The sequence below is a fragment of the Podarcis muralis genome, chromosome 5 (genome assembly GCF_964188315.1).
Source record: "Podarcis muralis chromosome 5, rPodMur119.hap1.1, whole genome shotgun sequence".
NCBI classification, from domain to species: Eukaryota; Metazoa; Chordata; class Lepidosauria; order Squamata; family Lacertidae; genus Podarcis; species Podarcis muralis.
Genome location: NC_135659.1, coordinates 50,517,562 through 50,625,280, shown reverse-complemented (window position 1 = coordinate 50,625,280; position 107,719 = coordinate 50,517,562). Strand labels below are relative to the sequence as shown.

The 107,719-nt window shown below is 45.0% G+C and overlaps 2 protein-coding genes across 2 annotated transcripts; one reads left to right on the top strand and one right to left on the bottom strand.

The window, feature by feature from the left end:
• The first annotated feature begins 324 nt into the window (after nucleotides 1-324).
• HECTD3 (HECT domain E3 ubiquitin protein ligase 3) lies at nucleotides 325-16,200 on the top strand. The gene is made up of 21 exons (XM_028733642.2): nucleotides 325-931; nucleotides 2,055-2,215; nucleotides 3,408-3,500; nucleotides 3,794-3,929; nucleotides 5,433-5,548; nucleotides 6,833-6,946; nucleotides 7,920-8,002; nucleotides 8,723-8,888; nucleotides 9,277-9,358; nucleotides 9,725-9,907; nucleotides 10,989-11,041; nucleotides 11,459-11,523; nucleotides 12,057-12,160; nucleotides 12,524-12,643; nucleotides 13,149-13,238; nucleotides 13,654-13,860; nucleotides 13,955-14,084; nucleotides 14,657-14,731; nucleotides 15,153-15,234; nucleotides 15,506-15,577; nucleotides 15,994-16,200. The coding sequence occupies exons 1-21, from the start codon at nucleotides 575-577 to the stop codon at nucleotides 16,076-16,078; spliced, it is 2,574 nt and encodes an 857-aa protein (XP_028589475.2). The 5' UTR covers nucleotides 325-574; the 3' UTR covers nucleotides 16,079-16,200.
• A 9,256-nt stretch (nucleotides 16,201-25,456) lies between these two features.
• Nucleotides 25,457-78,965, bottom strand: PTCH2 (patched 2). Its single transcript, XM_028733641.2, has 23 exons — nucleotides 78,352-78,965; nucleotides 77,069-77,261; nucleotides 50,836-51,025; nucleotides 50,476-50,545; nucleotides 49,527-49,618; nucleotides 43,756-43,951; nucleotides 40,220-40,341; nucleotides 38,664-38,811; nucleotides 38,002-38,133; nucleotides 37,716-37,871; nucleotides 36,924-37,016; nucleotides 36,682-36,807; nucleotides 36,301-36,419; nucleotides 35,299-35,701; nucleotides 34,117-34,429; nucleotides 33,094-33,236; nucleotides 32,557-32,737; nucleotides 32,034-32,317; nucleotides 30,703-30,840; nucleotides 29,901-30,043; nucleotides 29,026-29,125; nucleotides 28,505-28,753; nucleotides 25,457-27,900 (listed from the first exon to the last, which is right to left on the bottom strand). The coding sequence occupies exons 1-23, from the start codon at nucleotides 78,511-78,513 to the stop codon at nucleotides 27,487-27,489; spliced, it is 4,167 nt and encodes a 1,388-aa protein (XP_028589474.2). The 5' UTR covers nucleotides 78,514-78,965; the 3' UTR covers nucleotides 25,457-27,486.
• Between the last annotated feature and the right edge of the window lie 28,754 nt (nucleotides 78,966-107,719).

The following is a 107,719-nucleotide window of genomic DNA, read 5'->3' as shown; positions in this document are numbered from 1 at the left end:
TGGGAGTTGTGATCCAGACCAGCAAGGCGGGGCAGGCCGCAGGTCCCCTATCCCTAGTTTAAGGCCACTCTTTATATTACTACTAGTGTCAATTTCCTAGCACTTGATCAGAGATCCTTCCGCCTGTCCTGGTGTTTGTTTCGGAAACGCGAACTTTTATGATATGCCTCATCGCCAGCCATTCACATGAGCCCAGGAACTCAGTCAAGAGATGTTGCGCGTCGACCTTCCTTGGCCACTTTCACCTTAGGCCTAAACCTCTCTCGCGGGGTCCAGCGCTTGCCGCCGACCCATTCCCATAGTGCGGTTCCCCTGGCTTCTTGCATGCTAGGCTTGCTCATTCAGCCGTCCGCCGATAGAGGCTGCTTTACGGTACACCCGGCAGAACCTAGGAGGAAGGAGGGCGAAAGTAGCAGGAAGCAGCCGCAGCCGCCCTCCTCCCGGTCGCTGCGCTGGGGAAAGACTCGCCGGCTGCCAGAATCGGGACGGGAGGGAAGGGGCCACCGGCGGAGCTGCTCCCGCGGCGGCTGCTCCCTCTGGGCCAACCCCGCCTCGGCGGCTGCAGGCGGCCAGGATGATGCCCCCGACGGCCGGCGAGTCGCCGCACCAGCTGCTAGGCCGGCTGCGCTTCCTGAGCGAGGCGATCGGGTGCCTGACGCGCGCGGAGCCGCTGCCCGCCGCCTTGTGCTACGTGCCCCGCGAGGTGCAGTATAAGATCTGCAAGGACCCCAGCGCCCCCGGGCCTGCCTCGGCCTCCGGCCGGACCCTGCTGTCGGTATGGGAGAACCCCAGCAAGGCCGGCGCCGGCTCCGGGTCGGGCGGCAGGAAGGGCCTGGGCAGGGGCACCATCGAGCTGCGCAAGGGCTCGTGCATCCGAGCCAGCGGCGAGGAATACTGCAACGGGCACGGGCTCTGGGTGAAGCTGACAAAGGTGAGTGTGGCAAGGTGTAGCCTCCGGCGGGGCCTGCAGCGCACGGGCACCCGCACCCGCTGAACGCGGAAGTTTCGAGGAGGGTAAATTGCCAGGGCTCCAGCCTGCTAGCGCCACATTCCTCCTTCCGTGTAATGATTCCTGCTGTCCTTAATTCCTGGTGTGAACTGGCAACCCAGCCGGGATGCTTTTTGAAGAGGATGGAAATGCACTCTACCCATGTTCAGAGGCACTTGAGCCGTTATTACAATTTCAAATGTTTTAGGGTTGACACCTTCCCCCCCCCCCAACTTACATAATTTGCATGCTAGAGCAAATGTAGATGGAGGCTTAAGACACATGTAACAGAGATAAACATAGGCATCTCATCCTCTCTTTCCCATTGCTTTTTGGGGCTGTGTCCTACATGCGCACACAAGGATGGTGTCACAGGGCACAAGTATTCCTACGTTTCTCAGAGACTGGCACTGTTTACAGACATAGATTACTATCAGCTAGTTTTATGGTTCCTTGATACAAATTTAGCTGGCAGAAGAGCCTTTCAGTTTTTCCTGGCCCATATGTTTTTTTCTGCCTTGGTTATCATTTTCCCTTTTAGTATTAGTGTGGCAATAAACTGGCTGCCACATTTTGCACTTGGGAAATAGCAACAGTAAGGAATATGCAAACAGCTGTAATACCAACAATCTTCCTTATCATAGTTGGGGAGATTTTTTTGATAACTGCATGGCCCTCAAAGGCTATGTGCTAGTAAACCTCAGTAATTCCTATGCATGTATTCAGCAAATTTCTTATAATTATAATTGGAAGGACAGTTTAATACCGTTTTGTTGACAGTGCATGCATGTGCATTCTTTCAAGTGAGAAAGGGGACTGTAGTTGGTCTGTAGAGACCAGAAAAAGTAGTCATAGACACTCATTAGCACAGACTAAAGACATGCATTTTGGTTTTTAATCAATTAGTAGGAGCTGTGCATTTCTCTATGGATAATCAGTGTTCCTAACCATCTGTGTAAATCTCTTTGTATGATGTATGAGGATTTGATAAACTGTTTGGATTTCTTAGTTATCTCCAATGTCGTATTTTGTACTGGACATACGATTTCATATTCTTCCCTCATAGGAGCAGCTGGAGGAGTTCAAGATTGGCTGTGATCTGGAGGAAGGCTGGGTACTCATGTGTAAGCATGCAGATGGTGGGGACAGGCTGGTGCCAGTGGAATCGATGGAGAGAATCCAGAGGCAGCAGCAACTCTTTGGGGTGGATTATAAGCCTGTAATCAGGTACTCAAAACCACCTGTACATTTTGTTTGCATTGATTGGCTTTTGAGGAGGACCACTGGGAAAGGCACTCGCTGTAAGCAAATTCATGTTGTTGTTTAGTCGATTAGTTGTGCCCGACTCTTCGTGACCCCATGGAGCAGAGCACGCCAGGCACTCCTGTCTTCCACTGCCTCCCAGAGTTTCGTCAAATTCATGTCGGTAGCTCCAAGAACACTGTCCAACCATCTCATCCTCTGTTGTCCCCTTCTTGTGCCCTCAACCTTACCCAACAGAGATTTTTTCCAGAGAGTCTTCTCTTCTCATGAGGTGGCCAAAACAAATACATAATACTATCAATGAATGTGTGACATTCAGAAATACCTATGGTTGCAAGCTAAATTAGTAGCTTCCAATAATTTTGCTAATGGAATCAACCAAGAGCACTTTGCCTACATTCAATTCTTAGTTTCTAATAGAAACTTGTATCAGTACCAAAATTTCAAAGATTTTTTTTTTTTGGGGGGGGGGGAGTGGCATATGCTCTCAGGTGGTTCATCTCTTGTTTGCTTCTTTCCTGATGGCTGATTTCCTCCTCTGATCTACAGCTTGTGTGCCAAGGGGGAGAGAGGTTCTATTCTTCTGGATTGTAGCCAATTGGGGATCAAATAAGCCGTGTAGTGACATTACAGTGGAAAACAGCCAATCAGATTAGACTGTGGTGATGTAACGAAGCCAATTCAGAGTGAAAGTAGGAAGTGTTGCCCTCACTTTGAATGTCTTTTGGGGGAACAAGGAGTACAGCTACTGCACTGCAAACACTGTCACTCCTGTCCATAGCTCCCAAAGTTGTAAAAAAGGGATATTCACAACTGTGTCAAAAATGTATGCAAACACGCACAAACACACACATCACTTGGCTCAAACCTTATCAGTAAGTCTAAGATGTGTTAAGTTCTGTGTGTCCATTTTGTTGTTTTATCTAATTAATGGAAGGTTTTTCATTTTAGTAGCAGCAAAAATTATTATTACTATAAGCATTATAAATTAGATCTTCTGTAGCATTAAACAAAGGGCTATATATCAACCCTTTGAATTAATCTTAGATACTTATCCCTTGTTTTAGTAGCTAATAATGCAGTTAGAACTTTTTTTATTTCTGTTTGCTTACACAGAAGTTTATAGTTGCTAATTCTGCCTTTTTCCCTTTTCCAGATGGGAGCAGGTGGTGGATTTAACATATTCCCTCCGTCTTGGAGCAAAACCAAAAATCATGGAGCCAGATGCAGCTGCGGTAGAGAGACTCCGGTAAAGGGCATGCAACCTCCTTTACAGCAATAAGAAAAAGTGGGGCAGCCAGTGCACTTAATTTGAAAGTGGTAACTGGGCCCGCAGCACTGGACGTTTCTACATATTATCCAGGCTTTGTATACCCGAGGACTTAATTCTATTGGGAGTAGCGCTTGTGCAGAAGTGGGAGTAAAAATAATATCCTGGAGGATATAATTGGGTAGTGGAGAGCATGATCAGGGATGTAAATTTCTGTAAACCCAGCCCTCTCTCTCATCCTGTACTATTAACACCAATTATTGCCATTTTAGATTTGTACCACCCACATGGAGCTACGAATGTGATGAGGACTTGGTGCATTTCCTCTATGACCACATTGGCAAGGAAGATGAGAATCTGGGCAGCATCAAGCAATATGTGGACAGCATTGATGTGTCCTCCTACACGGTAAAGTGTCACTATCAACCAGGCTCCTTTGCATAGAGACCTCTCCTTCATGCATACTGTCCCTGGTTGCCTCAGCATCCGAACCACTAGGCCGTCATTTGCTAATATTAAAGGGTTTGCAGAGGCAGATGTCAGGGACATGGCTCCCCAGAGGGACAATGAGGGTGATGAGGGGGACAGAGAGTCAGAGGAGGAAGGAGTAGTTTTGTTTCTTTCTGAGCGGTTTGAAGGCAGTCACCCACAAACCCTTCTCCTCAGCCGGAGAAGAGGGGGCTGGAGAGAGCCCAAGTCACTGATAAGTGGACCCTAGCAACAACATAGGCGAGGGATGATTCGTCAGAGGAAAAGGTAGGAGGCCAGCCAGAATCTCCCCATTCCTGTAGGTTAACGAGGGTCAGGGAAAGGCATCAATCAAGGAAGCGGAAGGCGGGGTTCTGGCGTGCTTCCTGTTGGTGCTGAAATCAGAGCCCAGATGCCTCAACATCTTGAAAGAGACAGTAGCCCATGGGAGCTGCTCTGAGTACAATGATGGTGTTTAATAAATCTGCTTGTAAACTGACGACATCTACTTGCTGCTTATTAAGCCTGGGAGCCAGCCAGATCGTGACAGCAGAAAACTTCTGGTTGATATCTATAACCTAAGGGTGAACTGAGTTAAGAATTTGTTTGGTCAGGATAACTTATTTGTGTAAACAGACTCTGGGTGTCTCTTTGCTGGTAATGAAGAGATTTTGCTGTCTGAGGCAAAGGATAAAATGATACTCCCTTCCAATGCTATATACAACCAGACCGGCGGTTGAATCTTATTTTAACACTGGGGACAGGCCAGCCACACTTGAGGGCAGCAGGCCACATGGCACACAGAGCTCTGTCCTCCAAAATCTTGCCACTCTCCAGAATCTGCTGTCTGAGGCGACTGCCTTATTCTGTCTAATGGTAGGGCTCTACCCATGAAATTAACTTCACCGGCCCCTAGAATGGGTTATTAGACAGTTGTTCTCTTGGTTCCAGAAAATGAATGAAAATAATCCGTGAAATAATGTGTTTTACTTGATCAACTTTTATAGTTGTCAGAATATATACACTTCTGAATTCTGTGTTGTCTTGGCATAAGTCTGCAAACTTTCAGATTAAGTTGGCCACCTGCTGATTTTAGTGGTCATCAAGTCTTTCTCTGAAATTTGATAATGCTTAACTACCCTGATCAGTGCTAGACACTGTGCCCAGTGTCTCCTCTACCGTTCTTCATAGGTCTGCAGGTTGCCTCTCCTAGGTGAATGGGGAGTGGTAAAAATCCAGGAAGCCTTGAGGGAGGAAGATGTGTTGAGTTATTTTCAGGGATAGTAGGAAGGTGCAGCTGGATGCCTGAGTGTCTGGAACTAAAAGTTCCTGTCTGAGGTTCTAGAGTTGGTATCCTCTTGGGAGGGATCTTGTGGGTTGCCTGAAAGCAAGCTATTAAGTGGATATTTCTAACTCTCCTCAGTCTGTCTTTGCTTCCCTCAGGAAGAATTCAATGTTTCATGCCTGACAGACAACCATGCAGACACCTACTGGGAGAGTGATGGGTCTCAGGGTCAGCACTGGGTCCGTCTCAACATGAAGAAAGGGACCATTATCAAGTGAGTTCCCTATCCTTTACTAGCCTATTCCTTATATGTGGGGACATCACTGGCAGACACTTCGCTGTCCTGGCCTAATCAGCCATTTCCTATAAGTACTATTGTAGTTAAACCCTGTTTCCTCTGCTCTCACTGAGTGTGAAAGCTGCATCGAGAGCAGCTGGGTCATGTCAATGCCCATGAATGTTGGTCTTGTTCTGTGCTTGGGCTTCTTCCTGCCCAAAGAGGGAATCATGGAAAAGACTTCTAGTTAGGTGCTATGAGGCTTTAAGTTTGGTGCTGAAGATGAAACTGGCCTTTGACACTTGAGATGCATATTTTTGGGACCCACACTATTTTTGTGACTGTAAGTTGTTTTGAATTGTTTTTAGTGCTGTATTTTAAATGGTTGTTTCACACTCTGGGACCTCGGGGTGAAGGGTGGGTAGAAAATTAAACTAATACTGCTACTACTATTTTGTGCCTCCATCACAACAACAAAGGGATTATCTTTTCTCACCTATACCACTGTGATTCCACCACAGCCATGAAACTGAAAGTTGAGTAATTTCAGAATCACCCTTTTGAGGTTTGCAGCAAAATATTTGTTTGAATCGGCCCTCTCCTTTCCATATGGCAGACAAAGGCATCCCCACCTTGGCTTTTCTGTTAAGTTAAGATTTCTGTGATCACATAGGTTTGTGCAGAATGTGGTACTAAAGGTAAAGGTACCCCTGCCCGTACGGGCCAGTCGTGTCCGACTCTAGGGTTGTGCGCCCATCTCACTTAAGAGGCCGGGGGCCAGCGCTGTCCGGAGACACTTTCCGGGTCACGTGGCCAGCGTGACGAAGCTGCTCTGGCGAGCCAGCACCAGTGCAGCACACGGAAACACTGTTTACCTTCCCGCCATAAAGCGGTACCTATTTATCTACTTGAACTTAGGGGTGCTTTCGAACTGCTTTCGAACACACTATGTGGTACTAGTGATGTACAAAAACCACCCTTCTCGATACAAAATGGCTGAGTCTTTCTGGCCCTTTTTGGTTCATTCCTGGGAAGGTTTAAGCTTTTCCTCCAAGCCACATAAAGGTTCAGCCTGGGGGAAGCTTCATAGCCAGTTCTCTCGCCTGCCAAGCCCCTCCCCCCCTGCTTTCCCCACATTTCTCAGCTATTTGCAGTGAAGGTTTCTAAGCATATTTGGACCCTCCATTGTCCATAGGAGCTCTGGGAAGTAGTTTTACAAGCCAGAAACTTGTCCTATATCTTACTGTTGTCTCACGTTTACCCTTTAATTCTCTCCCTCAGGAAGCTGTTCCTGACTGTGGACACAACAGATGAGAATTTCATGCCCAAGAGGGTGGCTGTGTATGGTGGCGAGGGGGATAACCTGAAGAAGCTGAGTGACGTGGGCATTGATGAGTGAGTCAGATGAGGGAGGCGGGGGGGCGGGGAGAGAGAATTTCAAGGAAGGAAAAATCTCATTATTATTATTATTAACTTTTTTTATTGGCTTGAGGCAAGTGCAGCTGCCCCCTCCAACCCCCCCTGGCTATGCCCATGACACTCCCAGTTTATCCATCCTCTGCCATTAGTTCTCCCTCTGTCCATAGCAACTGATATATAAGTGTACACACCCTTATAACCCCAAAGACACACAATCAGAGCCCAGTATGTGACCTCAGAGATAAGTGAACATCAAGGAACATAGTTAATAGTCCAACCACCAACCCCAGTCAAACACTACAGCACCTGGGGAACTAACACATGTTTATACCAGTCCAGTAAAATGCAGTATGTACAAAATGCAAATGCGACTCAAGGCTATAAAGTACAAAAGGCAAAAACATAAAGCCACACACAGGGCAGACTGGAGGTCCACAGTAAAGTGCCATCCCCAAATGCAATACTTTTAAAAGTGTGGTAAATACTTATCTATGCAAAGGATGGGGAAACTGTGGCTCTCTAGTTGTCCTTCAGCAAGATCAGGGAAGATGGGAGATACAGTCTGGAGGGTCACAGACTCCCCATCTCTGCTCTATACTATGAGGAGACATTTCCTGGCATCTTTCATATTCCTGAGGTAATGCATAAACCTACCATTGCGTGCTACAGTGTCTCAGGGAGAAACATACAGTGTGGTTCACCCCAACCCACTGCCTTCGTGAGCATAAAAGTTCCCTGTGCTCCCTTCAAAAACTATCTGAAGGCGATTGATGGATCACTTTAGGGCACCCAGAAGGTTGGAAACAGATCCCAGGAGTTCTGGTTTCTGGCTCCCACATCCCCCTTGATGTAACTTCCCCTGAGCATGTAAGATTAAAGGATTTCTATTTTGGAGGGGGGTGGTAAGCCTACCTTGTGCAAGAGGAAATAGATGTTTTTGTGTCTCCAGGAGCTACATCGGGGATGTGTGTGTGCTGGAAGACATGACTGCTCACTTGCCTGTCATTGAAATCCGCATTGTGGAATGCAGAGGTGTGTGGGTGTCAGTTTGGGGGTGCGCCTACTAATCCCTGGGAGGTGGGGTGCCATGATCTCCCTGCTTTTCTCTAAATGCTGCACTTTAGAATTTCACTCCCTCTGTAGTTACGTACCCTGGCAGGTTCCATCTAGAGTCAGAGTACAATTAGGCAGAGGGTCTTCTCGGTAGTAGTGCCCGCCCTGTGGAATGCCCTCCCATCAGATGTCAAGGAAATAAAAAACTATCTGACTTTTAGAAAACATCTGAATGCAGCCCTGTTTAGGGAAGTTTTTAATGTTTGATGATTTATTGTATTTTTAATATTTTATTGGAAGCTGCCCAGAGTGGCTGGGGATAAATGATGATGATGATGATGATGATGATGAGTCTCCTTAGTGGTTCACTGCTTTGACAGCTGCCTTGGTGCTTCCCTTTTGGTGGATGCCTTTTTGTGATTATTTTATCTAGGAAAAACAGCAAAGGCACAATACATTTCTTAATCTTTAAGCCACCACAGGTCTGCTGTTTTTGTGGCAAGTGATGAATAAAACCCTGGAATTTCTCCAGTTGTCACCCCCCGCCAATTTGCGATAACCATGGGTCACTTAAAGTGACCCAAAGAGAGACCCTCATCCCTGCTCTTCCCCCCAGGATTTCTCTCCCGCCTCCTGGAGAAACCGTTCCCTATTTGACCGATGTGTCTTCAGCTGCTTTGTTCTTCCCTTTTAATACAGATGATGGGATAGATGTTCGGCTACGGGGAATAAAGATCAAATCTTCTCGGCAACGGGAACTGGGGCTCAATGCAGATATGTTTCAGCCAGCCAACCTGGTGAGGTATCCTCGCCTGGAGGGAAGAGACCCTGATGTGCTCTATCGGCGGGCTGTGATCATCCAGAGGTATGGAGCAGGGCAGGGCTGAGGAACATTGCCGTTGCTGTTGACAGCATTTCTTTGTTTTGCAATATGAAGAGCGAGAGCTCCCACAATCATTGTGGTGGTAGTGGGCTGAGCATGTGCGTGTACATGCACTGTGGCACAGCACCAGGTGTCCGTGCTGTAAAACCCTATTGAATTTATTTATTGTTTCCTTTTGTTTTGTTTCACCTGTAGTTGTAAATCTTCACCTGCTTAATCAGCTCATCGGGTGAAATAGGGAGGGAAGCCAACAGGGATAGCAAGAAATGTAGGATTAAATGTAGGGGTCAAATTTAACACGTCTGGTTACTCTGCCGCCATCTGCAATGGCAACGCTGGTATTTATTTATTGCGCTTTTGGTTTGGGTAGGTTTATCAAGATCTTGGATAGTGTTCTTCACCATCTTGTTCCAGCCTGGGACTACACACTTGGTACCTTCAGCCAACTCAAGGTGAGGCGAGGGACTTTCTGATTCCCAATTTCTGTATTTTCTATCTTAGGGAAGTAAACCATTGCTTTGAATGTCTACTTTATATTTGACTTTCTTTGGTAATATTTCATTCTGGATTGTTTTATTGTCTGATCTTTTAAGGTAGGTTGTAAACTGCTTTGAGACTTTTCATTTCTTAAAAATATAAAGCAGTATAGAAATGAAATGGAAATAATAATAATATATCAAAAGATTTCCTACTGGGAAAGAGAGGCACTAGAATAGTTTGCGGTGATGTTGGCAGTAGAGCCAGCTGGTTTGTAAAGTAGGAGAAGGACCGTGCGGGATATTCCTGACTTTGACCCAGTGTTGCTTTGCCCGTGATAGCACATCAAACAGTTCCTGTTGCTGTCCAAAAGACGTACAGTGCTAATCACCCAGTGCCTCAAAGACTCAGAGACTAGCAAGCCCAACTTCATGCCACGGCTTTACATCAACCGTCGCCTGGCCATGGAGCATCGTGACAATCCTGCACTTGACCCCAGCTGCAAAAACACAGTCTTCACTCAGGTAAGGCCAGCTCACCCACTAGCAGGTACTCTGTGGCAAGAGGGATGGGGGGAGTCTTCTGCCTTTGCAACCCGCTACATGTGTTCTGTCCTGTTATACTCCAGAAATGCTTTTTCAGCCTATACCTTCAAAACAAGATCCATCTCTGAGCATAAGCTCAGCAAACAGTTTTGCAGGGCGATGCAGGTTCTGTGTGGTTGGGAGTCCCACTCAGTGGCCTGGTTTACATGTCACACTAACCTATACCCTGGCTTAGCATGAATACATGAGCATACAGGCTCAGGGAGAGGAGCTCACAGTCCCTTCGCCCCTCCCTAGCCATTTTGCTCTTTTACTGTGCTGCACAATGCTAATGGGAGCCATGTGTTTTTGGAGCCCCTCACTTTAGAATATAAGAAGAAATTCAGCACATGCACAATGTACCTCAGATAAAATGATCAGATTTTTCTTATTATTATTTTCTCTTTCACATGGGGTTAAATAACTAACATACCTGGTTCAAACCTTTCCCAGAACCAATTAGTTCACTCTTCTCTGAACTCTAATTTCAAGGTGTATGTTAGTTCAGATTTGCAGGAATTGTGTGTTTATGGTTCATTCTCATTTCTAAGGCATTGGGGTAACTGGAAATTGTAGTTCATTGCTTGTTTACTGTTTGTTTTATCCTGTCTTTTCACCAATGAGCTCAAGCTGACATAAATGAGGTTATACCTTTTTATTCTTAATGTTGTGGGGTTAGTGACTTGCCCAAGTGTGTTAAATAAACTTCATGGCTGAGCAGGGTTTTGACTTGGGTTTCCTACATCCAACCCTAGCTATTCTAGCCACTTTGTCACACTAGCCTTTTAATTTAATGTGTGTCCTTTGCTACACATACTTTGGTGGTTGATAGGGATCTGCCTGACGATGCAGTGTGCAAAAGAACTTCTTGTACATCTTTGGTGCATGTTGCCTATTGCCAGTCCTTGTGTAACAAATTCATCAAGACCTTCAGAGGACGCCTATTCCCGCTTTGCTATTTGTAAGCACATTGCCCAGGATTCTTCTCTTAATGCCTCTGCTGCATTGTCTGCTTTCCTAGGTATATGAGGGACTAAAACCTTCTGACAAGTATGAGAAGGCCCTGGATTACAGGTGAGTTTTTTCATCCAGCAGCCACCTGTCTGTCTTCCCTGCCCCTTCCAGCTTGGTGTCTCTAGCCTAAGTACCTGAATGCCAAGCACCACAAAGTTTCAAGTAAAGTGAAAGCTGAATCCTTGGAAAGAAAACAGAGCCTTATTTTAATAAAGGAGAGCTTACTCCAAATATTTGCAACACACCAGTTATTCAAGGACCTTAGTAGGTTCTGGGCCACACAGAAATATGGCACTATTACCATATTTCTTAAAAATATAAAGCAGTATAGAAATGAAATGGAAATAATAATAATATATCAAAAGATTTCCGACTGGGAAAGAGAGGCGCTAGAATAATTGCACTTTCACCAGCAATGCAGTGCCTCCTGCAAACCTCCACAGGCAGGTTTAAGTGACCATTTTTCATTCATCTCAGGTGGCCGCTGCGTTATGACCAGTGGTGGGAGTGTAAATTCATTGCTGAGGGCATCATTGATCAGGGTAAGTTTTGCACTTTGTGTAGTCCAAAATGGTAGCTAATAGAAATTTGATCTCTGACTGTTTCCACAGTTTGAAGCTGAAAATTTGGGTTTTCTTTTGAGTCAGTTTCGGAGATTGTTATTATTTGAACAGAGTTCTGGTTAGGAGCATAAACAATAAGGATGGTGATTTGTAGTTCAGCAGTTCAGTGTTGAGAACTCTGCTGCTGCCTTTGAGTTGGCTGTTAAACCATCTCTAGAAGGCGATCAAAGTATTGGTTACAGCAGAAGAGTTCAACGGAGGCCTGAGCCCTGCTCCTCAATGTGTCCACCAGGGAGAATGCCAAGTGTGAAGAGATTTTGGCAGGGAGGAAACATAGTTTCAAATATTTTTCTTGTGTCCGCTTAGGGTTTTCTGCATCCTACAGAAAATTGGATAGGCCTCAAGAGCGGGAGTGGGAAAATCTGAAATCCAGCTAATGTATTCAGGAACGCAAGCAGGTGGTGGCAACATAGCAAAGCTGATCACACACTTCCATGCGCTCTCTCTCCCAGGTGGCGGTTTCCGAGACAGCATTGCTGATATGTCTGAGGAGCTGTGTCCTAGTTCAGCTGAGACACCAGTGCCGCTGCCTTTTTTCGTCCGCACGTCCAACCAGGTGCTTGCTCCCTGATGAAGCTAACCCTTTCCTCCTCTTAAGGATATTAGAGCAGCATGAGTCTCAAGAGACTGTCAATGTGAAGATTCGGGCAAGCTCTGGAGAAAGGAAAGTGCTTAGGAGGCAGTGCTCTCTGAGGGAGAATATGGACACCAAAGCACTATCCTTTGGTTCCAGCTTTTCCAGAATCCAACTTTTATTCCTTATGTATCCACTCTCTGCTTAGTCCTGGTCAGTGTGGAAATTTAGTGTGCCACTATTCCATGGGGAAATTACTGCAGAGAGACTGGATTGTATATGTGTTTTAACATTCATTCTTATGTCCCTATCAGGACATTTGAGCTGAACTGTCTGTTGTTTCAGGGCAGTGGTACCGGAGAGGCCCGAGACATGTATGTCCCCAACCCATCCTGCAAAGAGTTCACAAAATATGAGTGGATTGGGCAAATCATGGGAGCCGCCCTGCGTGGCAAGGAGTTCCTGGTGAGTATAGGATGAAGGCTGTATCTTTCTTTGATACTGGTGGTGGAAGCCAGACTTTCCTTCTCCACCTGGAGAGCCAGTGTGTTGTAGTGGTTAAGAGCGGTAGCCTTGTAATCTGGTGAACCGGGTTCGCTTCCCTGCTCCTCCACATGCAGCTGCTGGGTGACCTTGGGCTAGTCACACTTCTCTGAAGTCTCTCAGCCCCACTCACCTCACAGAGTGTTTGTTGTGGGGGAAGAAGGGAAAGGAGAATGTTAGCCGCTTTGAGATGCCTTTGGGTAGTGATAAAGCAGGATATCAAATCCAAACTCTTCTTCTGTTTCTTCCTAACTGTGCCAAATTGTTTTCTAATCATTCATAATCGCAAGCATTCTTTTAAAATCAGATCTGGGAACTGCCTTGTTTTCCTTCCTGAACATTTCCTTTGAGCATAGTGGGACACAAAAGACCACATCTGGAGGCAATGTGTTGCAGTTCTGCATCTCTCCTTCCTCTTATCTTTAAGGTCCTGGCCCTGCCTGGCTTTGTATGGAAGCAACTGACAGGGGAGGAAGTGAGCTGGAGCAAGGACTTCCCTGCTGTTGACTCTGTGCTGGTGAGTCACCGGGACGTGTATCTAGGAGTCGCTATTGAAACATGGGGTGCAGATTTCTATTTAGCATTTGTCTGCATGGCCTATGGATTTGGATACTGGCATGGCAGAGCAGCTGGCTTCATTTTGTTTTCTAAAACTGCCAGTGGGGAGGTTGAAGGGGTATGTAAGTAAACTCCCTTCAACATTTCATGATGTTGAACACATAGTAATGGTCCACACACAAATACTGCAGCTTCCAACCATAACAGCTGCACAGTTTTAGACATAATGCATGCTTCCAGGTGATGGAAAGTGTTTGGCAATATCTTATAATAACTGTTTATTTATGGCTATGGTTTTTTTTTAATGAAATCCCTGTCTCCCACTTCCTTGCTTTCTTGGGCATAGGTGAGATTATCCCTTTCCTTGTTTTCAGGTGAAGCTTCTGGAGATGATGGAAGGAATGGACAAAGAGACCTTTGAGTTCAAGTTTGGGCATGAGCTGACGTACACCACTGTGCTGAGCGACCAGTGTATGGTGGAGCTTATTCCAGGTGGCACTCGCACTGTGCTGCACTATGAGGACCGCTTGGATTTCATCCGCCTGGTGCAGAAGGCACGGCTAAATGAGAGCAAGGAGCAGGTAATTCAGTATAGCATTCGGGCAATAGGATTTTGGTGCTGACTGGTGGTTCCTTGCCCCATCTCATCTGTCTCTTCTTTCCTGACTCTCTCAGCTTGCGGCCATGCAGGCTGGACTTCTCAAGGTAGTGCCCCAGGCAGTATTGGATCTGCTCACTTGGCAGGAACTGGAGAAGAAGGTCTGTGGTGACCCTGAAGTTACTGTTGAGGCTCTAAAGAAGCTCAGTAAGTGTGGGAGACCTTGTACTCTTCATGGGTAACATACCGCATGATGTCATCATAAAACATGTGGCGACTCCACATTCAGCTACTGCACTGAGTGGAGATTCACAGTACAAATGCCATATCAGTGGGTTGTACAGTGGTACCTCGGGTTAAGAACTTAATTCGTTCTGGAGGTCTGTTCTTAACCTGAAACTGTTCTTAACCTGAGGTACCACTTTAGCTAATGGGGCCTCCCACTGCCACTGTGCTGCCGCCGCACGATTTCTGTTCTCATCCTGAAGCAAAGTTCTTAACCTGAGGAACTATTTCTGGGTTAGCGGAGTCTGTAACCTGAAGCTTCTGTAACCTGAAGCGTCTGTAACCCGAGGTACCACTGTACTATGATTTTGAGCTAGCATATTCGCACCTCTTATCCATGTGCCTAGGTATATATTCCATTCTTCTTTAATGTGTTCTGCCCAAATAATGGGCATACCATCTTTCCTCCTCCCCTTCAGTTGGACCTTGGTTCTGTGCCAGCAATATTTTTCCCCGTAACCTGCACCATGTATCTGTTTTTCTTCTTCTCACAGCTCGCTTTGAGGATTTTGAACCATCAGATACTAGAATTCAGTATTTCTGGGAAGCCTTGAACAACTTTACTAACGGTAAGTAGATGTTAGCAAATGCACACTGTTGTGGAGTGATGATGTGAAGAAATCTGTGCTATGAATTGCAGGTTCAGTGGGTTTTGAGAGGCTCCTCCCACTGCGGCTCATAACCACTCCCAGAAAGTGGTTTTGTTTTTAAGAGACTTAACTTGGAGGGAGTCACCGCAATGTGGCAATGGGAGATGGGAATGGAGAAAAATAGCCCCAAACAGGCTATTACAACAGCTCCCCCGACTGAATGGTTCCCCCTGTTTAGGAGGGTCAGTTTTTACTCCCATCTCGAACATTGGCTGGCTCCCAGTCAAAGCTTGGGTCTTGTTTTCATTCCTACATGCATACTGGGCAAGCTTGTTGTGGATAATAACTTTTGGTGAGATCTCCCTGGGAGTTTCTGATGGTTGTGTACTCTTCCCCTCAGAGGATCGCAGTCGCTTCCTGAGGTTTGTTACTGGAAGAAGCCGACTTCCTGCTCGGATTTATATCTATCCCGACAAATTAGGGTGAGTGTTGTGGGAATAGACAGGTGGGGAGAGTGCTGTTGTGCTCAAGTTCTGCTTGCGGGCTTCCCATGGGCATCTGGTTACCCAGTGTGAAAAACGGATGCTGAACAAGATGGGCCTTTGATCTGACGTGTAGGGCTCTCCTTATGTTCTGTTAATGTGCTTCATATTGCAGAGTGAGTGATGATGGATTGGCAGCCATTTTGTATTTCTGTTGTGTGGTAAAGCCTTCTCCACAGATCTCACTGATTTGTTATCTCTTCTCTCAAAGCTCTGAAACCACTGATGCACTTCCTGAATCTTCCACCTGCTCCAGCACACTTTTTTTGCCAAACTATGCTTCGTAAGTCTTGTTCTATAAATCTCTTGGGCAAGGGTGTATCGGACAAAATCCCAGTGGTTGTGGCACAGACCTGGGAAAGGCAGCTGAAAGGTTTGGGGGGCTGTGACATGGGAAGAACATTGGGTGAGTTCGAGGTGCCTAGAGTATCACCAAGTGACCAGGGACATGATATGCCCAGTTTTTAGTGCGGCAATGCAAAGCAGATTATGGTGGGGGAGATATGGGGAAGGGCTAAGAAGTAGGCTAATGTACTGGGAAGTGTGGCTGCCATTGAGAATAATATGCATGGAGATGGGAGTATCAGCAATGTGGGGTGTTAATTACAGAAGCATAGCATCTCAGGGAGTCAGAGATGAGTTTGGGATAACCAGAAAGTACGTGAAAATGTTGATGTGATTCTTCTTTTTCACTTCTAGGGCCAAAGTCTGCGAGGAAAAGTTGCGTTATGCGGCTTATAACTGTGTGGCTATTGACACAGATGTGAGCCCATGGGAGGAGTGAGTCTATTTTGAGGTCTTGTTAACCATTTCTTCTGTGTTACATAGTTCCTACATGCAATAATCTCTTACTATCAAGATCCAGAAAGCATGTATGTGTATATATAATAAATTACCAAGTGTGAAGCTTGCAGATTATTGATAAGCAGATAAAATGGACAGCCTGCCCCCCTTGGATTTTAGTGAGCCCAAAACAAAAAATGGGAATGGTGAAAAACTCTTCATTTCTGACACAAGTTGCCAGCAAGTGGACAATGGCATGTAGGATTCCAGATTTCAATAATTATGGTTTCTTTCTCAGGAAAGATGTCAAACAAGAAATGCAGACAGTTGCAAAATATATTTGTTGTTAGTTAACATTTTAGAATATTCTTAATTCTCTTCTGAAACCTGTACCTCTCCCTAGGCTGCAATTCCAAACCCACTTACTTGGAAGCAAATCCCATGGACCTGAGGTGATGTTTATAAGATTCCTCTGTCAATCTTTCTAGCCAAAGATAAACATGAGGGCCACAGCTTAATTATAAGTTCTAGAGGAGTATTGGGGTTTTTTGCAGCGAAAACAAGAATCTTACAGCACCATAATGACTAGCATAAGCTAGTGGACTACCATCCACTGCATCAGATGTGTGTAGTGTTATCATAAGCCTATAGGTATAGATGCACATTATTTGGGGAGGAGGGTTGTAATAAGGAAAGGAAATGCAATAAAGTACAGTGATAATTATGTACTTAATACAGTACTGGTAATTTGAAAAACAGTTCTTGATAACATCCTGGTATTGATAAGCTAATTAGCACACATAATGTACTAAAAATCTATTCAATCGGGGGGGGGGGGGAATGGGATATATTCAATCCACAAGCAATAGCACCATAAATTCTTAGTACTAAATTACACTGTCTCCTCATTACACACCAACATTGTTAATGACTTCATCCTCAGGTTACAGTTCAGGATCCTCCTCTTTGTAGTGATTTCCATGCCTGCTTCTGTGCAGAACTACAGTTCAAAGTTTTCAATACTCCCTCCACCCACTTTTCTTCTTCCAAGTCTTCCTGTTTTTGTCTCAGCAGTTGCAGTGGTCAGCTCTGGCCACCAGTGGGCATTATGGCACCATAATTAAAAGGAGCGGTCTGACCATTTTAATTCTAATATTGTTTTGTTCAAATTGTTCAGCTACCCTTCTTACCTGTCCAAAGCATATCGGTATGGCACAATGGAGCCCAATATAATCCCATGGCCTGGCATAGCCAGGATTTTTTTGGGCAGGGGCAGAACTTTGTTGGGGGGGCAGAACCAATGTGATTGATCAGTTAGTTAAGTGTTCCTATTGTTTTACTTGATGGGGGGCAGCTGCCCCACCTTGCCCCCACTTGGCTACACCCATGAGATAATATAATAACATAAGATGATGCTGAGGTTTGGGAAAAGTCATCCCCTCCTCTGCTTTGCTGACTGTGAGGGGCCACACTCCTAATCCCTGCTTCTATTTGATATTAGGCTTTCTCTGATACCACCTTCATTAAAGCCTTGCACCAAAGCTGTCCCGTGTTGGCTGAGGGAAATAGAACTGTGCTTGGCTAGCTGTTAGAGTCTGTTTGCTAAGATAGGCCGAGGTCTGACATTCTGAAAAGAATTTGAGGGCTGGGGTGGGAATACAGAACCGGGAATATACGTTTTTTCTGGGGGATTGCTAAACACTTTTTGAAGATCAGCTTTCCAAAACAGCAGGGTCTGCCTGCTCCCAATGCTAAATGGAGACTGTGGCCCTCAAAAGCCACGAGCTTCACTTTACTCAAATAGCAGCAGTTACTAGTATTTATTTCCCAGTAACAGCAATGGGCTGCGTTTAATAGAAGAGGGGAGCCGGAACACTCTGGCAAAATGGCTCCATTCATGGGTCGAGGATGTACTGTCTGTATGTTGGCTGCCTGGGTGGGCCTCGGAGCTGAAGGCTATTGTAGCCGCATAATGGGCTTGATTGGTAATTGGGGAGGTGAATTTGGCGTGGGGGGAAGGGACGGTGTCATCTCTGCAGCTGGGCTTTTTGTCATGCAAAGCGGGGCAGGAAGGGAAGCTTAAATCCCGCGACTTCACAGCACCTCGGAGCTGCTCTTCAATGCTCCTCTCCTCCACCCCACCCGCTTTCTCTTATCTCGGCCGGCGTGGTTCTTGCAACCCTCCCAGCCGTTTCCGCCCCTTCCCGGGTTTCCCCACATAAGAGTCATGAGAGCCTTGGGGAATTTGGGGAGGCGGCGAGCGGGACCGTGTGCAGTTTTTGCTGCAGGGTTAAGCTTAGTAAATTAGGCGAACAGCACCGCCTGCCCTGGCGATGGCAGCTTCCCTCCCCTGTCTCAGGCCTGCGCACAGCCACTTGCGAATCTGACAGGGAGGAAGAGGGGCTGCTGGAGGTGCCGGCGGGCCCCCTGAGGAGAGCGACAAGAAACGGGGATTAGCCGGGGATGCCGGGGCTCCCCTGCTGGGCGAGGACGTGTAACTCCCCGACACCCTGCGGCGGGGGATTAATTACAGACCACACAGCAGGCCAATAAGGGGCACCGAGAGCGCCGCCGCGCCCCGGGCTCCAGAGCGCGCCTGCTGGAGAGTCGTGCAAAAGGGGAACATTCATTTCTGTCCTCTCTCGACACCGCCACGATGCGTGAGGGAGGAACTGCAGGTGGCTCAACATTGCGCGCCGGTCCGGGTGGGGATGAGGCCCCAGGCCACGCGCGTCGAGTAGCAGGACGAGCGCGCAACTCGCAGGTGCAAAGGAGAGCAAGGGCTCCCGCGCCTCCTTTAATAAGTCGTGCAAAAAAGGGAATTTCAGCCTTTTGCATCGCCAGCTGTTGCACCTGCTGAAATTCTCAGCTCAGCTGTGAAAGGTGTGGCGGAGCCCTGCTCTCCGTTGCATGTGGCTCGCTCTCTACCCCGTGGTTCGACAGGGAGCGGTTACTTGACTGAACCTAAACCGCAGGTGAGGACAACCTGCCACCTTTTAAGGCAGCCATAAGCGCCTAGCCTTTAAGCAAGCACGTGACCTCACTATGCGGTGCACGGGGTGAGAGGCGCTGAGGCGCGAGCGGCTTCATAGGTGGAATCAGCAGAGCGGGAAGTCGCGGCTGAGGAAGCAAGGTTGAGTCGTGGGTTGGTTAATGGGTCACTCTCGGGGTCTCTTGGGCTGGTTTTCACACAAAAGCTGCTTGAGAACAAGCGCGAGCCGACTTCTTGTGACTGATAGCATTCCCAGCAGGGGGCACTGTAGTCCAGCCCATGTGTGAAAGACCCGAGATTGCTTTCAGCCAAGCCAAGGGCGCTTCCAGACGGATGTTTATTGTGGAATCGGTGCTGTCCCAGCATGATTCCCCCCACCCCCGTCTCCAAAACATTGCCATCGAGATGACAGCCCGCACTTTTCCCACATTTATTGTGGCTTTTGTCATGCAGCAGAAAATCTGTTAAGGAACAAAAATGTAACTCTTTATTAAGAGTTTTGGTACAGTGAAATACTGGTGTTGTGCAAAAACTTGGCATTAAGCAACAAACAAACAAAACACTAAATAGAAATAGAAGCTGTCCACCCTCCCCACTCAAAAGCAGCACCCTCCATATTGCCAGTTTTGAAGCATGATAGCCAAGGGCTGGTAACATTTGCTCTTTCACTCTTTAAAATTTCCAGTGATTTCTTTTGGGAAAGGTGCGTGCACCTAGGTACAGAAATACTTGTGTGTGAACCCAAAATGGAGAACAGTAGTGGAGGGCGACTGTAGTAACTGAGGAGAGGGCCCAGAAACTCAGCATGGAAGTTTTCCATCAACGACCACCGCCTGCTGGTGTGATATGAAAAACGTAAGACTGAAAAAACTGAGTGCCAATTGCACATTCAGAAAAAATAGATCTGAACAGCCTGATAGTGACATAAATTTATTGTACTGAAGCACCACAAGACTTGGCCTGTGAGACAGTTGAAAGACGTTTCTTTCTTTTGCCCCACAGGTCCTGTGTGCTTTCATTCTGTGTTTTCTGTGTAGATTGAGCTTTCTTTAGGGCTGTAGAAGACTGTTTTTGCTTTGCAGCCTAAAAGTGCTGTGTAAGGGTTTTTCTTCCCATATGAACTGACCCAGACCCTGCAATCATCATTTGAGGCCCTTCTTCATGTGCTTCCTGCATGAGAGATCTGGAGGGTGGCACCATGCGAATGGGTGTTTTCTGTGGTGGCTCCCTGCTTGTGGAATGCTCTTCCCAGGGAGGCTCACCTGGCACCTTCCTTACATATCTTTAGGTGCTAGGCTAAAACATTCCTCTTCTCACAGGCTAATTAAACAATCTATGGCTTTTTAAATTGTTTATGTTTGTCACTCTTGTGCGTTTTTGTGCTTTTATATTGTAAGCCACCTGTGATTGTCAAATGAAGGGCAGTATGGAAATTTAATAAATAAGCACATTAATTACCATCTTTAACCACTGGCACTGATTTAGTAGGGCAGCTAGGCAGGAATGAGCCAGCGCCTTTAAACTCAGGCCTAGACAAACTGGAAGTAGACCATCACTAATAGCTATTGTCTTCTGACTAGCGTAGCTTGCTGCTTCAAGGCCTTCTCTGTTGCTCTTTGGGTTAAATGTGCTTGCAAGAGGGCCAAGTGCCCACACACTAGAGTCTGTTCTCTAAACTTTTAACAGCACAACTAACCTGTTCAGGGCCAACATGATATCTCAACTAATCAACTTTAAGGGCATGGATAAGGCCTCTAATATGTACTATCAAGTGCACTATTCTGGCTTCTTGCAGAAAGGAAAGGAAAAGAAGCAGAGATGGAACTCCTGAAGTCTGTCTGTCTAAGAGTAACAGAAGCCCAATTCACATTTTAGCCACTGAACATGGAGTACAAAATACATAGTGCAGCATTGGTCAGTGATGCACCTGTATATAAAGGGCAAGTGGCAAAAATATGTAACGTTGCCTCTGTATATATTTTTATTAAGAAAAGCAACTTTGAGAGGTTGCTGTTTTGCATGAGGGAGCTGGAGGCAAAGGATGCTTCATACATTTATTGCTTACTGTCCTATTCTAAATTTACCCCGAGCGTTATAAACACGCCCTTGTAATAAAATTGAGAAAAGGCAGTGGAGGAGTGATTTTATCATGAGAAAACAGCAGGTGAGAAAAGGGTAAAGCACTCATTCCTTTCCCCACTATTTTTCCACTGAAAATTGAGCTTTCTAAAGCCATCTTTGTTAACAGAAAAGGGTCTAATGTGTTGCTGTAGAGTTCATCAACATGCTGCATGGCACAGGAACACATGCACCACCCACAAAGGCCTTCCCTGGCACCCTTCCTTTGTTTCCTCCTCCCACTGTGATGCTTGAAGAATTGTAGCCAATAGAAGTGTGTGTGCTTGGTTGTGGCATGTGCATGCTGCCCATGAGAGGTTGTCCTGTTTGTAAATGTGCCAATGGGCCGCATATTATTTGTCCCTAAATGGCCTTTTTCCTGCCCCCTGAAATATACATGGAAGTGGCTGTCAGGAAAGGAATAGGCTGTACACTATTCATAACTAATGCACTGCCTGGGTATTTGCTCTCAGGAATGTATAGCCAAAAACGATAAGTTAAAGAGAAAATTAACCTAGATAGAGATGGTGCCAAAGAAGAGATAAGATAAACTCGTAAAGAGATGAGGGAAGAAGTTCAGGAAGACTGCAGATGGTGGTAATTATGAGTCACTTAATGAGGAGCTCAAGACTAAGCCATAGGCTGCTACTTGTAAATTCTATCAGGTTCTTGCAACATGCAGAATTAATGGCTATAACATAGGGGGAGAACATGACAAGGAGCATCTGCTATGTCAAGAAGTGTTTGAACAAGAAAAAAAAGAAAAATCTTGTGGCAGTATCTCATAGAAGAGTTCCAAAAGCGAAAGTAGAAATGCAATAGGTTTGAACAAGAAGCTTCTCCTCCCTGGGAAACGTGGTGATATCATGCTGAGAAGCATCTTGCAGGGGGAAAGAAGAGGCAGGTAGTGGGAGCAGGGTGTTTAATGCTCAGACACAAAGTCTGGATCCATACAAACTGCTGAGTGAACCATATTTTTAATTCCCAGACCACAGTTGTTTTAAATGGGCTAATAGATATGCACACCTGTTGAGAAGGGAAGGGTTGGAACTAGCAAGATTAAGAGTTCTCTTCCACTGCTCTCCATTATTCTAATCCAACATTCTTTCCCTTGGGAGTAACCACTGAATTTTGAACAGAAGTTGCACATTGGTATATTCAAGCATCTGCCTGCCCCCCCCCCCCCAGTGCTTTAGTTGCTCCCATAGACAATTTCTCTCTGCAAAGAAATGGCAAGATACAAAGCAATTGTGGGGACACCTAATAGGGCCATCAAGTCTGATGGACTTTTGTGAAGAGGGTGCCCCTTACTGAGTCTACAATGCTGCCTGTGTGTGTGCAAGCTCTGGTCTCGGTTTGTTTTTCTTTATTCTGCTTGTTGCTCTGCTTGCGGAATCTGCTCAGCTGTGGTCCCTGTGGCTGCTGACAAGACAACCTCCTAGCCTGCCCGCCCACCCCCCTTTGGCTGGGCTGCACCATGCCGGCTTCCTGAACACACTGGAAAAATAAACACTGCCAGGCAGCTGCAGTACAGCCATTGCTGAGATGGGGTTGGAGGCTCAAGAAATTGATCGTGCCAGGGAGGGCAATACAGGGCTGGGGGGTGTTGTTCCTGGGCCAGACTCCTTTCCATACTTCTGAACTTACAGTGTCTTACTTCCAGCATAATAAGAGTTGAAAGCAGACACAGGTTGTGTCTAATTACATAGTCCCTCTCTGCACTTTCCAGGGAAGCAAAGATAATGTTTATCCCACTGGACAATTGCTTCCCACTTCATACACCTGTTTTCTGCTGGTTTGTGGAAACCTGTGCATATTTCTAACATTAATTGAAGTTTATAAAGAATTGAAACTAAGTTGTCACCCCCAACCAACTTAAAAAATCCAGCTCTTACATCAGAATCGTCTCCCTCTTCTGCAGAGATTTCACGCTTTTACAGGTTGTTACTGACAACCTAGTATAACAATCCTTTATATTACACGCTATCTTTGGCCATGTTAGCTTCATCTGTTGGGGTCTCCTGCTGCCTTTGACAGGCTGGTTGCAGAAGCTGATTTTCACAAATTGTACTTGACTACATTTTCTGCATCTGCAAATTGCACGAAAAATTACACTAAGTAGAAATGTACATTTGCTTTTAAGTGATCTCTCTTTAGTTTTATTCTGTCTCCTCAGTAATATTCCCGCATCATAAATTCAGATCGAAAGTAATTTAGTACCACCTGTGAAAATGTCCAGAGACAACACTCAAGTCAAGGCACACAGATCTTTTCTTCCTTTTTAAAAAATGAAGCACGGTATTTGTTGAAGACTGAAAAAAGTAAACTTTGGATGGTTCCCTCTAGCTCCTGCACCAGTACTTTCCATGCTCTATCAGGCCTTGAAAATACATTTTAAGTTGTGTGAACAGGTTAGTCAGAATCAAATATGCAAATTATATTAAAATGTTTCCTTTAACTAATTAATCCAAAGCTTGCACTTTCTTGGGGCAGGATTTGAACTTTCTGGGAGCAGAAGAACATCTAGCTATGCATGCATCATCATATATATTAATTATATATAATGTGCATCCTTACTCATGCATACACAAACTCCTGTTGTTGATCAACACACACTTCTCTAAGATGGAAGTCTAGAGCAAAACAAGACACAGTGTCAGAAATCTGCGATGGGATTGCATCCTCATTAAGTTTTACCAAATAATAGCCAAAAGGGAGATTCAGACCAGGACAGTAGTGCTGAGGAGAAAGGCGTTTAACCCTTTCTCCCAGCACCATTTCCCAGCTTAAAGCTTCCTCCCCCAGCTGTTATTTGTCCTGTTAAGAGAAACCTATGTGTACAGCCTGCATCAATCTAGTAGGTACACTCTTGACTACAAACACAGAGACTCCAAAGCGGGGACCAAAGAACTGCACACAGGCACCATCAGAAGATAGGTTTATATATAATATATATTTACTTTTAAAAATAAAAACTTCCATTGCAAGGCTAGAGGTCTGTACAAACTACAAAAATAAATCTTTTTTCTTTTCATATAAATAATTTATATGGCATGACAACATTTCAGGTTAAAAGGTCTCCAGCACACCTGCTACATACTCACATGCACACGCGCACACAGATACACACATGCACACACAATGTGTCCCCCTTTCCACCGTTTCCTGTGCTTTCCTGGTCACAGACTTGTTGGCGGGGGGGGGCGCGGGGGGGGGAGGAGAAACACAATTTCTATTGTGAGTTAGCTAGAAGCACTTAGCAGTTTTTTAAGCAGTGGGTGGGTGGAAAGGAGAGCGGGAGAAGTGGGGCATACATGTCAAATGTTGCTAGTTTCTACCTTTGACAGCGGTTTCTGGTCTAAATAGTTTCGTGGTGAGAAAACAGGACAAATCTAAATGGTCAGAGGAATCTCTGCCACATGGCAAGTTTCTGTGTGCAGGGAATTCTCTCCAGATTCTAGAAGCAGTTCTTAGTTTTAAATCAACTGAATTAATCCATTTTAATAGAAGGCCCAATCCTATTGAAGCTGCTAAGGGGGTTCACACAACCAAAATGTGAAAATCTCAGCAGAAACTCCCTTGGCAGCAAGAAGTGAATAGGCAATCCGGCATACTTTGGGGGATATAATTACAGCAGTTATTGGGCGAAAGGGAGGGGGAATATAAAGTGCCTGCGGTCGAGAAGGAAGAATGTCACTGAGGAAGTGGATTCAAAGGTGAATCAGCCCTGCTATCTCACACAAGTAAGCTATGGTGCGTCAGTCTCTGTGCCCAAAAACTACACACAATTTTATGCCCAAGTGGGTCAGAATTTCACACAGAGCCCCCAAGGGACAACTCCATGTTGGCAAAGAACAGCTAGAAGACATCTGCACTTCTTAATTTATCTCATTCTAAAGACAAAGTTGTAAAGTGTTATTCCACTACAAATGTCAGTGCCACCGAGAAACTGGCAAACTACTTGTGTATATAATTGCAGTGCAGAAAGATGTTGAGCAACTTCTGCAGTTGGAGGGGTCTCTTCCTGAAGCCCAAAATCTCCAAACCTGCAATCGGGAGTACCTAAAGTTATTTCACTGTCTTAGGTGAAAAATACATTTGGTCCCAAACCTTGCATCTTGTTGAAAGAAATGTGTGTGTGCTGAAAACTGTGGCACATCCATCAGGTTCCAAAATCACTCAAGAATCCTAACAGAATATTTTTTCCCCAGCTGCCATCTTTTTACTTTAGAGTAGGTCAGAAAGAAAGAAAATAACTTTTTTTAAAAAAAAGTATTGTGTTTCAGGATTTAGGTTGTGAGCTGTTGTTTTGTGATTGATGCATAGGGCAGAGCTGGCCAGAAAACTGCACTTTGAATTTTCTGCAAAATTCTGATTTGTGTCCTGAACCAGAATGGAAAAACTGAAACATTTCATAAAGCAATTTTGACTTAGCTATGTGGAAACCAAGCATGTCAGATGGAAATGGAACTGGTCCTTGAGAACCAATCCTGCTGCCAAGCGACAGTTCATTTCTTGTTTTTCAGCCAAAGAAGCTGAACCGGAAAGAGATCATTCAGAAACAGAAAAAGCAACCACAGCACTCATACTTTTGGGCAGGAAATGGAATGTTTTGCCCAACTCGTCTCTCCCGTTGAACATTTTCTGCTCTGATTACTACATAGGGATGTTTTTAGGTGGGAGAGAATCAAAGGATAATTTTACACATGATTTTTTTCCTACACAGAAATATTTGTGAAGAGATGGGGAGAAAGTTCTGTACACCATCAGTTGTGAAGGTGCAGCATGAATGTTTGTGCTGAAAGTATGCAGGTCAGGAAGCTAATAATCTCAGTATAGGAAAAACATGTGTTGAAAAACTCAAAACGGTACATTGTCCTTAACAAGGGCAATGAATGGCTGAATTTACCACAAGGTCGCCCAGCTTTCTTATTAAAGTAAGCTTAAATTTCCATTTGAAACACTTCCTTCGTAAACCAACACAGTACACATACATTTTTGTACTCAGGCAGCAGTCTCAGACTACAAACTCACTTGTGAGAAGTACCTCTTAAAACATGGAAGCAGAAAAAACATAAACCCATATAAACTGCTCTTCCAGAAAGCCCTGCTCTGATCTCCATCTGTGTGGGGTAAATGTCCTGCAGGGCCCAAAAACCTGCCCTGAATGATTCTCATCTTCTGTTAGTCACAAATTATTCCTCACTGATATTCTTGGGAAATGATGAAGCTTAAAATGTAAATTCTAAAAGGAAGTACTTATGGGACACTTGTGTGATGGGCTACCTTGGACTGATAAAGAGGCATGCAAGCAAAAAGAATAGGGCAGAAAGGTTTTTGTAGTGTGGGATAGGACAGGGAGGAATTTAAAGGGTTTGGAACAGCCAGATGGCGAATGCTGGCATAGGCAGACATGCCGGTGGAAGCAGGAGCAGAGTGCAGCCCATCCCACACAGCTTGCATAGAAGGCGCTAAGACACATTGTGCCCCTCCATTGCATGCTCCCTCCACTCCACACGCCCAGGGGGTCCTCTCTCCATTACCACCTCACCCTGGTGTTTCCCCTTAAAGGGATACGCCACTTTTTTTTTTTTAATGAGGGAGCTGTAAAAATAATAAAAAATAATTATTATAATTATAAGGGGGAGGGTTCGTGACTCTTTTTTATACAGCTTAAAATAATAATATTAATATTAATAAAAATAAAAGAATAGCAGCACAATGTGGGAGGAGTTTCCCCACGCACAAGTTGAGTCCTGTTCTCTCCATGGGAGGGTCAGTGTTTGGGCAATTCTCTCACCCTGCCCCGATGACAGCCATGAGATGGTTCACACAGCATATGGGGAATTGTCACTTTCATTTTCCAGGTTCGATGGGATTGGAACTTTCCCTGTCTGCAGGTGAGTGGGCACAATGCTATCACAGTCCAATGTAAGGATGCAAACTAGGGATGTTTTGAAGCCAGAAGTCCTGGTAACCAAGAAACCCAGCATGTTTTTGGTGGCAGATAACACCCAGAGAAACATGGGAAAGTGGAGTACCAGGTGCTGAGAGATTCTCCCATCAACCTTTTCACGGCAGTAGCTCATCTGGCCTTCTTGCTCCAGTTCCCAAAGGCACTGTCTACAGTTGTTTAAACACAGTGCAAGAGCTTCCAGGTACCCATCCTGCTTCACAGTCTGCGGTGTGTGTATGTGTGAACAATCTGGGCCCCTGACCCCACCAGGGATACTGTGCACATCCCATCCCTGAGGCAGGAGTTCTAGACCCAAGGTCTTGGGCCTGGCAAAAGTGAAATGCTAGTGCCTCTGGTCTAGGCTCTGCAGTTCCAAGCTGTTGGGTGCGTCTTTACGAGGCTCCTCAGGTCCATCAGATTCAAAGCCCTCGTGTGTGTAGCCCCGGCATGAGCCAGGCAGGGGTGGGTGCAAGGCCAGCATCACTGAGGCAGTGGCTGTAACTGTGGTGAAGGTGCCACCGGATGCAGGAGGCGGCACTTTGGTGCTGTGGGCAGTAGGGTCGGTCCGAGGGGGATTGGGGGCAGTCTGAGCCAGCCGAGGCCTTTGTTTGTGGTTTGGCTGCTCTTGCTGCTGTGAAGCGTCTTTGACTTCTGTGACAGTGGGTGGCAAATGTCCTCCAGGGGTCACAGTTTGGGTCCAGTCTGGGCTGCACAACGACAGAGGCGATTCTAGGCTGGTCTTGTAGCTTTTCACCACCTGCCCAGGAAAGGAAAGGCTGATGTTAGTGTATTGGATATGGAAGGGAAGAAGGCAACAACACAAGTGCAGTTGGCATGGAGTCCTTGTGACAGCAACTTCCAAACCATAAAGCAGCAAATTCAGTAAGAAGAATCTGAAGCACAAAGAGAGTGAATTATGTTGCCCTAAGGTACTAAAGAGGAGACTTCAACCACTGTACACCTGTCACAGATGCTTTAGCAGAGATTCCTGCATTACAGGGGGTTGCACTATCTGTTGTAACTCCTGGGACCTGGGAATAGAAGCCAGACTCCTATTACCCCATTATACATTACTATAGCCACATTGCACCCCAAAGATATGCGCCAAGGTGCTATGGTCTGTCTTTCCCAGGGACCCTAGGAATTTTGTCTCACAGAGACATGCCCACCCCAGTCCAATGCCTATTGACATACTAGCATAAGAACAGAAACAAAAATTCCTGGTTCTCTTCTTGCCTTGCCTCCCAACTCATTTGGGGACATTATTTTTACACTTGAACTAGAATCCAGCTGCCTGAGACCACTCTCTCCATCCAGAGAAACTAGAGTTCTAGCTTCCCCGGCTCTTGATAGACACTTACAGTGATTTTGGGGAAGCTGGGGCTTTTGCTGGCCTTGACCAAGATATGTGATTGCGCTGGGGGGATGATGTAGGTGCTGCGGTCATCTTCACCCGTGTCTGATGCTCCGGTGCTCTCTGAATAGTACTCGGAGTCTGAGGAGTCACCAAAGGCTCCACCGTGCCGCTGTACGTAGAAGCTGTGGTGGCTGATGGGTGGGGGGACAGGGGACGGTGTCGGCAGGCAGCTACCGTTATCTGCTGGTGTGACCTATATGACGAAAAGCAGAAAGCACACTGAGAAAACAGGGTGTCAAATAAAGGGTCTTTGTGCATGATTCCTGAGAGGCACAGGCTTTCCATTCATTGTAGTGAATCCTGAAATCTATTGATAGCAGGTGAAAGCCAAGACCTATGTTCTGTTATGACTTGTGTGACTGTTCAAGCACTTCACCTCGATCTGGCAGTGGGTTTTGACAGTGAGATATAGGACCCCTTCCGCTTTTCTCTATGGTTCTAGATGAGAAACAGAAGTTTTCTTACCTCTGCAGGTGGTCCAATGATAGACAGCAGGACAGGCAGCAGCACCAAGCCATTGAGCAGTCCCAGAATGGTCAGGATGGTGAGCACAGCAAAGAAATACCTTTGGGGGGGGGGAGGTCAAGGTGGTCAGTAATGGTCAGATTTGTCATTTGTGCAAATCATCTGCATACAATAGAACTTTAGGATGAGAATCAGTTACTGCTCTGTATATTTTTCTTCCCCATCCCAGGAAGCTGAGATGCAGCACAGTTCTGCGGCCTTTGTGAAGAGGGAGGGTTACTTATTTACCCAGGTGGCAGTAAAGCATCTCAGCCTCTTATCAGGGCAGCCAAGTATAGAGTTAGTTCACCAGCACACATTCATTTACATTCTCTTGCACACTCATTACTGTTACACCCATGCACTGACAAGTGCTATCCCTCAGTCTCAGCTCAAGGTTGCTGCCTATAGAAGATAAGAGCTTCCCTTTCTCTGAGCCAGCTGACTTGTAGAGCTCACAAGCCTTAGCTGCCATATGGCAAAGTGTCAGAGAAGGAATAAATTTCTTGTAGAATGTCTTCCCCTCAACCCGTTGTAAGTTGTGGTCTTGAACAGGGAGATTTCTCCAAATTTGGCAGAATGTACCAGTGCCCCTCCAGGGCTGCCCTGAACCCTATTAGATTCTGCCTTTATATCCATTCTTGATCAGTGAGACCTTCAGACCTATTGCCCCATGTGGTGCTACCCAAATTCCCAACAGATGTCAAGAAAGACAATTTCCCATTCTCTAGCCACTCCTTTTACTGATACCTCTCTGGAAATGGCCCCCAGCACATTGGTCCAGAGCACCACCAGAATAAGTATACAAGGGGAGAAGAGAGACACATGACAATCACCTCAGAATGAAATCGAACTCTGAACCAGCTAGCATAAGGACGCCAAGCAACGTGGAGACAGCACCATCCACCACAGGGGCAAACATGTGCTCTAGGGCCACAGTAGTGCGCAGGTTCCGGTTGCCAATGGCCGTGAGAAAGCCCTGAGAAAAGACAAACAGTCAGAATGCGACTAAAGAGAGTGACTTGTCCAAGCAGACCCTCATAAAGGGGCCAATCACCATACTGCATCTTGGGAGGCCCACCAGACTGGGAGAAAGAACAAGAAGCTAAGCCCAAATCTGTTCTTGCGCACTGAGTCAGCTGGTATTGCCAGAGCTGGAACAGGCTCATCTCGAAATGACAGCTTGGACTCTGCTTTTCATACCATACACAGCTATATCATTATAGTCAGCACTAATTAACTGCCAACCCTTGGGTGCTGCACCCACAATTATGGATTAAATTCTGCTCTGACCACCCAGACTGCAACAGGGTGATATTAAGGGATATTAAGGGGGTAATGAACCCACAATTTATTGATTCTCCCTTATAGACTCCACTACTGATCAGGTTTGATACAACAGATAAAAACCTAATAATCTAAATGTTCTGGCTGGGTGCCACTAAAGCTATTTGAATGTATATGGTTGTAATACTATACACCAAGTTCTCTGGTGTGAAAAAGAGCTCTGCAAGGGTGTTCAGGGACCCTGTTCCTTTCAGTATGGACCCACAGAGCTTCAAAAAGAGGAAGTCTCACTGAATCACATGCTCTAGACATGATAGCAGAATGGGCTGTGCTCACACAATTGCTTCTTACCAGAGCCACATGTACGGTGAATTCCACGCCAATTCCCACAGAGGCGATGAGGATGACTACTGGGATGGCACTCAGCTTGATGCCCATCAGGCCCATGATCCCAAAGAGCTCGACTGTCATCATAGCTAGAACGAATACCTACGTCAGAGAGAAGGGACAGCTCAGTATCTTACCTGCAAGCTATGGTTATGGACATGTCAATTACAGCAATGGACAAAGCCCAATGTAGTGGTTAACAGGTAGATTAAGAATAGGTACCTAGAAATCCATATGCTCATAGGTATGTAATTTCTGAATTCAGAACTAATTCAGAAAATGTATTCATCTCATTGTGGCACATGAATACCGGGTTGTTGGTTAACAGTAATCACCTACCCACTACTACCATGCCTGTTTGATACCTTGATTGTAAGTAAGTAAGTAAGTAAGTAAGTAAGTAAGTAAGTAAATAAGTAAATAAGTAAATAAGTAAAGTAAATAAATAAATAAATGTATGTTTGTTTAAGCTGCATTATACGCTTTTGTATGGTGAACAGTAGGGGTATGGGGCTGTGCACACACTAGCCCTAAAGGTGGATAAGGATGCAAATATACTAGAGCACCTGCATGTTAGTGTGCAAGCTTAACCCTTTCAGCACTGCGGAAAGAAGCTTGAGGAGAGAAAAAGATATTTACTTTTTGCTGCAAAGGTAAAGCTCTACTTTACACTCTATCTGGTAGCAAATGTTTGTTTATCATTGCATCTGCATACAGTGGGAATTGGTCTCATTCCCAGCTCCTTGGTGCGTACACCTGTACAATACGTACATGGTGTCTGTTGTGTGCAAACCTTAATACATTTATGAGAAAATATGCGTATGTTCATGTTTTTTTAAAAAAGAATATGAGAAGGTACGAAAACATTCCAGACTTGCAACAAAACACTCAATTTCTGCAGTCAGAATAAATTCTGCAAACTACTGCAGCAAGTTGTCTTTTTTAATGTATTACAGTACAGCTGCAAAATTTTGAGTTTGGGCAGAACCTGAATGGTTTAAAATGGTCTTTGGTATTGAAGGAAAACTTTTTAGGACACTATGTAAGGCAAGGGAGACAGAAAGGCAACTGTGCAGAGATTACAGGAAGCATCACACTAATTCTCCCCCACTCCTATTTCCAAATTTCCTGTCCTAAGCATGAGAGCCAAAAATACTGATTTAACTAACAGTGACAGTGTTTGACAACCATTTCCCTTGTTGCACAATGCCATATTGCTACTACATATAACGTCTGGAGCTAAAACATCTCCCTTACTGCTAGACACCCTGTTGCTCATGAAGGAGGATACTCACAATGATACTGGCGGTCCAAGGATTGAGGAGTAGCAGGGTGCACACTAGAAAAGTGCAGGCCAACACAATACTGATGGCCTGTAGAAGCCAGTGTCGAAGGCCAATGTACTGCTCCCAGAAGAGGAAAGGGTAGCCGCTAGGGTAGCTGAGGACACCATGCATCTGGGCCACCTCGTCACAGATAGCACGCACGCTCTCGATGGCTGCCACGAAGTCTGATGTCTGCCGCAGTCCATTGAGGTAGAAGGGGAACTGAGCAAACTCCAGAGGCTGTGCAGCAGGGACTGTCAGAAAGAGAGGCAGCCCATCAGATATAGTGGCCTTCTACCCCCTACTCCCATCTCTAGGGCCAAAAATGAATTGCTTGGTTTGCCCATGTGCCAGGCATGGTTTGCAAATGTGGGAAGCATACATCTTAAGGATTTACACTGTGGAATTGCCATAGAAGTGGGGATAGGACTGAGCTGAAACAGTAATGCATGATGGAAAGTGGAACAAGAATGAGGCTGCTGCCTGAACTCACTTCGGAGGTTCTCGCCAGTGGCATCGTATTTGTCGTGGATCCATTCTGGGGGTGGTGGGTAAAAGTTGGCCTGAGATGCAGCAAAGCCAAGAGGGTCGTTGCTCACCCACACTGTCAAACAGATGTAGAAGATGTCAGGAGGAATGATCCCATTCTCATCCACCAGGCGGCGAGTTGTCAGCTGTAGGCAGATGGAAGGGATGCAGGGCGGTTAAGAAGTATAGCAACTGATAGTAAGTAGTAGCAGCAGTCAGGGTGCTACTAGACAGGTGCTATCATTTGGTAGGAAATAGGGCTGAGGCCCCTGCTTGGGCACCAGCTGGCCATTCCCAAAGCCATGTAGATCTCCTATGTTCCTCCATCTCCAAGGGACCCCAAATGCCTGTGGGAAAGCTTTCTCTTCTCTCCATTCTTTTGCAGTGGGGATCTATCTACTCCTTCCCTCCTGGTACACCAAGGACTCACCCTTAATTCTCATGGCACACTGGGTTCTCTTTGCCTGCCCACTCCCAACTTTTAGATTGCTCCCCCACTTACTTGATTGAGGTTTAAGGGTTCTTTCTTGTTGCCTGTCTGGATGAGGAGCTTGTAAGCCAGGGCACCATCTTCTGATCCATTGCGGTAATTCTCCTTGGTGATATGCCCAGCTTCCCAATCCCGGTCAAAGGCTGCCTGTAGACCTGCAGAACAGGGGGGTATACAGTTAAGGGAGTGCCATCTGTGGAACCCAAGGCCCGGAAGCAAGAGCTCCTCTCACTAGCTATGCCAATCCCTTCCCCTCTTTCATGGCCTCCACCCCATTGCTATTTAACTCAGATCTCTCAGCCCCTGCAGCATGTTTCTGTCCCTACTTTAGAGGAACAAGAACAGAGCTGGTAATCCAAGAAGGCAGAAGGGCACCTGTACAACTGTGCAGGTGAGAATGTACACAAACATTTATATTTATTTATTTATTGAATTTATATAGAATTTATATACTGCCTCATACCCACGGGTTCCAGGGTGGTTCACAGAATAGAATCAGAATATAAAAACTACAAAATACATAATCAAAATAAAAACAACAACCGTATAACCCCAACACATTTTTAAAGGGTAAAGGATATCAATCAAATCAACCCAAGGCCTGGTTAAAAAGCAACGCTTTTGCCTGGCACCTAAAGGTGTATAATGAAGGTGCCAGGTGAACTTCCCTGGGGAGAGCATTCCACAGATGGGGAGCCACTGCAGAGAAGGCTGTAAACAGTGTTTGCCTAAATGGATGTGTGTATAAGACACGAAAACTGTGTGAGATGAAGAGCTTCTGGTTCCTTAGAAGCTAAAAATCATTTCTAGCACTTATCCTGAACATGGTTGTGAAACGGACATTGATGCTTTCCTTCCCTGGAAGCAGCTGGCCACTAACACCTCATCCAAACTCCCATGCATCTTCTAGCCTTCAAGCAGGTTTGTACTAAAAGCATCCTGCACAGAGAGCTGGAGGAGGGCATCCCACCCCACTTCTTGGGGCAGAGGCAGTGCAGGACAGGAGAGAGGGTTGGCAAAGTGTCCTTGACTCACCTCGCAGCCAGTCCTGGAGGTAGTGCAGCCACATCTTCGGCAACTGGCGGTTCTCATCACGCACAACATACTGGATGGTGGTGAAGGCCTGGTGCAGGCTGTAGAGGGCCTCCTGTGAGCTGGGGTAGTCAAAGCCACCCTTTGTAACCACAAACATGTTATAAAAGGAGAAGTATTTGAACTGAGCTGAAATGAAGGCGTGCTCCTTTGTGCCTCGTGGTAAAATATCCGTCAGGTAGAGTCCATCATGCACCTTGGTTGTACCGTAGAGGCTCAGGCCCAGCAGTGCCAGGAACAGGACTACAACAATTCCCTGGAAATGCAGAAAGGAAAAAGTGAAGACGGATGCACTCCGACCCCAATGTCTTCTGCAGAAGCTAACTTTTCCTCTGTTGCTGTCAAGAGACTTGACTTAACAAACATAGGGAGAATGGAAGAAAATCTGTGGACAGTGGACAGCCAGATGTTTATGAGAAGCCCACAAGAAAAGCAAACAACTGCTTGGGGGCCGGAACTGCAACTACCCAGCCCCACTTCCTAGTCCCTACAGTACGTGGAGGGTATGAATTGCCCCTAATGGAGTTTATATCAAAATGTGACATGTTGTGGGAGTATGGAGCATACTTGTAAGACAAGAGACTCAATAATGACAGGTAGGGAGTTTTCCATGCAAGGGGGCACATAAGACACACATATATATTAACCTTGAGAACATAGTTATTTTGACTCTGTACCTGGCCCTCTCCCTCTCTGAAGGTAAACACACACACAATATCTTAGATCATCTAGATTATCTGTGACTGACACAGCCACTTCATCTGGAATTACCCAAGGAAGATGCAGAGCCTTCATACCTAACTTCCTAGATGTGTAAAAATAGACTATAGGAAAGATGTACAGCTCTTGTCTTTGAATGACTACTTGGGACATGCAATCTTTGCCCCTGATAGGCAGGGCACAGGGGAGAGCAACACCATGGTCCTCATATAGGATGACATGCACAATGACTACATTTCAGATTAGTTCTCTCATCTCCGAGAAGAACAGGGAGCTTTAGTTCTCCATTGGCTGTAGTGCTGGCATCACAGACTTGCTACCCAGGATGCTGTACTCCCCCCCCCCCTTTTCTTTCAACATAGGGCAGGATGCCACCCACAAAGAAAGCGATTCTCAGCTGCCTACCTTGGTCTGGCTCTGCAGCAGGATAGGTGCATATTTGTCGCGAGCAAAGCTGGAGAGGTTCCAATGACAAAGGGGCAACGGCACACACTCCTGGGCACTTTTGTTCTCATCCAGCTGTGCCAGAAGATCACGGGTGGAGCTGGCAGGGGTGAAGACTTGCGACCCCAAAGGGTTGGCAGGCAGGAGAGTGGAAGGGGTGGTATAGACATGCTGGGTGGGTGGTAAGATGGTGACCACATGACGCCCGGAGGGATCGCACTGGGTGAAGGCCTGAACCGTAGTGGTGATGCGTGTGCTGGTGGTCAGTGCTGGATGTCCATGCGGGAAAGCAGGTGCCGTGGGGTTGTCATTTGCATCCGTGTATTCCTGTGGCTGAATCTGAATGACGTGGGAGGAGCAGAGGCTGTGGGGAGAAGAAGACCCTGAGAAACTCCTGGGCAACACACAGTCCCCTAGCCAGCCAGGCATCCTAACTCACACTCAGCATCTGGATATAACTATCACAAAAAGTTCCACTTCTCTTGGTGAGCAGATAGAGATACCCTTCACAATGCCTTTAAAGGGGCTTCTCAGAGTATGCTGATTTTATGTGCAGTTTGATGTGCATTTTGACTTGTTCTTATAGACAAACTTTTACCATAATAAAGAAATGTGTTTTTCAAAATGTTGTTGAGAGCACTACCATCTGTGCAGCTGGCTTTGTTCTCTTGCTGTTTTCCTTACAGCTGCATTTGATCCTCTCTTCTTGGGCTTAATGACTTTTCCAAACCACTGCCCCCAATTGCAGCATGCGTCTCCTCTCCTGGGAGATCTGATGGAGCCCAGCCTAGCCAGGGAGAGCGCAGTACTGCCCCAAAGGAGAAGGGACTCTTTTGGGGCGGGGGCAACTGCCCCTCCACCGCCAGCAGCTACACATATTTATTTACAGACAAACAAACAAGCAGACAGACAGACAGACAGACAGACAGACAGACAGACAGACAGACACACTTAAGACAGTACCTGTAGAAGCAGCACAGAATATCGAGCCTCTTGTTTTCACGCCGGTGAAGGTCCAGACTCAGGATGGCAGGAAAAATGAAAAGCACCATGGCAAAGTTGAACACTACCACGACAGCAGCCTGCAAGTAGATGAAGGAGGGAGAACAATTAAACATGCTGAAGATCCTGAGCCAGGTCACCCTCTGTATAAGGAGGGGCATCTATCCTTCAAGGGGAGGGATCACCCAGCTTTCCAGCCAAGGCCATGGAGACTGGGGGCACAGCTACCTCCAGAGTGGAAGTGAAGGCTTGCCTGCAGTGAGATTCAAAGAAAATGCAAATGTGCATAAGCACAGTTTGCTGACAAACCTGCATGGAGGAGCAACTAGCAGAGGGGCTTACCTGTAGAGAGAAGGCACGTAGTGCTGGGATGGGCACAAGAGCAGCCATGAAGAAAGCAATCATATTATTGACAGAGGTGAGTGCCACACTGGTGCCACTGCGGCGCAGGCATTCCCCAGTCCGCTCCTGCATTGAAAAGGTGCAAATGAGGAACCGTGAGAATAGAGTTGAGGACAGATTGAGCGTGCACTGGAAATGCATAGGGACTCAAAGGCTTGTGCGAAAACAGGGAACCTTCTTACCTTGACAGGAACGTGCTGGCTGGTCTCTGTGAAGGCATGTGCCAGCAAAAACATGTCATCCACACCAATGCCCAGTGCCAGAAAGGGCAGCACCTATACAGATATGGAGGAAAGCACAATGGGAGGAATCCCAATTAGAGGAGCACATCCAGGACTTGCTCAAATCCCACAAAAGTAGAAACAGGTCTCAGGCTGCAAACTGTGACTGGAAGGCACCACAAATTCTTCCTTTTGCTGTTATACTCAGGCTCTAAATGATTCTCATGTTAACCAAAGTCAGGTTGGTTGGTGACTCTGGCGGGCTTTTGCTTTCTGCTAACATATATTTGAGTCACCTGCACCTGGTTTATTAGGCTCCTTCCTTGCCTTGCAGGCACCTTAGCTAAGGCTCTCTTTGTGGCATACTCCTAGCCTGCCTCGGTACAAATGGACAGTTGTTCTTTTTTAAAAACTCAGCTACTAGGGAATATACAGTATCGTATATTCCTCTGGAACTTCTGAACAAGAAACAGCATGTAGGCAGCTAGAGCGATCTGATTGTGCTGAAGGCAGCACGATGGTCATTGGAACCTCAGGAACAGCCATGCATCTGAAGGTCAAGTGCTCTTTACAACACAGCATCTTCTAATGCCAAGCAGGGATAGAGAGGCAGAACATAACCTCAGCATTGCATAACCTGAGAAATTGATGGAGCAGACAGTTCTCCTGCTTGCTGAGCAAAGAGGAGGGGAAATTGATGGAGAACAAAGGGTGGTCATTAGGGAAGGCAGACCTCTCCAAAATGTGTCCTACCTGGGTCGTGGCTGCATTGAATGAGATTCCTAGCAGAGAACACAGTCCAAGTCCTGCTGCCACGGAAAGGGCAACCAGAAGAACCCCAGCCAGGCCCACAGCACCCTGTGATTTGGAACAGTCCCAACGCAGCATGGTGACACAGGCATACGCCAGCTGCAAGTGGAGGAGAATTGAGACGGCAATTAATGAGAAGAAAGGCGAAGACGGAAAAGCTATGCTTTAGTACACAATGGAAGATAAAGGAATAGGAGGGAGGGAGGAGAGGGAAGAAGCTGCTACACACCATCAGCAGATACCCGCCAGCCACACGGATAGCGCTCACATCTGAGAAGGATTTCATGATGTCATCGAGCGTGGTGGTGGAGAAGGCATGGATAGTCTGGGAGGAATTCGCAGGGAGGGATTCCTGGGCCAACTGCAAAGAAGCAAGACTCATGAGATACTGGGAGGAGAAGAGTCACCTCAGTGGCTGGGATCCTTCTCACATACATAAATGCATCCACAGGATCCATCTACACGCCAGGCATAGGCATGAAGGCTCATAGGCATGAAGGAGCCTATATGCTGCTATACATGTCATGTAGCAATACCAAGCAAGACAGAAAACTGTACAGGGTCCATACACTCAATTCAAGAACAACTGGCTATGCTTTCACCCTATAAATTGTTTTTCATGCCATTCTACATGCTTGTAAGCATTCATGGTGGCACCCAACCTTTTTACACTGGCAGATGCATATTTGCATGCAGCCCTACATAATATTCTGCTCCTCACTGACAGACCTGCATGCAGTTTTGCCCGTCATCTTTCTAGCATCTTCCCTTCCACGCACACACTTTTCCAGCCTTTTGTAGACACATTTGTGTCTTCACCCTTGCACACACCTGCATCAAGCAGCCCTGGAGTTCCCACAGAGATGCCACAAACCAACCTGTCCATCTCACCTCAACAAACTCCCGCTGCCAGGCCTCCAGCACAGCAGCTGCCTTCTCCTCACTCCAGCTGATGTCGTGTATCTCATAGTCATCCCGGTAGTGCTCAAAGAGCTGTCGTGGGCTCATCAACAGGAACATGCTTTGTAGGGCTTCGGCTCTGCAGGAAACAGAAGCTGGATGAGAGACAACCCTTCTACTCACAGTCAAGGAGGCAGGGCTCCTTTCAGCTCTGGAACTAGAGCCTTTAGGCCCCATTGCTCCCCCACTGCCCAGGCTCAAGGCAGAAACCAAAAGCCTGTTTTCTGCTTTCTTTATCTCACAGTCAGCCCTCATTCTGTGCACAGTTCTTTCACAAGCCTACTTATGGGGCTTTTTTCAATTGAAACAGGTGGCTAGCCACCCCTATCAAAAAGGTATGCAAAAGGTATGCATGCCATGTCGATCAGCTGCCATAGAAAACAAGTCACTGACTAACGTTCCACACAAAACATGAGAAAAACCAATAGGCAGATGATTTGCATAGAAAGTTCACCATGTATACATCCCAATCTATACACAACAAGAGAAGCCTGCGTGTATTGTGTTCTAGAAATGCATGAAAAGAGCTGGAAATGGCTGCAGATGCACCTCCCTGTAATATCAGAAGCACATCTCTTTCTTCTGCCTGAGCCTTCCTACTTTAAAAGGTGAGGATCTTTTCTCCCATTTTCTGGCTGCTTCCCATTTTCTGGCTGCTTCCTTCCATGGGGTTTTAAAACCAAAGCAAGGCGATGTATAGCAGCAATAACCCTTGTCTCCAATCTATTGCCCATTCCTTAGCCATTTTTGCAGCTCTTTGCCTTGTGAGATATGGAAGGGTTCAGAGACACAAGAATTCCCCTCTGAAGAACAATGGTTTTTAAAAGCTGACACCGATTATGACACTGCCCCCACCAGCATGCGGAACGTGCCCCACCATGCCAAAACAGAAGGTATGGCAACCTGTCGAACAGATAACTGCAGGTGCCAGCACAGTGCAGATTTGTGTGGAATCAACCTCCCAATGTGCATTTGAGCCCCTTTCTAGGACCAGGGCTGCGGATTGCTGCAAGCAGGTGTCTGTGCTGTGTCTTCCAGCATCCACGGCAGCTGGAAGGAATTGGGGTGGGGGGAGGTGGCTTCGGGAGGCAAGGGGTGATGGCAGCCAGAGCTTCAGGGATCAACATAAATCCCATGGCTTAGGAATGCCCAAGCCAGTTGCTCCTAGGGTCAGGTCGCGGACATGCACCCACGAGAATATGAACCTCAGTGGCATCAAGTTACAAGCTGGCTCAGGAGGCAGTTTACTACCACCCCCAACTGTGAAAGGGGTAGCAGTGAGAGTCCAAGCAGTTCCCAGGAGCCACACTGTCCTCTCCCCTCACCATTCAAACACAACATTTATGACTTTGTCCATCCTTTTTAATTGGCCCTGCTTGCAGGGAAAAGCCATCTGCTCTGCATAAAGAATTCCTTAGCTACTGAGTTATTCCTGGCCACAGACCTCTAACTTGACAGGCACACACACCACACAAACACACACTTACCCCTGCAGTTTGCCCTGGGAATCCTTCACAGTGCCACCCAGGATCAGTTCCTCTTCCCAGTGCATGTATTTTCGTGAGAAGCCATGGCAGCCACCTGTGAGCTCTGAGGGGATGTCTGGTTCCTGGTGGAGACAACAAGAATGGAATGTAAAATAGCAGCATAAACTCCAAACGTAAGCACAGGTATTTTAGATGCATATTAAGGACACCACTATAGCCCCATCTCCTGCTTTTCATGGAGGAAGAAGTATCTTTGCACACTTCTGACTTGTGCACTGTGTACATTTACTACTACTACTACTACTACTACTACTACTACTACTACTACTACTATTGAAGCAGAACTGTTCTGCTTAAGACTAAGGGATTATATGCTATAGCCCTGACTAGCTGGCTAATAAAACAAAACCCAGCTGTTATGGAAAGCAAGGGCAAATGTTGCTCCTCTGCAAATGTCACATGTAAAAAACAAAACAAAACAAAAACCGCACGCACACACACGAAATTCTCAGTAGGACAGGCAGCCTGCTCTAGCAGACAGAATATTGAATTTGAGTGACCCAAACAGGTTTAAATTCCTGCTCAACCATGAATTCATTGAGCACTTTGGAAAAGTCAACATTTATTAGCTTCAGTTTGGTATCCAATAAATGGAAATAAAATAGTGAAAAAAAATGTAAAGCACTTTAGACATTAACCGTGCTACTGGAACAATCCATGTCTCTATAAACAAAACAAAGAATATTTCCCATTATTCCGTAACACTATTCCAGCATTCTGTCACATCCAGAAGTGACCAAGAAATTGAACCTTATAGGGAACTATACAAATAGGAACAGGCTTAATTCTCACTGGCTGGAGCTGGTGTAGCCCAAACACCAATGAGGTGCCCAAGTGCTTCTCTTTACCATCACCCATTAGTGAATAGCTGACATCCTCTTCTGTGGAGAAAAGTCAAATTCTGCCCTTTGGGACAATGTTGGACTGGGGGCTAAACCTGCCCTGGGTGGTCAGTCCCTTGCTGATAGGGACCCTACATACACATATGCCCTTGAAAGGCAGACAACAGACAGAAGCTCTCTTTTAGCAAACACCACATACATAAACATAATAATATTGCATATTCTGCTGGTTAACAATAATGGGCAAGGCTTGAGATCCTCTCTGGAAATAATCCATTCGGCTCCTAGCTATGTAACCTCACATCTGACAATAATAATCCACATTTCAGTTCAGTGACATTGGCCTGGAACAATTAAGAAGGTTTACTAACAACTGTCAGAATAACTACTCCTTGGAGCAGCCTGATGCCTCCCTGATTGCCGAGGATGGAAGACGGCGACATGCCATATGGCATTGCCACCATTATCATTATGCCTGGAACCCTGAGACATAATAAATCACACAATCTCTGTGCAGGGAAAGCAAGCAGAGCTGAAGAGATCTGATAGATTCTAGCTTTTATGTGACAGTGCTCCACATTGGTTCTCCCCTGGCCTAGGTATTCTCATAGAATGAGGACCCAAAATCAGTCTGGCTCTGTCGCCCTGCAATCACCAGTGAGTCACCCACATAGTCATAAGACAAACATCAAGCAATGGGAAAAGCAGGAAAATTCCTATCACCTTGTAAGCTGGAGGACAGCACTTTCATAAAGCATGCCAATCATGGCTTCACATACTATCTATCTATCTATCTACCTTGCAAAGCAGCAGTGCCACATTTTCAGCCAACAAGGATAACAACAACAACAACAACAACAACAACAACAACAACAAGCAGCTCATTTGGACAATACCAGATGGATGAATTCAATTCAGCTAATGCTTGATAATATTTATCCATCTAAGAGAAATATAAGAAGACTCAGTATTATATCAGGCAACTACTATGCTTTTCTGCGTATAAATCATAGTGTCTATTTGCATTTGGTTGAGGAGTTTGCAGAATCCATTCTGACTATATCATCCTGTGTGTGTGTGTGCTTGCCCACAGGCACACTGGGTGTTCCCTTCAATCCTACAGGCATCTCCTTCCTGCTCCTGTGGTGGCAGCGAGAGAAACTGGATAGCCATAATGATAACAGTCTGGCTTTCAAGCCAGGAAATGTGGAATTATGGCTGCAACTCCATCCTCCCGCTCCTTGTGCTTGCCCTTGGTCATATGTGCTCCGTGTGTGTACGCACACACTGCTCTCTCCCCCCTCCACCTTCCAAAAGCTCCGAAGCTGCCATCTGTTCTGGGACGCATTCCAACTATGACCACCTGCTGGTGAGCACTTGCACTGCGTCTGCCCGGATCAGCACCATCATTCCTGCCTGTGCCTCTCTGGAACGCTGCCTTGCATTCCACATCTCCCCACACTCCTGGACACAGAAGGGCAAAGCTAACCAAATGGGGGACCCCACAGTGAATCCAGCCTTTTGGGGCACACGGTGCCTGAAAAGAGGTCCCTAGCTCCAACAAGACACAAGGAAGCTATTCTGTTGCTTTGCACATGTGTTACAATCTGAAGAGCTCTGTGACTTCATCGAGCCTCCTCCCCACCCCTCCCAGAGTCCAGGCCAGAGAATCAGCTCTACTTTTTGTAGCCAGAATGTTCATTTACTTTGGCTACATCAGTCTTATCTCATGCTATTGAGTGTGTACCTTTCAGGGGTGCCAACTTGAATAAAATAAGCCCCACCCTGCATAATCGATCACAAGATGCGGCATGCTCGCACCATTTGAATGGCAATGCCCATCAACTTCGCGGGGATCCCTCAAATATTTTATTGGGAGGGCAAAGGAGTTAGCCCCTATGGTATCTTGGCTACAGGTATCTTGAAGCAAAGGTATAACAATTCGGGAAACTGCCTTTTTATTTGGTTAGCATGTCTTAGGAGCACTGAATGGCACTCGCCTTTTTGCCACATTTATCTATGGAATTTGCAGATCTCTTTAGCTTTGTGATCCCAGGTAAGATTAATCATTTACCAAATTCTTTGCCCATGTGGCAAATTTTGTGTCCATTCTGCAGAATTCCTACTGAGTGCACTTCGCAATATTACAATTCTCTCCTTTTCAAAAAGGCTATTACAAGAAGGTTGCATTGTGTGTGCAGCTGTCCAACCTGTCTTAGTGCACCTCTTAATGTCAGATCTAAACACCCATAAAATGGAACTCTCCTCCTTAGGAACATAAGATGCTGCTTTACATGAATTCAGACCACTGGTCCATCTAGCTCAGTTCTGTCAAAGTTGATTGACAGTGGCTCTCCAGGGTCTCAGACAGGAGTCCCTTGCAGCCCTACCTGGAGATGATAGGGACTGAATCTGGAACTGTCTGCATGCAAAGCATGTGCTTTCTTACAAAAATATTTAATATGTGTTGAAAGCTAGATAAAGCTCCAAATGTTTTATTGCTGGAGAGTATGCCATTGCATGAGCTGTCATCTGCAGTGTGAAGAACAGTCCAGACATACATATTTACCCTGAGTCCAGTCCAGACATACATATACACTGAGTAGTTGGGGAACATGCCTGGCTCAAACCTACCTGCCGGCTTTGGCTGTTGGGGGCACTTGTAGGACACTCAGGGTCAAAGGGGTCAAGACAAGGCCGCTCCATATAGGCCTGGCCAACCTCTGCCTTATCCAGCATCTCCTTGAATCCTTCCAGCGAGGCAAACTGACCCAACTCCTCCATCAGTTGAATGGGGTCTAAGTTAGTCCACTGGATATCGCGCCGGCCCCTATAGAGATAAAATGTGGGTTAACAGGGAAAGAAAGGTATCCAGATAGCATCACTTATTCCTATTACAGATTATATTAAATGGATGATTTTAAGAGGAGGCTTGTAAATTCATATATGTATAAGTAGGCAGGTAACTACATTTTTTGGTAGGCTAGTAATTTGTGTGAATATTTGTAAGGCTAAACCTGACCATATGTCTGGGCTGTAGCAGACTTATGCAGCAATGCATACTTGAGCAGCTTTTATTTTCCTTTGGAGCAATAAAGAGGCTAGAGAAGGAACGTGGACTTGTCCCCCAAGAAGGAAGATCTCTGAACTCACACACACACACACCACATACTAGGTCTGGCCATAATTTAAGTCCATTTCTCTTGTCCTATGTACTACTGCTTCTCCCTTGCATACAGAGCCCTGGCTCTCCCAGCACTGCCTCTATCAAGATGTTAGCACGCTGGCGTTAATTGCCCTGACTGGCTGCACAAGACTCATTTAGGGGGTGGGAGGGGTCTGCTCAGTGCTGATATAGGGCTTCATTCCTTTTGTTCCCGTGCATAACAGGATCAGGCATGCTGCTTTCATTTGGCATCTGGTTTAGAGTGCCAGCTCCAGAGGATCTGGACAGTGCCTCCTCTGGGAGCACCAGAGCTGTGTGCGTGCCGTAGGCTGGGGTCATGTGCATGTAGGGGCATCAGGGTGTATTCCAGAAGCAAAAGAGAATCTTTCAACAAAAGCTGGAAAGGGAAGAGGGGTATCTTCCATGCACAACACTTGGCCTGATGCATTTGTGCACAGGGATGTACACAGCAGTATAATTTGTTGTGTGCATATTTTATTCTTTCTGTTTATATAGATGTCTAGATAATATACACATATTGAAAAGGCTTCTTGATGGGAGAAAAGGCATTTTGCTTCTGCCCAAACAAAAAGGGTAACCCAATTTAGTTAATGAGCAAGTGTGGAAGGATCTATCCCAGGAAGGCTTCATCTCCAACCATTGCAATGACAGATCTGTTGTACTAAAGAGGAAAGGTCACATCCCCTGAAAATGTAGTATTAGACTTAGAGTTTCCCTACCCACCAAAGAAAGGGCAAATTGTGCCAAGTTCTGCCCAACATTATCCCGAGACAGTAAATTTCACAAGAATCTTGTGGAAACTCCATTATTTGGTCACTTTCTAGTTTCGCTGAAAATGTTCCTTGGCTTCACACTGTGAGAAAGGGTCAGTGACCCACCAAAATGAGTATCTGGGGCTAGGGAGAAGAACCACTGAGACAAGATAATCAGAGAACTAAACCCAAGCAACTTGCATGACTGCTTCTGGCAACATATAAAGTACTGGCAAAGGTCAGAGAAGAGGCAATAAGAATGGTTCCAAAGGCCACAATGAGCCATAAAGGTTAGTTTTATCTGTATAAAGTACAAGGGAGTTGCTTAGGAATTAATTCCAGCTCTAGACAGATAGGAATACAGTTTAGCAGAAAGGGGAATCGTCTTTAAGGGATCTCTGATTATAGTAAACTTTCCAAATGGGCAACTTTTCGAGGGGGCAAATCCTCTGCTTGGTCTGACAAGAGATTAACTGATAAAAGATATTTCCCTAGACCAGTACCTGTTGGAAAGGGTGGAGGTTTTGAAACTTCATAGAGTAGAATTTGACAATGAACTCAATTAGCCAGTATGTTGTAATTGATCCAGGCTTTGTGTCACATTCTCCGAGATCAAGGTTATAGCTACAATCCAAACAAATCCTGGCATCTTGTTTCAGGTCTGATTATATCCAGCAACTCTCCTCCACTGCCATTCATGCAGCATCTTCCTAACATGACTGAAGCAAATTTCTAACAAGAGGCCTATTTCCAAAAAGCAGGGCAAGTGAGAGCTGTGGCCCAGGGAGATTCATGAGGACCATATACAGAGGCCTGGAGGGCTGCATTAAGATCCCTGGGCCTGAGGCTCCCCATCTCTGCTTTAAATGCTGTAAACAACAACAACCCTGAGGCTGGAGCTACAGTTCCTCTGATGCCACTCACTCTTCCACTGGTGCTCTCATGCATTCTTGTCTTCAACTTCCTGTCATGGAGTGGTTGCATCATTGAGGCCACAGAAGCAAGGGAAAGTGGCAAGGCGACTGGAGTCTCCCTCAGTGCCTTGATATAATCTTAGCAACCGTACTTCTTCCCAGTGGATTGGAGATAGAGATAATCCTGCTCACATAACCCTAGGTTTCTGGGTCTATAAGAGCTCTGCAGCAAGGAAATTTGCCAGGTATGATTTTCCATGTTCATTTCCCCATTCTAATGGGAGAATCTGTTCTTGTTCCTGTTGTGCAGCCATTAAAATCGGAGGAGCTTGTCCATGCAGGATCAGGGCCTGAAGACCTACATGCTCTACTCTCAGAGCCTATCAAATTACTGAAAGCCTTGATAGTCAAAGCTTCTCTCCCAGACTCTTTCTAGAGAGCTGGCTGCGAGGGATTTTTTCTGTCTCTCCACACAAGTTTGTAGCCAAACAAACCAAAATAAGTTGAAGAAGGAGGGGGGGGGGAGTGGTTGGATATGAAGAAGGGAGTTGCAGCATTTTGTCCTTTCAGCTGGAATCACAAAGCAAAGTCTATTTTGCTTGCTATTTTCCTTTTTGAAAAACAGAAGGAAAAAGCAAAACTCCAAGATGTGGAAAGCAAGAAAGCAGGGGCAGGGAAAGTCTTGTCATGCTCAGAGCAGAATCACTCTCCAATCATTCATGAACCCCCAGGTCCCAAGAAGGTTCCTCCTTGCCTGATTCCCACATTCCAAACAGCCCAGCTCCTGCTCCCAAAGAGAGCTTCTTTTATCTGCTGTTTCTTGCTTCACTGAGCCAAGTCGGGCCCTTTTGTTTTTCCATAGATTGCTGCCCTTTGTTCTCCCAAGTTTTCTCTCCCTTTGCGTTAAAAGGAGGGGGGAGAGAGAGACCCTCAGCTGAACTGAAGCGGAAGCTGGACCTGAGGAAAAGACTCCCCCATTCCAGCCACTGACAAGAAAACTTTGGGACCTGTGTGTGTGTGTGTGAAATTTCTGAGCAGTGGAGGAGGGGGGATACGAGAGTCATTATAAATAAACAAGGAACCCAAGAGACTGGATACAGAAAGTAAGGGAGCAAGGACATGACGTTTCATGGAAGAATCTAGGAAGAGCAAGAAAATCCCCAGGCTTCCTTGCCAACTGCCCTGGTTTGCACATGAGTCTGAGCTGTTATGCAAAGTGTGTTCTTAAAACCCCATACTTCATCTACTTTAAAAAAGGAAAAGGAAAGGGAAGCTTGAAGGCACCCCAAAGTCTCAAATTCTGTAACCTTTAGCTCTCCTTTGGGGGGGGGGTGCTTAAGAGTAACACTCCATTTTGTTCAGTGAATCACCCTGCAAATAGCACCCAACATTTGTATGAGGTAAACTCAGTGAGATGAAACAGACCCTGTTCCCTTAAAAAAACAAAACCCCACACCTTGCATTTGTGCTGCTCCCGAGTTCAACGGAAAACACTTCACCCTACCCCAACCCTTATTCTCGGCAGTTTGATATTAAAATCCCTCCCTCTTTTAATTTTTCTGAAATCTGTTTTCTCCTCCCTCCCTCCCTGTCCCCTTTCTCTCAGCAGCAGGCTGAATAAAGCTACTATTCCATTTGTTGGGCAACTTGGAGCTTTCAAAGTATCATTAGCATGAGAATACGTGGTGTTGCCGTTTGCTGACAAAGCATAAGTCTCCAGGGCCCCTTATGGACAAACACACTTGTAAACAGAAAGAATGCTGGCTATTGTTCCTGTCCCTCCCTCCCCCAGTGCCTCCAGTGGGGCTGGTCCCCACATCTTTACCCTCTCTCCCCCTCCATCCCCCATTTTGTACACCTTAATAGAAACATAATTACGAGGCAGCAGGAGCAACAAAACAAAGCAATTGGCCCCAAAGTAGAAACTTAGGGGAGGGGGTAGGAGACTAGAGAAAGCGTTTTCCCTCTGGTACGGAAGTGGGACAGGGAGAAAACTGCTGGGGCTGTGGACCTATACCCAAATTCTGTGGGGGCAGGCTGGAGGATGTGAGACTATCCTACCACCCACTAACTGTTACCACCCCTTCCCTAATGTGGCATCGCAGAACAAGGGGGGGGGGGGGTGTAAGCAAAATCCCCTTGGACATGCCGTGGTGGAATAGGTAAGAGGAGAAAAGCTGTAGTATTATAGTGGTAACTGGCAAATTATGCTATTCTACAGCAGATGGACAGTACTCTCCTTCCTGTGCCACAGGTGCCACCTTAATAGTATATGTGCCACTGAAAATGAGAACTATGTTTCCGTTTCCCCAAACAAGCAATAATGCACGCTGAAAAAATACTGAAAGGTAGGTAAGTACAGTGGTACCTCGGGTTAAGAACTTAATTCTTTCTGGAGGTCTGTTCTTAACCTGAAACTGTTTTTAACCTGAAGCACCACTTTAGCTAATGGGGCCTCCTGCTGCCGCTGCGCCACCACTGCACAATTTCTGTTCTCATCCTGAAGCAAAGTTCTTAACCCGAGGTACTATTTCTGGGTTAGCCGAGTCTGTAACCTGAAGCGTATGTAACCTGAAGCGTATGTAACCTGAGGTACCACTGTACCTTGGAAGCATCAGATACAGGAAGGAAGCTTTTCCACAGGTGCCAAGCAAGCCAAGCAAGAAACCCAATTATTAGGCAAAGATCCTATTGCTTATTAGTACAGGAAAATTATGAAGCCACAAAGTGTTTTTGCAACCCGTCTTCCTCCATCATCATCAGCTATGCTTTCTAACAATGCCTGCCATGGCCAATCCAGCCTGCAGGCCTTAAAGGCAAACAGGTAAGTCCAGCTCTGATTTAGTGGTAAAAGAGCATTATTGATCAAACACAAAAAGATGCCACCATCTTTTTGGGCAGGCTCATGTACAATCCTTATCATGACTGGTCCTTCCTCTACTCCTCGTTCTTGACCAGTGACTGCAGGCAAACATTCCTGCTACATTCAGATGTCTTTCTCCTTGTTGGGACCTTGCTTAGCTGCAAATAAGAACTGGGACACTGTACGAGAGGTTAAGAGCTTGAGGTGTGACGTCTGAGCTGGAAATGCCCAATTCAAATCTCAGCTCATCCACCAACACACTGGGATGCAAGAGCCTTTAGTAATGCCTTCTTTAATACTGAAAGAATAGGACCATCCTACCTTAAAAGTTTGTTATATTTATTATTGTGTTTAGTGAGGGAAGTGGAAGTGCTTTGGGCACTTTAAGAAAATGCTAAATGATCATACTTCACATCCTGTGAAAGAGCTTGAAAGCACTCTCAAAAACCTGAGGGGGGCTCAGATAGAAGACAGTGTGTGAGAGTGTGTATGTGTATAGACAAGCATACTTCCTAAAGCCTAGATAAGTCTGTGGAATAGGGAACAGACGAGAAATAGCTAAAAGCATGTCAGGTCTCAATCCCTGTGCTGGATACATGCTTAACCTACAGACAGCCTTCTACACAGACTTGGCCTCACAGGCCAATCAGAGCAGGGCAGAAAAGTACACCTGAAAAACAGGTACTCACGGGAGGTAAGCGGAACCCCCTTGCAGCTTGGCACCATCCCAAAAGCAGTCCAGTGGGGTCACGATAACACAAGGAAAGAGCTTCTCGATCATCTGGGAATGACAAGAGCCACAGTCACAGAGGAAAACCACAAGTTCATCTTTCCAGTTCTCTTTTGCTCTCTTTGTCCCTTACCTTCCTTGACCTGCCCAAATGCTCACATAATTTTTTTGCAGGTGGGACTACCCTCTCTACAACCAGTGTTCTACTGCAACTTAACTTACCTTCTCTCCCCATTCTCTCCCTTGCAGCCTTTTGGAACAGTGAACGGCTTTGGGAACCAAAGAGTACCATCCCAAATACAAGCCCTCAATCCGAACAGATCCCAGATATGAGAACCTGGAAGACTTGTCCTAGCCAAACGGGCTAGAGTGGGCCACGGGAAGTTCTCACTCTGAGGATACCTGTCTAAGGGGACAGCAGTCTCTTGCAACTGAGGCATGCAGGATGTAAAACCCTTATCACCAGAGGTCAGGCACTGCTGAAAGCAGTTGAGGATAAAATAGACTTTCCTCTTTCTACTCCCCCAGCATATGGCTGGAAGGGAAATAAAGCCTCATAGTTAGCTCTTATCTCAGATACACAGGAGTGATTGTAACCAGGGTTAGGGGTCTAGCAAAAGGAAGCATGTCCAGTCTATGCAGAAATGTCCAAGTCTCTGAACCCAGAAGGGTGCTTTGGGAAGCTGCTCCTTTGTAACACCATCCTTTTTTAAAGATTCCACCCTATCCCCATAGCAACCTGGATATCCTCTCTAAGACCCACCCCATTCTCTAGCCAACCAGCTAGACCCCAGGGAATTATTTATGCCATCTAACAAAGAGCTTTTCCCCAGCTGATCTACCTAATTTCTATGGGTTTTAGTGCAACCCCTGTCCCTGCAGATGCATGCATTCCCTTGGTAACTCACCCGTGCAATCATTCCATTCTCAATTATGGGGACACCTGACTTGTAGCATATTTTGTTGAGATCCCAAGACCTGAAAGAAGAAGCAGAGGCAATGAATGTAAAAAAAAAGTCAGAAGACTTGCTGGAAAGAGGAATGTTAACTAAATGGAAGCTGCAGAGGCAATGTACCTCTGAGTAACAGGTGCTGGGCACAAACATTGGGGAAGGCCATAACCTTCATGCTCTGCTTGTGAGCATCCAGAGACACCTGAAGATTGATAGAAACTGAATGCTGGACTAGATAGATCTTCATCTAATCCATCATAAAAAGTGTATGTTCTTCTTATGAGATTAACATAGATTTTCCATTTTGAAACTCACTTTCCGTAAAGTAAGACTTGCACTTTGCTTGCAGCCAGAGCAGCTTCAAGATGCATTCCCAAGGCCTCTGGGGTCAGGATGTTTTCACCTTCCCGTTTGGGAGTTTGTATCAGCATCTGGGGTGTGTACAGAGACTCTTCTCCTAGCTTTTCCTTTGTGTACCGGAGCTCCTGGCTGACACGGCTGCCCTCTGGAGGGAAAGGGAAAGAAACACTGGAGTTAATATACCTCCCACTTACCTCTGTCCTCTTACTTGGCTCTTTGCTTATTCACATGAGAGACCCTAGAACTGAGAATAGGCCCACAGGGGAACATCATGCAGTCTGGTCTTCCCTTTAACACATGTATTCTTCTTCACATTATCATGGTTAAAAGTATACATTTCCCCAACCCTTGGAAGATTTAACTAGTAGACTGATTACTCCAATCTGTGTTGGTTGTCTAATTAATTAAAACAAATTAAAAGACACAGAGAAGTGTTGTGCTTGATCACACATAGTATTTTTAAAAAATAAAACAAAACACAGCTGCAGAGGTAGAAGTGAGGAGGGGCTCAAGAAGGAGTGGTATTGCTTGATAAGCTCCCCACCTAGGAGCAAAATCCTACTGGAGAGGAGGCAGGTGTTCAGCAACTTGCAAGGAGCGGTTTTACTGGGGGGGGGGGGACAACTGTTGGAGGGAAAGAGCTAAGAACTGCCTCCCCCACAGTCTTCCACTGTAATTGCAGCTTCTGGGACTGTATTTTATTTTTGAAAAAGAAAGGGAAAGGGCAAGTGGAAGGCGAAACTACATATTGAGAAGCTGCTACCAGCACAGAGAGCTATACAGCCATACCTCAGGATAAATACACTTCAGGATAAGTATTTTCGGGTTGTGCTCCGCGGCAACCCGGAAGTAATGGAGCGCGTTACTTCCGGGTTTCACCGCTCGTGCATACGCAGACGGTCAAAATGACATCATGCGCATGCGCAGAAGCGGCGAAACGTGACCCGCGCATGCGCAGACGTGCAGTTGCGTCTTACGTTCTGTTCAGGATACGAACGGGGCTCCGGAACGGATCCCATTCGCATCCCGAGGTACCACTGTAGTTCATCGTCTGCCAGAGGAAGTTGCCCACCATATACTGTAACTGACCTGGTGCTCCAGAAGCCACAATAAGAAGTATATAAATATGACTAATGTAGTCAGTATATTAAAAACTGAAGGGAATAACTTTGTTTGCCCCTTATGGCTTTGAGTGGGATGAGTGAACTAATAATGCCAAGGGGAAATTCACTGTGCCCCAAGCTTCCACTCTGAAGAATCCCCCAATGGTAGCTTTGCTACAAAATAGTGCAAGTTGCGGAGGAAGTTGCCTGCCTGCCACAGAACAGCTGTATATAGCAAAGGATTCTGGGAAATATTCTACAGCGCATACTCAGTTCAGTCATAGTAATGCCCAAGCCTGTTGAGTCTCACATTCACTCTGTACAAAGTGAAAGTACACCCTAGCACACACAAGCTTCTGTGGCTGCACATTGCAGAAGATAGGAAGTTAAAGAGATAAAGGTGACTTTCAGAGACATTTGTTTGCCGTGGTTAAACTTCTCATTGAGGAATATTGCACACGTGTCTTCATAAAATTTTATATATAAAGTTAACAACAGATATATCATTTGGAAATTGACATTGAATTTACATTGCTTCAGTATTGCTTCAGTAATTTGTTAAGTAATTTGTGTTATAAATTTAAACCATCTTTATGGTCATTGCGCTTTTTTCAAGGGATTATATCTGAGCACTCAAAGCCACCTCACAAAAACAACTACAATTCCCACACTTCTCCAGGGGAAAATTCATGGCAGTTAAACCAATTTCATACTGGTTTGGGTCTATAGTGTAGACATTCCCTTAATCATCCTTAAAATAAGAATGTGAGGGAAGTTGTCACTATTTCCATTTTGCAGATATAGAGACACAGACTGAGAGACAGGTTACTGAACCGAATGATAAATTCTGTTTTGACTACAATCTCCCATTTTCAAGCCATTGCAGAAGACTCTCAACATTTGGCTCCAGGTTTATGGGGCTAATGACAACATAGCTGTCTCTTGAGGGTCAGAATCCAAGAAACACCAATGCATTCTAACATTTTCTTGATTTTCCCAACTCCTTTTCTTCTAAACGTGTGTGGACATATCTGTCTTTAACTGGTTTAATACATGTTGCCTCTCTCCAGAAAACACCACAAATTGCAATTCCCAGGATTATTTGATGGTGGCAGCAGCAGGGATGGGGATGAGGAAGGAGTATAGACAGCTAAACTGGGGCAAAACCAAAATAAGTTTGTGACACAGGTACGTCTTATTGGCAGCAGCTGTGGAGCACAACAAATGGAAGGTTCATAATATGCACTGTAGGGTGCTTGCCAACTATGTGACTCTAGTACAGCGTTCCTCAACATGGTGTCCTCCAGGTGGTTTGGACTAAAACTCCTATCAACTCCAGCCAGCCTAAGCAATGGTCAAGGACGATGAGAGCTGTAGTCTATAAAAATATATGAGTCAAACCATCACAAGACGGGCTGAAATTTTGGGAGGCTGGAAAGTTACAATGGAATTGTCTTGTGGGCAGAGTGCTCATTTTTATTTATTTATTATTATTACTTTGTCAAAATAAAAAAAATAAAATTATCTTTCTATCTGGAGGGCACCAAGTGGGAGGAAGAATGCTCTACAGGATAGCCTATCCAAATATTGTTCATATTAAAATAAAAAACATTTTCCACATATCTTTTCCTTTTCAAATTCTCTGGCTCACCTTATTTTTAACAGAAGCAGAAAATGAGGACATAAAAACCACATATTCCACAGCCTGATAATTCTTTTGCTTATTGGTGCTTCTCCCCCTCCATCGTTCTGGGTTCTTCATCATAAATTTTATTTCTCAAACTTGGTAAGAGAGAGTTTGTGTAGACATTTTTACTACAAGCTCGCTGCTGAGCTCAACAATTCTATCCTGTCCTGCTATTTTGTCACTTTTTGTAAGTATAAATTCTTCTTTTAATACTTCGTAGCTGTTGATATTTATAAATATATATATATATATATACCCAAGCTGATTGACAGGCATGCTTTTGGTTTCCACGCCACTCTCCCCAAAGGAACAGCTGGGATGCCAGTGAGGGAGGAGGCTATGCCAAGGAACACAGGGAGGGGACAGACACTCTGCGTCTGTCCGAGATGGGAAGAGCTGGGAGGGAAGCATCAGAGGCAGAATCCAAACCATTCCAGGCTGTTTGGGAGGCAAGGCACCAGGAGTCATGCTGAGCTCTGCTGATCTTGACTAGGCCACCCAGGAGAGAAACCACACGTACAACCAGAATGTAGAGGAAGGGTGGGGAACACATTCAGGCCAAACTTTGAAGCCACAGGCGAAGATGGATCCCAAAAATTAGAGGAGTCCTTCATCAGATGGTCTTTAAGTACAAAGCCTCTTTTTAAACAAGTGCCAGGAGATGGTTTTGTGCCATGTGATGGCCGGGACAGAAATATGCAGAGAGGGAGAGAGAGAAAGAGACCCTCTCAACAACCTTCTTCTTGTCATTGCCCAGGATGAGTGGTAGTAGGAAGTGGACACTGGGAGCCTTATTTATTTATTAACAACGTTCGGAGCTGAAATGACAGTACATCTGCAAGTGTTGTGAAGAAGGGAAGAGAGGGAGATATTCCTTGTAATTAGGGTTAATTTGGAACAGGACAATCTGAAGCTTCAAAGGGGAATGAGGAAGCCTCAAATTCCAACACCCTAATTAACCAGGGAGCAACATGAAAAGACAAGGCAAAATGAGAGAAGCTGCCAAGTATGCTTTACATGGGGCACTCTCTTGTCTGATGGGGAGGGCGTTAAACTTAGGTACTGTCACTCTATGTGCCACAGCCTCCCCCCCCCCCCAGCTGCTCCTGCTTAACCCCCCTCCCCTCCACTGAGAGAGCAGCATTGTTTGATACAAAGTTGGGGGAGGGGATTCAGGGCTACAGCGAGGTAGCAACAGTGAGCATGTTAATGAGGAGCCCTATGCAAATTCTTTTTTACTCCAATTAACAAAGGAAGCCCTCTCCTTTTTCATGCAAAGGGTCCCTCTCCCTCCTGATCAAACTCCCAATTGTACTGCTGCTTTGGCTTTGAGTATTAGATTGGATTATCCCTCATTCCACCCCACATGCATTGAACACGTACACACCTCAGATATGCTATATCTCACTCTCACAGCCTCCCCAGGAACATTCAAATATCTTCAGAACAGCAGGGATGAAAACATTGGACCACATCCTTAGGGTCTTCTTGTACTCAAGATTCCCAGGTTTCTTTAAGGAGAGGCTGCAAGCTCCATCCCATCAGTTGGCCCTTGCACTGTGTGGGGTCCGACAGACTTACACTGCCCCATCTTGCTAGACAAGCCAACTGTGTAGGACACTCCTCCCCTAGCAGGGCCTCTTTGGCTCAGAGGATGCCTCACAGCATGCTCCCAGAAACACTCCCTGTCTCCCCACAGCAGCAGAGCTGGGTACCAACAAGGGCAGCCGAAAAAGCAGAATTGGTTGGGAGCCAAGTGGAGAGATGCCCAGTAACCCAGAGCTGGCTGATCTAGGAACATCCCCACAGCACGTCCGGCAGGACTTGTGTCTAAAGGGCCTAGCCAATTTGCTTTTGCAAAGAGAGTCTGGGTTGCAAGCCTAGTGCAAGAGCATGCCTGGAAGTACCAGTGCCAACAGGGCACTGGAGCAGAGCTTCATAGCAAGGTTATTCTGTGGAAGACTTTATTTCCTGCCACCCTTTCTCATTCCTCAGAAGCCACTCCAAGCCACACCCTGGGCTTCACTATGACATCCTAGTCTAGTAGATTCCAGAGTGCCGCTTCAGCCTGGCTACATGGTCAACTGCCCTCAAGGCAAGGGTCATCTCTTAACCCAGCTGAGAAATGGGTAGCTATGTAACTGAGGAGCAGGGGAGATCAATTACCTGGTGTTGACAAAAGCAACTTATCTCAGTCCTGGGTTGCACATGCTGACACCGTCTCTCCCTTTTCTCTCCCCCTAGGTTCAGCAGAGCCGCTTCCCAGGCAGTGGAACAGGCCTTCAGAATTATCCCCATAATTACAGGCTCTTGGATAAATTGCTGGGCTGGGCACCTCCTCCCTCCCAGCTGGGCCACCCAAATGCAGCCCCCTGCTCTGTTTCCACACCAGCTGGGAGGCCCAAGAGAGCTTCAATTAAAAGAGACAGGATAGGGCTCTCCTCTTAAGGGCCCACCTGGCTTGAGAAAATGTGCGGACAATAAACTCCCCCCCCCAAAGAAATCTCCAACCCTCTTCTAGGGTAAAACCTCCTCTCAACCAATTTAGCGCTACCATACTGGAGTAATCTGTTATTAAAGCTTCATAGTTATTATTATGGATATTTATGGTAGAAGGCAGAGATCCAGCCCCAAACACAAAAAAGTAAGAGATAATTTCTTGCCTCAAAGAACTGAAATTTTGGTCTGACTGGGCAAGAGGAAAGTCAGGCCCACAGAAGGAAAGGGACTGGAATTTCTCCAGCCCCACAGCAGGGGCTAAGAAGGGAACAAAACCCTTATGCCCATAGCACCTGTGGGAAAACATCACCCCATAGACTGAACAGAAAGAGTAGGGGTGGCAAGTGAGCAGCAGACAAAGCTGTTGAGAGAATCCCTTCTCAGAGCCTTCCCAGACATTAAAAAGCCCAGCTTTTATTCAAAGCAGGATGCAATAACACAATATCCTGTCTCCAAAGCAATTCATAGTAGTTTTGCTGTGGACATAGTTTTGTTGAAGGAGGTGACTCACCCACCACTTAGTAATAAATACATAAAGGCATCCTAAAGAGGGTGTTGCTGCAAAGGGAGCGTTCCTTGCTAACATGCTGGAGTAGTTAAAAGGGGGGGCCCCAGGGTCCAAGCATGTGGGCAGAAGGGGGCAGAAGTGGGACAGTGACTTTCCCCCTGGTAAAAACAGCTGCCGGGAGGTCAAGGCCACAGCAGGGACAAAGGGTAAAAGGTCCTACCTTCGCATTGCTACCCCAAACAGGACACCCCACCCACAGGTAAAGAAAAGCACACACAAAAGCCACTTATATAGTTAACACAATGTCTTCGTTTGTGTCAAAGAGATATACACCCTTTTACATAAGATGCTCTCTCAAGAGCCACAACTTCCAGAGTTCCTATGTTCCTGCTGACATTTCCTGTGCACACTCAAGAGAATCCAACACTGTTGTTGTTGTTGTAAAAATTATTTATAGTTTTCAGTTATTCATCTACTTTAATTGTATACTCTTATGAAATTGCAGGTTATTACAATAATCCTGCCAATGTCCTTATCTGTTTACAATTTGTTTGTAAATATTTAATAAACCATTTCCATTCTTTTATAAAAAGTTTGTTATCTTGATTTCTTATTTTTTCCAGTAAGTTTTGCCATGTCTGCAAAGTCCATAAGTTTTGGTATCCATTCTTCTTTCATCGAGACTTCTTATTCTTTCCATTTTTTGGTCAAATAACATTTTTGCTGCTGTAGTCGCATACATTAATAAATTTCTATACTGTTTAGGTAGCTCTATCCCATGGATAGGCAAACTAAGGCCCCAGGGCTGGATCCAGCCCAATCGCCTTCTAAATCCGGCCCGTGGGCGGTCCTGGAATCAGACTGTTTTTACATGAGTAGAATGTATCCTTTTATTTAAAGCCTCTCTGGGTTATTTGTGGGGCATAGGAATTCGTTCATTTCTCCCCTCCAGAATATAGTCCGGCCCACCACATGGTCTGAGGGATGGTGGACCGGCCCATGGCTGAAAAAGGTTGCTGATCCCTGCTCTATCCCTATAATTCCCAGAATAAAAGCTTCTAGTTTTTTGTTTTGTTTTTTTGAATGTTATTTTAAGCATCTTTTTCAATTCATTATATATCATTTCCCAATAAGCTTTAACCTTAACTGCAAGACCACCACATACGATGGTCTTTAAACATAAAATCCCAATAGACAAGAATCCAGCACTTTTGGCATCTGACTGCCAGAAGGAGGGATGAACAAGCACTGTACCAACCAGGGGCAGCAAGACCAGAGTGCTGCTTGATAGGATTTGCAGGTCTCAGAACATACGTCAGCAAACATATTAGGCCTCTAGCCTTCACAATGTGTAGAACTTACAGTAGGTCCATGACAAGGGAACACAGTGCCTATACAGCATTTAGTATGAGATACACCCACCCACACCCATATTGCCACATCTGGCTATAAATACAAATCAGGCAGCCACTAATAGAAAGAGCCTCCTTAGTTCCCATTATTTATGCTAACATATTCCAATCAAGCCTCTAATTTTTCAAAATAGACAAAGCCTTTTGTGGGGGGTTGGGAGAAGAGGGAGGGAGCAGCAGAGAGGAAAGAAGACTCGTGTTACAAATTTGTACCAGACCCCGAGAAGTGACACACAGATACTTGGTGGGGGCAGCCATTACAAGCACTATCCAATAGGTGTCTGTAACTCTCATGCCATGTTGTTCCATCCAGTATTCACAACAGAAGGGGAGGGGTCAAATATCATTTACTCAGCTAATACTGCAGCTTGAGCACTGGAAAAATGCAATATGCATGAAACAGAAATGCTTCCTTGAGGAAAGCTGTCTGTTTCCCATATATAACAAATGAGTAACAGCAGTCTCCACAAATCCCATGTTTTCCAAGGAAGGGAAATTCCAACATTTGCCTCCCCTTCTCTCTTTATTTGTGGGAGTGGGGGTGGAGGGGGTAATTCTCCAGAGTGAAAGGTGTGCAGAGGAACAGAAATTCAACCTTGAGTTAAAAAAGCATTTGTAACTGTTTCGAGGTTGAGGAAAATATACATGGTCACTTTCATCACAAGGGTTTTTTGTACACATGGGCAGGAAACTTACAGCAAGCCCACATAGGGCTGCTGTACTTCCTGGTCTGATTCACATGGGCTTCCAGAGAAGCCCTTCCTGGAGTACAGAACTGGGCAGTTTGAATGTTACTGGAGCTCTCTAGGGAAAACAACTGCCTTGATTCCATGAGTAGGGCAACCCTATAATTTGCCCTGGATCGGGTGTAAGTATGAATAGCAAGTATTGGGCCAGACTGAAAAAGGAAAGCACCTGGCATTAGACTCATGAGACCCTCCAGGGATGCAGTGACTACAAGGCATTAAGAAACCTTTGTGTAATTAATCAACTGGACAAGAAGACCCTTCTCCATGCATAAAACTGGCATCTACCTTCAGTCTGCCCTCTCCATTCAGTCTAGGCATTGTCACTACAAATAACAATGGAACACAGAGTTTGTCTTTACTCCTTGTATTAACACACATAATGTTCCTTTGCACCTAACGGGAGATATCAGAGGTCATCAAAAGAGAAGGGACAAACAATCCAAGAGCATGCCAAAAGATCATCCGGATAAAGTGAGAGGATAGAAACTTGCCTCAGGAAGATTGTTAGGATCCTGAAGGGTTATCCAAATGATTAAAAAAAATCTCAGACATAGCCCTTTAGTACTATATTCACAGAAGTCATATCCAGCAACAGTTGTACAATATCCTGCTGAAACCTGTGACACCTGTGCAGCCACATAACATATTAACACTTCAAGTTGCACTGGCCCTTCAAGCTAAGGAGATTTTCTCATTGAAACTACATTGTAGTTTGTGTTGGGAAAATAAAATAGCCCTGAAACAAAAGCACTTCCTTGATGGAAAACAACAACATCCTGAAGTACACGAGCAACAATTTTACATTTACTGCTGAAAAAGATTCTGGATTTGATTCATGAGACACAGATGATATAGAGTAAAATCCTAAATTCTAGCTACTTGCAGAAATCAGAAACTGGAGGAGGAGAGGTTTCAGTACCTGAAAATGTGAACTAGGTGGTTTCTGTACAGAAACTAAGGTACAACTAATCAATTTCACACAAGCACTGAATTGACACCCGTGTTATTTACCTTGCATACTTCTAACAGGAATTCTGAGTGAAAAGCATTTTCTTCTCCCAATTATGAAGGCAGCAGTACTGCGCAAAGAGACTTAATATTTTTACTGAAAGCCACTTTAAGACACATAAAGAAAATAAGGGTATAAATTCCTTAAATAAATAATAAAGTCCAACATTGCCTGCAAGCAAGAGCAACAGATTACTTTTTAAATTTTCAACATTTAATGCATGAAAACAGGGATACTAGTTTTACATTGAGGCGGACCTGTTGCGACTTCAGGGGGTGGAAAGCTAGACATCAGCTGGGGCTCCACAGCAAAGACCCCACCAGCCCAAAAGTGTCTTGCCTGAGAGCCCCACAGATCTTGAGAGATGGATGCTTAATGGTTTAAATAATTTCTATATAGTTTAGGTAGCACATGCTTAATATCAATTGGAAAATGGAGGCTAAAACATGGATAAATATATGCCGTAGATGCCTCTTGACCATGCGTCCTCAGTATATTGTCCTTCATCCTGCCCTTACCCACTATCACTGCTGGAGATACAGAAGGATCTCATTTCAGTTGGGCAGCTGAAGCCCCAGAATTTTAAGTGACTCACCCATGATCAGAAACCAAGAGACTAAATACAGTAGAGGACTTTTGAGATTTGAACTGCTCGTGTTAATTTAGCACACATCATCATTTTATACTGAGAAAATTGACATTGTCGTAAGATATCTGAGCATGACCCCATCGTGCTTCACTCAGCCACATGAAGACGAAGGGCTCTGTCACCCACTGTGGCACCATTCCGTGTACTGTTTATTATCCATATATGTTCAGTTCCTTATTTCCAAGGAGCGGGAGTCACTTTTTGTACAAGATCACTTTTTGTACAAAACTTGCGCATACCAACTTACTTAAAAAAAATAATTTTCTATACTTATTGTAAAAAACAATCCGCAGTTTTTAGATTGACTTGCCTAAGATCCAGGACAAAGCACCATGTAGTTCAGCATCTCGTTCTCATAGTGGCCAAGCAATCATTTGATTATCTACAGCTGAATGTGCAAAACTGCCTCACTATAATAGTGCTTCCACATTCAAGGGAAAGTATTCATGATCTGTTTGATTTCATTACTTCAATGAGTCTTAGTTGTGACTAGCTTTTGCTGATTGTACCCACCATTTCTGAATTGCAGTGAGAAGGCTCAGAAGCCCTGCCTGTGATGTCTGATCTGTAATGGTGGTTTCTGTCATTATGAACTTCTATTTGAACTTATAATTAACAGTCTTCCCTTTCTGAAAAATAATATGGAAGAAGCACCCTCTTATGGGGGACATGTTAACACTGCACGGTAAGCTGATCACTGTATTTCAAATATCTCATAACCTCCATTTAAAATGCAAACCACAGACATTTAGGATAGGTAGAAGCTATGATGTTGGACATAGAAGTATGTGCAGCAGTGATTCTTGGTTGACACTTTTAAATTGTTACTGTACCAGTGATGTTTCTGGTATTTTCATGGGATGGTGTGGCAGCAGCATTTGTATGCTAGAATTTTTTATTGTTATTGGTATGTTTTATATTTTATATCATTATAAAATAAAATAATAATTAATAATTTTGTTATGTACACCCCACCCATCTGGATGGGTTCCCCCAGCCACTCTGGGTGGCTTACAACTTATCTAAAAACATCAGTCCTTAAAACTTTCCCTAAACAGGGCTACCTTCAGAGGTCTTCTAAAGTCAAGATAGTTGTTCATTCCATTGACATCTGAAGGGAGGGTGTTACTACCGAGAAGGCCCTCGGCTTGTTTCATATTGCTTGTAAGCTGCTTTGAGACTGTTTGTCACCTTAGGCAACAAAGTAAATAATTAAAATAATAAATAACAAAGCAAATGGAAACAAAAAAGTTGCCATGGATAAAAATATGGGGCTTGTTGTCTAGAAGAGAAAGGTTATTCAGATCCACAATGGATCTCATCTCTTTTAAAAAGCAAACTAGACTGAATGTGACAAAACAAGCTAGTGGGTGTATAAAAGAAAAGCAGGAGTAATCAACTCCTGGAGACCATGTGCTAGTGGTCAGGGGTAGGCTTCTAACTATAGCAGCCAAAGCAACAATATTAATCCTAGTCCAAGGTTGTTCTGCATTAGATGGAGCTTAGAGTGCAACTGAACAGCATCTGAACTGTTGTCTCTTAGGAACAATCCAGTTTTTTAAACATAGGAAAGTGTGTCTTTGTAATGTCAAGAGGGTCAGACATGAATATGGGACCCATGAACTCCAGATAAAAGCATGGAAGCATTTTCAAGACATAGGTCTCTCTCACACATCTGTCTCTTCCAATATTCAAAGGATGCAGTTCCCCACAATTATTTGCTGGAGGGGAAATATAATGCTCTTAATGTCTCAGTAAAGAACACGTTCCTGGCATCTGCTGAGATCCCATCCAATAGAAAACACATGCCTGTGGGCACCTCTATATAAGCCATGGTAACATCCTGGAAATCATATATCTTCCCAATGTGCTTATTTAATAAGCAGACTACATATTTTCTCATTCCTTTTATCATGTGCAAACATGTGCACCCAATACTGCAGTGTACCTGCCACTTGTGTTTCTGTAGGTAGTACAAGACTGGCTTACTTGATTTGATTTCCCCATTTCCAAAGCATTCACTGAATTTTGAAACATGTTCATCTTTTGAGAGATAATGACTATTGCAAGATACAAGTTTTACAATGCATTGTTTTCTCAATTATAAGGATATTTTGATAAATTCCAAAGGGATAGCCATGCTAGTCTGATACTGCAAACCTCCCCACAAAAAATAACTTGTGACACCTTAAAAACAGATTTATTATGGCTTATGTGAAAAGAAAACGGTCTATAAGGTGCCACAAAATTCTGTATATATTGACATCAACCCTTCAGAACATTTTTGGTCACCTGTCTTCTAGTCCAATGGATGAAAGTCATCTGGGGTAAAGAAGTATGATATTGATATATGTCCTTATGGGGTTCAACTTGACCTCCTATCATGGCTGTTTTGAGGGACCATAACCAAATGTTCCTCAACACCTTTTATAGCTCCATCTTTTCAAAATGATAAATTCAATGCCCCACCCCAGGATCCAGCTGGGATTCTTCTGCTTACAGCAGTTTGCCAGAGAAGAGGCTTCAGTTATCAGATACCAACAGCTGGGTGGACTCTTTGGGGCTGGGAGGAGCATCCTTCAAAGCCAGCATGCCGGAAATGGATATGGGGAACTCTCTGGATCCTTTTCTGCAACAAACCTACTTGGTGCTAGAACAAGGGCAGAATCTTGGCTTCCAGAACAAAAGTTTAAATAAGGATTTAACAGAATGGACACAAGAAAACCAGAGTAACTTCGGGCTATGCCCTGTACCATCCAAGCTCAATAGAAAAGGTAGACATGTAGAAAAGAAGCACTAAGGTCTATACCAGCCATGTCCAAAGTCCGTTTCAGGGGCCTAATCAGGCTCGCCGGTCAGTTTAATCCAGCCCCTGTAGCAGTTTACCTCAACAACTTCAATCCTAAAAAAAGGTTAACAACTTTGGTCGGCCCTCACAGCCCTTCACGTCATCAAATATGGCCCTCTTTGAAAAAAGTTTGGACACCACTGGTCTATACTATAGGAACATTCCAACCTTTCCTGCAAGTCTCTCATTCACACTTTGCCCCAGCAAATGGTTGCAGACAGTGGACAGTTTTGCTTTCTAATCTCTTCCTTATGGAGACTTGAGTAGAATATCCTTTGGGTTGCTGGCCCAGTTTATAAGGGCAGACTGAAATTAGAAGTTCCTTTAAATTGGCCTTACCCCCCAGAACCTCAAATAGAATGGCAACTGATCTACATGGACAAATAACCATCCACTTCTCAAGTTGAGTCACACCCTTGCTATCTTCCCACCTTTCTAAGGGCTCAATTGATGACAGTAAGAGGATGTAAGACCCAATTAGAAGGGAAACCTGGGCCTTTCACTTGCTGTTTTCTCTCACCTTTGCATTACGAACCTGAGCAGAAAACATAATTTAGTTCAGTCAGAACTGAAGTTTGGGGTCTCTTATTAGACTATTTGCATGGACTTACTATGATTGTGTGATCTGCGACACCACAAACTGTTCAAAGTTCATCGCTCCCACATTGTATCACCAACTACCCTGGTCACAAACAAAGCAGGACACTCCTCTCCTACTCTGCATGCCTGCATCCTAAAAGTCAGATGATTTGGGTCAAGTGGCATGGAAATCTTCCCCATGAGAGACTGCTCTTAGGAAGCCCAAGCCAGCACCACAGCCAGCTGATCAAGATTCTATAATTTCTGGTTTCTCCATAGGAGGGCCTGTGTGGGTGAACTCTTTAGCTCTGATCACCTTATAAATGAGAAACCTCAGCTTAAGTAAAAGTATAGCTCTTAGGGTCAGTAAATCAACTCAAGTATTTCGAGTCAAGCTTCTCTTGAGTAGATGGAGCTTTAATGAAGGACACAGCACTCCCCACAGCTTGCAATATCTGATCTACATAGTTTAAGAAAGAAAGTGTACTAAAATGAAATCTGTGTGCTCTTAAAGCCTCTGCTGCAGAGTTCCCTGGTCCCGGTTAATTGATCTTTGGGCTCAACTTCAGGGTGACAAAAGGTGGACCTAAACATCAACAAAATGTCTTGAGCAGTGGGTGCTGGCCCAAAGACTGCTACATTGTCTGCTTGCATAATGTCTGTGTGTGTCCTGGCCCAGACTCTGTAGCACTAACCACAAACCCCTCTGATCCAGGGCATGGAAAACTGCCATATTCAAGTGAGAACCTGTCCAAAGAACATATGAAAAGCTATTCACTGATTTGGAAGCAGGGCAGTGGCCCTTCCCTTGGCCCTCCAAAGCTCATTCTTCTGACAAAACACTCATCAACCAATCCTTTTGATACTCTAGCTACCTGTACCAGCACAAAGTAACCTCAACTGGGACATAAAAATACTCCTAGAACTTCTCTCATCATCAGCCCAACAACAAGAAGTGTGACTGACTCAGGCACCCCACTGTGACAGATGCAGTCCTAGGTGCCATCTCCACAAGCCATATTACGGAGCCTGGTGCATAATAAGTGCTTTGTTCTCTCTCTTCTTCTTGGAAATCTTTTGAAGAGACAACTGATGGAAAGAGATAACCCAAACCTTGCTGTGGAACTGGTACTAGATGCTCAGCAGGGTATTAGTGTTCATTCTTTCATTTTTCTAATTTGAAAAGATCATAATAGGGGAGTAAGACTTATTCTATATTCATCTCAATAAATTCATCAGACTTTAACTTTTTGCATGGAAACTAGATGATTAAATGACATCTATTCCCCTCCCCCAATAAATAGCACTATCTGTATCCAGCCTTGCTCTTTGGTTCAGTCATAGTGTGAGTGCTGCAGTCTTGATAAACAAGCAAAGTGGAACCAGGTTTCATGAAATCCAGAGGGAAAAACCTCTTCTCTTGACAGTGTTACACATAACTTGGATAATTGCCTTTTAAAATCGGAGGATATCCTTGAAAGAACTACCTAATCTGTCATGATCTGGACTCAGGAGAATAGTTCCTCAAAGAGGACTTCTTCAAGGACACAATTCAAAGCCTTGGAAATAAAAAAAAAGGACCTTTCTGCCTCAAAAGTGAATACAAAGACAAATTTGTTCTACAATAGAGAGAGTTTCACTGGCTTTGGGAGTAGATTCTCTATCTTAGAAGCACCAATGGGCCTCTTGTATGTATTCCCACCTTTACTGATCCTAGGCAAGGTGCTTTGCAATATTGTAAGAGACTTGGGTGATCTCAGTCACCCTGTATTTATCTCATGGATTGTGGATTCACAACTTATGGGAGTGGATTCACAACCTACTGTGTACCAAAACCCAGTAGCTTATCCACATCTGTACATTCTGAATCTGACCACTTGGTGCCCTAAGCCAGGAGCATACAAGGTCTTTGGTATTTGATGTGATATTCACTAAGACAGTCCACTAATAAAATTTATGAAGCTAGCTGGAGGACATTTGTGTCAAAACCCTATTAAGGGTTGGCCCAATACAATTTGGCACCTGAGGCAAACCACAAAACGCTGCCCCCCACCCCACCCCACCAGGGAAGAAGGGGTAAGTGAAGATCTACAACAAGGACAAGGAAGTAATAAATATTTACATCAGGATCTGTTGCCTCTGTGGAACCTGCCACCTGAGGTGGTCATCTAACCTTGCCTCATAGGTGGGCCAGTCCTAGCCCTAGTCCCCCACATCCTAGATTTTCTACAAGATGGGATATAAAGGCCTTCTGCCAAATACTCTGAAGAGGTAAAGGTGGTAACTTTGAAGAGTGTTATCTACAACAGCCAACCACAGAGAATATTTGGTGCTTCCATAGATTTTGGAGTGACACATAAGAAAAATTGGAGAAACAACTACTGGAAAAGGAAAAAAATATAGGAGGACAGGCAAACAGGTAGCAAGCAGACACAAGACTTAGTTGGTGGGAGGGCCTGACTTAATGGGGCATAAGTTCTGCAGGCCTGATCTAAAACCATATGAGGCAAACTAAGGTCATTAATTAGGATAGGTATGAACAGCAGAACAGATAAATCAGAAACAAAAAAATAAGGTCTAAACATCAAGTGAAAAGGGACAAAAAGGAGAATGCTTGTTCTGAAGGACGAGAAAAATAATTTAAAATTTGCAGCAGGACTAGGGCTACAACCACATCATACCTCTTATATATTACAAACCACTACAAATCTGTGAAAGGTGAACTTGGGATAAGCATAAATAAATGCATAAACATGAACTGTTGCTTTTTTCTGCTGTAGGATAAATGATGTCCTCTTTGCTGCTCTTTCCCTGCTTCAGGTACCCTTTCCACCTTTAATATCCCTTCAACTGTCTTGTCCATTTATACTCTTAGACATTTGTTCTGTGCCTTATTATTTTACTATTGCTCATTATTATTTGTACACCCATTTTTTTAAATTTGAAAATCTGCTGGGATGTGGCTTTTTAATTTACATTGCACACAGCATTCTGCACAGCTGGCTTCTGTTGGAAAATAGCAGAGACAATTTATGCAAAGCTTGATCCTCATGGAATATTGCGTGTATGACTAAAATAGGATGGGTACAGTTTCACAGTGCAATCCTATACATGCCTGCTCAGAAGGAATTCCCAGAGTTCAATAGGCTTATTCCCAGATAGATGTTTATAGGATTGCAGCTCAAACCACACTAATTATGCACATATGTATGCATCCTTCATTAACTGAATATTCACACAAGGGATCGTGAGAAATAAAAACTTAAAGTCCAGTAAAAGAGAAATAAAACAGCTATCTTTAATAAAAGAAATCATGAACCAATATTGTTCCTAAGAAATGTACTACTTAGGAAATTCAGTGTGATAAAATATCATGTAAGTTATTGCTGTAGTGTGGTATTTTGCTTTAAGATCCTTGATCTAAACAAATCAATACTGTCATGAATATTAGGTTTTAAAGCTACACACTGAAGACTGCTTATTTGTTGTCCACGACAATAATGGGTTAAATGTGATTATTATTTTTTTGAAGAATGGCTTATATTTGTCTTTTTTGCAACTGCATGGGTTTATCCTGATTCAGAGACCCACGTTTTGACTGCATTTGTGAACATGTTGATCTAGATGATATAGAAGTATAAAGAGTAAATCTTATCCTTGACTGCTTGCGTCAAGGCGTCAACTGAAATTTTGGCAGATTATGCCCACATCTCTACTCACTGGGAAATCTCCTCAAAAGCAAAAACCCCAACAACTAGAAGCTGCCTGATCTGAAGCAGGATACTAGTCCAGATAGCCTTGGATGTGAGCCAGGTTGAAAGTGAGGCTTCATCATGGACAGCTTATGTTTTGGTTTAATCCATGACTATTCCCATCAGCAACAAATTCAATAATGCAACTAAACAGAGAGTAAGTGGACAGCTGTGTCCCCTCCATATCCATGTGGAGATCTGATTCCTTGACAGGCCTGAAACAGTGAAGAAAGGATGGGGAAGGCTAATATGCACCCACCCCCCTCTCACACTCCCTCCCTTATGGCAGTGGCAGCCGCAGCCGAATCTGATTTCTTGCAGCGTCCTCAACACAGTGCTGCACGCACATGCCTTGGGCCACCTTCAAAGTGTTGAGGGGCGGATTAGCTGGATTAGGGAGGCTGTGAAAGGAGCCATGCTGCTCGGGAGGAAGTCTCGCTGGGGGCGTGCTAAAAGAGCCATTTTTACCTGTCCCGGCTGCTCTGAAAGGCCTGCCAGCCGCTAGCTGGCCTATGGCTGTCAAAACACGTCCAACCAGGATCCTGTTCACCATGGAAAAGCAGCTAGCTCCATCAAGACAAGCAAGGGAGCCCAAGCACCCCATTAAACTGACACCCTGGGGCTAAACATTGCTGAGGGCCGAGGTAGGGGGAGATGTGCAGCGCCGTGTCCCTTGGTGCTTGTTCTCTAACAAACCTAGTCTGACAAAGACAGAGACGCCAGGCTGCTTTCTAAATAAACAAGGCAGAGGGGGTGGAGGTGGCTGGCAGGCTGGATGGGGGAGCTGGCTTTAAGGAGAGCACTGAAAGGCCCGTTTGAGGCCTACTCTCCATTCCCCAGGCCTGGCCTGGCCTTTTGTTTATCCCAGACCTAAATTAATGTCTTTATTTACCAGAAATCCGAAGGGCTCAGGTTCCCAGTGTGGAGGGGGCGGGTGAGGGAGAGGAACGGCATGAAGGAGCCTTGGCCAAAGACGAGGGGAGAGCCCGACCCCCGAAAAAGGGGGCTAAAAGAGATTCAGTTGGGAGCCATTCACTGCTAAGACTCCTGTCAGCATTGACATAAATTTCCACTGGTGTTGGCATTTACGCATTTGGCATTTCCATATGTATAGAGTTGCCTGGACTAATTATGCTAATCATCCCCTCTGTTGGCCGCTGTGAAAAATGCCCACATTAAGCACTCCACTGCCTGCTAATGTGACTTAATGTGCGGTTGAAACATACATTCATCCCCCTCTGAATGGCGAAATTTTTCCACATTGCTGCCTTCATTCAGGCAAGAAATGAATTTTTTGAACTCAGACCACTTTTCCAAGCCAGGGGGGATGGATCAGAGAATAACACTCTCTCCTTCTCTCTCCACTTTCTGTTCCCCACTCACAGCTCTTGCTAATAAAATAAAAAATAAAATCTCTAGGGCTGGGTCAGACACCCTTCTTCACATATCATTTAAAAATGGAATCTCCATATGTACAACCAGATCAGCGAGGTGGGGAGACCCCATCTTTATCTAGAAGCATCCGTCCTCTCACTCTTCTCTTGTCCACCCCCCCCCCTCAACAAAAGGAGCTCTTTCCTCCCCCAACCCTTCAATTCTTTGGGAAACTGAAACAGCCTGAGTGGCAACTCTAGCAAGTTTGAGCTAGTCTAAGAAAAGAAAGATCCTTTCAAAGCCGGCCATGGTCACAGTAGAAGATGCCTCTTAGAGCAAATGTCAAAGCAGAGGCAGAAAACAAAGCAGATTTAGAGGATAATGGCCAACGCTCTCCCACTCTTTCTCTCTCTTTTAGAGGATAGAGAGGCTGAAGGGTATCCTCAAATACACTATTTTTTAAATAGTAGTTACAACACTTGCTATTCTGCAGGTATTATTTACTACTTGCATGTGCAATCACATGTGCAACCCTCACAGCAGTTATTAGCAATCACAATAAATACTATGAAGCATATGAGAATTGTTCAATGGTTTTTTTCTTCTTCAAGTGTGGTTATAAACAACTGCATTTAGTTAACTCCAGTGTTACTTTGCTACTGGCATTTACTACCAATGGAAATTGGTAATGACTTGGTGACAAAGAAAAAGAACAAAACTAATGGCATTTCCCTCTTTGTTGGACTTTATCCTAGTTTGTCATCATCGTTCCTACCTGCACTGATAGTAGCATTTTTCCACTGTGGCCCATAGACAATTGCTTTTTCATTTGTGTGGTGTTGTTTTTAAAACGTATCTATGGATTCTGCCCAGCTTAAAAACTCTTTTCTTTATTGTGCCAAAGTTTATGTGTTGAATCCTGTCAAATGCCGGCCAAAGAAAAGACAAGAGAAGAGGCAAGGTGACTATGGAAGAACCTAGGAAATAGGTTGGCTTAAGACTAGACTGATCATTACCTAAGACTTCCACAACAGGAGGTTTATTTAATATATAGCAAGTGTGGGAGAATCATCACTTCTACAGAAGGAAGAGAAACACATAGAATATTAACCAAATCTAAACTATCAAAGGACATACCAGCAGACGTCTCTGTAAAAAACTACTACAAGAAATACAGTTTCTTTCTTGGAAACAATGAGGAATTGTCTATAAAATTTTGGAGGGTATGAGGGAAAGATGCTGGGACACACTCCAAAAATAGTGCAGAAACTGTGTGCCCCTGTGGCAGCCTGATGGACTTCTTTATGGAGGAAATTTGATAGGCCTTAAGTTTATATCCAGACTCCCTGAATTACCTAGCTTCTCCTATCGTTGTTGGATTCACATACTTCCCCTGCATCACAACATTCTGGAGTTTGCTTTTCCACTTTAAATAGTCCAGTTTACTTTCACACTGTCTATGTGAGATTATAAATTCTTTTTTGTAGATTCCTTAATTCTGCTGCCAGCCTCCTTTGCCTCTAAGGAATGCAAATGTCCAACAATATGGGAAGCACACTTGTTCACGTCACCCATCTCCCCCATGGCTCTCATCCTTCCTGAAGTTGTCCTCTCACTCTTATCAGCACCAAGGCCACTTCAGAGGCTTCTGCTAGCCACTAGGCCACCCACCTCTGCTGGCCACCCAAGAACATTACGTACATATATACACTGAAGCCCCCTTGGCCTCTGCACTCAGCTGCCTTGGGGGCTTGTTTATTTGCTCTTGTGAGCGAGGTATGCAGGCCCCACATCCACAGTTTATTTATCTGTTCAGAAGGAGAGTTCAGAGTAGAAAAGCCTCATTGAATATATACTGGGCCTTCTAGTATTTCTCACATGGCCTGCCTTCATGGGGTTCATCTCCAGTCTCAAACACCCTGAGGTCTGACCTGATTTAAAGGCTGCTTCACCTCTCCCATCTGCAGGAATATCAGGCTAAGTTTGTAAAGGTGTCAGGCGTCAGCTCTCTCAGCCTAGATAGACTCAGAACCCCAGCACTCTTTAAAGGAACCATTATTTGCCATCATTTCAAATGGGCAGTTTAGACATCTTTCACTGGGCATCAGATACAGATAAGCCAATGGTGCATGATTGTTATACTGAGCTGAAGTCCCTAAATGAGGCTAGGTTCCCCAGTCATTCTGAGCTAAATGCCCAGTTTGTGTACCCTACAAGCATCCAAACTACAGAATCTCCCTCCTTTACAAGTTACCTCTAGTCATATATATTTAGATGTTCACTCCCTCAAAACACTACTGAGAACTGAGCTGCATCTGGCATCAAAGTATTCTCCCAGGTTATAAAGTAGAAATTCAATCACGCCACTCCACAAATTACACTCCAGGAGTTGGCTTCACTAAATCCTGTGCTAATTAATTAATTCCTTTTTAAATATTGACATTATCCTATCCCAAGATATAGGCCAGTACAGTGAAATAATTTCATTTTCTCCAGCATGAAGGCATCTTACAACACTTTATCCTGGAAAATGTCACTACTGTCCTCTCTGGGTGTTCTGACTCATTCAAGATATAGAAACACGTTCAAGGTCAATTTTGACTGCCAGCTCAGAACAGCAACTGGGCTCACCACCAAGTCTCTTGAACAGTACCTTCCAGATCTCTGCATACTGGTCTTATCACCTCAGCATGCTGTCTGCAATCTGTCCAGCAAGGGTGTCTATCCATTGCCCCAGCAGTAATCCATCAAACTCTTCATTTCTTCCGAATCCTTGCAAGTTCCAGTATGGGTGGGCAAAAATCCTTCATTGGTTTTTCTTGCCTCCCCACACTCTCAGGAATTCAAAGATAAAAACATTTCCTCTGGCAGAACAGCCATTCAGTAGCAGCAACCTTTAAAAAGGCCCTGCAGCCACACAGCTACACCAAAATGTTCTGGTTAAAGATTAAACCTGCCTTTCTTTGAGGTCACCCTTAGCCTATAAATCAACCATGACCTTTTGCCTCTCCAATGCTGGTTTGTTTTCAAGCCCCAAGCTCTAGGGTTTAATTCCCACTCAGCAGTCTACCCTGGTCATAACAATGCCAACAGGCAAGTACCTTTATAGAGGTTTACCTATAAGTGCCTACAGTCAGTTCCTGTTGACATCAGCTCTTGGCATTTTCCCATCCACTGCATTTTTTATTTTTTATTTTTAAGCTGTGAACCGCCCTGAGATCTACAGATGAAAGGCGGTATACAAATTTAATAGATAATAATAACTGGTTGAGATGACTGGTGTCAACACTGTTGTAGAATAGATCACACACTGAGACACCTGATCTTTAGTCAAGATGGGTAACCTTGCTGTTTTCAATTGAGTTTAATTCAAGGCTTTCAGCTGCTATTGCACAGAAGGGGACCCAGAAACTGGAGAGAAATGCACACTTGCCATATAAACTGTTGCATGGGGTAGATGTGGGATATATTCATGCATTTTACACCAAATTGTTTACAGACTTCGACACTCCTCCTTTATCTCAACATTTCCAAAAATAAGATGCCAATTCTAACAAGACTTGGTGGATATTCATGGAATAGATCTTTTTTAGTTCCTCGCAGTCCTCTGAGGTCACTTTGTACATAGGAAACAAAGCCAATTTCTTAAACATGAGCATTTACAGTAAGAGTGGAATTAAGGAAAAGGCATACAGTATATGCCCAAACTGTGAGAGAGGAGCTCAGTCTTTCACTGCTAAAGCCAAATGCCAATACAAGGAACAAGCAGAGCCTGCTGTTTAGATGGACCTGGGATGACACACTGCCATCCCTTTAATACCCAGCAGCTCCCTTGTCTCCTCTCCTCTCCTCATCTAAACTAAACAACAGTGTGAAGTCAGAGTGCATCTGTGGATACAACACAGTTCCATGGACAGAATCTACCAACCACATCATATAACCCCCAAATGGGATATCAGTAGGGCAAACAGCTCATTCACCAATATCAAATTGTTTGATCTATTCCCACAGTGTTTCCGTTTATCTGCCTCAGTAAAATTCAACACCATTCATAAATAAGGGTCAAGTGGTTCAATTCAATTTGGCAGTTCTATAAACTCCTGTTTCTATACCTCTCCCTACTCTCTTGTGGACAACACACACCAAGAGAGAACTTTCTAAGGGCCAGACATACTGGTCACAGAAGCATATTCCTTCTTTTAAACATGTTTTCTCCTGCTATCTCTCATGTTGTTCGGTGCTGATGAGAGTTATATTCCCAAATATCTGGAGGTCACCATGTTGGCAAAGGCTGATCCACAACAGCATTGCAAACGGAAGAGGTTGGTAGGAGTAGTAGTTTAGGGAGGATGATTGGGCTGGAAGGAGAGACAGCTATGGTTACACTAACGCCAAGAATGATACCCCATCTGTTTTAAGGAACCAGATGTTCTGTTGTTTTCCACTATACACAAGGTCAGGGTGCTTCACCCTGCACACACACTCTGCATGACAGCATCATGTTTTGAGCACAAATACACTCAACCATCTTTTCCAGGGTGATTGAAGTGTACCACAGTGCAAAAAGTGTGAGAAGCTACCACAGATATTTGTTCATAGAACAGTGGTGAGTATGAGGACTGGGACCTTCAAACAAGAGTCAATGGTCACTTCCTTCAAATTATGTGTTTCTGGATTTGTCTAATTTAAGTTAGTGAAAAGCACCACTGGTAGAAAGAGCTTCTATACTATACTATCATTATGAAAAGAAGCTTTCTCCAGAGGCTATGCACAAATCAGATCAATCAAATGTGGCAAAGGTCATGGCATAAACAAAACTCAGTCGTGGAGCAACTGCCATATTGCAGAATGGCTAGGCCTGTGGATAATTCGCAGTTAGATTCAGCTGGTTTTTCACTATCAATGCTGCATGTTGCTTGTCACGGATGCAAGGAAAGCTAAGGAATTTCTGGTCTAGGAATCCAAATCTTGACAGCAAACCATTTCTGATCCAAATGGCCCACAACAGAGGATAAGGGGGATGCAGTACAGTTCAAAGCTCAGCTTCACAGAAGTATCCTCAGAGCGCCATGGGGTTCCAATGAAAGGAGCCTGCGTCACAGCAAACAAGTAATCACAGCAACATTTTACACACTGGAACTATCCACAACAGGAGATCTACAGCTGTGAACTTTTTCCACTTCTACTTGTATGCCAGCTCTTCCCAGCCAGCTTTTTTGCCACACACCAAGCAGCCAACCGAAAGACAATATTGCAAAGCCCCACTTGGCAAATGCCAGCCAGCTGAGAGGATAAACTGTGATTCAAGGAAATGCAAGTGATAAATCAGAATATCGTTTTTTTACACTGTTTGTTGCAGTACCTAATTCTAACATGCATAATTTAAAGTAAAATAGTATCACTGAGCATTTTTAATCTCAAAATGAAGATATATCCAAATATAAATTTGTAGCAAAACAAAACGTCCAACCAAAGAGCTCCACAAAGTTTAGTGCTCTTTTCAGTGCAACATCCCCAAGACCTAGATCCCGTGTGCCTTCTGCTTTATGTAGCTTACAAGCCATCACTCCAACTATGGGACAGCCAACAGATTTTTTCTTTCTTTTAAAGCTGAGCAAATGTCAGCATCAAAAGCAATAAATAAGTACAAGCCCAACCGTGCAGGTTCTCAGGGGATGTTCTTGATTTGGGCTGAGATGGGCTGGTTACAAAAAGGGGATTTCCCTTCTTTAAATGTTTAACAGCTGCAGGTCTTGATGGATCTCCTTTTTGCTACAAGCCTCTGGAAGGCAGAAGCAAGGAGAGAAGGGGAGGGGGCAGAAGGCTAAGGTTAAGGCATTTTTCCCTTTCCAGTCCCCCTTCAGTGTGTGAAACAGGTGGGTAAACTTTACTGGCATTCATGTGAGTGTGGGTTTTATTTAAAAGGGAGTGGGAGGGTGGAAGAGTGAAGTTGCTTCTATTGTTGAACAAAATCCAAGAGTAGTTTAGGACCACACATGGAGCTGGGGTTGTGCAGGGGGAGGAGGTGTGGAACGCCAAAGATCGCTGACAGTCATCACAGAGAAACATCTGCTCTTGGAAAGCTCCCAGGCTGCTTGCAATTTTTTTTTTTGTTTAAAAAAAGAATAAAAATAAAATAAAAATCCTAGGGTGTGAAAACTCAGCGCAACCTGGTGTTGGAAAAGAGAGGAGACTGCAATAAGCAGGGGATGGAAAGCAAGCAGCAAACCCCATGCACTGCCACATGGATTGACGGCAGTGCCGAGAATGGAGGGGGCAACATAGCATGCTGAACTTATTAATAACAAAGGCATCATTTTTATCAAATGTTTCCAGTAGGAAATTAGGATTTGCTCCTGGGTGACCCCTTTTGCTTTCGGCTATTTGCATTCAACCCAATTCCATTCTCAGCTGGCAGGCAAGTGTAACCCAAGTTAAACTTCAACTGACAGCTCTGCTGTAGACAGTAATTATCCTCTCCTTCAGCACCACCCTCAGAAAGGTAATTTAGGATTTTAATGTCAATAATGCAATGCAGCAAGCAGGGCCCGGTGGCAAGAAAAACCATATTATCTGAGATGGGGGAAATAATTTAATTGCACTTGTCTATGTGGGGGCATGTATTTGCACCGATAGGGATCTGGACTGCACACATGGCATGGCGAACACAGGCACACACATGCAGAGCAGCATAGAAAGGCTTATGCACACTCGCACACACTCTTGCGGAACAAGTTCAAGGTGGAAATCTCTCTCTATAACACCACAACAGCGCCAAACCCTTTGGGCTACGGGGGAGGTCTGTCTCCCAATATTTCTGGTGTATAAATCATTGTTTCTCATAGATTGAGACCAATATCACCAAACAAGATTGAATCCAAAAAAAGGGAAGAAAATTCCATGCCTGGACAGGAAATCAGTCAGGATCACCACAACACCTTTCTTTCTGGAAGGTGGTCTGAAGGTATAGGATGAGTGAGATTCTATTGCTGAAGCAAAGCAGGTTAAGCACTGTATAGTGCTTGGATGGGAGACTGCCTGGAAACCACATGTAAGGAAACCACTCTGAGCAAGTCAAGAGGAAGAATGGGCTGCAAGGCAGGGTGTCATAAATGTGATACATCCCATTACTGAGACCTCCAAGAACAGAACTGCCAGGTGCCTCTAAATCCAAACCATAATCATTGGCACAATCTTCAATTATCCAAAAGCACTTAAGGCAACCCTACATTCTCCAGTTTTATACCATGTCACCCCACAAGTCTACATGTAAATTTAGGGCATGGAAAGTGTCTGTCCCATCATTCAGTATTCACAAACAGTGCTCATTACCATCATGGAGAATTGTATTTAACAAACATTCAAAAGAATTCTGATTTGGGGGCTCTAAAAATCAGAGAACTGGCTTAAAAACCACTGGCACAACCCACTGAAAACATTTCTGGAGGAAGCCCCTTCAACTTGAATGGAGTTGCACAAGGGCACTCACACATTATCATCCAGCTCTTATTCATATCAATGGGGCTTGCACAGAAGACGTTCCCAGCATGATTGTTCCCTGTGCAATTATCTTTTTAAATAAAAGAGCTTCTTGTTTTCATCACTTTGCCAGCTGGTCTTGGAGGCTTTCTAGCCTGTTTGACAGTCACATAATTCAAGCTTTTCTCAAGGCTTACAAACTCTTCTTCAATTATCGAAAAAAGTTGAAATGGGGAAACAGGGTTTTATTGCAAGACTTGAGGTTTTAAGAGTTCCTCAAACTGGAATACATTTTTATATCCAAGAAAGTACTCTCTATCCCCCTGTTACTTGGTAGCTTCCCCCAAGATGCCAATTCCAAGAAACCGTGTGCAAATCTGGAGCTTAGAGAGGGGCCCCTTTGCTAACAACTCCCTTTAAAAGTCTCTTCTAGGCCTTTTGCTTCCACTATGTTTGACAACTGCTCCACCATCACCCAACAATATCCTAAAGCGTTATGCAGCCCTCCCAGTATTCACACACTCACAAAATGGAACTTACCTTCCACCCAGAGTTGCTCAATATCCGTTTCTATGGAGGCTACTCGCAGCCCTACAGCCAGCGTCCCAAAGACCAGCAGCCCCACAAAAAGTACTTTGCCACAGTGACGATGGATCCAACAGCCCAGTGTAAACAGCAGGGCCTGGAACTGGGCCCGCAGCCACAGCGGGGCTTTCTGGCCCACAGCCTTACCCTGGGGAGAGAAATGGAGAGTTAGCCAAGACACTGTTGCTACAGGGAACAGCAACATCCTGCCCCAGGGTAGCTGGCACTGGGGCTAAAGCAGAACTCAAGCCTTTGGGAGCAAGCATTTCAGCAAGAACATTGCCATAGATTATTTGTGGGGGCATATATGTGCGCGCCTGCCTGTCCCTGCAGCGCTTCCATCTGCTCGGAACTTGTGGAGGCCAGTGCCCATATCCTCCCAGTCTGCAGAGAGATGAACTCCTGAGTGACAGCTGTAGATGTGGGTGAATCCCCTACTCAGGTGGAGAAACAGGCCGCTGGGAAGCTCCTGCCACAATCCATGTGTTACGTCTGTGAGGTTGCCCAGCAGGAATCTCCCTCCTCTGTTCCTCAGCGGTGGTCTGCTTCCCTTCCCCAGTTCCAGATACACTCCTCACCTCCAGAGCAACCCAGCAGCTGAAGTGCCCTGTTAGAAAGGAGCCCTGCAAAAGGCAACCCGGTATGTTAAGGAGTCCTTCTACAGTCTAGTTTCCAGCTCTGGGGAGAGCAGATGTCCGCCCCACCCTTTCCTCAGGTGCGTCCTTCTGACCTGTCAAGTTTCCTTGCCTTCCCTTGCGGGAGACCCCCCCCATTGTTTCCCTTCCTCTCCTTCCACCGACTCAGAGACTCAAGTCCACCCGCCTCCCTTTCTCGCTCCTGAGCGAAACGCTCCACGCAGACCCACCCCCGAGCCGCCGTCTCCCCTCGCAGATCCGATCCGGGGCTGGCCTCTCCCGCGCGTCCCTCCTGGACGGCTCCCCGGCGTCTCCCCTTTCCATAAACAAACTCCAGGGGCCACGGCGCGGGCTCGCTCTGGAGCGCGCCGGCCAAAGCCTGCCCCCTTCCTTCATTCTCTGGCCCCAAAGAAGCCGAAAGCTTCGAAGAGGACCCCCTTTCCCAGCCCCCCCCCCCGGGCCCAGAAGAGCCGATCCCTCGCCTTTTTTGTCCCCTTCCTTGCAGCTGCTTGCGCGCCTCTCTCCCGGGTGGACGGGGTCGCCCCAACTTTACTTCTCGCCCCCCCCCACCCGTGGGAAAGCGCCTTCGCCCCATTCCCTTACCTTGGAGATCTGTTTGAGGGCAAAGGCAGCGTGGCAGTAGCTGGGTCTCCGGAGAAGATCCGAATTGGCAGTGGCCGCCGCCGCCGTGGCCGCCGCCGCGTAAGACGGCGGGAGTTCTCCCCGGAAGCCCCCGGCCCCCGGGACCGGCCGATCCGAAGCCATGCTCCAGGGTCGAGCGAGGACGGTGCTGGCGGGAGGCGCAAGGGCGCAGGCGGCTTCCCGGGAGCGGTAATCCAGAGGGGAGAAGCGCGGGGTCGGAGGCTTCAGAGGAGTGGCTGCTGCGGGGATCCCATGTGGACATTATGGGGGCGAATCCGAGGCCATCCAAGCGCGCCCCATGCGCCCTCGGCGCTTCCCAGCGTGGCCCCTTCGACTCGCGGCAGCAGACGGCGGTCGAAAGCTCACACAGCCCCCGAAAGGAGAGGCGCCCGGGTGCCCGGCGGTGCAGTGCGCTTCGGATCGCGTCCCACCAACATTTGGAACAAACAGTCTCCTTCGAGATCCTGAAAAGAGGAGCGGGGGGAGGAAGGTTTGGTTTGATGGGAAAGTGCCCCGGTTCCCATTGGCCGAGGAAGAGGCAAATTACTCCGCAAACATCTCCTATTATTAGCTGCTAAGCAACAGCTCACCAAAGTGGAGAGAGAAGAGACCACCCAGGCAGCGCCCTCCCCCGCCTCCCTCCTCCCCGCCTCAAATCAATGAGGGCAGAGGGAGGGAGAGACTTGCCTTCAACACAGGAATTCTGCTCCACAGATTTTCAAATGCTGCCCGTTGCCCCCTCCCAGCTGCCCCCCTCCCAAATCCAAACCAGCTCCTTTATTTATTATTGCAAGCGGACGCAGCGATGTAGTAGGACAGCTGCAAACTTTGCGGGCGGCGGGGGGGGGGGGGCACACAGGGTGGACTCTCCAGGATTTGGGGAGAAAAGGGTAAAAACTTTGGGGTTTGCTGTTTTGGTTTTTTAAAAGGCAGGTGGAGAGGACTGATTTACTGAAAAAGCTTAAATAGGTATAAACAGTGGGAGAAGCCAAAGTGGCACTATCACCGTCATCAAGGGGGGGGGGGACACACAACACAACACAACTTTTCTTATCCTGTGATGGCTTTGTAATGACTTTGAGCTGTGTGTGTGTGATCTAACACGCACACACACCCTTTCCCTCGCCAGGACTTGTAAAGCACACAGGGGCAAAAGGCCTTTGAACATGTACAGAGTGCCGTAGTCCCCGTCCCTTGCACTGAGAAACCCTGATTATTCTGCACACCCCATGGACAGAGGGAATGCCTTCCATGTGAGCAGGCATGAGTATGAAACTTCCAAACAAAACAGAGCCCCAACACCTGTCGCTTAGAAATTAAGCCATATCACATGGCATAGATTCTTGAACTCAATACATTTGTATCTTGAACAGATACAAATCCAAGAAAACAAATTTATCAAATCTTTAAACAACACAAACCAAGAAACTCTTGTTTCAGAAGCATGCAGGGTTCCTAACGGGGCAAAATAATAATAATAATAGTCAACATCAGAAACAAAACTGTATTTCCATAAAAATGGAATAACTAATTATTTTGGCCATATGGATGGGCCAAAATATGAGCCAGGGTCCTCCAGACCTTCAAATTACAACCTATTTTCAATGGCTTAGACTGCAATAATATAATCCCATATCTAGGAGTAAATACTTAAGACATATAGAACTGCACTGCCAGTCTTGGAAACAGGGGAGGAATAATCTCTGAACATGTGCAAAGTACTCATCATTGAGTAATAATCACTAGCCTTCATACACCTTGGAGCAGTGACAACTTTATCCAGTTTTTTGGGGAGGGGGGAGGGGGGTTGAGGGAAGGATGGGTTTCTAGTCTGTGTGACATCCAGGCAGGCCTGAAACCCAAGAATTTCATTTTGGAAATTTACTGACAAACTTTCCTTTGACCAAACCCACAAGAAAGCCAGGAAACACAAAGCCAGCTGCAAAGTCAGTGCCTCACTTTCCACCACTGAGAAACTACAACCAGGCTGGTGGTCCACAAAGGAGCAGGATTGTACCACCCTCTACATCATACTCAGAACCTCATACAATTTTTTCCTAAAGTAACCTTGAAATACACTTCTCTGATACCGAAAAAAAGTGACAGGTTTCAATTAGAAGGTGATGAGCTCCCGTTAGGTTTGTTTTCTCTCAGCCCCGTAAGATGCCCATTATACCTTCCTTTGCCAGAGAAGGAGGCAGCAGCGAAATTAACAGGAAACCAATGAACAACCTGGATTCTAGCTGCAGAACTTGGACCAGAAGAAAACAGACCCACTATGTGGGAGGGACTAATCTGGCTGAGAGTAATCATGTGACTCACTCTGGGCTGAAGTGAAGGTCTGTACACATAACACATGTACACATGCAGTGAGGTCATTGCATTTCACTGCATTTCCATGTTTGCACATTGTTGTACTCATGAACATGGTTTGATGCATATCTAAGTCGCCCGCTGTATATCTCCACTGGTAGACAGAGACAGGGTGGGACTTTTCTTACCCAATGAGCAAGTCTCAATTTGGATTGAAGCTGGTTTGGAGGAAAATGCATCAAAACGTATGTATACACAATTTCCGAAACCAGTGGCAGGAGTGTACTGGATGCAAAGTAAGTGGGAGTGTGCATTAATATGGAGAACCAAAACCAAAGCCAGTAGCATTTAATTGCACTTCTCCATCCTCCTTTGATGGAGGCACAATCACTGCTGTTCCCATATTAGGAAACAATAGATTGCTCCTTTGATGAATATTTGGGAATGTAAATTTTACAGAAGAACTTGGGCGGTAAGGAAGAAGAAACGTATTACATATTGGAGACCGTTTATTTGTTTTTTTGTGTTAGGGTTTATGCATGTGTAGTACAGCGTGAATGCATGTACATGCTATGTTTTGAAATAAATGTGAGTATTATGTAGTGGCTTTTTGGGGAGGTATGTATGGAACTGGACACTGACAATATTATAAAAGTGAAACATTTTATTTCTTCTGAAGTGATCAAGTGGGAACTAGAGAAGATTTCAAACTAGATAGACAGATGTTTAAAAAATCCTATTGGGGGCTTCCTTGGATGGTCAGCCAGACCTGAAACAACACCCACTACCTTTAAAATCCAGTAATCTTCTTCCCAGTGTTCTCTCTCTCCCTCACCTCCATCCCTACCCTGCCCTGTGCTCCTACCAACAACCAGGGTGAGGAAAATGCATTATTGACGTAACTCTGTCTTGACTATTATCTGTGATAGATGGTTTCATGTTTTTGCTGGGGGGAAAGTTTGTGGAATCCACAATATTTGATTCCGGAACAATTGCCCACCTTCAGCATCCCCCAAAAGTGGCCTTTTGCCGCTATATCCCCCTCTGCTCACCCTTTTCTTCACCACGATAATACATACTCTGAATCATCAGAAAATAAGCAAAAATTACAATAGGATTTTAAAGTTTCTGAAAGGCCCCAGTCCCCATTAGCACAGTATTGCTCCCGATCCTTCCTCTGAGGCAATGGGATGCTGACATATTTAAGGCAGTCGAGGTAATGAGAACAAGCCCTCCGCATAACATCCCACACATTCTGTCTGTCTCTGTGTGCACAGCACCAGCTGAAGGATGACTCTTTCCCACCCACCCGCCCCCACTATATCCTGAAATGCAACTTCCTTACAACTACTAGCTTGCTGGGGTCCCAGTCAGCAATGTAAGTGAGGGCCCTGGTTTTTCCCTTCTAAGAGCAATTCATCTGTCATCTACTGGCTAGTTGCCTATTTGGTATTTAACACTGGGGCTTCTGGGCTTCTTTCACAAAAGCCTAAAAACAAACTTCCACCGCCTATCCCCTTTTTTGAAACACACATCACCCACAGGAAACGATGAGCCTCCGAGGATGATGGTCTTTGCAGAAATATGGCAGTGGCCAATTTTGCTCTGTGCTGTTGGCCATGCATCCTGGCTTTCTCTCTGGTGGTGCAGCTAGCGCAGGTGTGGGAAACCTTTGGCCCTCCAGATGTTGCTGAACCACAACTCCCATCAGTCCCAACAAGCCTCATCAGTGGCCAGGAACGATGAGACTTGTAGTTCAGTAACATCTGGGAGGCCAAAGGTTCATGACACCAGAGCTAGCGTCAAAACCCACCTCCAAGATGACAACCTAGAGAGAAGCAGATGTTGTGAACACTGGCAAACAGGCCTGGCACTAGCACCTGGGCCAGTCTGGGGATGCCAGGTCTCATAGACTGATGCTGGTCACTGTTTTGGCATAGTGAGGTAGAGAAAGAGAAAGAGAAAAATTAGTTGTGTGCTTCACTATTTAGGGAATATGCACGGCCATCTAAAGGGGTCTGGGTCTAAAAGTATGTACCTGGCTGCATTCACTGTTTCCATTCTACAGGGACAGCAGCTGGTGCTGCAGCAGGAGGAAGTGTCAGATCTTACATTAAGCACTTGCAAGAATAGTTTGCCCTCAAACGCTGGTCCTGAACAGCATTACTTTCCCCTACATGAGGCGGCATGTAAAGTCTAATTCATGGGCAGTAATGATTTTCTTCTTGAATATTGCTATACCTTTTGGTGTCTGCTCCCCTTCTGGGGCAGTGAATCCCATAGGATCGATCTGGTCTTCCTTCACCTCTCCACTCTAGTGGTTGGCCCTTTTTAACAAAAGGGATGGGAACTGTTGGCCCTCCAGATATTATTGGATTCCCACCAGCCCCAAACAGCACAGCCAGTGGTCAGGGATGAGGAGTACTGGAGTCCAACAATATCAGGAGGACCGCAGGTTCCTAATCCTTGCCAGACTGTTAAACAGTGGAGAGCAGTACCACTTGTCCTGCTTCCCTTCCCTTCCCTTTGATGTGTGTATACAGAATAGTATCATGCCATCTTATTGTCTCCTTTTCAGAAGCTACAGGCTCATATTGGTTCTTTTAGTAAGTCTTTACAGCTTCCGTTTCTGAGCATACATCTTCCCCAATCCCTTATACAGCTTCACAATCATCATTTGGTCTCAATATTCAGGGGGGTTTCATTTCTCTCACCAACAAAGGCCTGGCTTGGAGGAGGCCTTTCCTCTCACTTCACGATCCCAGTTCTGCTTTATCTGAATTAATGTTCACTGGACATCAGTGGTGGCTGGAACCCATCGGACCTGGTGGGACTGCTAGATGCCTTCTGCAATGTGATGAAAAAAATATGTGAAACGCTGTGATGAAAGCTACCACTTGCATATCTAACGTTAAACACTAATCCTAGAGAGGACTATAATAACTGCAACAGCTTCATGGCTCCACTAACTCAGTTGGTCAATGAGAAGGACCCAGAACACAAAAAGGAGCGAGAACCCCCCTAGTGGACAATGGTGGGATAAGCTGCCACAGAATGTAAATTTGGTGTTATTCTCCCTCCCTCCCCTTGCATAAATTAGTGGCAAATTACCAAGGGAAGTCTGTACTGCACTGGCACTGAAAGTTTTCAGAATATGATATGCTGATAAATTCTGACAATGAGAAGGAATGAGCTGAAATTGATAAATGGTGAGATTTCAGAGAACAGCTCTATATTTTCAGAGACTAAAGACTAAAACCACTCAGACCCGTGCTTTCTAGGCACAACACAAATGGAAGTGTGGGTGAGCCCTAACACATCCCATCAACTACAGCCAAACCCTGTAATACAGCTGCACCTCTTCTGACCCATTGGACGGAGATGCACAATTCCAGCCATTTATTAACCTGCGTTAATCTGCTGCTGCAAAAACAAAAAAGCATTGTAGCACCTTAAAGACTAAAGGCTTGTCCACACTTTCTCTGGTCCAACTGTTCCCCCTCACCCCCACCTCTGGGGAAACCGCTCTTTAGTGCTCAACTGAAACAAATGTCAATTTGGGTTTTCCCTAGACTGCCACTTGTTCCAATCTTTCGCCAAAGAGTGAGTTTTCCCTTGGACAGGGGTGGGGCAAGGGGGAAACCGTTTGGACCTGTGCCTGGAAAGCCTGGGTCAAGCAGAAAACCACTCAGACCCGTGCTTTCTAGGCACAACACAAATGGAAGTGTGGGTGAGCCCTAACACATCCTATCAACTACAGCCAAGCCCTCTAATACAGTGGCACCTCTTCTGACCCATTGGACGGAGATGTACAATTCCAACCATTTATTACATTGCAATATCAACCAAATGAAGTGAAATGGTATCCAGGAATAATGTGCTACAGGAGAACACCATTGGCAGCCACCTTGGTAAAAATCACTGTAAGCTATCATCAAGGATTACCATCAGCCCGATGAAAACCAACATTCTGGGTTAGGACATCATCAGCATGCCACGCATCAGCCTGGGTGACCACATGCTTGAGGTGGTAGATGATTTTTTATCTCCCTGGGCTTTACCACAACCAGCAACTTCACCACCAATGCTGAGCTGGACAAGCATAGTGGGAAGGCAGCTACGGCAATGGCTCACTTCTCCAAAAAGGTATGGGAGATTGTGATGCTAATGACCAATACCAAGATGAAAGTCTACCAGGAATGAGTGTTGAGCATGTTGCTTTATGGAAGTGAGTCGTGGGCAAGTTACACCCGCCAGGGGTGATGCCTCAACGCCTTCCGTATGTACTGCATCAGGAAGATTTTGGACATCGCATGGAAGGACAGAGTCTCAAACAAATATGTGCTCTCTCAAGCCCACATTCCCAGCATGTTTGCACTTCCACGGACATGACCAACCAGCCCTTGTCATTGTGAGTCCTTGTTTGCCTCTGTATGTGGTCACTGTAATCGACACAATCTCTAATGGGATGTTTTGAGTGTGTCTGTTCCTCCACCCTCCATTGTTTTTTAATTGAACATGTTTTCCCTCTCCTCTCCCATGCCTGTATTAGATTTGGTTGCGACTCCACCCCGTTTAAAAGAAGTATGGGCACTTTTAATAAAAGTTCACACCTGCAGTAAGGCCCATTGTGTTGAATGTGACTCACTCCCAGGTAAGTGTGTATGTATGGAATTGCAAACTTAGGCTTACTAGTGAAGAAGCCCTATTAGACACTGTGAGATTTATGTCCAATTAAGTATACACACATTGTAAAGACACAGTCCTGCACCTATAGAAGTAAAAACTCCTGCTGACTCTAACGAAGGAGGTTTGTAGCACCATACACTTTGGGGCTACAATAATATGCACACTTACCTGAGACATACTTCTGAGTTAAAATGTGTAGAATAGTGCTGCTTATTGGCTACAGTCTCGAAAAAACAAAGCTCACCAACTATCAGACCCTTCCTTCCTTCTTTCCTTCCTTCCTTCCTTCCAGCATCTACAGGAGAAGGGTACCCTGTCCCATCACTATTGCACAATCTTTGCATTCTACCATTAGACCAGTGTTTCCCAACCTTTTTCTAATCGTGGTCCCCCATGGGTGTAGCCAAGTGGGGGGGGGGCAGAGGGCAGATGTGCCCACAAATAAGTAAAAATCAATACAAATCTGAGGTTCTTTCCCCCCCAATAAAAGCCTGCCCACCCCAACAAAAATCCTGGCTACATCCATGCCCCCCTCCTACTGGTCGAAAGGTATCTATTTAAATGTTTTGTTTATAATTTTTATAATTTATACAAAATACAATTACATAAAATGATAGGAACATAATGAAATATTGTTGAAGCAGAAAAACAGAGACTAATAGAGCTGGAAGGGACCCCAAGGGTCATGTTTCTAGCCCAACCTCCTGCAATGTAGGAAACTCAGCTAAAGCATCCATGACAGCCAACCTCTGCTGTCACACTATAGTCTCACACACCCTTACCTGGGAGTAAGGCCCACTGAACACAGTGTGGCTTTCTTTTGAGTAGACTCTTAGTTATTTACTAGATGCAAGTCAGCAGCACCAGATGACCCTGCTTGGCTTGGTGCTGGGGTGGATTACACCCTACACGTTGCAGAGTCAGGCCCAGGCTGCTACTGGGCCCAGCACTGGCGGCAGCAACAAGCAGCTCGCCCAGCCCTACCCACTGCCACCCCACCATGGCACTTACCTGACCTGGGGGTTCTGGATCGCGGGCTCTGCTGGTCAAAAAGTGATCAGTGATCATCCTCTCCCACTGGAAATGAACCAGGAATGCTCCAAGGAAACCCAGGTGGCAAAAGGGAGTGCTAGGCCCTGGTGGGCCACCCCCTTACCCACTTGTGATTGGCCAAGCAGATAGCCATCCAATCAGAATTTCCCCCCTTCACTTCTCACTTCCCTCAGTGGTCCCCAAGCCTTGTGTTGTGGGCCCTTCATTTATGAGATTTTAACCTGTGGCTCCCTTGAAATAAGGGGAAAACAAATAGCCCCCGGTTGGGAAACAACGCGTTAGATAACTATTTGATTAATATGTGACAAAAGTTCAGATCTGGAAAATGCTGGAGAGCTCCCAGGGCAATACATAGCTAGAGGGCGTCTGGACATTTTGTATGAGGCAGAAGTGTCACCAAGGGAGGTGGTGCCCTTACAAGCTCAGCCTATAGGTGGGTCACAAATCACAAAGGCCTGGTTTCTCTCCCCACCCACACACCTTACTATTTGGTTGGGTTGGTTGGGAATAGCTTGCCCAGCATCATACTTACCGGTATGTGAAATCCAGACCCTGAGAGGGCTCCTGTATCTTTAAGAGTTGCAAAGAAGGGGACACTCCGATGCATATGAGCAGCTTCCTGTTATCACTGCAGCACTGTGAAGAGAAAAGGTGCAGTGGATTAAAGTACTTCTTACATTCTTCTTTTAGAATCCTAAAGGAGCCTCTCAGTGCTCAGGCCTGGCAAAACCTAGCAGGTGTTAATGCTACAGTCGGAAGATCCCACCCCCCCAGAGGAACCTGCCATAGAGGGCAGAGCTTTTGTACCTTTAGGATTTATGCAGGGAAGGTAGAAATGCAACTTGCCCCCACTAATATTAAGCCGTATATGAGGTGCAGGTTTAAAATTCAACAGAAGCAGCAAGAAATGCAGTAGCCAATTGCAAGTTAACGAAATACTGCTGAACTAAGGAAATGTGAAAAAAAAGAACAAATTCAAGGTGAGCAATAAATAATAGCTTACATGAACATAACCCCAAAAAAGCACATTTAGAACTCAGTTTCAGTGGGGGCTTGTATCTCCCATATCATGCATTAAGTGGGACTTTGTTCTTCTGTGTCTGCATGCTGCTGGGAGAACTTCTATTAATGTAGATGGTCTAGAGATGCATTATTATAGTTCTAGCCCTGGAAGCTGAGTAGGTGGAGATGGATGGATGGTTAGGCAGAGGACTGCTAGAGCATTTCCCGCATTTTCCTGAAATAACCAATATATAGATTTTGGGCTACAGGCAGATTTTTGATGGCTTCCTAGGAAGACATCCCTGCCCTGTCTAAGGAGCCAGAGAAGGTGAGAGACATTTCTTCAGCTGTGATTGCAAGGGAGGATCACAATGCTTGTGTGTCTGTGCACGTGAGGAACAAGGCACAGACAAATGCAGGCTGTTCCAGCCCTGCAAAACAGGGATGACTTGATGGGTAGCAAGGGAAAGGGGGGGGGGAGCAGGCACTTGGGAAGGAATCAATATACATCAGTGGGGGGAAGCAGAGGTGGGGGCAGGCAAAGAGAAGACAAACCTGCACTCATCCATTGGGGGTTTGTTTCACATCCTGCTTTGCCTACCCAGTGTACATTAGTGCAGGAGTTGGTGACATGACCGCCACTGCCACCTTGGGAGACAGAGGGCCTCGCCACCCACCGCAGCCGCAGGATTAATTATGATAATGTATTTCTTTCCCCTTTTGTCACCCTAATGAATGGGCCCCTTTAAGATTTTAAGGCCTTTTGTTTGTCCAGTTTTTAAGGCGGTATTGTAGGGTAGGGGATAGCAGGTGGCATGGCCAAAACAGGCTCTTTTGTCTTCTTTGGGGGCTTTTCTTTTCCTGTGGTGGATTTGTGCAAGGGGGGGGGGCAGCCTGGTTGAAGATGCAGAGAGGCAGAGTAGAGACACTCCTCAGTCAGTTTCACTGCACTGATAGTGATAGGAGAGAAACTTCCTTGTTTGGGGAGGGGAGTTTCAGAGAGAACCCCCTCTTTCTCCCTCTTTCTTTCCCGCCTCACACACCTCCCATGGAATGGGACCCATCCTGTATCCTCCAGATCACTCCCAAATTCCCAATCTGTATTATTTATCCCGCATTCACATGTGAGCAGGCCTAGACAAATCACTGCAAGCACATCTCCCAAATCAAAATGTCAGTGTCTGTTCTATCAACTGCTACAAAGAGCAGAGCAATCCAAAATTAGGGGTGTCATCCAGAGATGATGGAGCAATAATGTCCCTTGATTCTGCACTGCTTCCAATGTTTCAGAATGGAATTGTGCTAGTCATGCTTCTTGAGGCTTCTCAGGATAAAATATGACATACACCTGCAAAACTATTTTGTCCCAAGACTGTGGTGGGGAAATTGACCGCATGTATTGCAGGCAGCTACAGTTTAGGAATATCACCTCTGAGTCCCTAAAAGGGCTGCTTTCTGTACTCAGCAGGACATGGTTTCTTCTTCAGTGTTTTAAATATTAGGAAGCACATGAAGGATGCTTGCTCATTTTATGCAAGAACAGGCAAAGAACTTCTAATGAAACTGGCACTACTATAGAGAGTTAATGGTCTCTCTGGCGTACAAAGTGCCACACCCTTTTGGAAAAGGATGCCAAATAATGTCCCACAGAAACAATGGTGGGGGGGCTGTGTGTTAAATGTTTTCATTGTGATTTGGATGAGCACACTGTGAGCATGTTTATAAAATCTGAAGACAGAGTGATATTTGGAGGGATCTCAAACATTTCAAAAAACAGATCAACTTGATAAATTTGAGTACTAGGCAGAGAGTAGCAAAATAAAGCTGGACAAGATGGACTTTGTTGGAGTTTTCCAAACTGGGGGTTTGGGCCAGTTAATCTTTAATGCCCTTTACTTAGTGGCACCAGCATAAACTGGATATGGGGGAGGGCATTCATAGCTGAAATAGCAGGGGTAGGGAAGGCTGGCGTTGATGAACTCCATCTGGATTTGGTATGTCTTAGAGGAACGAGGTTCAGTCACCCTTTAGCACAGATAGCTTTGTTGGTCTGAATAACCCTTTTCTAAATAATTTCCAGCCTTTAAGTAAGGTTTTACCCTGACCAAGAGTGGCTCTGTGAGTGCCAGCCTGATCCTCTTAAGCTCTGACTGTATAAAGGTGACAGGCAAAAAAGAAGGGAAAAAAGCTGGCCCAAGACTAACTTATGCTCTCTCTTTCCGTGCATATTTATAAATAAATCTCCTTTCACTGCACTAAGTCTAGATGTCCAACATTCTGAATCTGGCAATGAAATGGTGGGAAAGGTGATGCCAGATGGGTTAAGCAGGACTTGTGGTTGCACGGCTTCTGGAAGGAGCCCAGGATCTGTCAGGACCAGTGAGATTAGTGCTTTTATTGACCCAACCTGCATGGTAAGGATATGGCTGTAAGCAGGGTCCGTGGCATGAAACTGGTAAGGACACAGAAGCACCTCATCCATTTTGGGGCATCTTGCATTCTCTGGGACTCATAAAGTAACAACTCTTACAAGATGCAGAAATCTACCCGGCTGCCAGAATGATTACATTAATGCAACATTCAGTTTGGAAGCCCCAAAGAAAAATCTGTAGCGCAGAAAGGGTTTGTAGGGGAGATTATAAACAGGTAATGGGGCACACAAGGCAGCAGCAGCACTGCTCAACAGTGGCGTAGCGTGGGGGGTGCAGGGGGGGCCGGCCGCACCGGGCGCAACATCTGGGGTTAGGGCAAATCCACAGGTTAGGGGGCGCAAATCCACGGGTTAGGGGGCGCAAATCCACGGGTTAGGGGGCGCAAATTACTTGCCTTGCCCCGGGTGCTGACAACCCACGCTACGCCACTGCTGCTCAATACATGATTAGAGGCTTGGCTTTTCTAGTCCTTTCTTCTTCTTCTTCATGGCTTTCTCAACAGAGAAATAGCATCACGGAGGAGGGAATGGGATGCATCCCTGTAGTCCCTTTCATACCAAGTCCTGTTTGCGAGGGAGGAAATTGCAATTCAGAAGCACCGTTGAAAATGTAAGAAAGCACCTTCTGCAGGCACAGAGGTCAGACGTCTGAGCGAACGCCTTGAAACTTGGGTGGGCTCTGCCTCTGCCTGGTGAGGCGAGAGCAAAGCTTTTATCTTGTCCCTGCTCTTCCCTTCTCACTCCTCCTCTCCTCACACCCCAAAATCTGCATGGGAGAAACAATAGAGGCGCAGTTCTTTGCAGTAGGGCATTGAACTGAGGAGGGGGAGGAGATGGGGAGGGAGAGGACAGCAGGAGCAGGGAACTCGCCCACTCACAGTCCCAGCACACAGCAGTCGGTCCAACCTGCTTTGCACACACATACACGCCTCAAGCATGGATGCATGTACCCTTCAGGCATGCACACGCATTGCCCTCCAGACATCTATTGACTGGTACACACACACACACACACACACACACACACACACACACACGGCAGGGGGAATGCAAGGTCTCTAGATTTCTCTCTTAGAATCAGAGGCCAATTCAGCAGTGGCTAGTCCATTAAGGCAAATGGGGGCACTTCCCCACCAACCTCAGTGAGCTATCAGTCAGCTCCCACCTGCCTGCCTTCTTACCTTCAACCAGCCCAGAGAGAAGCCTTGGATGCCAGCTTCCTCTTCCATAATCTCAGTGTTGCCTTTGTAAAACTCAGCAGGGAAGAGGATGGGGACAAAACTAGAATGAGTTGGCTCTGCCTGTTGTTGGCTATGGCGCCACCTACTGTCAATCTCCCTGCCTTCTGCCCTGCCAGTCCCCGTGGACACCAGCCACCATCGGGGACCATTGACTGTGTCATATGCTCCATGGTCAGTAAGACTGTCAGACTGCAGAGACCAATAGAGCTCCTTTAAGGAGGAAATTTGCCGTGTAATAGCAAGACATAAAACATGGCCTTTCTGGAGCCATCCTAGTGTAGCTTATTTTGCCTGCTTAGATCCTAGCATGGAATTCTGAGTTTATTTTACTTATTTATTAAATATTTGTATCTCACGCTTGCAACAACACAAGGTCCTCAGAGAAGCTTAAATAGATTTAAGAACATGATAAAACATTACAAAGTTGTTGGTTTTTAAAAATGGATTAATATTCAAGAGGTATGGGCACAAAAACACAACACTTGCTGGACAATATTGAAAACGTTGGCAGTACCATGAAACAAAACTATTTAAACTTGACATCTGAACACACTCAAAGAGGTAAAGAGAGGCAAATATTCTGGGGCAGTGGCTAGAGTGGGTGCTGATGATGAGAAGGCCCTGTTGTGCATTCCCATCCTCACAGGGCATAGAAGAGCCTCTCCCATTGACCTCAGGGTGTAGATAGATGCATACAGAGGAATTGTTCTAGACAGCACTGGTTGTGATAATATATTTAGTGGCAAGAAGAGCAAAGTGTTGCAATACTCTGAGGGGAATTACGGAAAGTGTTGTATGATACATACAGAAACATAGATAACCAGTGTGGTATAGTGGTTACAGTGTCAGGCTAGGGTTTGGAAGACCAGAGTTCAAATCCTCATCAGCCATGAAGCTCACAAAGTGACCTTGGGTCATTCACTGCCTCTCAGCCTAACCTACCTCATAGGGTTGTTGTGAGGATACAATGAGAAGGTTAAGAACTATTAAGCTCCTGGCAGGAAAGGTGGGATATAAATGTAGTAATAATAGTAATAATATTGAGCTCCATGTTGGGCAAAAGATTTCTGCATTGCAAGGGGTTGGACTAGATGATCCTTGTGGTGCCTTCCAGCTCTATAATTCTATGATTTTAACAAAAAGATGTATTGAACCTAGTAGATATTTACTGGGTACAGCATGGCAAAACATTATGAGGGTGCCAACATTAAAATTGAGCTCATAACTGAGCCCACCAATGGAATGCATCATTTGATATATTTTTGTAGACCAGTGACACCCATTATTTGGGTAACTCCAATTATTTGGACACTCCAATATTTGCGTAGATATGCATAGTAACCTAGGTATGAATTGTAGGGACAGACAAACTGAGGCAAGTGGGCAGGCCTACTGTACTCATACCAACATCTTATCAACAATAATTAATTGTACAGGTTTGTGGCTATGTAGCTAGCTCCGTGGTGGCAGAACCATTTTCAGATTTTGTGCCCTGTTGTACTGCTGTGATATTATGATACCATTACAACCTATGGCTGTGCACACCAGGGCATGTCAGTCTATGCTGACTGAGCACTACTCTACAGTAACCCTGTATTGGTTGGCATGATGATTACCAATGAAATTGGCTTTTAGATTGGAGGTTTAAAACCAGAGGCCTGCTGGGTACAATTTGGTCTTTTTAAGAGTGGCTCCTCAGCTGACAACCCAGAAGTGAGAAAGCAATGAAGACAAAGTGATGACTGTGGAAACAGAACTTGCTAGCAGGACTTTTTTTGGGCAGGGGGAAAGGGCCAGCTCAAGGCGACTCTCCTGCAAAACTAATGGTTGACAAGGGTTTTAGATTGTGTGCTTCATCAGTTTTATTTAGCTTAATTTGGCCCTAAGGAAAATAATTCCAATCCTTTGTTTGTTTGCTTCAGTTTTCCTTGGGAAGTAAGGCCTCAGACCATTAAACAGCTGTTGAAGGCCTTGACAACAGTTAAGAGACAGGAAGCAGGAATGCTTGTGACTTCCCCCCCTCCCTTTTCACATAGCAAAGTTACAAATGAAGGAGTTTTCCATGTATTTATCTTGAGAGCTAGCCAAGTCTGCAAAGCAACATGTTCCTAATTTTCTGTAGTTTTAACTCCAAATTAATTTGTAAGTGATCTGGGTGCCTTGTTCCTCGAATGACACCTAATAGTGCAAGGGAAGTGCCTGCCAACTGAAACTTTGCAGCGGGCAAAAAGAAAGCAGGTCAGGAAAAGGCCTGGAAGCACGACCCCCTGTGAGTGTTTAACAAGGTGTCAGCCCACGATGTTTGCAGATCAGACTAAGTGGCTGTGACATCAGAGTCCCGGGCAGAGCTGGAAAAGGGATTATTCTGATGGCCTGGGTACAAGGCAGTACAGAGCAATAGTAGACCCATCTTCATAGATGACTAGGCAGCCTGACTTCAACCTGGTCAGGATTTGTCCCTGGGTTAGGGATAGACATGCAAAGGGGGTGTGCTCACACACCCCCTAATGTTTTTTTAAAAACTGGGAGTCAAGAGAAGCAGACAGAGAGAGATGCAAGCAGAATAAAAAGGCTGGAATGGATCTGCGGCTGTCTCTGGAAGCGGTGACAAGGCAATTGGCTCCAGTGATGGCAGTAAGGAAGGAGCAGGAATTCCCTCCTTCTCAGGCAAAAGCCACAAATCCAGCCAGCCGCCTTCTTCTTCTTCTTCTTCTTCTTCTTCTTCTTCTTCTTCTTCTTCTTCTTCTTCTCATGGCTCTGTCTCCATCCAAGCTCCACTGGCCACCTTTTGTGGAGAGAGATCTGTGGGGTGAGGGGCTGCTTTTGTGGCATGCAAGCAAGGGGGAGGAGCCATTTGGCCCCTGGCCCTCCAGAATTACCCTGCCTCTGGTCAGCTTGGCAAGGGTCTTTTTCTCTGCAGGAAAAATTTAATGTTTTGGCTTCTAGATGTGATCGTTTTGTTAGCTTGTTTTTCTTCTTTACCTCTTCCTAATCCTTATTTGTTTGTCTTGTCATTTCCCTCCCCCTTCCTTTGTTTAAATAAATAAATCATCCATCCATCCATCCACCCACCCATTAAGGGTGCACACCTTAATGAAATGTGCTGTGCACTTCCATGGACCATCATGCATTTTGCAGCAGATGTGTAGATTCTACACAAGTAAATAGTTCTAAAGCATTGTTATAACTACTGAATGCCCCTGAGGAGCTGCAATGGAACCCTAAAGGCTTCAAGTATTGGCTTAGATTAATGTAGGGTTGCCATACGTCCGGAATTTCCCGGACATAGCCGTGTCTAGATTTTCACTTTTTTAAATACGGCAGCCCTAAGTAATGGCCATTTCTTCCTAGGCAATCTCCAAATGCTTCCTCAGTAAGACAGCTGGAGACATTGGTTGAGTGCTATAAAGATGTATCTTGGGGGCTGAATGATGTCTGGGCCCATGCATGTGAGAGCCCATTGGCATTCCCACTAGGGGAAGCTGCTGGCCACCATTAGATATATTCTGAACCTCATTCAGCCCTAGGTAATAAATGAGCTGGGACCACCTCTGAACATAAAATATGCTCATGAAGGAATATTACCGGTATACAAGAAACTGATATGAAAATGTGCCTTACCATGCTATTTGGAATTTTCATTCAGAAACTTGGATGGAGCCTGGCAGCATGGTGGAATCGCAGGAACAGCTGAAGGTTAGAGGTCACAAATTGGGAAGTTTCCTGCTGGGCATTACTGGAAACTGGCCATGTATCTCTGCATCATGTCTGGCTGCAAGACAGCAATGAATCTAAAGTTAAGGAGGTTGCCAAAAGATCAAAGGCTGATTATGTGTTTTTTGAATTCTTATACTTGTGTTCATTTGCTATGTTGTGAGCCACTTTGGGTACAGTTTTGTGGAACAGTGTCATACAAATAAACACATGATGATAGCAAAAGGAAGAAGAAAGTTCCTGTGCTAGAAAAGTGTGATGCAGGAATCAAAGACAGCTATTTGACTATGGCAATTAGAAAACCTCCCCTTTGAATATCAGGAAGGAGGTAGAGTAAGAGTGAAAATGAAAGTGGGGGAGGCTACTCCCCCCCCTCCCCCCCCTAGGACATTGTAGAAGAAATTACAAGATGGTGATTTACTGTATTTACAGTTTGGAGAGATGCTGGGAGGAGAGTATTGACCTAAAGCAAAAGAAAGGAGAAATTTGTAAGGTAAGCCTGGAAGTTATGGTAAACACTGTCTGAAATTCTGGTGGGCATATTTTTATTTACAACACTGGAGAGCCAGGCAGCGTAGACAAGGTTTAGACAGATGGACCTATGATCTGACTCAATACAATGCAGCTTCCTGTGGTTGTATGAAAAGCCCCCATATAGGAGTCTCACTGGGGGCAGCAGTGTGTATATGTGTACAATAGGTGCTGTGGCTGCCGAGCAGAGGAGACATCAGGGGAGTGATGGCAGAGTTGGGCCTCCGCTAGCCATGCTCTTTCTGATGCGTTCACAGTAAAGAAACAAACCTCTGTGATTCCATGCTGAACAGGGGGGGACTAAATTGGCTCAGGCTCTTGCGTCATGGGAAGCGTGAAGGTTTGAGTTGGCTGGCAAGGTGGTTGTAACCTTGGCACCTGGACAGAAACCCCTTTATTCCAAGCCTTCTTCTACCTAGTAACTACTGGAGTTGGCTGCATCATCACAAGCTGCCCAGCACTCACCTCAGGCCTTCTCAGCCATGAAGAAGAGAGCAGGCCAAACCCACAGCGGTTCGCCAGTGTCCCAGGGCTCCCCGCTCTTAATAGGCCACTGCTAGAAACAAGGAAGTCTCTGGCTCCCACCAGGAGTTAATTAACAGAAGGAAAACACTTTTAAAGGCTGCCAAGCAAGCAATCGACAGTGTCAGGCAAGGTTACCACTACACAAACTGAGCTCAGCTACACAACTTTTAGCCAGGATCCACAACACGCACACACACAGAGCTGCTGGCAATCTCTGTGAATGAGCAGCTCACCAACAAAATGCCCGAGGAAAGGGCAGTGGTTCAGCTGGGAATCCAAGTTATTTGCCTGTTGGCTAGGATGGCAAGGCCAGGGATTGCTTCAGACCTGTGGAGGACCAACTAGAATACAGGCACTGAGAAGTCTCAGGTCTGAAAACATTCAGGTGAAGCAAGGAAAAGAACTAGTTAAGATGGAGCATCTTGAATTATGCCACTTATCATTGGGATCCTACCCACAGGCAAAAGTCTGGGGGAAGAGGATTGACGCAAATATAGGTGTGTGTGTGAAAGCTTTCGTGCGTTGGTAGCTTCTCATTTGGATTATTAGAATGTGTTTGTGGGTGGGGCTGCGTGTCTCTGGAGTCAGTCGGGAAGCTTCAGCAGATGCCAAATATGGCTGTGAGAGTGTTAATTGGGACCAGACTTTATGAACATAATGTATCACACTTTTCTCATCCTCACTGTCTCCTAATTCAAAGTGCTGGTTTTGGCCTAAAAGGCCTACACAATTCAGGGCCTTGGGACTTGAAGGGACGCCTCTTTCTGCCTACATGGTGAGCTCATCTGTGGGTGCCCTTTTCCAGGTGCCCCCTCAACCCAAAGTTGTGAGGGTGGTCATGAGAGGGGGAGCGAGGGTCTTTTCAGTGGCAGAAAGTGTTCCTGGGGAAGTTTGCCTTCTCTGGCATCCATGTTCTCTTTTGGGCATCAGGCTTAAGACTTTTCTGTTCTCTCAAGCCATTTAATATCATGTGTCTGGTTTTCTTTTTAGTCCCCATGATATTCTTAGTGGTCTTTATGTACTTCTATCTTTGCCGCTTGTTTTTTAGCTCCTGTGAGTTGTATTGTATTTTATTTTGTTGTTCTTTTGGCTAGATGTTTAAGTTACAGTCTGAATTTTTATGGTGCTATTATGCTTTTCATTTATTTGCATTATGTCCGGAGAACTTATTTATGAGGCATCTGACAAATATATAATAAATATATAATAAATAAATAAATAAATAAATAATGGTATTACTAATTAGTGAGGAATTGGATAGAATTTTGCCTGCCCTTCTATCTGCATGTGTAAATTGCCTGGAGACTTTGAGGGGAAGGGAGAAGGGGGAAGAAGGAAAGAAAAAGGAAATTCAGGAATGAAGCCCCAAATTTGCCTGAGGTATCCAGACTCTTACCATGACAACAGCTCTGATCAAAATGTTTAGAGTTGACAAACCAAACCCTCTCACATCAGCAGCCAAAAAGTCTTTATAAAGTTAGCTGAGGCAGAACAGAATTCAGAGGACACAAGCAGAGTATTCTCAAAAGCCACGTTGCTATCTCTGCCCAGTCTGTCATGCTCCTAAGGCTGGCCTCTATGTCTAAGACTAAGAGGGACATAAAGGCTCAGAGATTCAAACAAAGAAGAACAAATCTCTTGCTTAGTGTCAGTCATTAAACAACTCATGGGACTTACAGAATAACCTAACAAAGTCCTTACTATGTCAGATGAATGGTCTCTCCACGTACCTTGCCTGTGGCAGCAACTAGCTTGAGATGACCCTTCGACAAGGCAAACAGCAGAACAGGCCTCTACAAGAACAATGAAAGATGAATAGGAAGGTGCCATATGACATACCCATTTGTCCACCTGACTCATTGTCTCCATTACACTGGCTGTGCTCATGCCTCATGGTCAGCCACAAACATGGAGAACTGCTACCAGTCAGTGGTCCTGTCTGCATGTTGCAGAAAGCCACAAACCATGGCTTACTGTGAACAAGCAGAGTGCAAGTCCATGCTGCTGAATCACTCCCATTTTACTCTACTCTTCCTCAAACTGGGAGGAACAAACAAGATTTGGCTTACTATGACATCTGAAGCAGCACTTGTGGGTTTGCCCCCTGCTCCAAACATACCACAATGGTTAACCAAGGTTTGCTCATTGCTTTCAAATCGTGTTTTAAACAAACCATGAGTGCTGGTTCATATGCCATGGGAAGCCAAGGCTTGTGGTTTGTTGCTCCCAGCTTCAGGAGGGCAGCGATTTAGCAGCATGCACTAGCATATGAAAGGGCCCACTGACTGGCAGCAGACCGCCAGGGTTTTGGACCCACTTGGAGAAGCAATAGATTGGAGACCTGTCATTAATGCATGTTGTCTGTTTACCCTGTAAACCCACATCACAACCATGTCTGGATTTTATTCCACTGTGTGGTGGTACAGCGGTTCAGGCTGCTTATACCCCATTTTGTATTCACTCCTCTTCCATCATTATGCTCAGTGATTTAGCACACAGTCAGGAAGCACTTTAGGAATTGGTAGGTATCATTCCCTAAGATACCCCCTAACTCACAACTGGAAGCTAGCCTTGTGAACTGCACTGCATATCTAGGTTCTTGTCAGTTTTGTGGAACAGCAGGAACTGGGATAAGTTATCTCTACAGTGGGTCTGGGTGGGAAGCAAAGAGTTTCTGACCTACGGAGAAGGAATGAATGGGTACGGAATAAAACCAACATATATTTATTTACCTATCTACTTACGACTCAACATGATGTGTCTAAGTGGTGCACAATAAAACCATTCCATAAAATGTAAAATAGGTTAAAATACAGATCACAAATCCCAACTGCAACATACACAGATGTCTAATGCCAGAAACAATTTGTGAAGAAGTAAAAATATAGTTGAGCCTTCATCAGGAAAGACACAGGTTAAAAAAGAAGAAGAAAAAGTAAAAAGAGGATGTCCTAAGGAGTGACCAGCCAGAGGACTGCTGGACCTTTTACTCCCCAAAGCCTCAGAGCTCTGGGAAAGGGGTTATTGGGCTGCCATAGACCCCACAAGCTGAGCAAACTCACTTGGACAAGACTGAACTTCTGGTGCCTATGGCAGATATCGTTGGAGGGGACCCCGGCACTGAGAGAGGCAAGGCACAACTCACTAAGAAGGAGTAGTTGCTGCTGCTCTAATGGCTTCTGGGACTATATTCTCTGGGGAAAGAAATGTAAGGTTTGGAATCTGGCTCTGTACCAAGGGCCAAAGCTCAGTTTGGAGTTGACACACTTTACCTGTTTTGTCTTCAACAGGGGCTCCCATCTGAGTGTATCCCCCATGGAATTGATGGATCACAGGGTGTTCCAATGGGCATTCCCTTTGGACAGCAGGTCAGTCTCCCTCTGTATAAGGCAGGTTCCTATGTATGCCAATATCATAACCTTAGACTTGGCCTGGTAAAGGTAGATGCAATGGAAAATTTCCTTGGAGCAAAGATGGGATATAAAGGCAGTAAAATAAATACTTTCCGTTTTGTCTACTCACCACTCTCCATTTACAGCACATGTAAGCCAATTATTCCTAGTTTTTCTCTTCTGTCTGCTTCTGAAAGCAAGTTAGTGACTCTCCCACAATCCTCTACTTAGATGAGAGAGACAGAAATCACGTCTTCACCATATATGGAAAGCACTCTTATAGCAGTCATGGCCTCTCCCTGAAGAATTCTGGGTACTGCAAGTTTGTTGGTGCTGAGTGTTAGGAGACCCTTTATAAAGCAACAATTCCCAGCATAGTTAACAACTACAGTTCCCAGAATTCGGGGGGCGGGGGTAGGCCATGACTGTTAAAGTAGCGTAGGAGTGTTTTCAATGTACACTGTGGATGTGAAGAAAGGTAGAGACAAGGAAATGAATGAGACATCTTGCTTCATTCCCTGTTTGGCAGAGTGATCGTTCTATTAAATCTGTTATCAAAACTGTGTTTTGCCAATCTTTCCCCACCCACCCCGCCTACACCCTATGCCAACCAGATCTTGCTTGGGCATCTTTGACCTTCAGGGTGCGGCCTTACTGCATGAAGCCAAGGACAAGATGGCACCCATCATTCAACATTCAGAAATCAAGCAGGCAGGCAACTGAATTTGTATTTCATCACTAACAACATGACAATGTCCCATTGAAGACAGCAGGCTAGTTTTTGGAAGCACAGAGTAGGATATGAGGCACATATATCACTCTGCTGTTCAACAGAGGCGAATTACCTCAGTTGTAAGGGGCTGCTGCCTCTGCTCCCCGCCCCCCAGCACTCAGCAGCTGCCTCTCAAGGCAGCTCCCTTAGCCTAATGGCAGGGCCGGCTGTTCCCTTGAATAAAGACACTGACCACAAGGTCTACTCTTCTGCCTCCAGAAGAATATGGGAGCATTATGAATTGCAACATGTGAACGGATCTGACTGAGTGAGCCTACCTCTGGGTAGAGTATATTATCCAGGATTATCAGGGCAGCATAAATACTATTGATGTTTGTTTTTAATTCCTTTTTTGCTTTTAACTTGTTTTTAAATTTATGATTTTATTGTTTGGTTTTATGATTTTATATTATTATAAACCACTGTGATATATCTTTATGATACAGTGGTATATAAATATTCAAATAAATAAATAAATAAATAAATAAATGAACTTGTCCTACTTTACCTTTACAATCACCCTGTAAGGAAGATTAGGTTGAAAGATAATGATTGGCCCAAAGACGCTCAGTGAGCTCCTTTCCAAAGCAGGTATCTGAAACTGGGTCTTCTTGGTCTTAGTCTGACACTCTTATCCAGGAGTAGCCAATGTGGTGCCCTCCAATTCTCATCACTGCTAGCTGTGGCTGATGGGAGTTGTAGTCCAAGACCTCAAGAGATCATGATGGTGGCTATTGCTTTTCTAAACACTGCACTACACTGGCTATCCATCCATATATTAATACATGCACATATACATATCAGCAGTGACACAGTTTACCACTCTAGAAGTCCAAAAACCTGCCGATGTGGAAATGAGTGGAAAGGCAGTGTACCATCTCTCTTTTTGTAACTCTGCCATAGGCCTTGAGCATGACAGGTACTACCATGATATTACATTGCAAAGGTAACAGAACTGGCACTTTAGGGCCAAAGAAGATGCAGAGTCTTTTCATTCAGCTAGTGAAGCGATACAGACATCTGGCCAAAAGTATTATGAAAAGCTCAGTGGGGGAACTTGGGCCAGTCACTGCCTTTCAGCCTAACCTACCTCACAGGGTTATTGTGAGGATTAAATGAAATGGGGGGGGGGGGAGAACCATGAACACTACCTTTAGCTCTTTGTTAAAAAGGCAGAATATAAATGTGATAGATAGATAGGTGACAGATATAGGTAGATGATAGCTTAGAGATAGATGATAGATAGATAGATAGATAGATAGATAGATAGATAGATAGATAGATATAGATAGATGATAGATAGATAGATAGATGATAGATAGATAGATAGATAGATGATAGATAGATAGATAGATAGATAGATATAGATAGATGATAGATAGATAGATGATAGATAGATAGATAGATAGATAGATAGATAGATAGATAGATGATAGATATAGCTAGTCTGTTCTTCTTGCTCCCTCTCTGCTCTGGCTTCCTTAAAAATAAAATAAAATAAAAACACAATTCTTGAGAAGGAAGGCATGGGCTCTTATTTTACTGGCCTCTGGCAACCTAAGTGTAGCAGTGGTTGGGTTAAAAAGCGCTTGACAGAGGAAGATTAAAAACAATCCAAGGAATTTGTTGCAAACTTCCTGGATGGTTCCCCACACGCAGTGGCGTTTTCTTGGCTGCCTGGCTTATAATCAGCAGAGTGGAATGTTGTAAATTAAATATTTTTAAACAACTTTGCTCTCTCCCTGGTTAAACATTGCAAAGATTGCTCTTTCTTGTCTGTTTCATGCTGGGTGGTCTCCCCCCCCCCCATTTGCCTGTACGTCTTCCTCAAACACAATTAACCATTTAGATGTTGCACAAAGGATTAGCTTATGCATACAAGGCCAGACGCTAGTCCTTTTCCTTGAGGTGGGGGGCGGAAGGGGGGGTGGGGGCAAGGAACCAGGGGGCAGATCTTTTACTTTCCGCTAAAATACAAAAGCCAAGAAAATCCCCTAACCCCTCCAGTTTTCCTTGAATGATAAAGGCCCAATGGCAGGCTCCTCAGCTGCCCTCAAGTGCAGGCCTCACAAGCTCCTTGCTTTCTTATCTTGATGGTCAGCACTGAAACAGCCTTAAGCATCCCAGTTGATGTGGCACCCAGAAATTCTGGTACCTTATAAACCCGAAGTTTGCCTTAACACACTATCTGTTTATGAGCTTTGCCTATCCACTGGTCTGCTGTGCCTGCAACAGTTATTTCTTGACCCACTGCCACTCATATGTGGAGGTAACCTGTATTCTCAAATGCAGATTAATCAGAGGGATGTTAAGAGACAGTGTTCTGAAAAGTGGAGAGTGTCATTCCTCCTCAGGTATACCTACCAAGTACTCACATGTGTGGACATAGTCTGTTGATGTATAAATATTTTTACCTCTCATGAGAACAGCAAGCCAAACCTGGGAGATGAAGTAAAACCCTGCTACTTCAGGATTAGCCGCACTCCTTAACTGGAGTTACCACCACTGGGGAAGAGGAGTATATACAGGTGCTTCCTCTCTTGAGAGCCTGACAATGGCAGAAGAAGCCTCTGTTTGAACTTTGGTTTGGCAGCTGTGTTGTAGTGTGGTGTAGTGGTTAAGAGCGGTAGACTTGTAATCTAGTGAACCTCCACATGCAGCTGCTGGGTGACCTTGGGCTAGTCACACTTCTTTGAAGTCTCTCAGCCCCACTCACCTCACAGAGTGTTTGTTGTGGGGGAGGAAGGGAAAGGAGAATGTTAGCCGCTTTGATATTCCTTTGGGTAGTGATAAAGCAGGATATCAAATCCAAACTCCTCTTCTTTTAAATGATAGCAAGGGGTCAGAAACTGGTGTGCACCCTCACATAGACACACACATATCGTGCCAGAGCCATTTCCTCAAGGCCGCTTTCTTGTACTTCTGGCCAAGGAGCAGGGAAAGCAGTTAAGTCCAAAAACATCTACTGTCTAAGCTCTCCCAAGAAATGCTGAGCACATATGCCCTTCTTCTGGGCTGGAGCAGGCTCTGAGCTCCCTAGTGTACTGCATTTGTAGAGCTGGGACACTGGATACCTGCAAGTATCCCTTGTCTGAAGCTGCTGTGCACACTGACTTAATAAAACTGTAGAGTTGGAAGGGACCATGATGATCATCAAGTCCAATCATCTGCAGTTCAGGGATTTTTTGCCCAACATGGGGCTTGAACCCACAACCCTGAAAGTAAGAGCCTCATGCTGTACCAATTGAGCTATCCCACTTGGCTGTTGTGCACGTTGACTTAAATGGCCCTGGGCCATAACTCAGTGTTGGAGCCTCAGCTTTGGATGTAAAGGGTTCCAGGTTTAATCCCCAGCATTCCCACATAGGACTGGAAGGGACCCCACTGGTAAACCTTGTAAGCTGCTGCTTGTCATGGTGGATAATAAGGATCTAGATGGCTCCATGGCCTGACTAAGTGCTAGGCAACTTCCTACGTTCCTAAATGTAGTTCCTGGGATATGTTTGAGAGGCTACCACTCTGGGTTGGCAGCTTAATTAGAGTTGGTATAAATGCATGGCTGCATGTATTCATGTGTATATGGATATCTGCACTAAACCTTGTAACTCAAGGTCTGAAACAAAGCATGTGAATTTTGTAACTGGTGCTGCAAATTTGCTTAGATATGCGTAATGTGCATAATGTTTTGTAGATCCCGTGCTAGAAAGCTCAGTGCCTTGGGATATAATAGAAGCTATGCAGATTTCTAGACCTTCAGCTATAACAACCCTGCATGTCATTAAGATGAAGAAAATCATATCTTCCCAGCAATTAGTGTGTTTAGGAAAACGGTATTCACTCATAGCAAAATTACACCGATTAATTGGCAACGCCGCTGGTTTTGGCCACACACCCAGCAGGGCCAAAAGCACATTGGTAAGATTTGTTTTACATCTAGCTTTAAAATTACATCTAGAGTTTGCTGCTGTGTTCAAACAAGATTTTTTAAATTGTCATCTAGTTTTCCAGGCTGGAAAATGGGCATCTCCAGAGACAGAGTGATAAATGCACAATCTGCCATGTTCCCCTGCCCCTCCTGCCAGAAAGCAGAGTAGCTATTGTATCTTCACTATTCTTAACAGGAATCTCAGCCAACACATTCATAACTGGTCTGACAATGTTAAACTGGCCTGCCCAAGATAGGCTGGCATATCTATCAGAACACACAGGCTGCATATGACACACCAGAACAAAGATATGGCTGATTTTATTATAAAAATGTTGGAGTCTCTTGAGCCTCACAGCATTTAGAGAACAATTCTTCTCCGTTGGCTTGTAAATGCAATGCAAATGCAGTTACAGGGTACATTTCTAATGAAAGAAATACTTCCCTGAAGAGAACTGAACCCGTAAGTCAGTCTCCAGGTCTTATAATCACATTTTGAGATGTATGTCAAGAAACTAGATACTACTGAAAGGGCAGCGCAGATGATAAAAAGTTTCAGTCCCATGAAAATAAAAGGATAAAACAGGGGAGGAGATGGGTCTACTCCCTGCACCATCCTGTGTGGACCCACTGACACTAGAGGCCATCTCCCCTCTCCTGGGCCCTGATGAGAGATCTCTACCTTTAGGCTCTGACGGCCAGTCTACAGGTCTTTTGGGGGAATCAAGCAATCCGTGAGATTTCCCCATAGCTGGAAACCCCATTACACCAGGAAAGTGTGTCCGTTTGGGCCAAGCTATTTTTTATCACAGTGCAGAGTGCTTTTCTAGATGATGCTTGAAGAGGAAACACCTGATGTGGTGTTAGTAGTCTTGCAGCCCTCATCCTGCCTATTTTAAGAGTACAGCCACATGTAATTGACACATTTTCAAACTTGGCCTCATGCAGATCTGCAGGGATGAGAATGGGAAAGGGAAAAAGAGGTAAAGATGTGGCTGTTGCCTCTTTTGATATTCATTTGCCTGCATGTGGTGCTAGTCATGTGTGTTGATAGCACAGTGTGAGCTCTTTAAGTTTAATGTGGCCATATAATTTCATGTTTAAATTGGACCTGTTGGTCACACTTGTAGCTCCACCAACTTCAAAATGATTGCACGCTCTCTCTCTCTCTCTCTCTCTCTCTGTGTGTGTGTGTGTGTGTGTTACAAGAATGTACAACAGGCCAATTGGACACTGAAGGTGTTTGGGGGCGGGTGGTGGTGGCTGCTTGAGCCCCAGGGCTTTTTGAAGGAGGTACTTTGAACTATGGCATATCATGGCTTAAGATGTGTGATGGAAATGGGTCACAATAAGTAAAATGATAAAGACAAGATATAACTACAGTACAAGAGCAGCCCACTAGAGAAGCCACTGCCTTGCAGAGATCTGTGCAGTTGTAGGGACTCAAGAGCTGATGGTTTCCACTTGGAAGAGGATTGAGGCAAGCAGCTGCTAGGATGCAAGGGAGCAGGAACTAGCCGTGTGGAGGGTGCCTGCTATAAGACACAACTACATTAGCATGAACCCAGAGGAAGCACCTCTGTTACTTGAAGGATGTGTAAGGTGAGCCTTGTGCAGAGCAGACCCCAGAATCTCACTGCCAGATCACTAGAGGGTTAAATTAAAACAGCTATCTTGTGATTTCTAGAGGAACCATTATTTGGAATTATTCATAATTGCACTGCTGCCACACACAGTGACTACATCAAGAGCAAATCTGTGCTTTGATAATCTACTTTTATCTTGCCCCAAACACCTGCAGGTCATAAAAGGCAAAAAGGAAAAGCCGGTTCCTCCAGCAGTCAGTAGCACTTGCAACTTGAATTGAGGACCTCAGTTCTAATCTGCTCACTGAGGCTTCCCATCCCATCTCACGGCACTAAGCAAAACAGGATTATGAAGACAAGGAGATAACATCTGGTATAGATATGGGGAGTTATCATAGGAGCAAAGACCTTGCAAAAAACTACGATGCCAACTCCTCAGGCTCACTTCTCAATTTACATTTTGTATTCAGGATACTTGCATACAAAAGACAGACATGTTGTGTCACCTAAGATCACACCTTTGTGATTTTACCACACCTTTGTGATTTTCTCAGTAAATTCACTTAGGAGAGTGGGAGAGGTTGATCTTTTCCCAACTGCTGCTTCTATGCGAATACACAGGTTTAAATGCATGAGAACCATTTCCAGCAAAGGCAAGCAATGCACATTTTGTACTTAGCAAACCCCAAAGTTATAGAATGAATGAGAATATGATCTGGGTTATCTGGCTATGTATGAAGTAGGGCAACATTGGGTTACAGTAGAATAACACAAAGGGGCAAGGGATGAGATTCTCTATTTTTTAAAGTAAAATGTTAAGTTTTTAAAATAGAGGTTGCGTTCTGCAGACTTCTGCCCAATCCACTAACCTGAACTTTAGATAGATCTCACAATTTCTGGCAATATCAGTGCTATTTAGACATAAATCTAAATGCCTTTACTATGTGGGCATGCTTTTGTTTTTTAACCTCCTCACAGGATGTCCCAGAATAGTCCAATATGTTGGTACCTTGAGTTCTATCGCTAGTTACATTTTAAAAAGATAATGGGGTGCTGAAGTTTTCTCTGGGTATTTGTGGAACAAAGTTATCCTTCTGCATTCTTTTCCACAAGTGCAATGTGACATTAGATGTTGGAGCAGTTCATAAGGACTTAGATGCAGGGTTAACTTGGGCCATATAGGAGGACCAAAGAGCTGCACAGGGCTGCATGTGGAGAGACAGGCAGCCTTTCATCTTAGACAGCTGCTGCTTCACATCTTTCCATTTGGAGCCAGTTCTTTAATGTGGTTATTTTTAATTTATGAAGAAATGGGCAGGGTTGGCTTATAATTTTGATTCTCCTGTGTTAAATGGGGGGAAAATGCTGCTCCCCTTAGGGGAAAAAAAGATCAGGATCATGTTTATCACTTTGTCTAATGAAAATGAACTAATATTCCTCTGGGCCAATATCTGGTAGCAGAGACCAAACAACCAGGCTTAGATGTGCAATTTAAGAGTTCTGCTAGTCAGATTCCTGTGAAACAAACATTTTAAGAAGCGAAGAGCCTCTTTCTGACACAAAAGTTCAAGAACTTGTATTTTGCACCATGATCCTGGAATTGTATTTTGAATTGTGGCTGACAGGACATGCGTGTTGTTTTAAATAAAACTATTTTGTCTAAAGGGTTAGATGCATACCACTCCACTGGAGCTTCTTTTACCATGACTATGCTAGTATAGTAATATTCACATTTAGATCAATATTTAACCTTCAAGAGGCTTAAGAGATTTTAAACTGGACTCGGGTTTACCATTTCTCTCCTGTCCTCCATCCATTAAAAAAAATATTCCCTTGGTTTCATGGAATCCATAATCACTGCATAGTCTCGGTATTCTTATGCAGGGAGTTTATTGCTTTGCTTTGTTGTTGTTTTTATTATGTGTTTTTATTATGTATTTTTATGCTATGAACCACCCTGAGCTTTTCAGATGAAGGGCAGTATACAAATTAATTAAATAAATTAAAGGAATGAATAACAAAGTTTAGGGTAGTAAGTGCTACCAGTTTTTGATGCAATGAACCTAAAAGAGGTGACTAAATGTGGAACTGTAAAACAGTGACATAAAGCACTCAAGCTTTCAGTTTCTGCCAAAATCAGCAAAGGTAAGGCAAA

Coding starts and splice junctions, on each gene's coding strand:
- HECTD3 (XM_028733642.2), top strand. CDS start 575: ATGATGCCCCCGACGGCCGGCGAGTCGCCGCACCAGCTGCTAGGCCGG. Junction 8,003..8,722: donor CCGCATTGTGGAATGCAGAG/GTGTGTGGGTGT, acceptor CTTTTAATACAG/ATGATGGGATAGATGTTCGG. Junction 15,235..15,505: donor ATCTATCCCGACAAATTAGG/GTGAGTGTTGTG, acceptor CTTCTCTCAAAG/CTCTGAAACCACTGATGCAC.
- PTCH2 (XM_028733641.2), bottom strand. CDS start 78,513: ATGGCTTCGGATCGGCCGGTCCCGGGGGCCGGGGGCTTCCGGGGAGAA. Junction 49,619..50,475: donor AGAATGGAATGATTGCACGG/GTGAGTTACCAA, acceptor TGTCATTCCCAG/ATGATCGAGAAGCTCTTTCC. Junction 30,044..30,702: donor TCACCGTACATGTGGCTCTG/GTAAGAAGCAAT, acceptor GTCTTTTCTCAG/GGCTTTCTCACGGCCATTGG.